Source organism: Vipera berus, assembly GCF_964194415.1.
Source record: "Vipera berus genome assembly, chromosome: 3".
Classification (NCBI taxonomy): domain Eukaryota; kingdom Metazoa; phylum Chordata; class Lepidosauria; order Squamata; family Viperidae; genus Vipera; species Vipera berus.
This window is the reverse complement of record NC_138204.1, coordinates 176,241,477-176,385,655: the sequence shown is the minus strand read 5'-3', so window position 1 is coordinate 176,385,655 and position 144,179 is coordinate 176,241,477. Positions and strand designations below refer to the sequence as shown.

At 37.0% G+C, this 144,179-nt stretch overlaps 2 protein-coding genes and 1 long non-coding RNA gene across 12 annotated transcripts in view; 1 reads left to right on the top strand and 2 right to left on the bottom strand.

The window, feature by feature from the left end:
- NPBWR1 (neuropeptides B and W receptor 1) overlaps positions 1-212 on the bottom strand; it is a gene marked incomplete at both ends in the record, with an annotated part of 999 nt that extends 787 nt beyond the window's left edge. Inside the window, one exon of the mRNA XM_081322156.1 lies at positions 1-212. This exon is cut by the window's left edge and continues 787 nt beyond it. Within this exon, the coding sequence (XP_081178282.1) occupies positions 1-212 (212 nt within the window).
- A 53,422-nt stretch (positions 213-53,634) lies between these two features.
- Positions 53,635-77,635, bottom strand: LOC308666224. 5 transcript variants are annotated; one of them, XR_014026058.1, is made up of 9 exons: positions 77,510-77,635; positions 65,120-67,034; positions 61,532-63,611; positions 60,380-60,577; positions 58,522-58,614; positions 57,815-57,891; positions 55,341-55,513; positions 54,354-54,659; positions 53,635-54,016 (listed from the first exon to the last, which is right to left on the bottom strand). It is a non-coding gene; the product is annotated as an uncharacterized lncRNA (long non-coding RNA). The 5 variants fall into 5 exon arrangements; XR_014026057.1 differs by having other exon boundaries at positions 53,635-54,659; XR_014026061.1 differs by lacking the exons at positions 53,635-54,016; positions 54,354-54,659; positions 55,341-55,513; ... (1 more) ...; positions 58,522-58,614; positions 60,380-60,577 and adding an exon at positions 67,829-67,919 and having other exon boundaries at positions 61,550-63,611; positions 77,510-77,614.
- A 113-nt stretch (positions 77,636-77,748) lies between these two features.
- On the top strand, positions 77,749-133,216 carry RB1CC1 (RB1 inducible coiled-coil 1). 6 transcript variants are annotated; one of them, XR_014026056.1, is made up of 24 exons: positions 77,749-77,987; positions 85,617-85,729; positions 87,876-88,005; positions 88,461-88,587; positions 88,672-88,842; positions 90,812-91,014; positions 92,775-93,207; positions 98,312-98,482; positions 100,762-100,946; positions 102,270-102,456; positions 102,585-102,666; positions 106,323-106,384; positions 108,419-108,522; positions 111,616-111,742; positions 114,668-116,583; positions 123,011-123,164; positions 123,896-124,004; positions 124,095-124,335; positions 125,576-125,630; positions 127,385-127,432; positions 129,195-129,253; positions 131,392-131,430; positions 131,868-131,938; positions 132,283-133,216. XR_014026056.1 is itself a non-coding variant. In XM_081324862.1 (24 exons), exons 3-24 carry the CDS (start codon positions 87,935-87,937, stop codon positions 132,348-132,350), a joined length of 4,674 nt encoding a protein of 1,557 aa, XP_081180988.1. In that variant the 5' UTR covers positions 77,749-77,987; positions 85,617-85,729; positions 87,876-87,934; the 3' UTR covers positions 132,351-133,216. The 6 variants fall into 6 exon arrangements, 5 of the variants coding, with proteins under 5 accessions (XP_081180988.1, XP_081180987.1, XP_081180985.1 ...); XM_081324862.1 differs by having other exon boundaries at positions 131,392-131,421; XM_081324861.1 differs by having other exon boundaries at positions 131,294-131,421.
- Positions 133,217-144,179: the final 10,963 nt, after the last annotated feature.

The following is a 144,179-nucleotide window of genomic DNA, read 5'->3' as shown; positions in this document are numbered from 1 at the left end:
CTGGGTGCTTTCAAGATAACATAAATGACTGCAGAATTTCCGGTAAGCCCCACAGCACAGATCATAGAGTAGATGATAGGCACAGCAATATAAAACTTGGGGATCAGTTGAGGGGTCGATGTATTGTATGTGTGGTGTTCGGTCCTATAGAAAGTCTCATCTGCACCAGTGCTGGAAGCATTGAGCACAGGCTGGAAAGGAAAATTATTCATGACTAGACTAATGTGTTTACTCTGAGAGATGTTGCTTAGTTTAGGTATACCTAGTTGGTCCAGTTCTTTTATAAATTCTTGCAGATGAGAACAGTCCATTTGCAATTCTCGGGAGTGGAGATATGTGTCACAGGCTTCATTCTTACAGTCTCTTGAATCAGCTAATTTTTATGTAAGTGACCTTTCCTAGTCCATTCTTTTTTTACTGATAACACAGTCCTTCAGTTAAACAGTTCTTCCATCATGCCTTTTTAAGCTTTATACTTTGAACCCCTTCATTCACCCGATATCCTAAAGAAAATAATATTAACATTTAAGTTTAAAAAGGTATTTAAGAATGAAATGACATTGTCATGGAATGACATAATTACAGCTAAACACATAATTCCTTTGTTTTATTAATTGTGTTCTTGTATTGCACAGATCTTTACATCATATGTAAATCTCTGCTATTGCAAGATAATGTGACTAGATTAAACATATGCTCATGTGAATGAAACATTCTAAGTCAAACTCTCTTCTACCTATGTTCCCTGCTATTGATAGCTTATTCACTCACAGACATTCTCTTTCAGATGGTTTATCATTACAGCACAATTTCTTAATTAATACTTATAACCTTTTCAAATCCCTTACCTTACTGATTAAGGAGCTATCATCTGTTTGTGCAGCCGTTTGCATTCTCTTCACATGGAGCCAGGACTGCTGAATGAAGTGCTGGGATGCTGAAATGCTGGACAGTTCCCCAGCAGCTGCATCTCCGAGCTGCTGCTCAGGTGACTGCCTCATCTGAATCCCATTCTCATGCTTTGGGCTGGGAAGTGTAGCACAGGTGATGCCGCGGCATCGTTTCTTCTGAAATTCCAAATATCTGCATATAGCAGTAGCTAGAAGACATTTTATGTCCTGTTCTATTTCTTATTCTGCATCACATCAAAAACAAGATAGGTTTGCTGTTGATAGTCTAACATTAACCTATGGAAGAAGGTATATAAATTTGCCTGGTATGAATATCAATCTCCTTAGATGACTCAGAATTCAATTTTATTTGAAACGGAGCTAAGAGAATAGTTTCCAGTTATTCTCTTCACTCTATTTTTCCACATCTACATCATTTCTTCCTCCCCAAATTAACTTTTTAAAATTGAAATAGTTTATCTCAAGCATTAGTTGCTTTTTTTAAAAAAAAACACCTGACATTAATGTTCAGCTGCAGATTTCATTTTTGTATAGCAGTCCACATAATTATAGAAATTCAATTTGCAACACTCTTCTTTTTGGGTAAGGAACTTAGTTATTAATTACTTCTCCTAAAAACATTCAAATTATGCTTATGGTACTTGAAAGCCATTGCTAGCTAATGGAATATCAATGCTTAACCCTGCCCCTCCCCAACCACTTTACACTACCCCACTTACCTCATCTCATTATTCTCAACAAAGCTGTTATGTGAAATGTTGAATTGATAGTACCAGTTCTGACATAAAGAATGCTTTCTCAGCTCATAACCTCTAGCAGGGGTGTCAAACTGGCGCCCCCCCAGTCCAGATGCGTCATGCACAGGCCATGCCTACCCCGGCTCTTCAAAGACAAAAAAAGTCACAATACATCACGATACGTCACGTGATGTGATTGACCCATAGGAAAACAATAGGCTGCCAAGTTTGGTTTACATATTATACGTAAAGACAATTTTTAAACTTTAAAAAATGCTAGGAAATGATCATTAAGAACATGAATATCACATTTGCTTGGAAAGCTTTCAGAAATTTGCCAATATATTTCAATGTTAAAATACTTACATAAAGAAGCAATCTGCATATGTGATTTCTAGGAGCTTAATTACTGTGTTGATATACACAGGATGAGACTTTCCCAGGTAACACTGTAAAGAAACGAGAAAGAGATGTTTCTTTTGTTGAACAGAATTGCATCCATTGGGTACTGCCAGATACAGAACTCAGTAGCATTGCTGATATTAATCATGAAAAAAGTCTTTTTAGCTTTATTCTCAGCCTTAATCTAACAAAATTGTGATATCTATCTCTGGAGGGTCACTATGTGTAATAATCAATTTGGTTGTGTACAGCAAAACATAACTATCAGTTCATAAGAAGAAATAAAAAGACCCAAGACTTGAAGAAATTAAAAACACAACTCAATCCCTAGGGGGAAAAGAAGGGAAGGAAAGCTTAACAATAGTTCAAGTGTTGGCTAGCTAAAACTGAACTAGAGAATTGCATGCTAAGTCATTTCACTGTGGTCCCACATTACGATTCAAATAACAAACTGCCTGCTTCATTGCATTAATGTGATAAATACTCAAAATTATATTCAGACTCATTCCCTTTTTGAATACATGTATTCATGTAATAATTTCAAAATAAAATTACAAATGTAGAAGGCCTAATCAAGACTGCAAATCTACTTTGCATTCCAAAACTACGTTGTCTTTTCTCACAGGAAAAAAATATCTCACTGAAATGTAAAGGAACCTTCATTTGTCCAGTGCAAAAGGCTGGTATGGAATAGTCATGGTTTTAGTTTGGATGATAATGGGGATTAAAGGTCAGTTGGGATCAACTGCATCCATTTTACTTTACAGAACTGCTAGCTGTATAATGTATTTCTGGAATTTTAGAAAGCAAAAGGGTTGACTTATCAGTATTATAGTGACAATGGGAGTATGTGTGTGTCTGTGTGAGTGTGTGTGTATGTGTGTGTGTATCAAATAGAAAATTATAAGTGAACCATATATTGGATTCTTTCACAAAATACTTTTTATAATCCCATGAGTTTTACCAATGTGAGAAACTCATTTAAGTGACTTCAGGGTAAAATCTGAATCCAGCTGTCTACTGCATCATTTTAGCTTTTGCTATTTTAAATATGTGCATTATTTTGAATATACAAGCTGATTATTTACAGTCACAAAGAAACAAGGAAAAATATAAAATATAAGCAGGAGTCAACAGATTTAGGGAGCATATTTAGGCTATAAAAATTCCCTTCCAGTAAATGTTTTTAGGTTGCCTAAAATTCATAAATTGTCAGCTATATACTACTGAATAATTAGAACACAATGAAATGTTTAGCCCTGAGTTCCTGTGGGGACAGTGTATAGTTACAACTGAAGCATGTAATTATGTAAATGTGATTAAATTTGCTTAAAAGTTTGGTCATTATAGGCACAACTGTTCTTTTCTTGTGGAAACTAGTATAACATGCTAGATGAAGGTGGGAAATTTTGTTTGCATTTTCAGTTTTTCTTTTCTTTTTGTAGCAAATAATTAATACAAATTACATTATATACCTGTGGTTTAATTGATATTCATTTGATTAAAGGTCTTATTGCCTCCCATGACTTATTTTTCTTTCTAGTTTTGTTCTTCCCTGCCTCAACAACAATAAACGGAATAGTCCCCTGCATGCTTGATTTATATTCTGATTAAACCTACATGGAATTGGATTAGATTTTTACTGACTTATAGTTAGGCACCAGAATTAGAGCGGAACAAGAATCAGTCCAGCCCTTCATTAGAGGAACTGCAATTGGGAATCCCACATTTCGGTGAGATTTGTACATATTTTTTAAAGACATAACATATCTTTCTTGGTGACTGTGCAAATACTGTAATCAGCTTGTATATTCAAAATAATGTACATATTTACAAACTTTATAAACTTTTAAAATTAATGGGTCTGAGCTCCTTCACAAAAAAAATTCTCCTTCCCATCTATCCTGCTTCTGATTTCAGTTAAACATTCGTTCATACAGTTGCTATAGGAATTAACAATTTATTCAAGGCCCAAAGATAATGCCAGACAAGGAATGCAATCCAAAACAGAGTCTCTGAAAAATGCTTGCTTGAAGGGCTTTCTTTAACATGAGCATGGAGAAGATTGGTCCAAATTTAGTCCAGAGTTTCATGATCCAAGTCAGAGTTGTCAGACAGTGCAAAGGTCAGAATTTCATGAGAAAAATTCACACATGAGAGACAACAACAGACAGAGAGAAGACAATTGCTTCCAATAACAAAAGATCATGGGTTAGGCTGCCTCTTGAATCAGACTGTGGCCAGCTGCCATAAATCAAGAGATTTACCTCATAGCCTGGCAATGAGCCACATAGGATGTCTCTGCTCTGCTCTCCTGTCTACTTACAGGCAGGAAGGCTTTATGTCATTATTATCTGACTTTTTCAATTGCCCAAGTGTTGCCTGTGTCTGATCAGCCTTATGACTTTGTGCCTCCTGGGGTTGACATTCGATAACTCCTGGTGAAGCAGCTTCTTCACATTAAGCCATTGTCTGATTCCTGGCTCATGGCACCATCTTCTCATTCTGAAGACGCATGTAACTTAAAAAAAAAGAATAGAAATAAACCGGACAATGATGGAGAAGAAAATTGATTTGACAAAGCAAGCAGTGAAAGACAATAGATGTTTGATGATTTACACATCCCCATTTCCTGCAAGCTTTGCTATCACTTAGAAATCCTATTTCCCTTGAAGTCAACTTGATATAAATAATTAACCATGAGATTGTAATGTATATGATTTCACCACTGAAATTATCACTGAAGCACTACAATGCATCAGATAGTTCAAAGTAATAATCCCTGTAAAGTGACAGAAAATATTTCATAGTGACAAATTCCATGGTAATAAAGCTAGGAATGGTGTGATATAAATTACATATAAAGGTTGGTGTTATTGTTTTTATATAAACATAGTTTATTATAATTAAAAACCCTTCACCAATAGCTGGGCAAAATACATTGTAAAAAAACAACAGCTTTAAGACTTTAAAAGAATTTGAAATATTGCAGAAAGAATTTATCTGTAATTACAGTCTAAATCAGATCCAGAGGAGAATAAAAACATCAAACAGATGACAACTGAGACAGAATCATATATGGCTCTGAGCACTGTTAAGTTAAATTTACATACAGCAATCAGACCCTCATGTGATTATGTTAAAGAGTTGTGGAGGAAAAAGAAACTCGTGATATAGATCTTCATTCTATACTTTTGGCTAGAAAACTAAGGAAAAACAAGATTAAGTCCTAAATTAATGGTACTTGGGGACTCCTAAAGCATCCTCTTGAAAAGCAGCACTTGTAAAAATCAATACTCTTGCTGTAGAAGATAGCAGGACATTTTGAGATTAACAATGTTCTACCAATTACAAGATAAAATGCTCTTTTGGACAGTAGAAATAAAAAAGGTTCATAGCAATCCAGACAGTTATATCCCCTGAACTGGAACAGTTTAGATTTCCTTTAATTAGGAACAAAAAAAGCATTTACAATTTGATATCAAGTTTCCCTGTATACATCCAAGCATAAAAGAAACAGTCTTTACTTTCTCATAGGTCTCTCATTGTCAACATAATCTTATGATCATTAAAAAAAACCCAAAATTGTGATGACGTTAATTGTGGACATATTAACTGTTTAACTTTCTTGGCATTCATGGCAAAAACTACAGAGGAAGGAAGGAAGGAAGGAAGGAAGGAAGGAAGGAAGGAAGGAAGGAAGGAAGGAAGGGTTAAGTCTGCATGTATATATTTAACTATTTTTCCATCAAATCTTTATTTTCAAGTACATGTGCTAATAACAATAATATAGAATCAACAACACAATTTCCAAATTTCATCAAAGAAATATTTGATGAGTCATGCAGTCTGCAGACTACTGTGATCATAGATTTGAAGGGATTACCTTGAAATCAATTGCTGGAATAAAACAAAATAACTAATGTAGATGTAGATTGTTGAATCTGTTGATGGAGGAGAAAAAGAAAAACACAATTTACAAGGTAACAATACATGAAAGTTTAAATGATTATTGTGAAAATGAAATAAAAAACAAAAAACCCAAGGCAGTCAAAATGCCAGACAATATTCAATTTTAAACCTGCTGGATGATGACAAAAAGGATAGAAATGGATAATTTGAGTAATATAGGTTGATTCTAACCTACCTTGCCTCAGTCCAAAACCTCTTGGAAAGTTTCAAACTCTATTTGTTAATCTGAGATTCAACAAGGGCTGTAATGGTGATGCCAACTGCCCTAAGGCCTAAACTTTTTGCTTGCATAAAATACCATTGGTGCGACAAAAGGAAGAAAATTATTAATTCAGTGATTAATAGGTCTATCTTTAACTCAGAGTGAAAAAAGGCTGCATTAGTCATCTCAATCATAAAATTTGGGCAGGAGATGACATCATATGGCTCAGAGAAGCAGCCATTGGGGACAAATCAAATTATGGGCACTTTAAATTGACTGACATTTGGGAGACACAATGCAAGCAATATGATCAAATCATTGAAAAATGAGGGGTGCAGGAAGACAATAAATAACTATGGAAGTCATGTCAAACAAAAGGTTACTGTCTATTGTGAAAGATATTGAGATATTAGTGTCATAAGCAGTGGCCTGAAGGCCATTAAGATAATAATTTGAGAGAAGAATACTACCATATCTGCCATTCTTATGCAAAGAATTAGCTCATACCAAAATTGTGTTTTCTTTTGATAAAGGATGTTTATCATATCAAAATGCCAGGCTAAAGATGGAGGCTTTAAAAAAGAAGAGGGAGGAAGAAGGAGACGGACGGAGGAGGGGGCAAGTGAGGGGGAGGAGGAGAGCTATGTCATAATTCTTTTTAAAGGAAGGAAGGATTGCAGCACTATAATTGTAATCTGTGTGCTGGAATTTCTAGCATGTATACACTATTGAAACAGCGACGTCTATGCTGGCTTGGGCATGTCGTCAGAATGGCTGATGGTCAGATTCCGAAAGATCTCCTGTATGGAGAACTAGTGCAGGGAAAGCGCCCCAGAGGGAGACCAGAGTTGCGATATAAGGATATCTGCAAGAGGGATCTAAAGGCCTTGGGAATGGACATTAACAGCTGGGAAACCTTGACCTCTGATTGCTCAGCTTGGAGGCTAAAGACGCAGCATGGCCTTCTCCAATTCTAAGAGACACTTGTGCGGCAGGCTGAGGCAAAGAGGCAGTCCCAGAACCAGCAAAATCTGGGGGCTAGACAGGGGACAGATTGTATCTGCCCTCAGTGTGGAAGGGACTGCCACTCTCGAATTTTACCTTTTTAGCCACACCACATGCTGCTTTAGGACCTCTTTCCAGAGCACGATACCATAGTCTCTTGAGACTGAAGGATGCCAATGAATTGTAATCTAAAGCTCCTTCTTATTGTAATTTTCCAAAGCAAGAGGTAAATTTGTATAAAATGTGTTGTGCTTTGGCAATCATTACGCATGATGCAAGCTGTCATACGCTGAATCCTGATTATTTTAGTTCAACAATTCTTTAACTCACTATTCTCCATTCCCTTAATTTTGCGAAGTAATTTTTGTGAAGTGGAACAACCTGCCTCCAGAAGCTGTGAATGCTCCAACACTGGAAGTTTTTAAGAAGAGGCTGGCCAGCCATTTGTCTGAAATGGTATAGGGTTACTTACCTGAGCAGGGGGTTGGACTAGATGACCTCCAAGGTCTCTTCCAACTTTATTGTTGTTGTTGTTGTTGTTGTTGTTGTTATTAAATGTTTAATATTTATGTAAGATAAGGAGTTTGGAATTGCTAGACAACCTTACTCAAAACATATTTGCAATTTGATCATTATTTTGAATTCATTTAATTGTTTAGATTAGAGGACTTCTGTACATGGAAGGGAAAGTAGATATCATAACTTATTACATCTAATTTGTTTGAAATAATACATTTGATAGGAATGCTACAATGTTTAGTATTACTACATAAATTCATCATTTTCAAATAATGCAGTTGTCAGGACAGCTAGTACTAGGGTGGAGAAAACCAGAAATGTTTTTTCATAGCTTGGAAGGGGCTTTGCGGCAAATTTCTACATTTATTCTCTTTCACAAAAATATGGTAACATCTTAGAAGGATTCAGCTTGTAGATGCAAGATAATAGGGAGACAAGAGCTTCCTACATGATCTCTACATTAATTATGGCTTTTGACTGTGGAAAGCATCATGTACAGGATGATGTAAGGATATAGTAAGTGGTCATGTTCACTGATTTTTCCCTGCCTGCCTGTCTTCCTAAATTCTATTTAACAAGGCATAATATTGGGCATATCTGCTGGAGAAAGTCTTCCATAATCCCAAGGTGGACATCTTTGATGATTTTGCAGTAATTCATGGGAAAGCATGATATACTTGTTATATCATTTCCATCTTGGAGAAAATCTATGTTGTGCCTAAGAATCAACATAATTGATAGTCAACCAATCAATCTCTTCCAAATTCCAAATTGTTAATTTGTAGCAGTCCAATACCCTTTTTTACTCTTCTCCAAGCCTTGTATTTTTCTTTGTAATTTTATATTAGAATTTCTTTCAATTTGCTATCCAAGATTTAAATAGCTGTATAGTTTGCCTCATTTTTCACTGAAGAATTGCTTTTAATATTAAATGTTTAATTAATACATGACTGCACTATTTCAAAAAGTGATTTTTTATAATTTTTTCCAGTAACATTTGATTGTGTATCTTCAATGAAACTGGTCTATCACTCAAGAGAGACTTAAATAGTCATGCACTGAAACCTAAACAAACACGAACCAGCATTAAACAAAGTAATCAACTTCTAAACTCTTTATCATTAAAAACACAACACGAGATGTGGGAATTCTGTGTCGCATGGAGAAAAGGTCAAGTGAGATAGGTGTGGACACCCAGGATGTGAACTTCCTTGTGGGGAAAAAACTTTGAGGCTTCCAAAATTCTATCCTATGAATTACCTTTTAGTTACAATGCCAAAGCCCCATGGTTTCCTTGCCCTTCCCCTCTGATATGCAGTGGTTGTGAACTGCCTTGGTTTTACTTTAAGAAATACATGATGTCACAGCTTTAGTTAAAATAAATCAGTTATAGGATGAAACAATGTAGAATATTTAAGATCTTGCCCTAGCTATTATGTATGCACATCCTGTGTTTAAAATAAGTAGCTGCTTTAGTTTATATTCACTGAAGCAAGAAAGGTGTGCAAATTTAAAAGCAATTTTTTAAAAAAACCTTTCAGTTTCACAGCAGCATTATTTAAACTGAGGAAAGAAGTGCGGCATTATAGCAAACACTGCACATCATTTAAGAGTCCTTTATGGATATCCTGTTTTTAAAACACAGCAAAGAGATAAAGGATGCTTGTGAGCTAAACCAGAAGATGGGTTCACTGTGATAACAAAAGAATATTTTTTTCTAGTGGTAGCTATCTTCATGTTCTTTTATATGCCTGGGTAAAACTTGCCACTTATTCTTCTATCTTTAAAATATGCAATAACTCCTCTTGAATTCACTAGAATTGGCAATAAGTACCAACGCTCCTGACACGATAGCAGCTTTAGCAGATGTAGAAGGATGGTGTTGATAAGACTATCCCAACAGGTATCCATAGTACATAATATATAAAGGATGGTAGCCAGCAATTGAATTGCCTGCAAGTCCATATATAAGTTTTTGCCTATTAATATGCAGACGCCTAAGTACCGTAATGAAATATTTAGGCCAGAAAAAAGAGGTTTTTGCTTTGAAGTCACAGACTCAATTTTTGTGTGAGGTGTGTGTGTGTGTGTGTGTTTGTGTGTGTGTGAAGCTATGTGCCTTCATGTCAGTATTGATACTGCCTTCATGTCAGTATTTTGCTGGCCTAAATATTTCATTTCCTGATAATTGCCTGAACAAGTCCTTGCTAGGATTTGTTTGTTAGTTTGTTTTTGGTAAGATTTTGGAAGTAACTTGCCATTGACTGCTTCCTAGTGCGAAGAGAGCCTGACTGGCCAAAATTAACCAACTGATTTGGTGCTAGAATCAGGACTCACAATCTCCTAGTTTCTAGCCTGGTGCCTTAACCATTGCACCAAACTGACTCTCTAAGCTTATATTAATAGCATGTATTTTATCAGTTGGTTTTTTTGTTTTTTGTTTTTTTGCAAAATAGAGAAAGACAGACCAAAATGACATTTTTTTTTAACTAGAAAATTTCAGGGAGTATTAGGATCAATCTTCACATTAAGCAAACCTTAGGGAAGCTAGTTATATATCACTTTTCGAAGTCTCTGGTTACACAGGTCTTGCAGTCCATATAAATCCGGAGAGTGATTTCTCCTATTGTTAAGGGACAATGGAGATATGAAGTTCAGCACAGATGATGTCTCAGAAACCATGACTTTCAAAATCCTCATTTTAATTGATAAATTTTAAACACAGGATTCCCTTTTAATTTAGAGGCATGCAACAAGCAAGGCAAGAGAAGCTTTATACAGAGTTGGAATACTGACTATGGATTAAATGCTTTTGGAAAACTTGAGAAATGAATTTTCTGAGAATGCCCTAGGCAGAAAACATTTGATCATAAAACTGGAAATTTTTCCAACTAACTTATTCTATCCCTCATAACATAGTATTTCTACAAAGTAGAACTAGTAGAGAAGTAGTTTGCAAAAGAAAATGTTCAATTGTGAACTGTTAAAGTGCTGTATGTTAAGCAAACACAGAACAACAATTAAAATAAATCATAGGAAAGTAAGAAGAAATGGAAAACAAATCTGCATATAGTTCTTAAAATGAAAGCAAATGAGTAAGGAGAGCTTTATTATAATTATCCAGAGTTTAGTTTCCTTCTCATACCAAGAAAGACAAGGGGTGATTATTATGGTAGGAAAAGAGCCAAAATCTTAGTAGTATGATGACCGGGAATGAAATGTTTGGCAAATATTTTGTCAATCTCATGAGAAGAGCAGAAGCCTAGAAGTGAATTTGCAGCCAAGGACCAGGACATAGGAAACAGCACTCAAAGGAAGAAGCAGGAGGAGAAGAGGAGAGAAACCACAGAAATTGCACCAGTGAATTCCTTGCCACTTGACCTCAGATGCATGAGAAATAAAAAGGAAAAAAAAAGTCAGATAATCTAACTCGGGAGGAAAATCATGCACAATAGGTTTTACTGAATTTTTATGAGATGGTGCTCCGATGGGCACATAATACCTTCCTTGAGCTGTGGATCAAGGAAGGCTGCTGGACCTGCCAGCATTTCTGGCTGGGTGCTTAAAGACTGCACAGACCATTTTTAATTGGTCTCTATCCCAGGCCACTATTCCATCTTGTCTAAAGGCCTCTATCCTTGATCCATTACCAAAGAAGTCCTTTATTAACCGTCTCAGTGATTATAGACCAGTGGCGTTCACCCATATTATCATGAAGTGTTTTGAAAAACTGGTCCGCAGGCACATCGTGTCCCGCCTTCCATACACACTCGACAGTCACCAGTTTGCCTACAGAGCAAAAAGATCTACAGAGGACGCCATAGCCATCACTGTCCATATGGCTCTGACTCATCTGGAGCAATGGGGGACCTATGTAAGGATGCTCTTTGTAGATTTTAGCTCTGCATTTAACACAGTTCTTCTGGTGTCTAAACTTGTCAACCTTGAATTTTCACATGAAATCTGCCTTTGGATTATGAACTTCCTGTTGGCTGCTCTCAGAGGGTTAGATTAGGCAACTATTTCTCTTCAGCCCTTATTCTTAATAGTGGCTTCCCACAGGGCTGTGTTTTGAGCCCCCTACTTTATACCTCTACACTTATGACTGCACCCCCACTCATCCCAGCAATATTATTGTTACATTTGTGGATGATACAAAGTCCCCCTTAGAATATTATATTCTATTCTATAATACTGGGAGGCTAAAATTTATTCATAAGGATGAAGGTATATGAAAAATATTGATATGTGTGTGTGTGTGTGTGTGCGTGTGTGTGATAAAAATCAGGAATCAGAACATGGAAATCTGGTTGAACATATTTGGGTGACAATAAAATAAAAAATAAAAATGGGAAATTATTACAGACTCACTGGACTAGCAGAAGGCCAGGATAAAATCTTTTTGTATCAAATAACTACATTTTTTTAAAGAGACATGCAATAGTGAAAATGAGCGGTTTCGATTATCCTGACATCTCTTGGAATCTAATTCTGCCAAGAGCAGAGTTCCAGGAAATTCTTTCCGTTACTTACTGGCTACTTCATTTGTCAGATGGCAGAGCAAGAGAGCTTATTATTCAAAAGATAATTCTAAGTGATAGGGAGGAATTGGTGAAGAGAATAAATGCTCCCTATTTTCTCAGTTCAGCCTCACAACATATTAAGGAGAGCAACTGATGTGAAAAGGGGATACTCAGTACAAGAGGAAATGAAGCCAGGAAAACCCATCAATCACTTTCTTCTGTTTGTCCCGTATGAAAATGTATAAGGATAGCAACATTCACACTTCGTTTAAATTTTCAGACAGAGTAGGACTTGCTGAATAAGCCAGCAATATGATGCAACTGCTAAAAAGGTAAATCTACTTGGAATATGGTGTCCAGCTCTGGCTCCCCATCTGGCATCTGATTATTCAGCCAGAAATCCAAAATTAATGCAGATATTTTTCCACATTGATTTCTGTATTTGGAATTGGGATTTTGTCTAGCTTAATGAAATAGGGCAGATCCTTCTCTGTTCTTTAAATTTTTAGACTAAACTAAACATTTCATTTGTCAGAATTCCTAAACTGATTTTTAAAGTTCTGTATAAAATTGGTAAGCAAAGGTTGTGGTGAGAACAGAGCTTAAATTGTAAGCATCTTTTTCTCTCCTGCTTATTACCCATTAATAGACAGTTCTTCTACTTGGCCCTCAGTGTAAGAATTCATTTGGTTGCTTGCTGGTTTTAAACCTAAAGCTTTATATGCAATTCATTCTGTCTTACAATTACATAATAATCACATTTTGGAACCTATATCTGAGTCTTGAAATAAGAGCTTTTATACTTAGGCATTTTTTTTAAAATTAAAATTTCTATGAAACATATTTTTTAAGAATCTTCTGCAAGGTAAAAGGCACACCGAGGAGACTTCTAAATTAGGTTTATTTGTCTTTCCAGCTACGCAATCTTATTTCATATAAGCCTTCTTTTCTATCTGTTCTTCAGTCAGTTAATAATTGTATCTCTAATATCTTCATTGGTTGGATTTATGTTACACTCAAAAAGAATGCTCAGCAGTGCCAAAAGGAAAATGAAATACAGAAGCAAATTGAAACATGTCTCAATAGTACAATTTTAATGAACCTAATTCTGCAGTCAAGCTCTCAGGCATATATTATCATACTAAATCATGTAACGTAATTGCAGGTGAACTTACAATCACAATTGAGCCCAAAATATCTGTTGTTAAGTGAGACATTTGTTAAGTGAGTTTTGCCCCATTTTATAACCTTGCTTGCCTCACTGCAGTTGATAAGTTGATAAGTGCAGGTTCGAGTCCCACCAGGCTCAAGGTTGACTCAGCCTTCCATCCTTCCGAGGTAGGTAAAATTAGGACCCAGATTGTTGGGGGCAATTAAGCTGACTTTGTAATAATGCCACTTGGGTGTGTGTGTGAAATCCCTAATAAGCAGGCATATACATAGAATGAAGGCTACTGCTAAGCTTGTAAGCCGCCCTGAGTCTTTGGAGAAGGGCGGGATATAAATGGAATTAAAAATAAAAAAATAAATAAAAAAAATAAAATAAAAAAATAAGTTAGTAACTCAGTTACTAATTGAATCTAGCTTCCCCATTGACTTTGCTTGTCACATGAACTTGGGACAGAGCAATGGTCATAAAATGAACCAGTTGCCAAGCATCTGAATTTTGATCGACTGATCATGGGAATGCTGCAAAGGTTGTAACTGTGAAAAGTGGTCATAAGTCACTTTTTTCAGTGTCATTGTAACTTTGAATGTTCACTAAATAAACTGTTGTAAGTCAAGGACCACTTGTACTCATTAAGCAGTTATTTGGAGATTCTGCAAAACTGGCCAGAGATTGATTGATTGATTGATTGAATATGTCACCCATCTCACCTGATAATTGCTCTGTCATGTGCTCATGCAGACTTAACTAGACATGGTTAATGAATAGATTAGTAACTTATAGAGAAAACTATAAGTTTTGACACAAAACTTTTCATGCAGTTAAATATCTTTTCTAATAACGTACCTTTAGTCTGTCTCTGAGTTCACCCTTCCAAACTGGGTCATTTACTCCTGCAGTGTAATGAACTTTGTTGAAATTCTGCTATTAAGTACCAAAATAAGAGTTAACTTCAAATGTTCTCTGCTGGATCAGCAAAATGGTGAAAAAGAAAATTAGATTAAGATAACTTCCAGATTGCACTATTTTCAGTATCTAATCTCTCAAAAATGTAGCCAGCCATATGATTTCCATTCCTATTAATCTTGGAAAGCTGGTAACTAGCAAGGTACACCAGATTCCAATCGATATTCTTTCCAGATAACTTTTGTAGAGAGATAATGTCACGTTGTTGGCTGAGAACCTGAAATGATTTGAAGAAAAAGTAAGATAGTGTGTGATAGAATGAAGAAAAGGACATAAAGAATGAATAAGGATTATAGGGAGTTCAAAATCTGCAGGATGGCAGGTACACATTTTCTTTCTTTCTTTCTTTCTTTCTTTCTTTCTTTCTTTCTTTCTTTCTTTCTTTCTTTCTTTCTTTCATCCCACCTTTGTTATTTTTATAAATAACTTAAGGTGACAAACATGTACAGCACACATTCCTCCTCCTATTTTCCTCACAACAATAACTCTATGAGGTGAGTTGGGCTGAGAGAGATTAACAGGACCAAAGTCACTCAGCTGGTTTTCATGGTTGAAGCATACACTATCAAGAATAACATTTTTTAAGTTGCTCAAATTTGGATTATCATATCATGGGAACTCTTCAAAAATAACTGCCATTATGACCACCACCAAACACAAAACATTTGTTTATCTCAAGGAACACTGGTGAGGTTGCTTTGTATGACAAGGTCTAACTACCTACTCCCTGAATACAGCCTTCCATATTTTTTAAAATGGACAGGTGAATATGTTTTGAAACAAAACACTAATGTGAAGTCTCTACTGTTTTATCTTCTAAGTCAGGGATCCTCAACCCCTGCTCTACTACCAGGCCATGGCCCCTTTGGAACTGGGCTGTGCAAGTGGTGGGCGAGCGTGCATATGCAGCTCCATTTGCGCAAATGATGGGTGCTTGCATGTGCAGCTCCATTTGTGTGAGCAGCGCATGTGTGTACCCATGGCTTGCGCAAATGGAGTTGCACACACTCACACAAGTGCCTGCTGCTCAAACAGAATCATCTCCTTTCTCCTTCCACACCAGTCCATCAAGCGGAAAGGTTGGGTTCTGCTATTCTAAGTTGTATCCATACAGAATATAATACAGGAGCCTGGCCTTTTGTTTGTAGGTCAATTTTCTATTTAATCATTTTCAATTTAAAAAGTGTTAAAAAGTTAAGTCAGCTGGGAAAGGGAGCTAAATGGGCATCATGGCCTTGTATTGACTACTCTTGTAATTACCATCTTTCAGTAAAGCAAAACTCTTATCATTTGGAAAAAGAAATGACAGCTGTTCCTTAGCATTCTGGCTTCTTTCCAAAGTATTTGCCTTAGTTGTAACCTCTCCTCACAACATATTACCCATCTGTCTGGGCCATAGAAAAAATACTTGGTAACAGCTGGAAGCAATATATGTCTTCTAATGTTTACTCTGCATGAATGTAAACAATGTTTAATAGGTCAGTAAATTGCCACTTATTATCAGTCATCAAGCTGATGTTGACTCTTTAGCAACTTTTGCAGCAGTAAAAAAATGACATGAAATCTTCTGATTACTCTATTCAGATGATTAGGCTATTATGAGAACTGCTAATAAATTGCAGGCCAGTGACACCAAAGGTCAGACAAATGACTATCACTGAATTATGTAATGCCTCAGTTTCCATTTCATTTAGCACCAAAAGTTTGATGCTGCAGGAGTTCAAGATCAAGAGTTCATTTTGCTTTTGGTATTACTTAAATAATCAGTTTAATGCAGACATTTCAAACTCGCGACGTCACGTGACGTCGCACAACGTATTGGGATGGTTTTGCCATTGCCGGCAATGGGGTAGGTGCAGCTTCTGCATGATGCATCCAGCCCATGGGCCAACAGTTTGACACCCCTGGTTTAATGAAAACATGAAAATGTTATAAGTACTGAAAGTGGAAAATGCTATGAAGTTGAAGCATGGCTTAATAAACTTTAATCAAAGACTCTGAAGAACAGCAAGATGACTCCTGATTATTCTTGAGTTATATTTATAATGATTCTTCTCTCTGTCTTTAAGTGTCTTGACGTGATGGTGGAGTTTTCTAGCACATTTTGCATTTGTACATTAACTATTATTTCTCAAAAATCCACTGAGGCTGGATCTTCAGAAATGTTTTAGATTGCAAATTTGGAAGATGCAGCTTCTGCATGGCTAGAGGGTACCATAAGGAAAAAAAAGTTTGACTTCTCTAACAGCCAGATCCCTTCTCCCTAGAATATAAGCCTTAAGTCCTACATGTAGAGATTTTTTTTTAAATGAAAATGGTGGGAAAATGGTGGAGGGAAGGGAGAAGAGAACAAAGTTTAGGATAAAGGAGGAAAAACAGAAGAAAAACATCGACTTCCAATTCTTTTTTGCACAGTAGATAAAAACATTACAGCTTCAACTTTTCACTTTCATATATTTAATATATACTAGCCATTTCTACAACAAACTTATTTAATCTGCAAAATCCAAAGTCAAAATTTCATTTTTTTTCCATTTTAAGCACAAAATCCAGAAGAATATTTGAACATTTCTTTTCTTTGATTAAAGCAGTTAATTTAGCAATCTTTGCTAGTTACACCAGTTTTCCAAGCCATTCTTCTATGGGAATTTAGGGGCATGACCTACAAATTGGTTGGCATGCCTTTCTATCGTACGAGAAAAGTAAATTACATAGATACTTCCAAAATCACTTTATAAGGAATGTACTTCTTTCAGAATGGGAAAGAATAAAGCAGAAAATCTATATTAAACTACCTGAGTGGCTTTCAACAATGGAAGCTTTTGCTTAACCAAACTTAATTAACTATGACAAAGTTGTTAAGCTACGAAGATATTCTAGATAAGGAAAATTGAAAGACAGAGAAGACTTACATCTACAAGGTATTGACTTAGCATGGTGGCCATATTTGCAAATTCAAACAAGATATAGAAAAGATGCAAAGACAATGAGATTTTATAAAGAACAGACAGAACTTGATCAAAAATATTAAAAACAGATGAAAACTTGATTAAGAAACTTTACAGATTTCTGCTAAACTTGAAGATGGAAGAAGAACAAGTAAAAGATACAATGATAACATGGGCAAAAAACTTTGGATATTCTATAGATCTGGAAGACTGGCAAAACTTATGGGACAGAAATATTAAATTGACTACAGCAGTTTCATAGAAAAAAAATTGTATAAAATATTTTATAGATGGCATATGACACCAGTAAAATTAGCTAAAATGTTTAAAAATACTTTGAATAATTGCTGGAAATGTAAACAAAGGCCAGGTACCTACTACCATATGCAGATGATACCATTCTAATGGCAGAAAGTGAAGAGGAACTAAAGAGCCTCTTGTTGCGGGTGAAGAAGGAGAGTGCAAAACTTGGGTTGAAACTTAACATTAAAAAAACTAAGATCATGGCATCCGGCCCTCTCAATTCCTGGCAAATAGATGGGGAAGAAATGGAGGTAGTGACAGATTTTATTTTCCTGGGCTCCAAGATCACTGCAGATGGGGACTGTAGCCAAGAAATTAAAAGACGCTTGGTTCTCAGGAGGAAAGCCATGGCAAATCTAGACAGCACATTAAAAAGCAGAGACATCACCCTGTCAATGAAAGTGCATATAGTCAAGGCTATGGTCTTGCAATGTATGGCAGTGAAAGTTGGACCATAAAAAAGGCTGAGTGCCAAAGAATTGAGGCCTTTGAACTATGGTGCTGGAGAAGACTCCTGTGAGTCCCTTGGACTGCAAGGTGATCAAACTGGTCAGTCCTAGAGAAGATCAACCCTGATTGCTCTTTAGAAGGCCAGATCCTAAAGCTAAAACTCAAATAAGCTTGTAAGCCGCCCTGAGTCTTCGGAGAAGGGCGGGATATAAATGGAATTAAAAAAAAATACTTTGGCCACCTAATGAGAGGGAAGGACTCACTGTAGAAGAGCCTAATGCTGGGAAAGGTTGCGGGCAAGAGAGGAAGGGGATGACAGAGAATGAGGTGGCTGGATGGAGTCACTGAAGCAGTAGGCGTGAGCTTAAATGGACTCCAGAAGATGGTAGAGGACAGGAAGGCCTGGAGGAACATTGTCCATAGGGTTGTGATGGGTTGGACACCACTTTGCAGCTAACAACAACAACAACATATTTGTTGAGGAGGAAAGATTCTAGAATTAAAACAGCTGGAAGGGTCAAGATTAATTACCACTAAACTACAGTGGATGGTTCAAATGCCTTACTAATTTGCATAAGTAGATCCTAAAATGATCAGAACCACAATAGCACCTATTCCAGTCATGTTCCCTAAACAAAACAAAACATAACAGTATGTGTTGGGCAATGCTGAATAGAGTAAACCTGATTCCCCCCAGTAGTTATTACCATACAAATATTCTCATGAAAACTGGCATGACACCAAACACCAAATCAAACTGAATCCTGTTGACTACACAATTTAGCACAGCATATAGATGAATAAAAAATAAATAAGAAATAAATGTTGTTAAGAACTGTGTAGAACATCTTCTCTATTTCTTAATGCACAAGTCAGGTAAAACCGGCTTCAACCATGCTGCTTCCCTTAAGATGCCTAATAACACCCATCTGATTCTTTGAAAAAGACTAAGCTAATAGATTTTTTTTTAAGTAGAAGGCAAACCACTTTTGTAGCACTAAACTAAAACTGGATGGATGGATGCATGCACTCACCAGGAAGAGAATGCAACATGAATATATTGTTACATTTTTCTATTTCCTGCAAGAGCTACAGAATTCAGCATAAAGCACTAGAATATGAATTTCTATCTCTCACACCCTTTTATAGTGGAAATATCTGGAATGGTCCTGAGAATATAAAATGGCTACTGATAAGGATAGTTATGATGAGATATCATAGCTGGAAGAGCTGCTCCTATACTGAAGGCACAGACTGCAGCAAATCCTTCAGCCTTTAGACCAGCATGTAGAGGAATAAAACGGAACACATAGTAGAGTGTACATATTATAAAATAGGCAGCAAAAGGAAATGGATTGATCTGCAGTACTTTGCACCAAAAACACAGCTAATAAATAATTGTATTGCTACAGTGAAGAATACTGCATTACTGTGTAAAATGTTATATTAAATATATTTATTTTTTACTAAATATTTTGTGGGTGGGTGGGAGGAGAACGTATCTATGATAACTTTAAAACATAAGGTCTGTCAAGTACTCTGCTGCTGTAAAGGAAATCTCATCTGTAAACAAATTTAACTGGAAGTTCAGTTAGGTACTTGTGGATGTCATTTGAAAATAAAATAAAAAGTAATTCTTTTTTCTTCCTTTCCACAGTAAATGAGCTAAACAATTGCTTTGTTGCACAGAGTTTAGTGACATTTAGAACTGTTCTACCTGATTGCATACTTGGTCTTTATAAAAAGGTTTGTTTGGTTTTGCATTTAAATTTCTCTGGTTTATCTTATGCAGAGGTCTGGCAGAAATTATTACAAGAATCAAGGAAGTATCTTAATGGAGTCACTGCTTTCATTCTTTATTCATATATTTTGTGAAGTACAAATATCAATTTGAGATTTTACAGGAAAAATATATAATGTATCTCCAATATAAATTCAGTAGGAGAAACATGGATTTTTTTAAAAAAAGTGTTGAATTTAGGGCAGCAGAAATGTCTACTTGAAATATTTCCTGCTTCAATATTTGATTTTTCAGCTTTCAGTCACAGAATATTTGCAGTGAATGCAACATGTTTATAACTGAAACTTGTGGTGCACTCAGACCATTGAAATCTCCTCTTTACCTCTATGTTATTTCTCTAAACTTTATAACTTGCTTCTCAGATGGATAAGATAAAATCAATTTTCCTAACCTTTTTTGAAAAAACAAGATGAAAAAAATGGCTAGAGGGCTTAGTTAATTTCAGTACAATGTCGTCCATCTCTCATTATCGGATAAATCCCTGTCCTTTTTTATTCAAAACTTGTTTCACCCATATGAAGTCATGCTTGTGTGGAAGCCTAAATATTCTTAAAGAAAGACAGTGATAATGCTACCAGTAATATCGTTTGGAATAATGGATCCAAATCCCCCATATTCCTTTCAGAAATGAAATTTTCTAGACCTCTAGCATTTCTATTGTGTCATCCAGCAATTTTCTTTTTGAGTAGAGACATATTATTATTATGGGGTCATACTGACAAATAATGAGTGGAATTCATTATAGGTAATTATTAGACCATATTCATTAGGTAACTACATTTTGACCACATAATGTCAATTATAGTTTTAGGATAATTGAGCAAGCATAACTGTCTAATTTTCCCCACTTGTAGTTCTGAAAGTGCACAAATACGTTTTGGGCTTTTGATTCAGAATCTCGTATCTAAATTGCCTGATGGAACATAGGAAGTTACCATGACAACAACTAAGTATGTGTGTGAAGTAAAAGAGATTAAAAGTAGAGATATATAATTATAACATATTAATTTTTGAAATTGGAAACACAAATTTGATGAACAATGCAAATAATTATAATTTCTGTTTAGGTGACACGATATATTTCTAGATTCACTATTTTTCTCAAGCTTCAAAACTAGAATGAAACTGAAAAACATCTCGAGTGAAAATTAACAGTGTATGAGTGGGCATAATGACTCTCTGTCACAGTATCTGCCCTTTGAAATGAAATCCTCTATAAAATTTACCTGGCCCTCAGCATATTTTTGAAAAATCCTTGAAAACTTGATTCTTCTTCTAGGCATTGAGTTAGAGGGACTAATTAGTCCTACATATTATTTTATTTCTAATAGTTTTTTTTAATATTAGTAATATTTGCAAGTATATCCACTATATTACGCTTATATTCATTATAGAGTTTGGCACCCTATAAGAATAATAAAATGAAGTTGCATAAGGCAATTTCCTTGTCTTCCTTCTTATCCATGACTCATCTCTAAATCTACTCTAGAAATTTGGAACCTACAAGATGTTCCATATTTATTTTATTATAATAGATATCTGAAAAGGTAAAAAAGAAAAAAAGAGCAAAAAAGAAAAGGAAAAAGGATTTGCAAGTATATAAAATTGAGTAATAATTTTCAAAGTAAGATTATATTAGTACTCCATATAAAAATGATCTTACATCAGTCTGACACTTTAAAATTATTAAATCAAAATCAAATAATTTTTGAAGATGGCTGATACGATAAAAATACTCAAAATGAAACATTAATGGGAATTTCTATCTGAATTGAAAGTCTGTCCTTTTTATAATCAGGCAAACATTTTATCAGAAAAATGAAAAAGATAAAAGATAAAATTTTATACTCTATGTAAAGAGAAAGCCAATCTGCACACAGGTTTGTATCTCTGTGATACAATCCTGTGTGCAGAAATAGAATCCATAAATAGTTTAAAGGTTAAATTAAATTTAGTATCAGATTTGTTTCTTTAAATATGAGATACATTTGTCCATACCTTAATTTGTTATTCTTTTAAGAAAGAAGTTAATGCATAATTCCAGTAAGAAGCATACAACATCCTAGCAGAACTATGTATACTTTGTAAGCATGTAAGTCTTAACGTTTAACAGAAAGACAGCTGCCAAGAAAGAAAAATTGATATTTAGAATTGTTTTGCTTTGAGATGAATGAAATCTTTGTGCTGAAATTTTCCAAACCTGTTGAGGTTTATGACACTGCCATTAAGTATAGAATAATTATCCAACCTGATTACTGCATTTCTATTATGTTTTGAATTTGTCTTATCCATTTTGGCAATTTTAGGCTTAGTTACAAGTTGTTATTGAAATATAATTTAGAAAGTGAACAAATCAAAGGTTATATGATTGAATGGATGCAGAGTTAAACTATCTTATCAAGACAACTGTTTGACTTGGATTACAGGATGATTTATATTGCCACACAGCTGAATTATTTTATTGAAGGAACTATGCTCCCAGAAAGCTTGCATAAATATCTTTAGTTGGATACAAACAAGTGTCCAATCTGGAAGAGACCACTCAATTTTAAATAGCATATTAAAAGCATGGGATAAATATTGGGGTCTTATATGGAATCCCAAACTGTCCATTAATTTGACCTATTCTAATTAAAATTCCACGAACCTGTACTTTGATTTTTTTTAGGTCTCACCTTTTTTTAAAAAAAAATCCATGTTCAAATAACCTCATTTCCTTCCTCTTACTAGAGAAAAATTGCTTTGCTTATGATAGTCTTGTGTATTTTCAGTCTAAGCCCTGTAGCATTTTTCATTAGCTGTTTAATTCACTGGCATTTATACTGGAAATGTAATTAGTTTTTATCATTCTCAATGAGGAGATATGGAAAACAAATTCATTTTTTAAAAATATGAATTCTCAGAGACGACCAATTTCTTTGGACAGCCTAGACTTATGTATTTTGAAACTCTAAAAGGCACTGTTATTCTAGAAATGCTGCTTTCCATTGTGATGCACAGTACTGTTAATTGCATCAATTGATTGTTACAGGATTGTTACTGGTAGCAGAAAGTTGGCTTCCACTTGGGAGCTTCCACCTTTGATTCTGACAATATACTTTTACTGTGTTACTGGTAAAAGAAAAGTAACATTCTTAGCATGTAATAGCCAGGTTTGTATATTGTGCTAAATTATTCTTTGCTAGAATCATGGTATAATAATAATAATAATAATAATAATAATAATAATAATAATAATAATAATAATAATAATAATAATAATAATAAAGTTGGAAGATACTTTAGAGGTCATCTAGACAAACCCCCTGCTTAGGCAGGAAACCCTATACCAGGGGTCCCCAACCTGTGGGCTGTGGGACAGGCTGGCCAGTGCATGCATGTGTTCGCTCACACACCCCACTCGTGATAGTGCCGTGGCCGTGGGGCACCACATGATGCAAAAACGGCCTGACGCCACGCCTAGGGACATGAAAACAGGATGCTGTTGTGCCTTGGGGCAAAAAAATAGGCTGATGCCAGGCCTTGGGGTGCAAAAATGGGCCAACTCCACACCTCGGGGTACAGAAACAGTGCACTGTGCACAAGAATGGGGCAGGACTAGCGAGTATAATCTCACTTTTCAAAATTTCCCAAGCTTGGTTGTGCTTGCATAATGTTGAATTCCAATATTGCATGATCACTCCCCCTAAGGTTCCTCTGGCTTCAACACCTTCTATCATTTCATCTCTGTTAGTGAGAATTAGGTCCAATATGGCTGATCCCCTAGTTCCCTTCTCTACTTTTTGGCAGACAAATTTGTCTGCTAGGTTTGTCAGGAATCTGTTTGATCTTCCACTTGGTGCAGATTTTGTCTCCCAGTAGATGTCAGGGTAATTAAACTCCCCCATTACTATTGTGATGTGCTTCCTACATACCTTAGTTAGCTGACTAGCAAAAAGTTCATCTATTTCCTCTGTTTGGTTGGGTAGCCTATAGTATATACCTATGGCAATGTCATCCCCCCCCAGTTTATATTGACCCAAGTGCAATCAAGACAGTTTTCATCATTGTTGTGCTCTATTTCTGTAGAGAGCAACTCCAACTCCTCTTTTATTGGTCTGTTTCTTTTAAATACTTTAAATCCCTCTAGCTGTGTGTTCCATTTGTGGGTTTCATCCCACCAAGTTTCCGTAATGGCAACAATATCATATCTGCCCTCATTTACCTGAATTTCTAGTTCACCCTGTGTCAGAATCCATTTTTATCTCATTTCTAACTCCCTCTCTGTGCAAAACCCAAATCTCACCCCCTTACTGGATTCTGCCATTCCCAAGGAGGGAAAGAGAAGACAGGGTTGTTAATTGCCCATCTCTATCCCCTAGATGCAATGTTTGTTTATTCAGCCTGCCTGAAGGCCATTACAAAAGACCAGGGAAGAAACCCTCTGAACTATGAAGAACAAAGAAGGGGGGATTCTGGTTTGTATCTCTGAATGGAATGTGAAGGGGAGGAAGTAATAATGTTGCAAATGTACTGGTGGTTCTCTTTTCCCACGAGGGTTTTGACACCTGAAACTTGACTGATCTGGGACTGACCAAATGGATTGAGGGGTGGGGTTTTTACTTGGGGACACTTTAAAAATATCGATCTGTGAGACAGTTTCCAGATCCTGTCTATCCTATCCACTGTCATCTATGTTTTAGTGAAAGTTCCTGCTTGGACAAACTTGTCTCCAAGAGTTTTTCTTTCCTAAAATGTGGATTGGAGTGGGTTCTGACACCCTGTTTATTGATCATACTCTGTCCATTGGTGTATAGACATTTGAGTCCTTTATGACTGACCCTGTGTTTGCTTTCTACATAACTTGTGTGGTGCCTGAGTTCCTCTATTTTCTTACCACCTGTCTGATTAATCCACTTTGTGTGGCACTCACTATTAAAAGCTTGATTTTGCTTGACAGCTAGGTTGATATTCTTGTCCACATACACCCTTGTGTTACATGCACTGGATTGCCAGGGACAGGAATGTTCTGTATCAATTAACTCACTGTCCCCATTGTTCAGTTTAAATATTTCTCCAGATAATCTGTGAGTTTATTGCCAAGTAACTCAGTCCATTTCCATGATGGATGTAAACTCTCTCTTTTGTACACATTTTCATTGGACCAGTTGCAGACATTATGACTAATATAACCAAAGCCTTCCCCTTTACACCATTCCTTTAGCCACATATTGAATTCTGCTATATGCTGGCCTTTTCCATTTTGTTCTTTATACACTGGTAAAACCTCTGAAAAAGTAAGCCTACAGCCTATCCTGCTGAGTTCCTGCCCCAAGCTCTGGAAACCATTCTGCACATCTTTTTGAGACAGATTGTTAGTGCCAAGATATACAATAGCATCCACATCACAGACCTTGCTGGCATTCTTGACTACCTTAAAAATACGCTTCTTGTCCCTACTGGCAGTAGCACCTGAAAGACACCTGACCTCTTTCAAAACCTCTGTATCCTTTCCTAAATTTACATCACAACCAGAAGGTGGCTTCTCTTTTTGGATGCCTTTCTCTTCTTGCACGACTGATATGTAATATCTGATTTGCACTTTCCCCTGCCCAAAACAATGGGAGATAAGTTCATGGATATAAACTATCAGAAAATATTGGCATGCTAATGTAAAATCTTCATGTCTTAGTGACATAATATTAATTATATTAAATTCACAACATATTTAAAATGTAATTATAGAGAACCCTGATAATTAAGTGAACTCACAACATATATATTAACTTAATTTTGCTGTTAGGTATTGAATATGAGGAACCTGGAGTTTGTTATTTCAATTAAAAGTATACTTATCTGTATATAAAATTTAATTCACTTTTATATATTGCACAGAGAAATATCCTGTTGAGTAATACCCCTATTGCCACTTTATTCATTCATTGAAGGGTTGAAATCATTGATAAAACATAATAGGAGAATCTAAATTAGATCTATAAACATTAACCATACTGTAGCTATTACAGATCTTGCTATTTTAGCACATAGAGTTAAATGACCCCCATTTACATAAGTAATAACTTGTACATCAGTTGGGAATCATTTTTGAACCAAAATAGCCACAGCTTAGCTGTTCTTGAAATATCTGTGAGATAAATTAGTTATTGAAAAGTTTAACATCAAAGTTAAAAACTTTGATGAAGAAGCTGCTTCAGTTTATGTCAAGTCTTGAAGATCTGCTGGAAGGAAGTTGATAAAACTAATGTTAAATGTAGTAGGTTTCTATTACTGGAAGGTGGATTTTGATTGAGCATTATTTTAAACGTCTTAAGATATAGCAATTCAGCAATTGATCCAATATTTAGGAATTTCTAGAAATTTTGTAGCAGAAGATGGACAAAGCTCTGGTATTTCTACAGCACAATTCTTGTTTTACTCATTGACAAGAGCATCAAATAGAGTAAATTTTAAAGAAGGAATAGTGTTTAATAAAGAAATGGTTGGTGCTCAATTATTAGATAACTACAACATACATTAATTCTTGGCTGAATGTTTAGATCTTGTTCTGTCTAGTTGTTCTTCCATTGTTACGAGATGTATATATAAGATGTGTTACAAATTGTATCAGATTTTGCTTTCAGTTGAGTAAATGCTTTTGTTCTGAAATACAGTATAGTTGTACTTTTAGAAAATACATTGATGTTTTCATGTTTTAACTATGTAGTTATTGTAATAAATGAAAGGAAAAGAAGAGCCATGCTATATAAAAGTGTGTATAGATATATGAAGATAAAGGTGATATTTGACAAGGAAAAACAAAGGAATAAGTTACTTCAAAAATAGAAGACATCAGATCTTCTTTATTAAGAAGGTGTTTTTCAGTTACTTGCTTTATTGATCAGGAAATGAAAAATATAATGCTTACAGACTGTTGTAAGAGTGTTTAGATTTTTCTGATTCATGTTCCATCTTTATATAAGAACTAATTTGCCACCAGGAGAGGCAAGAACACTTGCCATTCATTAACTGTGCAAAGATTTCTGCAAAAGACCGCAAAACCTGGAAATGAGGACCGCCGTAGGCACTTTTAGATGCATCTTTCTGCAGTATGTTGTTCCTTTCTTTCCTACATATACAGGCAACTTACATGCAATTTTTGTGCATACATAGTCCAGAAATATTAGAGACAAATAATAGAATTATCATCTGATTTGGGTTTTGTTTCAATCATCATGCTATTTTGAACACACACACACACACACACACACAGAGAGAGAGAGAGAGAGAGAGAGAATATAAAAGGAGACCGTAATAATCATCTAAAAGGGAGTGGAGAACTTGCAATCTAAATTACCCAAAGTTGGCTGATATCTTGCAATTTGGTTGCAGGTTTCTGCCTGAACGTTTTACCTGTTTACATAACAGTTGGCTTCAGTCATTTTGTCTTCTGATTTCACTTTTGTCCATATAATTTTTGAAATGAAATTCTGCTTTTAAATCAGAAATACATTTGGCAGTTTGGTTTACTTTCTGCCAGTCTGTGAGCTTTTAATACATTCTTCATGGTTGGGGAAAGATTGGAGATTAATGTATTTTATGGTTTAGAACCAGGATGTTTGATGGCAGTTGGAAGAGGAAGCAGCAGTAATTCTATTTTAGTAAATGCTAGGTTTAATTTAATACTGACAGCACCTATCATACTAACCAATTTTAATTTCCATTTTTGTGGCCGACTTTACATGTCAATCTCATGGGTAATTGCCTAGCCTGATTTTTATTTCTTTTTCTTGTTCTCCCAATTCCCCCAATGCTTTATTTATTCCTGATAAAAGAATTCTGAAGGACTTAATAACTTGTACTTTGCTTTGTGTCTTACTACAGATATTAGGTACATTACGGAAAGACTAAAATACATATCACTGAAGAAACATTTTTCATGCAAAGCATGAAAATGACTCTGATTACATTGTTAGTAGCTCTGTTTTTATAAGAGACTTTAGGAAGATATACCATTTGGGCCTGTACCTATGCTGTACCTATAGGACCTGTATATTATCTATTCAGTTTCTATACCATAGGATATTTCCCAAACATTCTTTAAGCCAATTTTTCTCTCTCCTGAAATTGGTGGACTATATTTCCTGCTATTATTTACTGCAGTCCATGATGGCAAGAGTTAATGAGAACTGGATTCCAACAATAAATTTCAGAGGCCCATTTCTCATTTCAGATTTACTGTTTTAATGACTGAGCCAAATGTAGAGAATGTTAGTAACTAAGTATAGCTAAAACAATCTTCTGTCCAGTTGTGAGAGCTGCTGATATGCACTCACTCAATCCAACATTCAATCAATCTACCAGATTTGTGAAGCAAGTTGATTCAGATCTCCTACAGCCCTTTTGTTTACTCTTCTGCAGAATGAGAGGTGATCTTTACAACAATTATATGTGTATACATACTTTGGAGACTGTCAGCTACCAAAGTATTCAAGGGACTAAAAAATGAAATCCAATAACAAACAGTTAAAGGAATGGAATATGTTTAGCTTTGAGAAGAGAAAACTGAGGGGAAAGTATACCAATCTTCAGGTATCTAAACTGTTGCCATAGAGAGGAGGAAGTAGACTATTTATTTTATTGATCAAATTTATTTACTCTCCATCTCACAGTTCAGGCAGCGACATGCATTTCCTGATAAAGGCACCCTTTGTTCTTCTGTTACCTCCTCTGGCAAGATATGCTGCTCAACGGCTGAACTTTATACCAGCATTTTCAAATATATTTTCTTTTGTTCATTAGAAGAAGGGAGATGCATTTGCCTTGTAAAGCACCTTTGGAAAGATATTTTGCTCAAAACATCATCAAAGAGAAATAACCGTTTGATAGTTTACATAACTCTAGCTTGATCAATGTGTGTTATGTGGGAGGCTGCAAAGAGAATAAAGGAAGAAAACTGCTTGATGGAACAAAACTTGATTTGAATAATATTGGATTTAATCCTCTGACTGAGCTAAACCAACTGATTCAAAGAAATGCAGTGAAACATGTTGTATCATATACAAAATTAACCAATTTTGCACAAACTTGTCTAAATCTAAGGTTGCCTGAATATTATTTTAGCTATATCTAAAAATTACAGAGTAGATTATCATTAAAGGTAAGTCTTGTAGCATGAAAGCAATCAATAGATAATTTACTATCTTAGCAAAATCTTTGTCTCTGCCTCTTTAATAATAAAGGACATTTACATATGATTTAATAAGCTTATATTGTCAATTGCATTTTGTTTAATATTTCCTATTGTGCTTGCAATATCTATAGTAAAAAAAACAATTATTTTGTAGATTTTTTCATTGTCCTTCTTAAACAAGTTCACTTCAACTCCAATTTCTTTTTGGAATTAGTGCTATAGAAAGGAAGGGAAACATGATTTGCAAAATAAATTACCTTGATTTTCTGTAGAATGAGACTTTTTCTGTGTGCTTCTGACAGCTAGCTTGTCAGGTATGATACAATATCTCACAAAATGCAACCAGAATTAAGTATACTGTAGGAAATTGTTCTCTGACATTTACTTAATATGTTCCTAAGGTTCATAAACTCTACTGTCCAACAAGGAAGTTGAAGTAAAATTGTAAGAACTGTATTAGATCTGATCAAATTCTGACTGGTCCATTCTTTTTCTTTGCTAGTAATCAAATTTTGAAAGTCTACAAAACCATAATTACCTGCTGTTGAATTCACTATGCAGTTGTATACAGGCATTACAATTGCAATAATTCTATGTTTTATTTTTGTTCAAATTAGTCCTGTCTTGAACTTTGTTGTCACACAGGTTGTGGCTGTTGTCATTAAGCTATTCAGTGCAGCCCTACAGCCCATGTCATACCTCAATTATTGCTCTTTGATTATGGCTTGAAAAATCTTTTGCAAATGAAAAAGCAGGTTTTTTTAAAAAAAATACTATTGATGCATAAAGCACAACTGCTATATCAGAGAGAGATATTACAACATACTTAAACATGAAATTCTACAACTGCTGAGAGGTTGATTCCATCAGTCTTGGATCTGATCTAAATATATTATGACTTATACTGCTCAATCCTATTTCTGTCCTATCATTATCCAAAGAATACAATATTGTGGCTTATAGGAGCACTCCCATGCACTTTAACAAGCATTTAAGTATGCTTTGCTTGTGTCATTAGCTGTTTCTAAATTACTAGTCAGTACAACATTGTGACTCATCATTACTGTACCATCAAAACTCTTCCAAAGCACAGCAAACAGGGAGATGATAGAGTGGGGTTGAATATAAAGTAAGGTTCTACATTTAGACAAGAAAAACCAAATGCTCAGGTACAGTATAGGTAGTACCTTGCTCAATAGTAGTAACTGTGAGAGGGATTTCGGAGTCCTAGTGGACAATCACTTAAATATGAGCCAGCAGTGTGCTGCAGCTGCCAAAAAAGCCAGCACAGTGCTAGATCACGTGAAGTGTTAATACCACTTTACAATGACTTGGTAAGGCCGCGCTTGGAATACTGCATCCAGTTTTGGTCACCACGATGTAAAAAAGATGTTGAGACTCTAGAAAGAGTACAGAGAAGAGTAACAAAGATGATCAGGGGACTTGAGGCTAACACATATAAAGAACAGTTGCTGGAATTGGGTATGTCTATTTTAAAAAGAGAAGGACTAGGGGTGACATGATAGCAGTGTTCCAATATTTCAGGGGTTGCCACAAAAAAGAGGGAGTCAAGCTATTCTCCAAAGCACCTGAAGGCAGGACAAGAAGCAATGGATGGAAACTAATCAAAGAGAGAAGCAACCTAGAACTAAGAAGAAATTTCCTGACAGAACAATTAATCAGCAGAACAACCTGCCTTCAGAAGTTGTGAATGCTCCAACACTGGACATTTTTAAGAAGAGACTAGATAACCATTTATCTGAAAGGGTATAGGGTTCCCTGCCTGAGCAGGAGATTGGACTAGAAGACCTCCAAGTTCCCTTCATATTATTGTTGTTGTTTATTTATTTATTTATTTATTTATTTATTTATTTATTTATTTATTTATTTATTTATTTATTTATTTATTTATTTATTTATTTATTTATATCCCGCCCTATCTCCCGAAGGACTCAGGGCGGCTAACAACAAAACATATAATAAGTACAGAAATTAAGATAAAAATTAAATTTAAAATCATCTGTGCAATAAATTAAAATTAAAAACTAAAAATAAATTAAAAATTGTAAATATAATTAAAATGCCTGTCAGTCCAGGTCAGCCTGGTGGAATAGGAGTGTTTTGAGGCCGCGGCGAAAGGACCGGAGATCTTGGGCCATCCGAAGCTCAGGGGGGAGCTGATTCCATAGGACTGGCGCTCCCACAGAGAAGGGCCTCCCCCTGGGGGTCGCCAGCCAACATTGCCTAGCTGACGGTACCCTGAGGAGGCCTTCTCTGTGTGAGCGTACTGGGCGATGGGAATTTGTTCCCGGCAGCAGATGGTCCTGCAAGTATCCCAGGCCTAAGCCATGTAGGGCTTTAAAGGTAAGTACCAGCACCTTAAATCTCACCCGAAGGGCAACCGGTAGCCAATGCAGCTCATGCAGGAGGGGTGTAATATGGGAGTATCGGGGTGCTGTTGTTGTTGCTGCTGCACAATTATCATTGTACTTGATGGGATTTTACAGATCTTATCTAACTTGGAGTAACCTGAGCGTATTATTATTTCATATGGCATAACAGAATATAGTATTAGTATGTAAAAACTCACAAAACAGCATATAAAAAGTGTATCAAAATATTTTGAACACCAGAACAGTGAATTATTTTAAAAACACACAGCATGAGTGATAAATAAATTTATGAGTAGAATTAAGTTATGTGTGAGCAGTTAATGGAGTGACTCAACCTATGGCTGGATATCCAGATTATTTAGCCATTGGACAGCAGTGCCCTTGAGATAATGTATTTCATGCAGGGATCCAGGGATGGGCAGGGATTCTGAGTGGGCATTCTAAATTTGTGGGAGTTCCAACAGCCAAAGTTAGGATTATCAATCAGCCCCCATTTACAGTATATTTTCGGTATTGGCACCTGCCATGGTTGGAATCTGGTTAAGTGCTGTCCAGATTTTCTTTGGGAAATCAAAGCCAAGGGGCTGTTGTTCTGGGTCAGACACTAAAGTAAATAGATCTGGGTTAGAAGTTGCCCAATCTTGGTGCCATGGTGTCTCAATATCAAAATCTTCTCTGACTAATTGCTGCCCAAGTTTCCCCATTGGGTTCTAGGATTTGAGTCTGAGTGTTTGGTCATGACAGTCCTTGTGTATAGATAATAATCAGTTTGCCTTACATTTTTGCTATTCCTTTTTTAAGGCTCATTGTCTTCTAAGATATGGAGGTGGCATATTAGATAATATCAGTAGCCATTTGAAAGACATCAGTTTAATAGTTCCTGATATTAGCTTCATAGTGTGACTAAGCTAGGTATCCACTGCTTTTGGGTGAGCCTGTTCAACCATACAGGGATGCAAGACTCAACTACCAAATATACTAAAGCAAGAGTTAAAGTCCTAAGAACTGTAGCATTTGCTCTCCAGATGGTGTGAGAAAATGTATGTAGGATATTGTTCCTACATTTTATTTTATCCATGGCTTTTTTAAGTGTTCCCTTTGGTTAAGGACCAATCAAGAATCACTCCTAAATACTCTGGATTACAATTAAACTTCAGCAGCTGTTTCCTAATTTCCACTTTTGGTGTATAGTTAATTTGTTTATTGTTCATGTGGAAATAGGTTCTCTTGGGTTTGCTGATATTGGGTTTTAGTCTCCAAATAATTTTTCCATTTCCTTTAAATCACTTTTGATGGCTTTTTCAGAGGTATTGAAATCTTCAGATTGTTTTACCAGCATGATATCATCAGCATATATAAACTTTCTTGCAACAGTGCCTAGTTAATGTGACCTGAGTATATGATGGTATGCTGTATTTGTCAGTATATATCTCTTACTTGAAGGCATGCAGGAAATATGTTGGTTTGGAAAGTAGTGTCTAATGTAGAGCCATATCTTGCCTAGTGTATTGTGAGTGTGTTTGGAGTAAAAATGGGCTTCAACAGTGCTTTTTTTGTAAAAAAAAAAAAAGTGCCAGAACTTACACATGTCATACAATCTGCCTTGCCTACCCTACAAGGTTTACCTTTGTATTTGGAAAAAAAACCTTTTTAGTATATCTAAAAGACTAGGATTTTGTTCAAGGTAAGTTAATACTATTAATGTTACCATGCACTGTGTGGCTTTAAATTACAAGATGGCATTTTATTAATCTTTTGGGACATTTACCATTGGCATACTCATTTAGTTTAATGAGTGGAAATGTCAGCTTTCTGTGTGGAATGAAACTGGCTCAATAAAACAAAATTTGGTTGCTTGTAAAAGATTGAATTATTTTTAAGAAGTTGTCAAACAAGGTGGAAAAATTTACACTTGGAGTTTAATATGGATATTGACTTGAAACAAATTATAGTTGAAACTTTGTCAGTGAACAAATTACTTTTAATTTACCTTTAAGTTAAACCTAATTTAATAAATAGATCTGATTAAACCTCATACTGTAGGTCTACTTTTACATCTGACCAATACATAATTAATATATATTATTACTATTAATAATACCTCCAAATCACAACATTGACTTTATTCTTATTCTTCCCCTCTGAAGTTTGAATATATAGTATAAAAGACTAAAAAGAGATTTTCATAGACATCCCAGCCTTTTAACTACCCAAGGGACTGAAACAGCAAAGTTTCACTGTCGGGCAAGCTTCCACACTAGCCGCCTTTCTTTCCTCTCGCTTTGCCTCTTTTTAACCTCACATCCCACCTTCTGTAAGGGAAGGCAAAAGGCTCACTCATCCTCTCAGGAAAGATGGCCTCCATGTTTATGTCTCCTACTGGCACTATTGCAGACATGTCAAACACAAGGCCCGAGGGCCAGATCCGGCCCGCGAAGTGGTTTTATGTGGCCCGCAAAGCCATCCTGGAAACAGTGAGGGAACGGCCCCCACTGCCTTGGCCCTGGCCCAGAGACCCTCCTTCTGCCAGAGACCCTCAGATCTGTCCCACTCCTGCCCAGGCCCCCATAGGCACCCTTGATGCGAATGATGTAGAGCTGGCCACACCCACCCAGTAGGCCATACACACTCTAGCCATGCCCACCCAGTAGGCCACACCCACCCTGGCCACACCCACCCATCCCCCTGAGGGCAACTGCAATGCTGATGTGGCCCTCAATGAAATTGAGTTTGACACCCCTGCACTATCGGCTTATATACCACATGGTCCGACCCAGCCAATCAAGCCACGGTCTGGCTGTGGCCGTCCAGTACCTCATGGCTCCTCCTAGAGGAGGCATACAGCGCCGGAGGGGACCGCACTTGCACCGTACCACCAGCAGGGCATTTTCAAAAACAAACAAGGATAGGAAGGGAAACAATAGGAAAAGAACACAACTGTGGAAAATCCGTCAAAAAAAGGTGCTAGAACTCTGTTCTGGTGCATTCTATGACAAAAAAAGCCCTGGGCTTCAAACATATCTGTAATGTTATGGGCCAAATGTTTGTCAGTCTGATTGGTGCTAACCATTAGCAGGGACTGCTGCATGTGACACAGGCATGAATAAGCCTGCTATCTATATAGTACATATTTTTCTTTAAAAAAATATGCAATACTTTCACTTGATAAAAAATCATGATAGGCAACCAAGATCAATTTACTGTATGTGGACTGATCTGATAACAACTATGGCACATGAAAGTCTACAATTTGAAATGTAAGAAAAGCAAATTGTAAGGGACATGAATTAATGAATGAAATGAATGAAAGAAAAGTAATATTTTGCATATCTGTAAATTTAATACAAAGAGAAATAATAATGATAGATCTAAATGAAAAGGTTATAATCATGTAGAGTAGATGAATGTGTATGTGTGTCTATATGTGCCTTTGAGTCAGCGCTGAGTCCTGGACAAATTGTGGCAGTTTCCTTGGCACATTTTTCAGACTTTTTTGTAGCAGTTTTTTTGCCTCATTCCTAGGGTGATTGGCCCAAGGTCACCCAGCTGGATTTATGCCTTAGGTAGAATTAGAACTCATGGTCTCCTGCTGTCTAGCCTGGTGCCTTAACTCAGTAAACCAAATTGGGTCTCTTGAGTTGATTAATATATTCAAGAAAATGATGGTGTAGGCTTAATTATGTATGAAAGAATTAAAATGCATGTCAGAAGGAACATTCTGACATTTTTAAATTGTGTATATGAAAATAGGAATTCATAGGTCTGTCATAGTTGCGTATAAATAATTTATAAAATAACAAATACCACAGTAAGGAAATTAAAAATATCATTAAAATGTCACAGTAGCAGACAGTATAAATGAACATCTTATTGAATGTTCTTCAAAGAATAAAAAAATGTCTTTGCCTTTCATCAATGGAACAATAAATCAGGCACTATTTTTTCTATTGCAGCAGCTGTACCATTTTTTTTCCCTGTGGATTGATTTTTCTGGAACATACAAGACGGTAAGAGATAACATTTTCACTTGAATTCATTGAGATACAGTCTTGTGGTTCCTAAGGGAGTGTTCCAAAAGTTATACATGTAGTCCTTGACTTACAATCTGTTGTTAGCAAACATTTCAAGTTACAAAAGCCTTGGAAAGGGTATTTTACAGCCTAGGAAGCACTTCCAATCATCATAAAACAAGGCAGCCTCCCTGTCACGTGATCATGATCTTGGTGCATGACAACCTGTTTGCAATTATGACCAGTTACCAAGTGTTTCATGATCATGTGATTGCCATACGCAATCTTTGGTTTTCCCAAAAAGTCAGTGGAGAAGCCAGCAGGAAAGTTTACCATTTGCCAAGAGGCCACTTTCTTGTCTCTGGGGTGGGCTTAAAGAGCTGCTTGTCAAGAGGAGCTGAACTCCTTCAGAACAATGGAGAAATGTAACTCTGATTCTAACAATTTGAGCTCTTTTTCCGCACCCCGTGGAAGGAGTTCCTTTCTACACATGGAGGGGAATTGAACTCCTTCAGTGGGGTGGAGAAATGGAGCTCTGTTCCTGCACCCCACTAAAAGTGTTCTTTTCTGTGTGCAAAGGACACACTATATCCTTTGGCAGGCATTTCTTTCAGTCAATCCATAGAGATGAGAGGGAGCCAAAATCCAAGCAGACAGTGGAAAGGCAGAGAGATAAGATAAGCAGTGTGGCAGAGAGTTGAGGAGGAAGCCCTGAGAGGCTTGGCACAGGCTGTGCGTGTGTGCAGATCTCTTCCTCAGGGGCCACAAGTTTTGCTGGAATTTTGGGAGGAAGGATTTTCATCTTCTGAGTTGATAATCTAAATGTTAGTTTGACAAACTGTTAAACACCAAGAACTGGAATTTCTATGTTCATATGCATTTTTATCATTAGTAATTTAAACTAATTGCATTGACTAGACAATACTAAATTGAGTTCAGTAGATGAAATACAGTAGGTGGATAATAAATTCTTGAATAAAATTATGTATTAAGAATTTGGCAAGTATAATTTAAAATAGACAATTGTAATTAGACTTAAGGGATTATTTGTTCCATTCTACATCATTTTAGTACTTATTTATAATAATTAAATACTTTACACTTCAGAATTCTTCAAAATTTTGACTAAAAATTAGCAGATTAGGATATGCCATTCCTTCAAATAGGAGTGACTAAACAAATTATAGATTTCCTAGGATTTATTTAATGCAATTTGTATTTATTTATAAAATAAATACTTTGAACTAGAAATCCAGAGCTGTTCACTCCTGAAGAAGCAAGAATCAAAACCCATAGCTTGTTCTCACTTTTTGAATCTTGGCTTATTTATGAGATTAAAACCTAGTTATTTATGATGAAATACATGCTAGTGTTCATTGCATTTGACAATTATCATTGCTGTGGCCTGTGCAAGTAATATAAAGTTAGAAGTTTCCCCTGTCTACTCATTTCTGACCTTAAAAAGGGGGCAAGGCTCATCTTAGTTTCATAGCCAAGGGAACCAGCATTGTCCGAAGATATTTCCATGGTCATGTGGCCAACATGACTATACTCTGAGGAACATGCATCTCTGTTACCTTCCCACCGAAGTGGTACCTATCCATCTATTTGCATTTGCATGCTTTTGAACAACTGGGTGGGCAGGAGCTGGGGAAAGGACAGAAGCTCACCCTGTTGCACAGCACTTAAGTCTTGGAACCCAGGCTGTCAGCTTTCCGGCTGACAAGCTCACCATCTTTAACGCCTAAGCCACCGTGCCCCTTGTGTGCAAGTACTATAGCTATTTGATCAATCTGAAATATTTCCTAAATAAGTTTTTCTAACGAGGGAAAATCTGTTACTAAATAAAATCTAGCCTACATAACTGAAGCTAAATGAAGCAAACAACTGGAGGAATTGGAGGAAAGAAGGCATACTGCTTACAGTTCTGTATTCTAATATAATTAAGAAATGGCAATAAGAAGTAAAACATAGAACAGATGTAGACAGAAAGGAAGTAGGAAGTGAATACAAAATTAGAAGGATGAATAAGAATTAATGTGAATGACCATTTTGATGTGAATCAAGTTAACATACAAAAGTTATAAAAAAAATTAAATGTAGCTGATCATGATTAGGTCATAGATATGAACAAAGTGTAATAAAACACCACCCCTCCCCAAAATAATTTGACTGACAAGACTATTAGTTCCCTAACTAATTTTGGGTGATTTTGTCGGGAGGAGGGAGGGGGGGAGGGGGGGGAAGGGGGGAGGTAGGGAGGGGAGGAGGGAGGGGGAAGGGGGTTTTTTAAAGGAAAACTGTATTTTTAAAACTTTTCAATAAAAATAAAAAAAAAAAAGACTATTAGTTCCCTAAATTAGAAAAAAGGTCTTCCTGTTGATGAGCATATTCCTCTCTCATTCTGTAGGTGGAAAAGTGAAAACTGAATAATACATTTTTACATAAATTTATTTATTTATTTATTTATTTATTTAATTTCTATACCGACCTTCTCCCAAAGGGCTCAGGGCGGTGTACAGGGCAATAAAAATACAAGAAAAATACAATATACAAATTTAAAAATAAGATTAAATAGAACTAGCCCATTACAATAAATAATTAAAAATTACTAAATAAAATACCCCAAACCCATTAGACCAGGCCAGCTTGTTCAAATAGGTACGTTTTCAGATCACGGCGGAAAGAGCGAAGGTCAGGAGCCATCCGGAGCTCAACCGGTAATTGATTCCAAAGGGCTGGCGCGCCCACACAAAATGCTCTCCCCCTGGGGCCGCCAGCCGGCACTATCTGACTGGTGGCACCCTGAGGAGGCCCTCTCTGTGGGAGCGCACAGGACGAAGGGAAGTTGACACCGGCAGCAGGTGCTCCCGTAAGTTGCGAGCCCTATCTATGGGGGGTAATAACTCACCCCCCATGGTTAAAGATGGAATAGCCTGAATTTCCCGAGATGCCGGCACGCACAACCACTCAGTCTTGTCAGGAATGAGCCAAAGCCTGTTCCTCCCCATCCAGACCCGAACTGCCTCCAGGCAACGGGACATCACATTGAGGGCATTACTGGGGTGGTTTGGGGTGGAGATGAAGAGCCCAACCCCAAAACCACGAATGATCTCACCCAGTGGCTTCATATCAATGTTGAACAGGAGAGGCGAGAGGACCGACCCCTGAGGAACTCCACAAACGAGAGGCCTCGAGGCCGACCTCTGCCCTCCTGCCAGCACCGACTGCAAACATCCCAGGAGGTAGGAGGAGAACCACTGGAGAACAGTGCCCCCCACTCCCAACCCCCTGAGACTGTCTGCATTTCTTCAGCTCTCTGGAGTGTTATATAACTAATAACCTTTAGAAAGATTCAAAATTCAGTTGAGAATTTGAGAGAGAATGGTTTTTCTTGGAAAGTCTGAAAACTTAACATTTGACTAGATGTTGATGCACAACTCTGATGAATATGTAAACTTTGAAAATTATCACTGAGACAAAATTTTATACATAGCTACTTAAAGTATACATATCTCATCCACTTCTCCCTTTAGAATGTAGAGTATTTTTCAGCTGTGGTGAAAATTGATATATAAAGCCTCAAAACATAATATAATTAATATAATTGCAATACAAGATTAGGTAATTCTTGTATTTTGTTTAAGTGGAAGTTTAATTATCATTTTCCCATAATGATATTTAAAAATAAATCTACTTTTTTTCTCCAGTTACTTTCTTCTGAAGCCATTTTTGATACATTAGTTAGAAATGATTAATTTGCATATTTGTGTCTTGGCCTAGAGCATCAAAAGCATCTGTGTCCATTAAATTACACAATAATTTAAAGGTCTGTTTTTGGCAAATTATCAATATTTGTCCTATTAGGCAGCAGTGTTGATTCTGATAAAATTGGAATAAACATTTTTGGAGCTCTCTTTAAGTAGTTTTAACCTTCAGGTTTAATGTATGTATTTTTCAAAATTAATGCCTGCAGCTGCTCAGTGCTCAGTGAGCAAAGCATAATGAAACACTCACTACCTCTCCCCAAAATTATTTGATTGACAAGACTTGTTAAGCACAACTGGTTTATCATACAGCCGCAATATAAATTAACACAATATCCCTAAATTACCTACTTTAATGAGCCACTAAAATTTAACTGTGTTTGCTGCTAGGTCTATGTCATTAAGAAGTATGCCCCAAGAAAACTGCTTGAAATTACTTTTATGTACCTTCTGTTCAGACAACAATTAAAACTGGTGATTCAAATATCTATAAAGTAAATTGGTTAAGAAATCAAATTCAATCTGATCCTGATACAACTTTTTATAATAATTAAATTCATGTAACATTTTAAAGAATCACTACAATTGTCCATTGTTTTTCAGTGTCCATTGTAGGAAATTGAAAGATTTGGTGCATGTCTGGTAACATTTTACAATGTTTTTGATTGTTTAATCTAAATTGAATTTCAGTTGGAATTGATATTCCAGTCATAAAAGCTTTAAACAAACCACTTGTTTAAAAGAACAGTGGGTAACATCTGTCAGCCTAATGGACATACTAGGATTTGTGATGTGTGTCAAGGTCATGCTCAAAAAAAAGGTAGGGTGAAGAACCATTATGGGAGGGTGATTGTGGGTTTTAGAGGCTGAAATGGCTGTTGTTAGTCTCTGTAAGACTTAAAGCACCCATTTTGCCCTTTAACTCAATTCCACATATGCCGAAAAGAATTAAAGTTTGTCCCTCACCAGTCAAGGGATTTGTGTGCACGAAAGGTTATTGCCAAGTCATGCAGTTTATATCTCAGTAGTGGGAGATGAGTGCTGATGTTATTCTGTTATATATTGTCATATACTGTTAGGAAACTCATCAAATAACCTACCAGAGAATCATTCCTATAATAAATTTTGTACAATTATATTATGTCTACGATAATACATTATTGTGAGTCTCCAAATTCAAATGTGGTAGTAAGTTCTGATTAATATGCAAATACATTAATATGCATTCTGCTGTTCCTCCGCCGGATCCCACCTTCGTCGCCACTGTTATGTTCGGATCGACGACATTACAGCGAGACAGGTTGTAACAGTATTGTTTATTGATTACATGTGGGCGAACTGGGAGTGACCGGTCCTGGTAGCTATATATATATGTCCAGCAGCCGCTGGACGCTAGCCAACCCCCGGGCAGGGATCTCCCGCCTTGGAGTCAACACCCAACCCAGTGTCACGGAATTCCCACCGGTGGAAAAGCCACTCCTCTGCTAATCTACATACACAACATAATTCATTACAAACAGCAGCTTAGGAGGCTAGCTTCAGTAAGTGTTATGATCATGGAATGGAGATCCATCATCTGTTTTACTCAAGGTGGAAGGAAAATGCTGAAGATGAAGAGGAATTTCACTTTAAAATGGCCCAATCAGAGTCCAGACCTGAATCCAACTGAAAATGTGTGGGGTGAGCTGAAGAGGGCTGTGCACGGAGATGCCCTCACAATCTGACAGATCTGGAGTGTTTTGCAAAGAAAGAGTGGGCAGATTCTCACGGCACAAAGTGCCCTGTTGGTAGCTTCCTACCCCAAAAGACTGAATACTGTCCTAAAAGCAAAAGGTGCTTCAACAAAGTATTATTTTAAGGGTGTGCACACTATTCAACCATGTTATTGTAAGTTTTTGTTTTTGTTTTTTTCTTCCTAAAACATTTCAGTTTGTTTTTCTATTGAATTGTAGCTCATACGTTACATATTGAAGGTGGGGGGAAAAATCTGAAATGTTTTTTTTGGTCTGATTTTTATATCTTTTGTATATGTATGTGTACTGTATATATGTATAGAGAGAGTATATATGTATGTAGTGAGAGTGTGTGTGTGTGTGTGTGTGTGTGTGTGTGTGTGTGTGTGTGAGAGAGAGAGAGAGAGAGAGAGAGAGAGAGAGAGAGAGAGATGTACATGAAGAGAAGGAGAGAGAAACAGGACATTAAGCCTCCTAAAAGATTGAACATACTTTTTGCTTTACAAAACTTTTTTACATTCTTCAAAAAAACCAAACACGTGGGACTTCCGCTGGCGGCGCGGCGCTGAAGACAGCCTCCCCTGGCTGCCCGCGGCTCAGCTGTTTGTTTTTTTGCCTGAAACAGCACCGATCAGCTGTTCGGGCGAAATTGAAGCCCCCTCCTCGGGAGAAGAGGAGGGGGTGAGGCCCCAGGTAGGGGTAGAGTTCTCCGAGGCCGCCTGAGCTTTGAGCTTGGGCGGCTGAAGGATCGAACTCCCCCGAAGCCTGGGTTGCTCCCAGCTGGCCGTCGTCTCTGCTCCGAACTTCCTGGAGCAGAGCCAGGCGTCTGCGAACCAGCCCTGCCTGATGAAAGGACTATGATTTAAAGGAGCAGGCAGAGCGGTACAAGAGGAAAAGGTGAAGAGGACTATTTTACTGTACTCTCTAACTTGTTGGACTTTTTAAACTTTAATTGAAAGTGCGTCATAATTGAGGATTAAAAGATGGCGGCTAAACCTCCCTCTAAAACTCTTCGGAGTGGAGGATCCTCGCCGGTGCAACAATCATCACTACAGGCATTGCACCCTCCTGAAGTGCTGACATCGAAGGATTTGCGAGATGCCTTGGATAAACATGCCCAGGTACTTTTGGAATCAATTAATCAATCAATTGCTGATAAATTTGCACAGATGGAGGAGAAATTGGAGAAATTTGAGGAAAGAATGGAAGAGAGGATGGAACAGAAGTACAGCGTGATGAAGGTAGACATTTTGACTTCAGTGCATAAAGTGGCGGAATGTGTGGAAGATTTAGATGAAAAAGTGGATGATTTGGCTCAAAGGAATGCTATACTAGAAGTAAAAGCACGGGAGAATGAAATTGAAAGAGGCAAGTTGGAAAGGGAGTTAAGCCATGCCCAATATTACCAGATGCAGTTTGCTGTCAGAATTAGAGGCTTAAAAGAGAATGTTAAAGAAGATTTAAAGCAGCTGATCTCTGAGGCTCTCGAAGGGGTATTGAACCAGCCAGCATCTGAAATAAGAGCAGCTATGGATAAAGTGTTTCGGGTGAATTCATGGATTGCCAGACAGAGAAAGTTGCCTAGAGATGTGGTGGTTTATTTTGCAAAAAGAGAAATTAGAGATCAAGTTATACAAGCTGCCTATGATGTTAAGGTTGTGATTGCTGAACAAGAAGTCTTGGTTTTAAAAGAAATTCCTCCAAGGATTTTAAGGGGAAGAAAGGACTATACATTTCTTGTGCAAGAGCTCAAGCAAAGAGATATAAGGTTCAGATGGGAGATTCCAGAGGGGCTGATGGTGATGTATGAAGGTAAAAGGTATAGGCTGACTACTGTGAAACAAGCACGTGATTTCTACAATAATGTCTTAAAAGCAACCTCATTAACGCTCTTGGAAGCTGGAAAGGGATCTGGAGAAGAAGAACAACAAGAGGAGGAAACAGAGGAAAATGGTGCTGGAGGAGATCAAGCTACAATCTCTTTGGATGATCCTAGAGAGCAAAGAGTGACGCGTGCTGCTTTAAAACGAGCAAAGAAAATAAAAGAACAAGATCAGCAAAAGTCTTCAGATTCTTCACATCGCATTCATAGCCAAGCTGTGGGAGGAGCACGGCCTAAAGTAACCAGTCCTATCAAAGCTGTGGTCCAAGAGCTTTTCGAGGATATACATGGCAACTAAATTTTTAACCTGGAATGTTAATGGACTAAACTCACCGCAGAAGAGGAAGAAAGTTTTTCAATATTTAAAACAATTTAAGATAGATGTTATATGCCTGCAAGAAACGCATATTAGAGTTTTGGATCAAAAGTATTTATTGAACTCGAGGCTGGGTACGCAATTTGTTGCTTCTGCAGAGAATAAGAAAAATGGAGTGGTTGTTTATGTTAAAAGTGCCTTAACAGCGGACCTAATTGAAGCAGATAAGCATGGAAGATATGTTATGATCGAGCTGTTGTTTGAAGGTAAAAAGACGCTTTTAGTTGGATTATATGCTCCAAATCAACAACAAGCTGACTTTTTTAGTTTACTTCATACAAAGCTTACCCAGTTGGATTATAAATCCTTTATTTTTATGGGGGACTGGAATGGAGTTATGGATGTACAGTTGGATAAGGCTGGAGCCTTTAAACGCATTCCAAGTCACGCTAGACTGCCTAAATCTTTTTTTGAAATGAAGGATGACCTGGAATTGCGAGATATTTGGCGTGAGAGACATTTGCGGGAGAAGGATTATACATTTTATTCTGATAGACACCAATCTTTTTCGAGGATTGATTTTATTTTGTTGACTAATGATCTTCTTTTGAGAACTAAAAAGGTGAAAATCTGCGCAAGAATTATCTCTGATCACAGTCCAGTGTGGTTGGAGATTGATAAGGAAAGAGGAGATAGACGCTCATGGCGCGTAAATGAGAATTTGTTTAGAAATCAGAGAAATGTGGAAGAATGCAAACAGCGGATGAAGGATTTTTTTGAGATGAATATGAATAAGGGTACCTCTATGGATATGGTTTGGGATGCTAGCAAGGCCTATATGAGAGGGGTGTTGATATATATGAATAATAGACATAGACGTGCAGTGGAAACTAGAAGGAAAGAACTGGAGAATGAAATAAAGGAAAAAGAAAAGGCTTTGATTTTGAACCCAGAGGAGGTGAAGATCAAGGAGGCTATTAGACTGTTACGAGGACAATTTGATAAATTAATGGCTGATCAAGTGGCGACCAATCTGCGGTTTGCTAGGCATAATACTTTTTGCAATGCTAATAAGCCAGGCAGATGGTTGGCTTATAGACTGAGGAAAAAACAAAGGGCATCTAATATAGATAAGATTGAGCATAAAGGAAGGGTTGTGTATCAACAGAATCTTATTAAGGATGCCTTTGTGGATTTTTATTCGAAATTATATACTAAAGAGGACATTAATGCAAAAGATATTGATACGTATTTGGAGAAGGCTAGCATCCCGGTTCTTACGCAAGTACAAAAAGAGGGGATTAACCAACTGATTACAGAAGAAGAAATTTTTACAGCTATTAAGGAACTGAAGGTGGATAAAGCACCAGGCACTGATGGCTTGACTGCGGCCTATTATAAAAACTTACAATTAGAGATGATAAAACCGTTAAAGGAACTGTTCCAGACAATCCAGAGGGGGGGAAAGGTGCCCCCGTCTTGGAGAACAGCTTTTATCTCTTTGATTCCGAAGGAAGACCAGGATGCTACTTTAGTTAAAAATTACAGACCGATATCGCTTTTAAATACAGATTATAAGATATTTGCTAAGGTTTTGGCTAATAGACTGATGAGGGTTCTGCAACAGGTGATTCATGGGGACCAAACGGGGTTTATTAGTGGAAGACAAATGAAAACCAATGTGAGACATATAGTTGATGTGTTAGAGTTTTTGGAAAGGCACAACCAGATCTCTGCTGCGCTAATCTTTTTAGATGCTGAAAAGGCTTTTGATCAATTGAACTGGCAATTTTTGTTGAAAGTTTTAGACAAAATGGATTTTGGGGAAAAATTTTTACAACCGATTAGGGCATTATACCAAAAACAAACTGCCCGAATTATAGTTAACAATAGTTTGACAACAGTATGTAATATTGAGAAGGGCACAAGGCAAGGCTGTCCGCTATCGCCCTTGTTATTTATATTAACATTAGAGATACTATTGGTTAAGATTCGGAATTCGGAAAAAATTAAGGGGATACAAGTTGGAGATCAGGATTACAGATTGAGAGCATTTGCAGATGATCTGGTTGTTACAGTGACCCAGCCAGAGAACTCTGTTGTGGACCTGATGGAGATAATAACACAATATGGGAAGGTTTCTGGATTTAAAGTAAATATACAGAAAACTAAAATTTTGGCTAGAAATATGACAGTTTCGCAGAAGGCTCTCTTAGAAGGATTAACTGGATTTGAGATTGTTAAAAGGGTTAAATATTTGGGGGTGATTTTGTCGCCCTCTAATACAAAGCTATATAAAAATAATTATGAAAAGTTATGGGGGAAAATTCAAAAAGAACTGGAGAGTTGGGAAAAATTGCAATTGTCTTTGTTGGGACGGATTGCAGCAGTGAAAATGAATGTCCTGCCCAAATTTTTATTCTTATTTCAAATGATACCGATTCTTAAGAAAGACTCTAACTTGGAGGAATGGCAGCGTGGTATCAATAAATTTGTGTGGGCAGGGAAAAAGCCACGAGTTAAACTTAAGATTATGCAGGATACTCGTGAGAGAGGTGGCCTTAAAATGCCTAATTTTAAATTATATTATGAAGCTGCTGCACTAGTAGGAATAAGTGATTGGATTAATTTGACACAATCGAGGTTATTAAATCTTGAGGGCCATGATCTGTTGTTTGGCTGGCATGCATATTTGTTGTATGATAAGAAGGTAGATACTGTGTTTAGGATGCATATTTTAAGACAGGCATTGCTGAGAGTTTGGAAGAAGTATAGACATAAGTTAAGCAGCAAGATACCATTGTGGGCAATCCCAAAACACGCAATAGAAAATATACATGCTGGTTTCAAACATGATGAGACTACTTACAAGGAAATTTTAAGTTTGGAAAGGAATATTTGGTGCTTGAAATCATATAGTTTCTTGCGAGAAGAGAAGGTTGTTCAGACTTGGTTTCAATATATTCAGTTACAGGCCAGGTGGAAAGAAGACCAAAAAAATGGATTTGCAACGACTGATGAAAATTTGATAAAGCAAATTAGAAATCAAGGACCAGCACATATTAAACGGATATATCTTGCATTGATAGAGATCGATTCAGAAACAGAGCTTGTTAAGGATTGTATGATAAAATGGGCCCAAAACATTCAGGAAGTTATTACAATGGACACGTGGGAAAAGATCTGGGTGAGGAATGTAAAATTCACTCAAGCTCAAAGTTTAAGAGAGAACTTTTACAAAATGTTTTATAGATGGCATCTAGATCCTAAAAAGCTTGCAAGTATGTATCCGAATTATCAGCCTAAATGTTGGAGGTGTGGTGATGAAGAGGCAACATATTTTCACATATGGTGGACATGTAAAAAGGTCAAGGCTTTTTGGATAAAAGTCTGGTGGAATATGCAGAAGATTTTTAAACGGAGGATAAAGTTTTGTCCGCAATTTTTCTTGTTGGGAATAATTGTTGACGCTACAGTTGTGGACTCTAAGTTGATGTTGAATTTAGTTACGGCAGCAAGACTTTTGATAGGTCAATATTGGAAGAAAGAGGAACTGCCGACTATACAAGAGTGGATTTTAAAGGTTTCCGACTTGGCAGAGATGGCGAAGATTTCGGCCTATTTGAAAGATTACTCGCAAGAACATTATATTATGGAATGGAGAAAATGGATTGAGTTTATCCAGAATAAGTATAGGGTCAAGAAGTTTTATCTAGCATTTGAATAAGTCTTCTTTCGTTTTCTTTTTTCTTTTTTTATTTTGTCTTCTATATATATTTAATAATGCTAAGTTTTGTTTGATCCTATATAAGTTAGAGAGTGATGGATTTTAGAATTTATAGTTGTTAGTATATGGTTGTTTATGATTGCCTTTTTATATATATATACCTTGTATTTAGCTCTGGGAAGTCCGGGGGGGGGAGGGGGGTTAGGGGGAGGTGGGGGGGGAGGAGGGAGGGGGGGAGGGGGGGAAAGGGGGGAGGTAGGGAGGGGAGGTAGGGAGGGGGAAGGGGGTTTTTTAAAGGAAAACTGTATTTTTAAAACTTTTCAATAAAAAAAAAAAAACAAAAAAAAAACCAAACACGTAAGGGGGATTCAGCACTGTTTTTTCCAACAATATCATTACATTGCTCTTATGTCTCTGGGGCCCTCAGAACCCAAAAGAAAAAGGGAGGTAGGGAGGGGGAATATCTGACTAAAACTTCTTGTTTTTAATGTGCACAGATATTTTTCTTGATGTTATTTCAGGTATTGATACAAAGTGATTTTTTTTGTTTTGGTCAGGAACTACATATGCCAAAGGTGATCTATTAGCTTAAACCATCAATGATAAGATTCAGACACTAAAGTGTATCTCCTTTTTTCTTAACTCTCATTCTCTTGGATCTTCATCATCCAATCCAATCCAGGCTATGTCAGAATGGGCAATATAATTTTCAGAAGTTTCTCTGAATGGCTTGTTTGCTGAGGTGGCACAAAGTTCTGAGGTGGCTGGCTTCTAACTAAATGGCAGTCATGTGGATCTCCCTCATGTTATTCTGTTCTCTTTTTGCACAGCACAATCAACCACAAAATATCCAAATATATTTAAATGAGTGTAATTTGTGAAACCGGACTGAAATTTCCTTATTATTTGGTATATCATGAAAATGTAGATGAATTAAAGCACAGTTAAGCTAAACATGGATAAGCATTTCATGTGACTACACCCATTATGCCATGCATAATTTTGATGATGAGGATGAGGATGATGAGGATGACAAAGATGATGATGATTTACAATGTCTGGAATAGCCATTTTGCAATCCAAGTGATTCTGGGTAGCAGTATAGAAATTCTGCAAAATGCAGTTTCCAGAATCCAGCTCTTTTTTTCTCCATAGATTGAAGCATTCAGCCTGTATCTTTCCATATGATCCATACTTCAGTATGGGCAATGGTGATAAGAGGCTGGGAGTTATCATTAAACAAATGGCGGATCACTAGTTCCCCATCCCTACTATGCTGGAAGCTATATGGGCAGCAAGATTTAGGGCAGCACAATTTCCTGCCAGATCCAGGATGGAACAGCAAAGAAACAGTGTGGATGTGTATTGAAATGATGGAGATTCATACTTCCAATGGTTCCTCATACATTTTTTCACCTTTTCTTCAGTTTGGTCTACCTTTTTTCAGAAGAGAAGTGTGAAAGAGATGGGGATCTTGTGAATTTGACTCTAACTTTCTCTACCTAAGCTTCATTGCATGGTAACTGCAATATTTCTGAAGAATTAAAGTAGTTCAGATCAGTCTTTGCTACATTTTAAAGTGGTATTGGCAGAATAAGGTGCATTTGCTTATCGTATGCAGAAAGAAAATCTGAGTGATTGCTGTGAAAAAGAATCTGTCAGGACCCACCCCAATCCACATCTTAGGAAATAAGAACTCTTGGAGCCAGGTTGGTCCAAAAGGAAAAGTTTACTAGGATGAGATCGGTTGTGGCAATACAAGATGGGATCTGACATTGAGTTACATTTCAATCTGATATAAAGCATTCCCGTTTCAGCCCCCTCCCCTCAATCCATTTGGTCAGGCTCACATCATTTACTTAGGTGTCAGGCCCTTTCATGGGAAAGGGAAATCTCCTTGTGTTTATTGTTATTGCTTCTTCCTTTCAGTTCCAAGTGGAGATGCAACCCAGATCTCTCTCTCTCCCCCTGTTCCCCCCAGATCAAAAGCTTCCCTGGTCTTTGAAAACAGCCTACTGCAATCTGAATAACCATTCTCTCCCCCCACCCCTCGGAGAGATGGCAGAATCCCCAGAATAAGCACAATATTCTAACCATACATTTATGAAATGTGATATAAATGGATTCTGACAGAATCTATGAAGCCATCAATCTGCCTTGGTCATGTTATGTTGTTATGTAATTATATTCATTACATTATAATATTAATTATATTTTAAAAAAAAAAATGAACTGTGAACAGAATGCTGTTTTTTTTTCTTTTTTGGAAGCCCAGGAATAGGTTTGAAGGAAAAATTCCTGCTAAAAGAAAAACAGATGGCCCATAAACTTTGGGGAGCTTCACTGCTACAATCAGAAATATCACTTCTTTTATATAAGGTACACCACAACTGAATAAGGAATTAATCAACTTGATAAAATAGATGACACTCAGGGAAAAACAGGTCCAGAACTGATGGTGTAATAATAAAAAGGAGCTATAGAAAATGCTATTAATGGGATTAACTTCATATTGGAATGTGCACCAGGTTTGGTCAAATCTATATATGAACTTTCCTCCTTTGCTGAAATTTTGTGGCTGTTCAACATAAGACAGAATTTCCTCTGAAATTCCCAATACTGATTCTGGATCTTTCAAACATTTTGTGAATTCTTTGATGCTTCTTAAGGCAGTAGATAAGCCAATAAATTAAAATAACACCTTACATTTGTATTTTTTTTAAAGAAAGCCAGGCTTAGAACTGACTTAGCTTTATATACATCTTCTACAGGTAGTGCAGATCTGCTGTCTCTGATCAATTCTTGTGGGATACTTTTGACCTTTTCTGGATAGAACTCAGTAATGTTGTAACTTAGAACAGTTGTAACTTAGTGATCACTCCTCTATTTTATCATTAATGTGTAGTGTCAGTTTCCAGGAAGAATTTACTTTCATGTTTTGTGAGCTCAATTGTTTTCTATAAAGGAGAACTATGACCTTTACTGGCTAGTTCACACCATCACGTCACTAGCATATCTCTTGATATAATATCATGTTTTAAAACATTTTATGGTATTTATACTTTTTAGGAGATATTGTTATATGTTGTAATTTTCATTTCTTTTGCAATTACAGATAATCCTCTACCTATGAACAGCTTACATTAAATTAATTGTGTTTGTAAATCCAATCAAGTTTCACATTACAGTTCTTGCCTTGCATAAGTGACAGTTGTGCTTAATTTCAGACATAATGTAATTTATAGTCAATGCACAAAGAAAGAACACTGAACTAAACAGCAGAAGATCAATGACAGACAGAATGAGCTAGCATCTAAAGTGTGTATGGTGTCTGGTGAGCCTCTCAATGCACAAAGGTGCTGTCAAGTGTACACGTGCAGCATGGCATAAACTAACCATTTCCTACCTTCTCCCATTTTCTTTTGGGACCCTCTAGGTTGGAGTTGCAGACAGGTTTCCTGTTGGTGAAATTTTATAAGTAGAAAATAGGCTGTAAAAATATCCCAAGTTAAAAGAAAATTTCCAGAAGTTACAATTTAGACTATTATTCTTCTTCTAACTTTTTCTAATTAGCTTTTACAGTGAAGTATAAAAACTGTTCCGCATTATCATTTCTGCAGTTTATTAATCTGTACCCCAGACCATGTTATCTCTAGTACATTCAGGCATAAAATCAGATCAGTTGGCCCTTGTTGTTATGTAGATAGATTTAGCGTGGGGATGGATTGCATTTTTTATTTTTTTTAAACTGAAGATGTGTAATTTCTCAATGAGTCACAAGAGTATTTACATTTAATATTACTTGGGATTGATCAGTACTGACTTTTAAATAACAATTCAACATTAGCGGATATATTTCAGCAGTGCTAATTGAATGTCAGAGCATCATCCAGGGTATGGCATGTCTCACTAGGAATTCTAGCCCACTATGCGAAACTTGCTGCAGAGGAGTCAAGGACAAGGCTTAGGTTAATAAATACCTTTCACTCCTGATACCCAAAGATCTCTAATAACGATCAGCAATTATGGAATACAGTATAGAAATCAAGCCACATTTATAACAGACCCAGGGCTTAAATTCTAAATTATTTATCATGAACTTATGTGATAATGGATATCTAGCTGTTCCTTTCTCACTCTTGGCTGTGGAAGATAGCTGCAAATAATTTGAAAATGACCCTGTCTGGTCTCATACTTCCAGCCTTGCCAGCTTCAGCCCTCAAGCTATTTTTTCACACAACTTTAGGGGATGATCCATTATATGGTGATTGCATAATATATCATCTATAATGTTTTCCTAATTAATTTAACTCTTGGATGCTTAAATACATGCTATTTCAGATTTAAATACATGCTATTTCAGGCTTTATCAGGCTAACTCGTTCAGTTACAGATGAGATGCTTTATTCAGGTAAAGCAAAATGGGTATAACTTCTGACTTACACCTTTTATCTTTAAGAATTGATTACTTTTATTCCTGAATTGGCTTTTCAAACAGCATAATATATCTTCCAAAAAGAAGATGAGTCATTACTCTAACTGAAAGAATTGCAAAAATGTATTATTCATCTACCACATTTCCTTAAATTATTTTTATCAGTTCCATCTGGACAGTTTATTTTCTGTTGCTTTATGCAACCATGCTAATGCACATGTTACCCAACAGGCCAAAGTAAGTAACTTTAACACCTGCCTCTAGATGTATGATATATCCATATAATGTGTTGTGTACTGGGTTCGTTGTGCAGGAATGAACACGAGGCGAGTGAGTTCAGCAAAGATCATGGTTTATTGCTTGCAGAATCTGAACTAGAGAACAGGGCTGCAGATGCAGCAATTTATACCCTGGGCCCTAGGTGGTGGCCAATAGGTTTGAAGCAACCTATTGCCACCTAGAGGCAACCAATGGCAGTGCTGGAGACGGGTTGTCTGAGATGCTGGGAGCCGTTTAGCTAGCTCCCTGCTCTAGCAAGCTACCAGCCGTTACCACGTGGTGTTAACAAGCAAGCCCAATACATTACATAATGTAAACAGGAAAATTGTAAGAAAGGCTGTTTTTCCCATAGATGAAGCCAGATTCTCACAGCATGCAGATCTATGTATGGTCAGATATTTTATATCCAATCTGTACACTTTAAAATATTTGTTCATATGGGCAACTCTGAAAGCTTGTAGCTACCAGGATTCTTGTACCCTCCAAGAATCTGAGCATTTTACAATTGGATAACATCAAGCATGGACAAATTAAAATGTAATTAGTAAAGAATACATCCAAAGAGTGGGGAAATTGCTAGAGACAAAATTGAACAGTGGAAGCACCATCAAAGCCATCAATACCTGGGCCACACCTGTGATATGATATACTGATGGAATTATTGACTGGATACAAGCTGAACTGGACAGTTTTGACCAACCCTTCCCTCCCCCCCCAAAGAAAACCGATAACTATTCACTATGCATTATATCTTCATAGTGATATTGATAGATTATTCCTGCCCCACAGAAATGAAGTCAGAAGTTTACTTCAAGTCAAACTGTTGAAGACGAAAACATGCATTGGCTAACTACATAAAAGACAGCCAAGAACAGGCATTAAGGGAAGTTAAAAACTGGAACTTATCAAATGTGCAAGTAGCAAAATATGACTATCAACATAACAGAAATGTGAAAAGAATGGTAGCAAGGAAAAGCATTGCATGGTTAATTTCTATAAAGATTGAGAGGAAAATAGATTAAAGATAAATCCTGGCAATAGCTTAGAGGTGTGTGTGTGTATATATATATATATATATATATATATATATATATATATATATATATATATATATATATATATATATATATATATATATATATATATATATATATATATATATATGAAACCTTGATTTTTGCTGCTCAAGAGCAAACTATTTGAACTAATGCAATCAAAAAGCATGTGCAAGAAGATCACACAATCGGATTATAAACAACAACATAACATATTCACCAAAAGGATTCACTGGAACATGTGTAAATATTATCTTGTGCCAGTATTGAAAAATTTGTGAGAACATATGATGAAAGCAGTTGAAAATAAGCTGGTTAAAATATTGTGGGATTTCCAAAGACAGACTGATAAAGTCTTGGCTCATGACACACAAGATTTAATTGTGGTTGAAAATGAAGATTGTGTGGATAATTGATATGGCAATACCACAGAATAGTAGAAAAGAAGACAAAGAATTGGTGAAGATCTCAAAGTATCAAGATCTGAAAATTGACACTGAAAACATATGACATAAACTGGCCAGGATGGTCCCAGTGGATATCAGCACACTGGATGCCATACTAAAAATCTTGGACAGCATTAAGAAAATCTGCATATTGACAAAAATTCCATCTGTCAATTACAAAAGGCCACACTGCTTGGATCTGCATGTACATTATCCCATACATTATATCATCCTGAATTCTTGGATAAATTCAGTATATATCAAGACCAACCCCAGTTAAAAAAAATGGCAGATGTAATTTCACATTCTTGTGTCAATAATAATAACAAAGCTATTATAGAACTGATATTTCCATGTCATATTTTTAATTTATCATTGGAATGAATCAAAGTTATCTTTTCGTATCATATGTATTCCTGAGCTGAGTCAGTACTAAAATACAGTAGAAAAGTTATAGCTGTGATATATAGAGAAAAGAAGCTTGTGGTATAGATTACAAATCTTTGCATATGGCAGTAGATTCCTTTGAATTCAATCGAATTTTATGCAAAAGATCAGCCTGTCCATTACAAAACCCCATGTGCAGCTAGATATTAGCTCTAAAGTCATGGATGTCTGTAGGACAGGAGAGCATGTAAGTTCACGAATCATTTATTTTATTTTATTTATTTTGTTTTATTTTAAAACTTGATATGAACATTGTTAATTATATTAGTCATATCAAACTCTAGGCAGCTCCCAATCAACAGTTAAAACATCCTCAATAATAAACTAACATAATAAACAAATCTATTAAAACATTAAAAACCTGACACCAAAGTTAAGCAACACACAGTCTTGACAGAATCATGACAGCAAGCTGGTTCATGTTCATTTTTTCAAGCTTTATCAGACCTTCTTGGAAGCATGAATATGCAGAGAGAGAACGAGACAGAGACACAGAGACACACGCAGAGAGAGACACAGAGAACAGAAATTAGGTTTATTACATTCTGCAGTGCCTTCTACCCTCTTAAAAATAGATGCACTCCATTCACGTATTTACTTTCTAAAATGGCTATATTTATTAGCAGGCTGAATGATGAGCCAACACGGGTTTGTCAAAACAGATCATGCCAGACAAATCTTATTGCATTCTTTGACCAAGTGACAAAATTAGTGGATCAGAGGAATGCTGTGGATATAATTTACTTGGACTTCAGTAAGGCATTTGATAAAGTAGATCACAACCTACTACTTGATAGAAAAATGTGGGTTAGACAGCATCACCACCAGATGAATTCGTAGCTGGCTGACTGGCCGTAGTCAGCATGTGGCCCTCAATGGAACCGCATCTACACGGAGGGAAGTGTGTAGTGGGGTGCCCCAGGGCTCTGTTCTGGGCCCAGTGCTCTTCAACATCTTCATCAATGATTTGGATGAGGGGATAGATGGGGAACTCATCAAATTTGCAGACGACACCAAGCTGGCAGGAATAGCCACCACTCCAGAAGACAGGCTTAAAATACAGGAGGATCTGGACAGACTCGAACACTGGGCGCTATATAACAAAATGAAATTCAATGGGGAAAAAAGTAAGGCCCAGAAATGGAAGGTGAAGTACCTGATGAGAGTGAGGTGATAAACAAAATATGGGCATGCGCAGAAATAGATAATTTAACTTTGGAATTAAAAAATAAAGAACAGTCAGAATATTATAAAATTTGGAATAGATTTTACCTATGGTGGGAACAGAAAGGAAGGTCTTAATAGAGGTATACAAGATTATGAACTGAAGTAATTTTGAATAAGTTGGATGTCAAGATTGAACAAAATCATTGGCATAAATGTATAAATAAGTTTAATGTGCACAATTATATATAAATGATATGTATATAAAATGTATAGAACACACAAAAAATGATGTAAGAGAAGAAGGTATGTTAGACCGATAACACCATGTCCAAAGCTTCTAAATATTTTAAATAATAACATTTGAGAAAACAAAAAAGGATTTTTTTTCTTTTTTAAAAAATCCTCATTAGTTTATTCCTTAATTTGATCTATTTTATTGTTAAAATGAAATGAAATAAAACTATATTAAGTGCATATGAGTAGCATAGCATGCAACAAAAAGATTGATTCAAAGTTTAGAGAAGATTCTGGATGGAGAAAAATATAGAAGATAAAAATATTTTTTTCTCTCATTTTAGTCCCTTTTTTAATCAAAAGATCAACTTACTTGTCTTAATTCTTGTAGCAAACTGAACTGATTTCCTAATCTAGAATGTTGATTTCATGTCACAATTTCTTAGGAATAATTCCTAAGGACTGGCTGTAGAATTCTACTGCAGTAAGCACAACTAATTAGCTGTGGTACAGTTGTTTCCCCCTCCTCTGCCTTTGGAAGTCTGCCTTAAGGAAAAAGAGAAAAAAACTAGATTGCCACAATCTATTATACATCACAGTATTCATTTTCAGCCAAGTTTGATAAGATGCACAGCAACTGGACCTTCCACATGCAATTCATATATCTCCCTCAAAGCTTTTCTTCATTCTGGATAACAGCAAATTTTCATTATCTTGAAGTTAATAGAGTCCGTGGTTGAATCAGACTAACCAAGAAACAAGTATACATATTAATATTTAACACATCTCTTGGTTCACTTTAATAATTTCATCCCAATGCAGAAAAGGTTAACCAGGCAGAAGGTCTAAGGAAAAGAATGAATGCATGGAGCTTAAATAAACTCACCTTTTCCTAACTTGGATCCCACAAATTATGGACTTTGATTCCAATCATTCCTAACCCATGACCATTGAGCTTTGAGACTGTGTGAGTTAATGTAATGGCTTTCATGTGGGGGGGAGGGGATAGCAGCAAAATGGGAGGGCAAATGACAAAATATTACAACCTAGCTCTACCTCTTATATAATGCATACGTTATCATGATGTAAACTCTAAAAAGGTTAGACATTGTGATGTCACAATGTATTTTTCATCACAATCATCATGTCTCTGAATGGAGCAACATTCCATTCAGAGATGCAGTCCTAATTTATTTTCCCCACACAAGCATGCAAACATACACCCACTAGAGTCAATTCACATGTTTAGTCAAAATAGATTTCTCACTCTGATGCACTGCAAGTTTATGACCCAGGAGCAATTGTGTATACAATAGGCTATAGTGGCAAAACATCTTACAACAAAAATGTTCATGTTTCCACTATTCAGAGATTGTCTCCATAAAAGAAAATTATAATGTCGTAAGCAGGCATGAAAATTCCAGTCTGTTCCTGATTTACAGTATGTTGATATTCGATGGAGTAAGGACATTTCAAAGGACAGTGCTTCATTTTCATCTATTTTTATGTTCTTAATGACACTTTTGTCAAGTTGAAAAAGGAAGGACACTGAGATACTCTGGCAAATTTCATCTACTTAAATTTTGTACAAATTTTATTTTAAGAATTTTTCAAATGTTCAAGCCATAAAAACTGTAAGTATCTAAGTGGCATTACCTGGTCAACTTTGGACATTACAGCTAAGCAGGATCATGCCTATATTTGGATGGAGCTCTTTCAGAATATCAGAGCATAAATTATATTGTGAACAAAATATGCCCTGGAAAAAGACAATAGCAAGCCACTTCAGTGTTGTTGCCAAGAAAATAAACAGAAGTTTATTTATTTTACTAGGCTACAAAACAGTGACAGCTTGTAAAGAGAATTCATACAGATTCATTCTAGATAAAGAAAAGCCAATATGCAAGGATTGTAAATCAGAAATCTCCTTTTGAAATGCTCAAAAATATTTCCAAAAAGGGAAGGAAAATTTCTTTTGATGGTAACTTCATGGAGATATCCATGTTGTCTTCTTGGGAATAATAAAGAACAGTGCCTTCTTCCAGTATATTTTTTTCAGCTTCCTAGTCAAGCCTTCAGCTATCCCATCCTGGGATTTCTTTGTGATAATCCCATTTAAGTACTAACTTGATATGACTGTTTTGCATTTTTAGATTAGCAAATACCATCTAGGTGTTGCCACCTGGTGGGGCATCCAAGAAACATCAAATAGCTTCCTGAAATGTTTGCTAAAGGAGTATATCTCTATAGCAGGGGTCCCCAACCTGTGGGCTGCGGCTCACTACTGGGCCATGGCCTAATTGCCACCAGGCCGCATGAATGGCCAGCCTATGCACATGCATCTGCATGCATGCACAGCTGCATGTGTGCACAGCCCCACCTATGCGAACAGCACCATGAGCATCAGGGGCATTTGTCCCCCCACTTGTGCAACAATTGCTGTGGGTGTTCATGGCCCCACTGACTCAAGGGTTGTTGTGGGTGCTTGCGGCCCCACTTGCACAAGCCTCATTGCGGGCGCTTGTGACTCCACTCAAGCGAGCATCACTGTAAACTCTTTCTCTCCTCCCCTCCACCCACTCCGGGCCACCAACCTGGAAAGGTTGGGGAATTCTGCTCTATAGGACATTCATAAAAATGCAGAAAATATTGCCTTAATATTCCAAGTGCTGAATAACAATAATAGATTAATGGATGAGAAGGAGCTTTTGTATTATCATTATTTTCTAGATCTCTTTGTTGAAGAGAATAATGATTACATTTTGAAACCTGGAAGATAAGATAATTTAAAACTCTTATGGTAGCTATTATTAGGCAACTTGAACCTCCTGACACAGCTCAGTGTACCTGATTAGGGTGAATGATTGTTGCTTTGTCCAGTCAAGTAGCATGTTCTGTCTCTGTATATAGGGTTGAACTGGGTGCTGAGAAAAGAAAGTGGAATTGAGTCTTGTACTGCATATTTTCTGAATGAGCACTTCACTTGCCCCAAAGAATAAAACTCTAGATCTAAATCCACTAAGTCAAAAGTCAAGTTTCAATTTAATGGTACAGTTAAAAAGCTAAATCACATTTTTCTGTTAGAATCCAAAACTTAGTGAGATTTTGTTGAGGCAGACTAAAATTGCAGTTGCCTTTTTTGTAGGCATGTCACACTATGTGGTAACTGAAGAGAGACAAAGTCGGCATTAGCTGAGTGTGTGTCCACATATGGAGATGGGTGATGCATCTCACATTCTGTGTTTGCTGTTTGCCCTTCACATAATAAAGTCAAAAGCTGTGCATTAGAAAGAGAAGCTTATTGTGGATAAGTAATTGGCTAAATATACCCTAAATATAACTAATATAGGGACGCGGTGGCTCAGTGGTTTAGGATGCTGAGCTTGTTGACCAGATGGTCAGCAGTTTGGCGGGTGGAATCCCAAGTGCCGTGTAACACAGTTAAACTTGAAAGTTAGGCATTGTCCATTATATATGGAATCAGAAATTTTGGAAATTAAAGTGAAATAAGGCTAATGATTTAACCCAAAATTAGAATCAATTGACTCTTTTACCTGAAAAAGCAGTACTTTCTTACAGGATCTGATTCAATTAGATGGCAGGTCTCTGTTGCTGAGCATGTCTCCATTAATTTTTTGGGGGAAAACCTCAGGCAAAGAAACAGAGCAATTAAATAATTAAACAGCTGTTCTCTGGGACTGATAGCTTTTTTTAATGCTGTATGCGTGGAAATGTCTCCTCAAGCAAATAAACCTCAAGCACTTTTTTGAAAACAGATATGATCATAGTATTAACATAAACATCTGAATAATTCATTTTTTTAAAAAAAAGGTGCTTCTATAATATGCTTTCTTCATTATAGTTATCATTCATGATTCTTACCAGCACAGTATAATAAGATGAAATTTTGATTAGAAGCCATAGAAGTATAAATTACCCAACCACTTGGGTAATTATCTATTATAGCACTTTTTAAGTGTCTGATGATATTGAAATATAAAAGAGGTAACAGATCAAAAGAAAAATGAGCTAATAAATAATGCATATGTTTGTTTAGCTGGACTTTCTTTGCCTCCCATATCAACTATACAGTTAGTCCTTAACAACCACTTGTTCAAAGTAATGATGGCACCAACTGAGTGGAAATTAAAACTGATTCTAGAAGCTCTGGGCATCAAAAAATGTCCCTGTGGTCACGTAATCATGATCTGGGCCCTTAACAACTAGCTCACAATTTGACATCATAGTGTCACATAATCCCGTGATTGCCATTTGCAACCTTTTCCAATATTTGTCACAGAGAGGAGGGGGATCAACCTATTTTCCAAAGCACCTGAAGGCCAGACAAGGAATAATGGATGGAAACTGATCAAGGAGATATTCAACCTAGAAATAAGGAGAAATGTTCTGACGGTGAGAACAATCAACCAGTAGAATAGATTGCCTTCAGACGTTATGGGAGCTTCATCACTGGAAGCTTTCAAGAAGAGACTGGCCTGCCATCTGTCAGAAATGGTGTAGGGTCTCCTGCTTGGGCAGGGGATTGGAGTAGATAACGTACAAGGTCCCTTTCAACTTTGTTATTCTATTCTATTCTATTCTATTCTATTCTATTCTATTCTATTCTATTCTATTCTATTCTATTCTATTCTATTCTATTCTATTCTATTCTATTCTATTCTATTCTATTAAGCAAAGTCAATGGGGAAGCCATCAGGAAGTCACAAATGTCAATCACATGAAGTTGCACTTAAACATGGCATGAAATTCACTTAACAATGGCAACTGGAAATGTCCAAACAGCTATCACTAACTGGCCTGGATATCTGATGTCACACTTTATGACTACATGGCTTAGTGATGGAAATTCCAGTCCCAATTATTGTAAATAACTGAGGGCTATGTAGATTTCCAACACAAAAGATTTGTTAAATCTTTGACTGGCTACATCTGAACTTTAGTCAAAGCAATAGCACTTAGATTTATATACTTTTCACAGTGCTTTACAGCCCTCTCTAAGTGGTTTACAGAGTCAGCTTATTGCCTCCAACAATCTGGGTCCTCATTTTACCAACCTCGGAAGGATGGAAGGCTGAGTCAAACTTATGCTGGTGAGAATCAAACTGCTGAACTGCTGGCAATCAGCAGTCAGCAGAATTAGCCTGTAATACTGCATTCTAATTACTACACCATCATGGCTCTTTAACATTGCCAACTCCAACTTTGCAATGGATCCGATATCTTTAGGAACCTAAGTTCATTAATTTATCATTAATTTCCTTATTTATTGATTTTATTCTTTCATAGGCAAAGATTTTAGAAGAATCTAGTTATTACACCAGTGGTTTTGTTTTAAATAATAAAATATCATAAAACAGAAGAGATTATGGACTTAGGAGAAATTGGACTTACTAAGAGCTAGTTTGGTCTAGTAGTTAAGTCACCAGGTTAGAAAGTTGAAGACCATGAGTTCTCGTCCCACCACGAAAGCCAGCTGGGTGACTGGGGCAATCACTCTCTGTCAGCCCAGCCCACTATACACAGTTGTTGGTATTGTGGGGAAAATAGGCAGAGAAAGGTATATTGGATATGTTTGCTGCTTGCTGTTATCTATAAATAGTAGAGGTGGGATACAAACGAACAAATAAATATTCCCAATTTAAGAAGTATTCTATGGCAGCTAATGACATAGAAAAAAATATTCAAAAGTGAAAGACTTCCCAGAGTTTGGATTAAGTTGTTTGTTCTTTTTTTACAATCCTCTTTAGCTTAAACATCACTCTGGATTTAGATCAATTTTTGGATGTATTGTTACATACTCCTTCAAGTTATTTTCACAGTAAGAGCTACAGTAGCCTACAGAATCAAAGAATCATGTTGAATACACTGCCAACTATGTAATGACGTTTATACAAAAGTCTTAATACTATTGTGCTATGGAATACTGTTGTGGAAGCTTTCATGGCTAATATGGCATTATAGGTAATTAAAGTACTAGCTTGCTTTGGATATTTGAATTCAAGTTCCCATTTAATCACATCAGTGGATGATTTTAGAGCCACTGCTAGATTTTGCAGGGATAAAATTGGGGGCTACATTGTCTTGAGCTCGGATGGACAATTCAGCTTTAAATGAAATAAATCATTGAATGATGTTTCTCAGGCCTCTAGAAGCACTTTTTCCCAAGGAATCATCATTTGTTCCTGAATGCCAGGTGGGTGACAGTTTGCTCTGCTAAGTACAATTACTGCAATGTCATCTTTTCAATTTTTATTTTTTCCCTTGTTATTATAGGTATGTGCTATTAACTATTGCCTCTGAAGAGTCTGGATCTACTAAGAAGATGGCAAACCTTCTTGTTTGGTATCCCTTCTATTCTCTAATCTTGGGATTTGTAAACTCTACTTATTCTAAAGATAAGTTTATTTCCCTGATTAATCCCTTCTTTACTTCTCTGTTACTCTATTATAGCCTCTATTAGTCTATCGTTAATAGGTTTCTTGTGTCAATTTATTTTCTGTTCAAGACCTCTTATCCCGCTCCAGGTCCTTCTGTTCATCCTACCTGTGTCTTCACTCACTATCTCCTTGGTTCCTTTTCCATTTCGTCCTCTTTTCATTACTGGTGGTTGTTTTTCTTTTCTTTTCTCTTTTCTTTTCTTCTTTTCTCCTTCCTACAACTCTGCTGAATACGTGTTGACCCATACGTGTTGACCCAACTCTGCTGAAAACATGTTGACCCATCCAACTACAATTCCACTTAACAATGATAATTGGATCTGGGAATTCTGTTGCTAAGCAACACAGTCATAAGGCACAATGTCACATGACCACGCTGATTTACAAGGTCAGGTCTGGTGGTCCCAGTTGCTATTGTTAGATGAATCCCATGTGGCTGCAGCATTCCAAAATTACATAATCATCATTTGCAACTTCCTGCTGGGTTCCCATTCATTTTGCCAGTTGTAAGCCAGTGGTGAGGGTCACAAATGATGACCTGAGGATGCTGCAACCTCAAAATAGCAAACTAGAAATTGCAATCACAGGGATACTGAGACAGCTACAACTATGAGGACCTGTTGTAAATATACCGTGTTCAGTGCTGTTATATCTTTGAATGGTTATTGAATGAATGGATGTTAAACGAGGCATATCTGTACGACTTCTTTCACACAACAGATGAACATGTGCCATCAGCATTTTCCTCATTCCAACTATTTTTGTACCCCTCTAAGTAAGCTCTTACATTGTTCAGGAGAGCAGGAGCTGCAACATGAGTCACTGAATTGACCTCCACAGTTCTACATTTGTAATTTTTTTTACAATAGTATTTATACAGGTATGGCATGCTTCCTAATATTTACTTTTAAAATCACAGCAATACCAGCAAAAAAAGAAAAGAAAAAAGAAGAAAAAAAAAACCCTAAGCATGGTCTTCAATGGGAGACATGATTTCCACCCCAGAAAACCAGGATTGAAGAGATGACTGGAATATTGCTGCTGAAGAGGTAGCATATCCTGGTCCATATAATCAGTAGGATTTGAGCTCAACTCAGAAAAAGCTTCTTTCCCCCCCCCTAAAGAATGAATTATTGTTTTCTTGTACTAATGTGTTCAGCTTTTGCTGCCTAATAAGCTAGACAATATGCTAAGAGAAATACAAAGAACTATTTGCCAGATTAGGCAATACTTCCCTACTAATTACTACAACTCTTAAGGATGGCAAACCTAGTCATGGGACACTATATTAGCATACAATGGAACAAGAAGCAAAGCTAACTGTTGATTTATAGTGCTTTATTTTGTAATGGAGATTTCTTGAACTCTAACTTACAGGGTTTTCTGCTCTTGGCTACATAACATTTGTGTGCTTAGAAATATTTACTCCCCAACAGAAATAAAATCAAGCTGTTTTTCTATTGAAATTTAAATCTGATATCAAACAAAATATGATGCAATGGAGGTTAAACCAAGTTGCCTGTCCTGGACCATTAGATTCTTACCTAAGAGAGGGGGGAAAGTGCAAATAATAATACTCTTTTGGAAGGTTAAATGGTAATAGGGTGATAGAACCTTCCTTTTCAAACTGAATTATGACACAGAAAATCATATTTATTGTTAGACTTTTGGAAGAAAAAAACTCTGCATAATATCCAAGAATGAAATAGGAAATTTAACAGAATTCACCTCAGGTAAGTAAGCCAGTTACCATCTTTTATCTGTAATAGCAGTTTAAAATGTGCTGGCTCAAAACAGGATGTTAAAAATACCTCACTAAATTGCTATTTCAAAAAGCTAGATTTTAATTTGTCTGGTACTATTCATCTTGCAGATAGACATGACTGAAAATTGATGAAAATCAATTCTATTATTGCTATATTATTCATCTTTCTTGCTAATCATTTTTGGTATTATAGTGAACCATTTAAAAAACAGGCAGAGAAAATTAGCAAATGAGATATTAAAATATATTAATATTTCTGCAACAAAGGAAAAGGACAGAGGAGTATACAAGCTATTGCTTATAACAAAGGTTTAGTTGAATATTGCCGCATTCAATCAACATGTTCTTTTTTGTGTGGTCCTTGTTTCTCTCTGAGCTTGGTTGTTTTCTTGCAGATGTAGATAACATCGTCCTGTTTTTCCTGGAGAAGATAACATACCTCAAACCATCTGGAAATAGGTTTTATTGGGAATTTAATGAATATATCTGGCCAAGTTATATAACTTTGACTTTATAATCTTGCAGAGCTATTAAGTCATCCTGCAACATCTGAATGATCATGTGGTAGGAAATATTTTTTGCTATCATTTGTTATCAAGGATGCCTTTGTGTACATTTTGCCCCTTTATTCAGTATTAACCTATCTTACATGGGGAACTTATAAATAATTGCTATACCTCAGATGAACTCAGAGATATGGTAGCATATCTGTAAAACTGAGTATATTTCACCTAAGCTCTCCATAGTAAGAAAACCCTGGGGTATGGAGACAAGAAAAAATAGGACATAGTTCTGCAACTGACCGTCTTAGATTCCATCAAAGTAAATGGTTTTATGAAATTTTCCTGTTACAGTTCTTTGCAGTGTCCAGTACACTTGAAATCTATTTTTATTTTATTTTTAGAAGCAGGAAAGATAGGAAAATAGTTTTGGCAAAACACATTCTACTGAAGATTACAGCACTAAATATGCTGATATTCAAGTTTTGCTTATCTTTTGTTTTCCATCCATCATCCATCTTTATCTTATGGCATTTATTAAAGTTAGCCCCAATTCAGTCCAATATAAAGTTAACACCAATCATATAGGAAAATAATAGCTTGGTAATTTTACTCTGCATTTATCTCTCTGACATTTTGTAGGTTACTTGTATATGTGTGTGGCATTAACAAGCAACATGCTGTGGAGAAGGAATCACTCTTCTGCAAAATCCAACTCAGTTTTCATTCTAACATGTCTTAGATCTATATTCTACAAATATAACTTTCTAAATATTCTACTAAATATTGCTTTCTAAATTTCTTTCAATATCTTTAGACAAAGCTGAAAGAAACTTAAAACACTTCTGCTTATGGAATTTGACTAGCATGTTATAATGATGCATCAATCTGTTCAACAGAACATTATTTCTCAGTTGCTGCATTTATGAATGATAGAGTTATTGAACAAATAAAAATCATATGGGGGGGAGTTATTGTACCCTCTCTAAAAAATATAAACTGGACTGAAGTGCCCTCTAGTGGTGATTTAAATGTGATGTGCTTTGTATAAGATAACATAAAATATATTTTTGTATTGTATTTTTTCCATTTTTGTCAGACACCCAAGATCACATTTGTAAGATCAGGGGCCTTATAAACTGATTTCAATAACTATATTAAAAATAAAATAGCAAATATTAAAGATTAGCTAAAATGTTTATTTTATAAATCCGTTGTTGATTATTAAATACTTTTCTTGAAAAGGTAACACTATCTTTTGGGCTTATGCATCCCATAGATGCATTTAAGTAGTTTTCATCTGCACTGATATGCGTGGTAACCATCTATATATTTTAGTGATTAAGAAAATTTATATTTTTACAGAGGTGGGTTTATAAAGGCATGTTACAAAAATCGCATTTCCTATATCACTATCAATATAACCTACTCATACTGTAACACGTCTCCAACTGAGAAGTCAACTGACACTCAAGAACGGAAGGAAGCTGGCTGGAGAGGCAGCAATGGATTCACTCTGGTTCAGCAGCTTCTGAGCATAAACAGTTGAAAAGGAAGGGAATGAGCTAAATTTAACATTCAGTTTCTATTTAGAATTGGAGAAAATAAATATGGTAGAATGGAGATACGTCGTTGGTTAAAAATGGTGACTTGGCGAACAAGCCAGGAAAAGGGTTGACAGAACCTTTGTATGCTGTTGATTCACTGAAGAAGCTCCAGATCTGTCCAAAATTATCGTGGTGAGGTGTGGTGAAGTCCTGGGACTTTCAGATGACTCATTTATTAAATAAATCTAGTCTTGAAAATACAGTATTAACAGGGCTGATTTATGGGCCTGTTGCTAAGGGTATTCTTCCCTCCATAGGAATGAGGGTGAAGTCTATGAATATTTAGTGGCATTTAAGACTCATGTTACTTCTGAATTGGGGGGGAACTATGCTTATGCTAGAAAGCATCCCATGCACATTTGCGTAGCCACTGGGTGAAATAAAATGTTGGTCTAAATAGGCCTTAGCCCCTCCTTTAATCTTTCACCACTTACAGTAGGTCTTTTAGACACTGATTTTAGAAGTTCTGTCAAAAAAGGGAGGATTCTTCCAGTGTTTCAGAAATTGCCCCAAGACAATTTCCTTGCTTCAAACAAGGAAAACATTTTCCTGGGAAACCAAATGAGCACACTGCAACAAAGAGGGTAAGGGCCAGGTCATCAAGGAAAAATAAAAGCAGAAACCAGGGTGAACACTAGAGTCTAAAAAAGTATCTCAAGTATGGAACTCGATGCACTGGATTTAGGGTCTTGTGGAGAACACAATTCAGGGAACCAAAGTATGAAATCAAGCACCTGTACCACTGAGCCAAAACAATACTGTGCTGGCAGCTAGAAATAGCCCTTTTGCTTCAAGGTGCTGAGATCCCTCTTGGCCTATCTACTGCTAGGGAAGACCATGGTTGTTTGCCAAATAACAGGCTTCACTGGACCATTGAGCCAGTTTTTTCAGCACTAACCTTTGCATCTACTTTCCAGGACAGTGAGCAGAGGGAGAAGTGCTCTTGTTATTTAATAAGCACAAATAAATTCCACGCCCCAAATGCTGCTTATATGTTTTTGTTACTGTCAGAACTGATGCAGAAGGAAGCCAAACCCCATATAACTCAAAATGCCCTTCAGTTACTGGTATTCCACAACTGCCTTGTTGGCAGCAAGAGGAAGTCTTAATTGCTTTTTCTTATTACATATTTTCTCAATGCTCCCTATAGTTTTCAGTCCGTGTCTTCTGCTGGTGTAGGATAACACAAGAATAGCTGCCTAGCCCCCGTAAGAACTTTGAGTAAAATCAGAAGCTGTATCGGGGGATGGGGTGACAGGCAGGAGGTTTTAGTGGATAGCTACAAGACTTCAGTGACTGAGGAGACTGTCGTTCATCAGGCATTCCCACTTGTTGAACTAGGACCAGGGAACTCAGGTTTAAGTCCATTTTTAGCCACTGAAGCTCATTAGATAACCTTAAGACCCATCACTCTTTTTCAGCTTAACCTTTCTCACAAGATGATGGATGTGGCAAAAAATGCAGAAAGTGCTATATGTAGGACAAGGAGAAAAGGCCAGATATAAACTACAAATAAGTAAAATAAAACAAAGACATGGGAAGACCATTTGTCTCTTAACCTCCCTCCCCCCCCAAGTTTATTTAAAGGTATATGAGAATGTAAATAATTTGAAAGTATGGAGAAAAAAGGAGGGAGAGAATTTGGATGGATAGGATAAACTGCTTCTCCTGGCTTCCAAGTCTGCTTCCAACGTCTTCAGGGCATGTAGTTTTTCTTCTTCTGGACCTTTAATCTCCCTGTTGAGAAATGTCAAGAAAAGCAAAGTAAAAGCTTTGTGACCATGTCTGACTGTAACTCTTTGACTTTAATTTCATGTCTGTTTATGCTCCCTTTGCTATTTTGCACAATAAGGTTTGTTCTAACGTGAGATAGGTGTGAGAATGTGATTGTTCAGTTTTTGTGTGTTCTAAGCGTGCTTTCTCCTGGGTGCAGATATTAACAATAACTATACATTTGCATGAAAACTTAATAAACTAATTCCATATGGAAATACTGTTTTGCCCATTTAATGATGTAAGATTACCTTGTTACATCAGCATTTTGCAACTCTGTCTAGAATCTTAGCACTGATGATGTTACCTAGATTGAGTAATGGAGTGACTGTACAAAAACAACCAAGCTCAAAGAGCATCAAGGATCCCTCATTTCAACCCTGAACCATAAATATTCCCCTTTATTGATCCTTTTGTATTTTCCAACTGATGGACTCCTATAGATACTCCTCGACTTACAACCATCATTTAGTGACTATTCAAAATTATGATGGCACTGAAAACAATGGCTTAGGACCAATCCTCACATATACAATTGTTGAAGAATGTCTGTGGTTATGATTGTGATTCATGTGCTTGGCAGGTGGCATGTATTTACCAGAGTTGCAGCATTCTAGGTCACATGATCACTATTTGCAAGCTTCCCAGCCAGGTCCTCACAAAGAAAGTCTACAGGGAAAGGTGGATTCACTTAACTAGTGCAAGATTTGCTTAATGATTTTGTGCAAAAAAGACTGTGCAAGTAGTCCTTGACTTACCACAATTGGGACTGGATATTCTGTCACTAAGCAATGCAGTCATTAAGTTAACATCAGCACAGATATTCCTTCTGTTACCTTTAGGGAATATCTGCAGTTTTACAAGAGGAGAGGATCGCAAATATTATAGTAAGACCAAAGGCACTTACATAAGAATTTCAATAATAGAAAGGACTTTATTGTATCTTTGCCAATATGGGAAGTCTCCTTTTAAGTGGAGACTTTATTAACAAAATATGTGGGAATTCCCTAATACAATCTTGGCAATTGTCAAACATAAAATGCTCACATTGGTCCATCTCTGGAAACATCCAATATCACAATATTTTTTATCACTGATTTATCTCTTTTTCAACCTCGTCAACTTGATTTTATTGTGATAATGACTAGAGAATGTTTCCTATTCTCATAAAACATCTTATTCTTTTCTAGATTACATTGTGAATGATAACCAAACTTAAAAGGAAACCTTAGAGCACAAGTGTAACATTTCCTTTCAAAAGGAATTTTTATTCAGTACAGGTAATGAAACTAAAAAGATATAGGGCAGAGAGTGTATAAACATGCCGCCCCAGTTTTCCCAATGTGCAATATCCTTCGTAAAGACAACAGTTTGGACATAGGTATGTGTGTATACACACACACACACACGTGCATGACAGAAATAAAAATGAGCTACACGCAGGCAAGTGCAGAGACCTAGAGCAGTGATGGTGAACCTTTTAGAGACCGAGTGCCCAAACTGCAACCCAAAACCCACTTATATATCATTGGGTGCCAGGTGGGCATGGCCTATTGGTGGGTGTGGCCCATTGGGTGGGTGTGGCTGCGGTGGTAACGGCAGACTGGGTGGGACTAAAAAGTTCAATCAATCAATTCCAACTTTGTGAGATCTTTTTTTTCCCATGAGAAGTTGAAATTGATTGAACCTTTTTTTTTGCACAGGGCGGCGGCGGCCAAAAGCGAAAAGGTTTTATAAAACCCAGCTGAAGGCCCAGGACTGGGGCGACGGCAGGCGTGCCCACAGAGAGGGCTCTGTGCGCCACCTGTGGCACCCATGCCATAGGTTCGCCACTTCAGATCTAGAGCATGATTCTGCCATGACAAAAAAAAACAAACAAAAACCTAGAAATACATTGAACCAGCACTGGAGAACAATGAGAAAATTAGAGGTTAGTTAGGCAGTGTTCCATATGAGAAGATAAAAAGTTAGAATTGAAGCAGAAACAGTTTAGTAAAACAAAAATTCTTGTCCAAATGAGGAAAAAAAACACTGAATTCTGGAAGTGATAGAACCTACAGTGCCTATGTAGTTAACAAAGACATTATTTTTTTTAGCCCATCTATATCAGAGTCTGGTGAGACTCTAACGGCACTTGTTTTCTGCTCTATAAACATGATATACAGGAACATAAACATGCTGTTTTCCTGAGTTCAATACAATACATTCTCAATGGGTGTGCACTGGGTTCCCTGTCAGATGAAGTGACTAAGACTGAGTCACTTCCCATGTTGGCTAGTATTCTAGTCACTACTGGTACGATCAATTACTTGGCACTTCCTATGACTTTGTATTTGTCATAGAAGTCAAAAGCAAACATATCAAAGATCCAAGATCCTCTGACCATGTGGGGAGTCTCCTCCAGTCCTTTGATATTTCTGTTTCTTGCACTTACAGAAAATGAAATCAGAGCTAAGGGCAGCTGGAATGGCTCCATTTTGCTTCTATTGTCTTTAGATTATTTAATTATAATCTGATATAATAAACAGCATTGCACAACATAGCATAGCACAGCACAGCACAACATAACCATAACATAACATAAATGTTCTGCATTATAGTCTGTACCCATGATTTGTTTTGCATCAACCTTAACCATGGTGTTGCCTATTATCTCAACACTGGAAAAATGGAGTTAATCTAGTCTATGTAAATATATATATGGAGTAACTGCTAATCTACAGTCTACAGCAGGGGTCTTCAAACTTGGCCCTTTGATGCCTTGTGGACTTCAACTCCCAGAATTCCTCAGCCAGGCACACTGGCTGAGGAATTCTGGGAGTTGAAGTCCACAAGGCATCAAAGGGCCAAGTTTGAAGACCCCTGGTCTACAGTAAATTTCTCTTTTTAAATCTGTCTATCTATCTATCTATCTATCTATCTATCTATCTATCTATCTATCTATCTATCTATCTATCTATCTATATGTGTGTGTGGAGAGAGAGAGAGAGAAAGAGAGATTTTAAAAAAAGAAATTTACTGTAGACTGTAGATTAACACTAACTCCATTTCTTCAGCAACACCAAGGTTAAGGGAAAGGAAAACAAACCATGGGTATAAACTATATTTAATGCAGAACACAAAGATGTTTAATTCATAGTCTAGGCTTTAACATCACATTATATCGGGTCAACCAGGTCAGTACAGTAGCTTTTCCCTTAAATCAGTTTTCTTTTCACTCTATATTGTTCATAAATAGTGTCATAGTATTGTAATACTATAGTATTATAATTTTAAAAAGTTATTTTAGAATGTACAGGAATGCAAGCACAACAGATGTGTCTTCTGCATGAGCCTGCAAAAAAACTTGGCTGCTTTACAGAGTCCTGTTAAAGACAAGGCTGTATCTTGTGAGGAAGCCAGAAAAAAGACTCAGTAGCTTTAAAGAGATAGTATGTTCCTACCCATCCTGAAGCATCCTTCCTAAATCTCTTTTGAAGCATGCAAAACTATAATACGTAGCAATCAACCCTTGTTCCCTTTTTGCTGGTTAAAATATTTTTGGGGGGTTTTTTTGGCCTGCTAGTCAGTTTTGCACACTAATCAACTGTCTGCTTATTTTGGTTGTCTTGCTTTTTAATTTGGCCAAATGGGCTAGGATTAGACTTACTGATCAATGGCTGACACTATCTTTGCAAATATATGTATCCATTCCATAATAACAAGGATATTACACTAATCAATTATGCCTCTGGCAGGCAAAAACCTTTTGGACATTAGATTTTTAACACTAACAGCAGACTAAAATGGGATCAAGAACCAATAGTCTCCTGCCTCAAACTCTTCCAGTTGTTTGAAGCTTCTGGGATAATTGAGAAGTTTCAATACAGTTCACTAAAATATTTCTGACTATATTCCCACTTAAAAAGTTTTGCTTATAATTTTTGGTGGCATGTGAAACCATGCAATTATGACTTATTCAGATAGCTGTGGTTAAACAAAACATTGTTTTGTGCAATGTATAAACAAGGCAAAAGATTATCTTCTATGATGGTTATAATTAAGGCATCTATGATGATATCCAATGCATAGTAAAAAAATAATAATCAGGTACCGTATATACTTGAGTATAAGCCGACTCGAGTATAAGCCGAGACCCCCAATTTCACCCCCCAAAACTGGGAAAAGTTGTTGACTCGAGTATAAGCCGATCCGCCGTTCTGCAAGCCTCCGCCGCCGGCGGAGGCTGGATCCGCGCTCTGCAAGCCTCTGCCGCCAGCAGAGGCTCGATCCGCCATTTTGCAAGCCTGAATACACAGGAATACCCTGTGTGGCCGCGGCTCTCGGGGAAGCCCTGGCTGTCCGCTTCCTCGCTCCACGCTGCCATTCGGGGCCCGCGCGTTCCCCGGGCAAATCGCGGCGCCCAGCAGGCGAGGAAACACGCCCGCTCCAGTCGCCCCCCCTTCCCTCAGGAGACGCGAAGCAAGTGACCGCCCGGAGCTTACCGAGGACTTGCGCGCGGCCGAGGCTTCGGTGCTTCCAGGATCACGCGCACCTCTCCCAAGCCACCGCCGTCCGGAGACCTGCCGAAGTTTGGGGAGGTTTGGGGAGGTGCGCGCGCACCTCCCCAAACCTCCCCAAACGTCGGCAGGTCTCCGTTCCTCCGCGCAGACCTGCCGACGTTTGGGGAGGTTTGGGCGCCTCCCCAAACCTCCCCAAACGTCGGCAGGTCTCCGTTCCTCCTGCCGACGTTTGGGGAGGTTTGGGCACCTCCCCAAACCTCCCCAGGTCTCCGTTCCTCCGCGCAGACCTGCCGACGTTTGGGGAGGTTTGGGCGCCTCCCCAAACCTCCCCAGGTCTCCGTTCCTCCTGCCGACGTTTGGGGAGGTTTGGGCGCCTCCCCAAACCTCCCCAGGTCTCCGTTCCTCCGCGCAGACCTGCCGACGTTTGGGGAGGTTTGGGCGCCTCCCCAAACCTCCCCAGGTCTCCGTTCCTCCTGCCGACGTTTGGGGAGGTTTGGGCACCTCCCCAAACCTCCCCAGGTCTCCGTTCCTCCGTGCAGACCTGCCGACGTTTGGGGAGGTTAGGGCGCCTCCCCAAACCTCCCCAGGTCTCCGTTCCTCCTGCCGACGTTTGGGGAGGTTTGGGCGCCTCCCCAAACATCCCCAGGTCTCCGTTCCTCCGCGCAGACCTGCCGAGGTTTGAGGAGGTTTGGGCGCCTCCCCAAACCTCCCCAGGTCTCCGTTCCTCCTGCCGACGTTTGGGGAGGTTTGGGCGCCTCCCCAAACCTCCCCAAACGTCGGCAGGTCTCCGTTCCTCCTGCCGACGTTTGGGGAGGTTTGGGCACCTCCCCAAACCTCCCCACGTCTCCGTTCCTCCGCGCAGACCTGCCGACGTTTGGGGAGGTTTGGGCGCCTCCCCAAACCTCCCCAGGTCTCCGTTCCTCCTGCCGACGTTTGGGGAGGTTTGGGCGCCTCCCCAAACCTCCCCAGGTCTCCGTTCCTCCGCACAGACCTGCCGACGTTTGGGGAGGTTTGGGCACCTCCCCAAACCTCCCCAAACGTCGGCAGGTCTCCGTTCCTCCTGCCGACGTTTGGGGAGGTTTGGGCACCTCCCCAAACCTCCCCAGGTCTCCGTTCCTCCGCGCAGACCTGCCGACGTTTGGGGAGGTTTGGGCGCCTCCCCAAACCTCCCCAGGTCTCCGTTCCTCCTGCCGACGTTTGGGGAGGTTTGGGCGCCTCCCCAAACCTCCCCAGGTCTCCGTTCCTCCGCGCAGACCTGCCGACGTTTGGGGAGGTTTGGGCGCCTCCCCAAACCTCCCCAGGTCTCCGTTCCTCCTGCCGACGTTTGGGGAGGTTTGGGCGCCTCCCCAAACCTCCCCAGGTCTCTGTTCCTCCGCGCAGACCTGCTGACGTTTGGGGAGGTTTGGGCAGGTCTGCGCGGAGGAACGGAGACCTGGGGAGGTTTGGGGAGGCGCCCAAACCTCCCCAAACGTCGGCAGGAGGAACGGAGACCTGGGGAGGTTTGGGGAGGCGCCCAAACCTCCTCAAACGTCGGCAGGTCTGCGCGGAGGAACGGAGACCTGGGGAGGTTTGGGGAGGTGCCCAAACCTCCCCAAACGTCGGCAGGAGGAACGGAGACCTGCCGACGTTTGGGGAGGTTTGGGGAGGCGCCCAAACCTCCCCAAACGTCGGCAGGTCTGCGCGGAGGAACGGAGACCTGGGGAGGTTTGGGGAGGCGCCCAAACCTCCCCAAATGTCGGCAGGTCTGCGCGGAGGAACGGAGACCTGGGGAGGTTTGGGGAGGTGCCCAAACCTCCCCAAACGTCGGCAGGTCTGCGCGGAGGAACGGAGACCTGGGGAGGTTTGGGGAGGCGCCCAAACCTCCCCAAACGTCGGCAGGAGGAACGGAGACCTGCCGACGTTTGGGGAGGTTTGGGGAGGCGCCCAAAAGTCCCCAAACGTCGGCAGGTCTGCGCGGAGGAACGGAGACCTGGGGAGGTTTGGGGAGGCGCCCAAACCTCCCCAAACGTCGGCAGGAGGAACGGAGACCTGCCGACGTTTGGGGAGGCGCCCAAACCTCCCCAAACGTCGGCAGGTCTCGGACGGCGGTGGCTTGGGAGAGGTGTGCGCGATCCCGGAAGCACCAAAGCCTCGGCCGCGCACAAGTCCTCGGTAAGTTTTTTGGTTGACTGGAGTATAAGCCGAAGTGGAATTTTTCAGCCCAAAAAGTGGGCTGAAAAATTCGGCTTATACTCAAGTATATACGGTATTTGGCTTACTTTGAGAAACCATTATCTCATCAAAACATTATAATCAGTACAAATATAAAAAAACATATTTTTTTCTACAGGGTGCATTACTCTATAGGATTACATTAATATATCAAAATTACAGCCATAACAATAGCTCATTTTTAATTACATAATCATATATTTCAACCAAGTCCTAAAATACTGTAGATCAGGGGTGTCAAACTGCCGGCTTGCAGGCTGGATGCGTCACGCTAAAACCGCGCCCACCCCATTGCCAGCAATCAGAAAAAAGTCACAATACGTCGCGACACGTCATGTGACATCACGAGTTTGACACCCGTGCTGTAGATAGATCATGTTGATTGAAAACTTTCTGGGCCTTATCACTTGAAAAAATATTCTTCCACCCCTAACATCACTTCCTATTTTCCTTATACACGCTAAGCAAGAAATCAACAAGGGCCCACTCAGTATTGTACAGTTTAGGTCAAATTATGTGCTTCAGTGAATCCCTAAGTGAACAGAAGCTGACACAATCTCTACATGGTATAAAACACAGTATATTTCCACAAATTTGAATGCATAACTATTTATGGCGGTTGTTATTAAGAAATTAATATGGCATTAATAATTAACATGGCAGATCCATATGTTTGCAGAGCCCTTTAGTTGGTAATTTGTGACAACTACCTTGAATTATTTTCTGTAGCCAGCTAAGAGCCTTTTTTTTCTTTTTTTGCCACTTTTCTTTGCAGAATTCTTGTAATATAGTTCAGAAATATTCTTAGTGCTCCTTGCATGCACTACATTGAGATTTGCTGACATATTATTCAATATTATTCCAGGGCCCTGTGAAAACCATGTCTATGACAACACATGTGCCTGTTAAAGAGTGTTCATTATAGCCACATTCTGTGAATTAGCTAGATAGAAGAAGCAACTTAGAACTAAGATGAAATTTCCTGACTGTTAGAACAATTAATCAGTGGAACAACTTGCCTCCAGAAGTTGTGGGTGCTACAACATTTGACATTTTAAAGAGATTGGATAACCATTTGTCTGAAATTGGCAGCTATTTTTCAAATTGGAAACGTTTTGTTCTTAGCCAGCCAATTTGAAGATCTATTTTTGCCAAGAACTCCATGTCAATTTGGGCCCTGATATATTTGTACACAGAACCACTGATTGGTTCAAAATTGGGAAAGGAGTCCGGCAAGGCTGTATACTGTTGCCCTACCTATTTAACTTATATGCAGAGCACATCATGAGAAAGGCAGGGCTAGATGAATCAAAAGCTGGAATTAAAATTGCCAGGAGAAATATCAACAACCTAAGGTATGCAGATGATACCACTTTAATGGCAGAAAGTGAAGAGGAACTAAAGAGCCTCTTGTTGCGGGTGAAGAAGGAGAGTGCAAAAGTTGGGTTGAAACTTAACATTAAGAAAACCAAGATCATGGCATCCGGCCCTCTCAATTCCTGGCAAAAAGATGGGGAAGAAATGGAGGTAGTGACAGATTTTATTTTCCTGGACTCCAAGATCACCACAAATGGGGACTGCAGCCAAGAAATTAAAAGATGCTTGCTCCTGGGGAGGGAAGCCATGGCAAATCTAGACAGCACACTAAAAAGCAGAGACATCACCCTGCCAACAAAAGTGCGTATAGTCAAGGCCATGGTTTTCCCAGTTGCAATGGATGGCTGTAAAAGTTGGACCATAAGAAAGGCTGAGCGCCAAAGAATTGAGACCTTTGAACTCTGGTGCTGGAGAAGACTCCTGCGAGTCCCTTAGACTGCAAGGCGATCAAACCGGTCAGTCCTAGAGGAGATCAACCCTGACTGCTCTTTAGAAGGCCAGATCCTGAAGTTGAAACTCAAATACTTTGGCCACCTACTGAGAAGGAAAGACTCAGTGGAGAAGAGCCTAATGCTGGGAAAGATTGAGGGCAAGAGAAGGAGACGACCAAAAATGAGGTGGCTGGTTGGAGTCACTGAAGCAGTAGGCGTGAGTTTAAATGGACTCCAGAAGATGGTAGAGGACAGGAAGGCCTGGAGGAATGTTATCCATGGGGTCGCGATGGGTCGGACACGACTTCGCAACTAACAACAACAATATTTACGACTCTGTTTAAAAGTGTCCCTTGCCTGGGAGGCAGTTGAGAGTAAATACAGGTCGAAAAACCATTCTGTGAACTACGGTAACTTTGGGAAGTCAGCTTAGCCAGGAATTGGGCTGAACCATACTTAGCTGTTCCACTAAACATACATTAGGTAGATTCTGTGCCAGTATGTTTTCGTATAAGTTCCTGGAATGCTTCTTGAAAAATGGCTCTGAATTTGTTCAAGTGAGGTAAGGCCCCACAATTCCACACATTGGGACTATTTTTGCCTTCAGTAATTTTAGTACAGGGGCATCCTAGTATGCACTGAGCCAGTCTTAGGGGATAGCTGTTGGAAGAAGGCTGTAGGTATCTTTAAAGGGGTGCAGGAGTATTCTGTGATTGTGTCCAGCTACTCAGACTATTTCTAAGTATGGGCCTATTAATCTTCTGGTAGTTCAGGGTTCTCATATCCAAAAATATCCCACCAAGCATGTTGATGTGGCATAGGAAGATACATGAAGGATGAAGCAAGAATCAGCTTCCAGAACTTATCGACAGTTCCTTCCTCCTTCATCCCTTGCTCCTCTTATGTCACAGAAATCTGTTGAGTGGGATATTTGTGAATACTAATCTGCCTGATGATCACTACTCATATGTGTGTTTTTTTAAAAAAATCTTGACTGACAGATTGATGGGATGTAGGAGGATGCACAATAAAGTGGGAGTTCCATGATCTTGTATGGTGCAATGAAAAAGCATCTTTCTTCATTGTATTAACAAGGATATTTTGGAATGAAGCTTTGCCACACTTCCAGAAGATCAGTAGATCTATGATCAGAAATAAGACAAATCACTAGTTATAAACACAATGGAGTTCTGAGAAACATCAGGTGCATTCCATTCCACCTTATATGCTTTTTGATTAGTGTGTGACTTGTTACAAGAGGATGCTTTTCAACTTCACACCATATTAAAAATCAGTAGATACTGCATGAAAAAGCAATGCTAACAATAAGTGATCCCTGATGGAAGCATCTAGTAATATCCTATTATGTACAAAAATATATTGAAGTAGGAAAAAATGGGCCTCCAGCTCAAATAATAAATACAATAGAAAGTACAGACAAAAGAAACTCCTTGTCAACAGAAAACGTGTAATGCTCTCTCTGGGGCCAAAATCAGCAACACACAGTTGAAAGAACCCAGGTTCATTTCCTGGTTTAAATCTTCTTGCAGCCCATTTCTTAAACAAAGATTTACCACTGTTTTTAAAGCAACACTATCCCTATGTTTAAAACCAGATCAAATGCTTTTCGAGAAGGATGCTAAGCATCATGCAGTTAGGTGTCTCTGCAGAATCACATGCACAATTTCTTCTTGCCGGAAAGTCAACCTTGGCATCTATGTGATATGTGGGGACTTCAGCTTCCAAGAAAAGTGGCTGGGAAATTTTGGGAGTTGAAGCCTACACGTGCCAAAGTTGCCAAGGTTGAGAAACAATAGACTAGATTAAGAGGGCAAACACGCACGCATCTCTTTCTCTCTCTCTCCCTCCCTGAAAAAGATTGAACTAATCCAGTTCCCCATATCTGAGTCAACCTTACCTTCCTATTTATTTTTTTTTCCCTTTCGTCCATTCCAGGGGACTTCGGGCGCCGCTCTACCCAAGAGGCCACTGGGTTCTCTCTATGGTTGTTCTGCATCTCCACAACTCGTCTATCCGGTTTGTGACTTTACCCAACGTGCACTGCGGCGGAAATAGGCGACGACAATAACAAACAGCGGCAGCGGCAGCGAGGGGTGGCGCGTAAGCCCGCGGGGCCCGATACACAGCCCGGACCTTCTTAAGTACATTGGCCGCTCCCGCGGGCATCATCTCCCTCTCTTCGGCGACAGCCCGGTCTCCTTCGCGCCGCTGCCGTTGCTCATACTTCTTTCCGCCACTTGTCTTCTCCGGGCGCCGGACCCTGAAGCTCTGGGTGAAGCCGCAGGAGAGGGGAGGAGCTCCCGCAGCCGCCGGTCCCCGGCGCGGGACGGTGCTCGGGGCCGCCCAGCTGTTGCTCTTGGGATGGCCCCCTGGGGGTGAGTGGCGGGAAAGGGGATATCCCAGAGCAGAGAGGAGCCTTCCGGCCGTGCCCGTGGCTGTCATGGAGACAACCAACGCCCGCCCCCCCCCTGCGCGCTCCCCCCCCCTAACTCCCCCCCCCCTCAACCGCTGTGTCTTTTGCGCGAGCGGACTTGGCACGTTTGTCCCGAAAATGTAGCCTTTAACTCAGGGGTCTTCAAACTTGGCCCTTTTATGACTTGTGGACTTCAACTCCCAGAATTCCTCAGCCAGCTTTGCTGGCTGAGGAATTCTGGGAGTTGAAGTCCACAAGTCATAAAAGGGCCAAGTTTGAAGACCCCTGCTTTAACTTGTCCCGGACTCCCTTTTCCCCGAAGTTGAACTCCGTGGGGGAATGACTCAGCCGTCCCGCACTTTTATAGTTCCGCCTTCCCCACCTTGTTGTGTAAGGAAGGCAGTGCAATTTTAGGGGTAGGTTTTTTTTTTCTTTTCCCTTTTCTGTTTTCCACTAAGCGCTATCATTTAAAGTAGTCTAGGTAGGTAGGGGAAATGGCTCGTTCCATCCCTTCGTTGTTTTTCATTTTTAATCTCTTGCCGCCGATTTGATAGCTTTTCCGTTAAAGCCTGTATATAATTATACCAGTTTGTCGGTTTTTTGGCATGGCTAATGTTACCTACATGTGACTCTTTTTGTGGTGGTGGTGGTGGTGGTGGCTGAAGTCTGATTTTCCCACAGCTAAAAGATCAGTCAACATAGAAAATTTATACCAGCCCCCCCCCTTCCCCAATGCTGAGATACCATGTAATCTTGTGGCTGCAAGTCTTCATCAGGTTAGGATGGTGAATTGTTTGAGTTTGGAGGCAACAATGGTATAAATTACATTATTTTTTGCTGTGGTACGTATGAAATCTATAAATACAGCCTGTATTCAATAGTTATTATGAAAGTCACTCCAATGTAAGATACATTCCCATTAATTTTGTTCATAGAGATAACACAAGCTATAACATTGGTTTGTAAAATTTAACTGGATTTGCCCAAAAGTGGCAAATCTCAGTATTTTGAACTAGACACCTACAGTGTTGCTTGGATTAGTTTGTGAGTTCATTGCTATAGCTGACAAGCTTTTGCATTAAATTCTTATAAATGTGTTTAATCTATTTTATAAAGTAATAGTTATTATAAAATTAATAGCTACTGTATAATGTTTCTACAAAATGTTTTGTTTTCCTTTGGTATTGTGTAACTTTTTATGTATTCTGTTTTTCAGAGAATATTAACTAAATATTTTAATTTTATAAAAAATTATAATTAAACTGACAATATATCAATAAGAATCTATATTAGTTGTCATGCCAAAAATTTCTTTTCTTTAAGCACAATTGAAGTTGGCACAATTCTTATATGGTGCAAAGTTCAACATGACATTTTTTCTGTAAATTTAAATGCATACTTACTATTAATGTGCAGTTCCGATTCCAAGCAAGAAAATAGTGTACATAGTAAAGAAAGAAGTTTAGACAATTAAAAAGTGGTTAGAAATTTCAGCAACAGAGTGATCTAGAATTCCCCAGAACAACCATTATATATTTAAAAGGAAACTAACAGTCTTGGTATGGCTTTGACAATTCGTAGATCTGAATATTATTGAAGGAGAAAAAAACATTTAGTGCTTATAGAGACCTCAGATAGCAAGAATGGAAAGATTCTTAACTGACTATAGGAAATATTTGGAAGCTATTATTTCTGCCAAAGAAGGTGTTCCAAAGTACTGACTTGAAAGGGTGTCCAAACTTATGCACCTGCCATAGAGACCATTTCCTTGCTTTAAATTATTGAACATCTGTACATAGTTGATGAACATGCATTCAGATTTTTTAAAAGATGGCGTGTTCTGTTCTGTGCCATGGAGAGGTTATGCCTGCTTGTGCTCACTTCAAAATTCATTGACATATAAAATTTGTCCATGGGTGCCTAAAACTTTTTGTGCAACTATAAATTGTTGCAATTTCATACAAATGTTCCAGGTTTATAGTTGGTATAAAATTATTGCTGCACAATTTTGTCATGTGATAATGCTCTTGGGTCTCATGTTTATATCTAATAAATGACTCATAGTTTTAAATACTTTCCCTTAATTTGCAAGGATTTTTCGGGAGGATCAGACATAGTAGAATGAAGAAACAATATTCTATATTCAGAATTTTCTATTCTTTTCAATTATGCCATTTTGGTGTAACTACCCAATGCGTGTTCCAGGATTTTCTGAGGGCTGATTTAAGTTTCAGCTTTGATTGAGAGTTGCCTTCATTTTGTGCACATTTTCATTTTTAACTATAATTGTTTTGATATTTTTTCCCTATGTTTATTCACCTGTCTGTAAGCTCAGTAATGTTTATTTTGAAGGGATATATTTACTATTGTGCTATGATCTCATGATTTAGGCTACTTTAGAAAGTTAAAGTGCGTTTGAGATTGGCATAAACAACATATTTTTATAGCATGTAAGCATGCTATTAGTGTTAAAAACCTAAACAATATTGATGGGAGAAATGAAACAATACAGATTTCTACTGATAGCATGCCTTATTTATGGAATAATGACTGAAAGTTCTAATTTTATATTTTTGCTAATATTCATAAGACTTTTATATATGTTGTTGCAATAATCAACATTAGCATCAAACATCACACCTATACAATACATAGCATTGGGTTTTTGATCTCTGAACTATTAGGCAAATAATCTGACTGTTGACTGTTTATTTTTTTCATTCAAATGCCTTTTTCAGAAGAGCTGGCACTATTCTCTCCCACAAAGAAACATTAACCTCTGCATTGACCCAGCACACAAGGGACCCTCACCCACCAGGAGGCCTTGATCAGCCAGGAGGTGATAGGATTTAACAAACAGGTGGCTGAAAAAACAATTCCATGGTCCCTGTTATCAGGACAAACAAATTCAAATTTTTCACAGATTATACAGTATATTTCTTCATTATATTGCCAATAACTCCAGGCATCAAACATACCTAATGCTCCCTCCTCCTCTTTTCCCCACAACAACAACCCTATGAGGTAAATTGGGCTGAGAGAAAATGACTAATCCAAAGTCACCCAGATAGCTTTTATGCCTAAGGCAGTACTAGATCTTACAGTCTCCTTTCTAGCCTGGTGCCTGAACCACTAGGCCAAACTGGTTCACACCATTTAAGACAACACCACAGGCACCTCCTGAAGTGTTTAGCCTTCTTGTGGTGTTTACTCATTGATTCTTATCCCGTCCTCTTTCAAACATTTACTATGGTCTAATTTAGATCAACCTTTTATATACAGTATACTTGTTTTAACACTGCTCTCAAGTTGCCTCTTAGTCTTGTACATACTTTTTCCACTGTTGTGGTTGAATAGTTTTTTCTGATCTTTTTCTCCAGCTCTTTAATTATCTTAATCATAGTCATGCTCCAGGCATAATCCAGAGTGTCAGTATCGTCTTTAAAATATAAATTCCAGAACTAAAGATAGTATTCCAAAATCAGTCAAACTTGTGTACAATAGACTAAAGTTACAATGTCTTGTAACTTGTTCTTCCTTTTTTAACACAGCCTAAGATTTTTTTATTCTTTTTCAGCAACTATATTATGTACTGTTGCCTAATATTTAGGCAGTGTTAGGTTTCCTAGTTTTCTAAGTACTGCTAAGTGAAGTCTCTTATACTTTCACTGATATCATTTGTTGGCTTTAGCCAGGTATTACTCCAGATTTTAATCCTGATTTTCAGGTACCATCTATTTGCTACCGTCTGGTTTTATCAGTTGTAGATTTTACAAATACCCATTTTCACATTTTTTTTAGATCACATCAAAAAAGAACAGCAGTTATGCGGGACATGCATTTGTAGTTAACTAGTGAGTAAATTATCTAACAGTAGTGTATATACAGTTACATATTTACTATCTTTTCAACATGAATATAATGTCATATAGTTGCTGAAAAAAATCGCATTCTTGCGATCTACCATATTGAATAATAGTAAGCATGTATGCTGTATATGTTGATAAGCATGCAAACAGAAATATGAAACTGGTCTGCATGACCTACTCTTAATATAGGTAGTCCTCAACTTATGACCACAGCTGAGTCCAAAATTTCTGTTGTTAAGCAAGATAGTTGTTCAGTGAATTTTACCCCATTTCACCTTTCTTGCCACAGTTGTTAAGTGAGTCACTGAAGTTAATAACACAGATGTTAAGTGAATCTGGCTTTCCCATTCACTTTGCTCGTCATTAGGTTGCAAAAGGTAATCACATGACCCGGGATACTGCAACTGATATAACTAAATGCCAGTTGCCAAGTGCCCAAATGTTAATCATGGAGATATAGCAATTTTCATAAGTGTGAAAAATGGTCATGAGTCACTTTTTTCATGCTGTTGTAACTTCAAACAGTCACTAAATAAATAGTTGCAAGTCGAGGACTACCTGTATTATGCTAACTGCTCTGTCTTTTGCCTTTTTGGAAAAGGTGCAAACATTCTTCCCATCTTTATTATTATTTTTAATCATCTTGTCTTTTTTAACAATTTGAATTTATGTGACCTTGGAGCCTAGGCCTTATAAAGGATTTTAATGCTTTCTTCTCTGAATTGTAAGTCCCTTTCTATGTCATTTATTCTACTTCCATGCAATTTTTTTGTGGAAGAAAGAAGCAAAGTAGGATTATGATGTTAATAACTAATAAAGAGAAGGTATAACTTTTGAGAATTTTTCTGTAGCAAAGCTTCTTTGATCATCTTCATTTTTTCAATAAGTGTTAGTGATAAGGTAATCTTAACTATTCAGATTACTGTACTGTATTGTTTTCTTACGTCCCTTTATTACTTAATAGAAGTTGCTTCTGATCCTCACATGTTTAGAGATCTCATTCTACAGCCACTTTTTTGAGGCCCCCAGTTTTCTTTCTCATAAGAATAATTTGCTTTAGCATTTCAATTGTATTCGTCTTTAGCATTCAGTATGTATTTAGTGATTCTGTACAGGGGGAAGGTCTCCAATTGCAAAGAAGAAAGAGACGTACATGTGTGGTGTCTTGTACCTTTTGATTAAAAATATATATTTCCAATTTAGAAATTAAGCCGAAATAGTATTTTTCATGAAGTATTCCTACAGTGCTTTGGCTCTTGCAGTTAAAAGTAAAATCAGTTAGTGGCCTGAGAAGAATGTTCTTAATTTTGAATTTGTTTGAATGTCTCTCCGAGTGATTAATCAGCACAGTGGAACCACTGACCCAATATGAGCGGTGATTACTTGTGTGAAACAAGACCTTTCTTCTAGACATGTGGCTGAAAAAAATCCAATTAGGCAAGTTTGGTGGTTTCAAAGTTGTACAGTTTGTTTTTCACATGTTCATTTTAAAAAATTGAGAAACAGGGATTTTGTGACTACCCCTGACTACTTCCAATAGCTGAGAGACAGAAGAAGAGAGAGGAAGCTATTGAAGCCACAGAAAATTAAACAAGCATTGAGATGAATATGCTAATTGTATTCATGCACGTTTTCATTGGAAATACTCATTTCAGACTTTTCCAGAAAACCTGCATCTCTGCTTCTCAGTAATAGTACTCTTGCTATGAAACTTCCTACTGTATCTTTGGAGATGCATCAACTGTTTCTCCACAATTCAGTGTCACTGCTTGCTTAAGATATACATCTTCATCAAAATGCTTGAAACTTTCAGATACTTTTTCTAGTAGCTAGAACTTTTGGTATTAAAATGCTCTGGTATTTTGTAGTATTTAATTGTTGTGATTCACAGAAGAATGGTATATAATTAAAATAATAAAATTTTAGGAAAGATTTAGAAGTTACCATGTTTCCTCGAAAATAATATTTGCCTCTAAAAGAGGCACCAGGTTTTATTTTCAGGTGGTGTCTTTTCCACTCACCTTGCAGCGGCACTGACAGCCCTGCCCAACCAGCCAACTTCTTCTGCAGCTGAGAATGGAGCTCCGGCCTGCATTTCACAGTCAGGATTTTCTCGAAGGCCTCTGCATCCGAGAACTGAGCTGCGGATTGAATCCATAGCTCAGTTTTCTGCTGCAGAGGCCTTCCGGAAAGGCCGGAGCTCCATTCTCAGCTGCAGAATGAAGCTGCTCCTTTGGCTGCAGAAGAAGTGGGCTGGCGAGGCCTGTGTCGATCCATGGGAGGCCAAGCTGCAATGGTAAGCTCCACCCCCCCACCCTAGCTTGATTTTTAGGTGTGCGCCTCGCCCCAAAATTAGGGCTTATTTTTGGGATACACGGGAAACACGGTACTTGAGCTACCTTAATGAAAGTGATACACACTTATGTTTCTTTGTTTTAAAGCTTATAAATGTTTGTGTGTGTGTGTGTGCGTGTGTGTGCGCACGCATTGTATTGCATTATGCATTGTATTTCAATAAACTGGGATGTTATAACTGTTAGTTTTATCAATATCCATATCTGAAATAAAGGAGTTTATGTTTTGTACAAGTAGATTTTATTTAGCTTTTTAAGTTAATAGATAATGGTCAATCTGTCCTAAGTAAATTATTTTCATACATAATCTCCAAATAAACAGCAGTATAGAAGCATATCTGTGTTTGTTATAAAACTGCTTTAGTTTAGTTATATCATTTCTGAATCCATGGACTAAAACTTATTTCCTGAATATATCTGAGCAACAGATTACTAGCATAGATAGATGTGTGGGGGTGGACTTACTTACAAAGTCTATTTGTGGCTACAGCTGTGCTATTTAAATGGCATTTATCAGTCTTCCACCATTCTCTATTGTAATCTAGTCTTTATTTTAAGATATAACGTAAGTATTCTGTTCAAGAATTACAGAGTAGAAGTCGTCCTCCATACCCACCTTTTCATTCAGCGACCATTCAAAGTTACAATGGTGCTGAAAAAAATAACCTTTGTACCAATGCCCACATTTAATGACCTTCACAATGTCCTTCCATTATGTGATCACCATGATAGTAAATGTTGTCCTGTGCCTGGCCTCCCCTTCGCTTGCTGTTGTCTTTTTGTCGGCAGTCTCTCCCATTCCTGATCCATTCCGCACCTCACTCAAAGTGGAAAGATTGCAGAGGAAGGAATTACAAGAGAGCAAGCAGGTACAGGATGGGTGTTTGAGTAGACCTCTTGTGGCTGCTGGCAGGAGCACATTGCTTTCAATGTATATTCCCCATTGTGGGCCTACTTACTCTCTTGCAATGCTTTCCTCTTCAGTGAATGTACATACAAGTATTAATTCCCTTTTTTGTTGTTTATCCCAGTGTCAGGTGAGCTTTCCAAAGGACAAGGAAATGGTTAGGGGGCAAAAAGCCTAAGTTGTGACTGATTAGTCTTGTCAGTTTCAAGCTAGCTATCCCAGTGCTGGGGAGGGAGGTCATGGTCACATGATTTCCTATTTAGTGACCACTTCGCTGATCAATGGAGTTGCCTGTCTCAATTTTCACTAACTGAAATCTATCAATATTGTTCCATTCTATATGTCACAGTTTAATGTTCTCTAAATAAAGATATTTTAATAGGTTTTCCACTGACTGAAATGTAATTATTAACTAGTTTCCTTTTGCATATGTATTCACAATTTCTGTTTTTCACTGTTAGGTGTTTGATGCTCCAGAAACAACATTCTTTTGCCAAAGTCTAATGAGGAAAATACTTTGTTTAGCAATCCGGCTATTTATAAAGGCAGTGATACCTCCATGCAGTTCCTGAAGGTAAACTTTCTGTCTTGCTTTCAATATAAGATTCATACAGACTCATAATAGCTCCCACTACTATATTAAGGTTTACTTTTGTGGAGTTTTTATCCTTTTAATATAATTTTGTGATAACGTACCCTGGCAACTTTTAATAGTGTTTCTGGTCAACTTATACCAGCATTGCTCTTACAGTTTGCAAATTATTGTAAGTAGAAAACACTGAATTTAGCCTGAATTATGGAGTAATTATTGGGGAATAAGAATAAGACAAAAATGTTTAGAAATCAAAACAACTTTTTATTTGGTACACTGGCATAGCATCAGATGAAGATCTAATTATCGGGAAGCTCAGTCAGTGATAGATAACAATATCCCTTTGGGTGGACGAGGAGGAAATAGTGAATAATATTGATAAATGCTTAGGCTGCTACAATGTGGCTTGAAGGATGTATTGTAAAGGACCACTTAGAATGAGTCTGTGAGATGAACAGTTTGGTCCCTGAAAGGATTACTTCTGTATAGCATTACTGAAGTAAAATCCAGTACCTCCAATGCAAAATGTAATTATCAGTGATTTATTTGAATGGCAAACTACTAGTATTATTGTAGGGAAAACTACCATGATCTTAAATGCTATTAAAATTCCTGCCCAGCTCTGTTGATTGATCCTTAATCACATTCTCTAATAAAATATATTTAAATTAGGGCATTTGGGTGATCAAACCATGAATAACAAAGTTCTAGGCTAAGCTCTATTTTTGTTTCAATAATTGATCTAGGATAAAAGGTTTGCTTTCCAATGAGTTACACTACCTCTGGCCAGTGAGCCCATTTAGAGTAGTATTGGCTATATAAAAAGCTATAAGGCAGAAAACTATATAAAACATTCTTATGTCCTATACCCGAGTGTAAATTATGGGCAACAAAAATTTCCAAATGGAGATAATGAGATTCTAACATATTCAGTAGTAGTTCTGTTTTTTTCTGTATTCTGAGAAATAAAAGTATTGGGTATGATCTTTTTCTCTTAATATGAGAGAAAATTTGAAATTACGATGGCACAGAGGGATTTACAACCCCTAGCCAAACGTAGGGCTATTGCAGCACCCCTTCAGTCACATAATTGCAGTCTGGGCTCATGGCAACCTGTTTGTACTAATGACAGGTTGCCAAACACCCTGCAATCATATGATTGCCATGTACAATACTTCCTGCCAGCTTCCCCAGTAAGTCAACAGAGAAGGCTGCAAACCACTGCCACATGGCTAGCTGAAAAAGATCTATCCTGAAATCCAACCTTGGATTTCTGCTTGGATTTTGGGATGGTCTTTCTTCAGTCAGCCTACCTGAGAGCTAAAGCTAAGGCTGGGTGAAGAATGTCCCTCAAGAGATTTCTTCACCCAGCGTCTTTGAGAGCGAAAGCACTGCCCGATGGATTGATTTCACCCTGCATGGGGTGGAGTCTCTCCAGCAGGCAGGAGGAAAATTGCAGCATTGGGCTGGAGAAAAGAAGGCTTAGATCACAAAGATTTGTGCTTTTTTTCCCCCCAGCCAAGTGCCACAGTTCCCTTCTGTGCGTGTAAAAGAGACGCCTGCACCCCGTTCAGTAGGCAGTTCTTTCCATCTGTTTAAAGGACCGTGTGGTTGCTTAATGACCACACATGAGAAAGTTAGGATGCCGTGGTAAAGTTGAGTCGGGTTACACGGTAACCTACTTAATGACTGCAACAACTTACAACCTAAATTCCAGGCTGAATTGTGGTTGAATTAGATTTGGGAAGACCCAGGTTCAAGTCCACTTTCAGGTAGAAAAGCTCACTGGGTGACTTTGGGCTAGGCACTATCCCTCAGCTCAATGTAGCCTATCACTCAGAGGGTTGAAAGAGAAAAGACGATAGAGAGTGCAGTCTGTGCCACCTGCAGGAGGTTTCTGTTTTTATTTATTTGAACAGAAATAAAATTCTTCATGAATGGAGACTGGAGACTACCTGCTCCATATAGGGATATCAAGACTGATATATGTTGGTTCTGTGTCTTTTATATTTGTCATGTAATATATGCATGAATAATATCTTGACTAGAGCTAAATGATTTAGATAATTTCAGTATTTCTGACTAATACTGTTAAGGAGTTGGGTTTTTTTGTTTTTGTTTTTTACAGTTTCAAAATAATAATAGCAAAGTCAAAGGTATAAGTTTCAGAAACATAAAGAAGTCACCATGAAGTTATATGTATTTCTGGTCAACACTGGAACCACCCTTACCTTTGATACAGAACTTGCAGTACAGAAGTAAGGCATTTTTTAAAAAAATATATTCTAAAAGTAATATTTTGCTAGATTAACTTTCTGTCCCTAGGTATTGGAAACTTTGGAGTTGAGAATTGAAGCAGAACCATTATTAAAATACATCTGTAGCTTCTCTGTGGTGTGTGGAATAAGCCTTTCACTAATGTAGTTACAAGGAGACATATTTGAAAGTTTGCTGGAAACTCACTCTCTTTTGATTTTGCTTTGGTTAATTTTTTTGTAAAACAGCACATGAACTGTATTTTTTGTTACAGTGGTAATATAGAATATATGTCTGTTATAGAGTTTGGATAAACTTTTGCATGTTGCTAACAAATTAAAGGTTGACAAAGTAAAAATTGACATTTTCCATTAATCTTTTAAATAAGGACTAAAAATCCTTGAGTTTTTTTAAAAAAACATTTGATACACAATATGTTTTTTTATTGTTTTATTAGTGTGGCTGATCTTAAACAAGCAATTCAAAACAAATACAGGATAGCCATTCAGTATCAGGTACTGGTTGTCAATGGTGGCGAATGTATGGCAGCTGACAGAAAAGTCTGTAGTTACAGTGCTGGAACGGTAAATATTCAGATAATTTTTAAAATATTTGAATTATTAAATAATGAAAAGAAAGTTGAAATAACTTATTTTATTTTAATACAGGATACAAACCCAATTTTCCTCTTCAATAAAGAAATGATCTTGTGTGAACGTCCTCCAGCCATACCTAAAACAACATTTTTAGCAGAAAATGAGATGGAAATAAAAGTTGAAGAATCCCTTATGATGCCTGCGGTTTTTCACACAGTAGCTTCACGAACACAGCTTGCTGTGGTAAGCAACTTAAAATCTTTTAACAACTTTTATGCAGTTTTGTGATAGAAATATTCAATAAAACACAGCTAGTCTAAAATATTGTAAAATCATTTGTAAATCCAGATATTTTTGTTCTTTCATCTTTATGTTAATATGTTTTGTATCTTTATGTATACTTGAATTAAAGTATACATCAATATACAAAACATAACAAAGGTGAAAGAACAAAAATATCTGGATTACAAATTTTGAATCCCCTGTGTTAATAATTATCAGATTTGTTTTAGAAATAATTACAGACTAAAATATTAAAGATTAGGATGAACTTTGTGGGAAAAGGCAAAGGCTGTGTACCCAAATTACATATGTTCCAAATATATGGAATTCATCTATCAGAATTCTGTAGCAAGCATGGACATTTTTCCGTATTTTGGGAGTTGAAGTCCACACATGAAGCATATTTGATTTGATGTAGAATAGGTATTGATGGTTCAGAAGTGCACGAGCCCAGTGAATATACTTATTTAATTCTAGTTAATATCTAACTCTTAATGCCCTTACTAAATCCATTTTGTTCTTTAGGTTTTTCAAAAATGTTTTTTTTCTTTTCTTTGAATGGAAACCCACTCTTAAATTTGCACAAGTTACTTGTTTTAAGGAAGGAGTTTAGGGTAAAGAGCAGCACAGAAGCAAATGTACTCTTTGCTATGGGAGAGGCAGGTTCTTGAGCTGTGTGAACACTTTAATTGTGTTTGCAGAATAAAGAAACTTGGCTGTGCAATAAGATATCTAGATTTCATACATCTTCTCTTCATCAAGTAGATAAAGAAACTTTTGGCACTAAGGAATTCAATTCTTTCAGGAAGAGCTCCCCAGCACTATCCCTTAAAATAGAAATTTAAGTAGCAGCTGATAATGGATATGATAGAGTAAGTATTTTTCAATTTCTGGCATTTCAAATGAGACATGTCAAATAGTAGATAATAGGGGAGTACCTTGCCTGTGCTAGCTGGGAAACAATAATCAATACAGTTTCCTAAATATCCACATTATTCGAAAATGAACTTGTTATCTTTGTTGTCATAACATCCAATGTTAATGAAAGAAAGCTCCTGAGACAGTTTTCTATATGGGTTTTATTTTTTTGCTGGCCTTATACAATATTATTTCTACTATCAATAACTGAAATTCCATAATGAATTTTCGCATTTTGTAAAAACAATAGTCAGGGATAATAGCAAAACTAACATGGGTAGTCATGTTATTATTTTGAAACAATGTTTGGTTTCACTTATATAAATTATTATAGTGCTGGTGCTTATGAAAGCACAAGTATGTTTTACCAGAAATCTAAATTTATGCTAAGGGATAAAATTCCCATTACAGATACAGAGTTTTTGCTTGTTTGTTTCTTAACAGCATGCTTCTCTAATTTAATAGAAACACAGAATCAGTGATAAGGAGAAGCAGACTGTTCCTAATATATAATTTCGGAAACAACATTCTTGAGTATCTTTCTTTCTGGAACTGAACTTTTCTTTTTATCTACAAAAAAGACAAAGGATACTACAGAAAAATGAGAACTATATTGCTCCTGTCATATAGACATTTCTTCTGAGAAGGTTTACTGAAAAAGTTTAGGTGGTTTATCTTCTCCTGAAGGTTTAAAATTATTATTCTGGAATAAATTAAATTAAATTAAAATTAAATGTTCTGGAAGTTTTTAACAAGAGACTGGACAACCATGGTATAGGCCAAGGGTTTCTTGCCTGAGCAGGGTGTTGGACTAGAACACCAACTCCAACTCTATTATTGTTGTTGTTGTTATTCACAAATGCTTTCAAGGGCATTTCTTGTCATACAAGACACATTTTTCTTGAGCTATATTTTTATGTTTCGTATTTCTTCCCTTAGAAATGCATGTTATGTTTATATGTTTTAACTATAAAAAATAGGCTATTAATATTTAACGTATTTGTTTATACAGGAAATGTATGAAATAGCCAAAAAACTTTGCTCCTTCTGTGAAGGCCTCGTTCATGATGAACATCTTCAGCACCAAGGCTGGGCTGCTATAATGGCAAATTTGGAAGATTGCACATATTCTTATCAAAAACTGCTTTTCAAATTTGAAAATGCATATTCAAGTTACCTGCAATCCATAGATGATATTAAACTGAAACTTACACAGTAAGTTTGCCTTTTGACTCTTCAGTAAGAAGCTAATGATATAAAACTACTGAAAACTTAGGTTTTATGAGTTTGTACATTTGTTTTGACTTTGTTTCATACGTTAGTTCTAGTGCTTGGTCTTTAATACCAATTGAGAGGAAAGCAGCAAGTAATTGTAATTATATTACTTAGGAATTCTGGAAACATGACAATATGTTCTTATGCTAAAGACCAGATCCCTTTGAATTTAGTGGAACATAGTCATTGGTGTATTATCCAAAAAACAGATGACTGAAAACATAAGTCAGCAAATGTTTGCAGTGGATTTCATTTGCTGACTTATTATTTGTGTACTGATAATTAAATTGGAAAGCATTCATGTGAACAGTTGCATGTTATTAAAGCATAATACAAATTATGGTAGCCTTTTTTCATAAGGAGAGGCCCCATACAGTTAAGTAGGTTTTTAGGCTTCATTATTTAAGATGAGGAGGAGGAGGACAATGATGGATAATTATAGACTACGTGTTTGAATGTTTTGAGAGCTAATTTCCAGATAATTACATAATTTATTTTCAAACTTTCCATTCAAAATTTGAAAGAAAACAGTATTACTGTATAATTAATGTTGCTATATACATAACATTGAAAGCAATTTTGGTGCAGTGATTGCAGCATCAGTTTTGCCCTCTTTTACGACTTTTCTTGCCACAGCAGTTAAGGGTATTTTATTTTATTTTTATTTTAATTCCATTTATATCCTGCCCTTCTCTGAAGACTCAGGGCGGCTTACAAGCTTAGCAGTAGCCTTCATTCTATGTATATGCCTGCTTATTAGGGCTTTCACACACACCCCCAAGCGGCATTATTACAAAGTCAGCTTAATTGCCCCCAACAATCTGGGTCCTCATTTTACCTACCTCGGAAGGATGGAAGGCTGAGTCAACCTTGAGCCTGGTGGGATGCGAACCTGCACTAATTGCAGGCAGCTAGTGTTACTTAAGGAGGCATTAGCCCACTGCTCCACCAAGGCTCTTTCTATCACTGCAGTTGTTAAATTAGTAACCCAGTTGTTAAGTGAATATGGCTTCCCCGTTGATTTTGCTTGTCAGAAGGTTGCAAAAGGGTATTACAGGCCCTGGGAACTGCAACTGTCATAAATATGAACCAGTTGCTAAATACCAGAATTTTGATCACATGACCCTGGGGAATGCTGCAATGGTCATAAGTGTGAAAGATGGTCATAAGTCACTTTTTTCAGTGCCATTGTAACTGAATGATCACTAAACGAATGGTTGTAGGTCGAGGGCTACCTGTATGAGTTCTAGTCCAGCCTCAGGCACAAATCCAGCTGGATAATTTTGAGCCAGTTATTTTCTCTCAGTCATTTTCTCTTCGGCAAAAGCAAAGCTCTTCCAAAATCTTGCCAAGAAAATTGTGGGGACGTGTCAACACTGACTCAATGGCAGACACACATAAAATACATAACATTGATAAAGTTAGTGCAAATTAATTTTTAACTACATGATTTCCTAATTTAAATATGGATAAACATTTCACATTATTTGATATCCTTTTAAAGTATACATTAAAAAATTAGTTGTAGTGAAGAGATAATTAAGACATTTAATATTTGATTGTCTGATAAAGCCTTTGGATAAAATTAGAAGAATTAAGGTGACATTGTAGTGAAAAGACTGAAAAGCATATTATCCATGCAAGATATCACATCTTTGTTTGTTTATACTTAACAGCATTTGTTTATTTATTTTCCCAAGCTTAGGGGCTGCTGTGTCTATTATGGCCAAGATCCCATTGCTGGAGTGCCTAACTAGAAATAGTTACAGGGAGTGTTTGGAACGAATGGATTCTTCCACTGATCATGGAGGAACCGAAGGCGAAGACACTGAAAATGAGAAGTCGGCTGAAGTTACGCTTTCTCCTGATACACTTAAAATGAACAAACAATTATTGATAGCCTCATTTTGCAAGTCGGTGGAACATCCAACCCCAGATGATCCAGATTTTGAAAAATTGAATGAAAACAGGGAAGCTAGTCACTATTCAGTCCAAGACAGAGATCTTTCAGTGGAGCTGAACGAAAATGATCTGCCTTCTTTTAATGTTTCACTTTTAGACTGGATAAATGTTCAAGATAGACCTAATGATGTTGAGTCCTTGGTCAGGAAATGTTTTGATTCCATGAGCAGAGTAAGTTAAATGTTTTTAAAAACGTCGTTGTGTTCTGTTTTATAATCCTTTGAATTATTCTTTTCTATCTTGTATAACTGTTCTTGTAAGTAACATAGGATGTGAGATCTAAAGTGGCCTTTTCATGTTTGCTTGAAAATAGTAACTACAATTCAGCATAGATTCTTACTGTGGAAGAAGAAGAAGATGTTTTTTATCCATGGCATTTTCTCCCAATAGAATTACTTTGGAGTATATAAGGTTTTTAAAATATTTATATGATATGATACTTGCATATTTTTTTCACAAAGTTTTAATACATACCATTACTTTAACAACTAAAGCGGTGTCAAATGTTCAAGGTAAGGATGGGAGTTTTTTTATAGGTAGTCTTTGACTTACAACCATTTGTTTAGTGACCATTTGAAGTTACAACGGCACTGGAAAAAGTGACTTATGATTGTTTTTCATACTTACAACCATTTCAGCATCCCTGTGGTCACGTGATCAAAATTCAGACACTTGGCAACTGGCATGTATATATGATTCACTTATTAACTGTGGCAAGAAAGATCATAAAATGGAGCAAAACTCACTTAGCAAACAAAATTTTGAATTCAGCTGTGGTCATAAGTCAAGGACTACCTTTATTATATTGCTTATCTGTTGCTAGATGAGAAGAAGTTCCCTGAACACTAATCAGTGTTGCTGTCAGATCTCTCTACTGTTCCGTGAAATCATTTGAGTTGGTTTTCCTCTCAGTTGACTTCCTTCATTTCCTATGTTGATATTAAAAGACTTTTTTTTCTTAGTAGCCTGCTGAAAGGGTGATATTTGGAATTTTCATGCTGGCTAAAAAAGGGGAATGTTGCTTTTTATACAAACATATGTAGCATGATAGGCTGGCAAAAAATACTTCAAGTGAATAACTTAACTAAAAAGCTGTCTAGGTCTCTCTGATTAATTGCATAGTAGTCTATAACAGGTCTTCAAACGTGCCCTTTTTATGACTTGTGGATTTCAACTCCCAGAATTTGTCAGCCAGGCACGCTGGCTGAAAAATTTTGGGAGTTGAAGTCCACAAGTCATAAAAGGGCCATGTTTGAAGACTCCTGGTCTATATCTTATCGGTAATATGAAAAACAAAACTGACTCCCCCAGATTTAGATTATTCATATAGCAATTGACTTGAGCTCATTCCCCATCCAAGCTTCAATCCATTATCAACTGATAGAATCAATACGCAGCAGCAAAAAATATGGGCTTCAAATGAAGAAAATCCAAAATCTGTAGGTTTGATCTTTGAATCCTTGGGAACAGCAATAGGATATATCTTTCTCAGACTGGTGAAGTTCAAACATTTTAGTTTTAAAACTCATAGCCCTATTCAGCATAATAGCCGATAAAGGTACTGTAACAAATGAGTGTTAGACAGCTGTGTTTAATCTGTTTCTGAAATTTATATTCTATCACATAGATGCAAGTTGATCTTAGTAATACATGTTCTACAATTGTGTGGCATCTGACATTGATGTCTACATATATATTGGTAATATCTGTTTCATTATTTGACATTAATTGTGTCTTCCCGTGTATTTCTGTGTTTCAAATGTTTATTCCAGATTTTGCCCTAGACCGCTTTGTATGTCATATAGAAATGCTAACCAATGTATAATTGTAATGAATTTTATATCTATTATAAAAAAGTAGTAATTATTTTTTAATTTCATGACCTATAAGTTCTCCAAAACCTTAAAAAAATCGTATTTTTAACAATCCCCCCTCCCCCCACCCCTACCTATGGCAGTATGAAATTGAACTTGGTTGAATGTGATCAAAACAGTTTCAGATTTTTATCAGCTACTGTCTTTACTTCAACCAGTATTTCTGAATGTTCTAAAGATCCCCTCACTTCTCTCAAACTATCTTTTAAATAAAGGGCAAAAAAGAAATAAAAGAATATATGTATGAGTATGGAGAGAGGAAAGAAGGTGAACATACCTAGAGTGTGACTGGCCCAAAGTCATCCAGTTGGCTTGCAGCTCTCACTGTTGAGGAAATTGCTCTTTATTTTTTAAAGATGTAGTCATATATTTTTTTAATATGCATCCTGTCCTTCAAATGGACATGATTTTCAGGGAGTACAGTTTACCCTGTATACAGTTTAACTGACTACCTTAAGTTATTGTAAATTCTGTAGAATACTTAAGATTTGTTTTGCTCTGTAAGTGCCCCGAGAATATCTCTTGATAGATGAATTCATTATGCTAAAATTGTTATTAAATTGTTAAAATTGTAAGTCGCCCTGAGTCTTCGGAGAAGGGCGGGATATAAATGGGATTAAAATAAAAATAAAATAAAATAAGAGCCTTGGTGGAGCAGTGGGCTAATGCCTCCTTAAGTAACACCAGCTGCCTGCAATTAGTGCAGGTTCCCATCCCACCAGGCTCAAGGTTGACTCAGCCTTCCATCCTTCCGGGGTAGGTAAAATGAGGACCCAGATTGTTGGGGGCAATAAGCTGACTGTAAAATGCCACTTGGGGGGGGGGCGAAAGCCCTAATAAGCAGGCATAGAATGAAGGCTATTGCTAAAAACGTTGATTTGTGCTTAGATTGTAAGCCGCCCTGAGTCTTCAGAGAAGGGCGGGATATAAATGGGATTTTTAAAAAATGTAGTAAATTGAATTGCATAAAGATATCAAGGACTAGTATAAAAATACAAATGATTTTGAGTTGATCTGTGCTGTCCTTTAAATATTTTAAATAGCTGCTGGATTGAATTAATTTATGGATTAAGGGATGGTACTATGAGTGATAACTTCAAATGTCAGTCTGTTTTATTAGAGGAAATAGGCTAATCATATCGAATGCTAACATGCTAATAAATGGGCATGACTTAGACATTTGCTTTGAAAAAAAATTCAGAGTAAGACACTATTAGAGGCTTTGTTTTAAAAGAAACCAGGATTGTATAATTTTAAGGAACTAAACAGCAAGATATAAATAGTTTACTAATGTTGCGCTTTTAAGACAATTTCATAATATAAATCTCATTTAATTGAGTTCTGCCCTCCTGCAACCTTTATAGTAGGTTTCTGTATATGCTACCCTGTGGGCTATCTTTTGTAGAAGCCATTTTTCAATGTTTAATGTTTTATGGTGCTCCAGTGGAAGAGGAGAGGAGGAAAACCTCTTCTGCTTAAGAAATGTGATTACATGAAGGTCATTTTTATCTGTTACATGTTTCTTATTAAGAAAATCTAGCTTAAAATGTACAAGTTTCAGATTACATCATATTACTTACAGTGCATGTATTTGGATACAGATATGTATTATGAGTGGTCCCACAATCAGCCAGATGTTTAGCCTGGTTTTGACATTTTTATTTACCTATCAAGTCCTTCCCAAGAACTTGGAATAGGCCGAATTGTTGCTTGATGATGTTAAAGTATTGTTGGGGAGTGTAATAAAGATATTAGAATGAAAATTGGCATCAACGTGTGCAATTATAGCCATAATGGCAGGAAAATTGTTGAAGATGATGGAATACAGCTTAGCAATGAAGATTTGATAACAGCAGTGATACCAGAAGAAGGCTACAAATATTTTGGGGATTTGAAAGCTTCCAATTTATTACAAAATGAAGTCAAAATACTTCTACTAAATATATTATAGAATCATAAGACTGGAATGGGGCCTTGGAGGTCTTCTAGTCCAACCCTTTGCCCAAGGCAGGAGTCCTTATAGCATCTCAGATAAGTGGTCATCTTGTAAATCTCAAAAGATAGAGCACCCATAACTCCAAGAGGGATGCTGTTCTATTGATCATTCATTCTCACTGTTAGGAAATTCCTCCATATTTTCAGATTTAATCTCCGTCCCATTACTTCCACCTATTACTCCTTATCCTGCCCTCAGGTGCTACAGAGAATCAAACAAGTTCTGAAAATTTTGAAAACTAAGCTAAATGATGGAAGCATCATTAAAGTGATTGGTACTTGAGCAGTCCCTAATATCTGATATACCGCAGGAATAGTTGACTGGACCCAGATAGAATTTGATAATTTGGATCAGAAGACAAGAAAACTAATAACAATGTACCATGCTTTGCACCCCAAAAGTGGTACTGATTGGCTTTATTTGCCAAAAGCTAAAATGGGTAGAGGACTTCTACAGATTAAACAAATTGGAGGAAGAAAACATGGCCTGAATGACTACATTAAGAAAAGCCAAGAACCTTTGATGAAGGGCAGTCAATCAGGAAAAACTTGAAAACAGTAAAGAGGAAGGCCAGATATAGAAAAGAAATAATTGAAAACCGATCTGTTAATTGGAAGAAAATGCCAATGCATGATCAATATTTGAAGGATATTAAAGAAAAAGCTAATTAAAAAACTCACATGGAATTAGTTAAGATCAGGAGTGTTTAAAAAAAAAACCCTGAAGGGCTTATTTTACGACTCACAACAAACTTTGCCAACTAATTTCATGAAGGCAAAAATTCAACATGTCACAACCGCCAATGTCACCTTTGTAGTCAAAAGGATGAAACAATTGACCATTCTGATCAGTGGCTACTGCAAAATTTCACAAATTAACTACGAGCAGCATCATGACCAAGTTGCCAGAATTCATTAGAAACTTTGCCAGATGCTTTCAAACAGACAAGCACTTTGTTCATAACATGCCTGATACATAGTTATTGAAAAGAAGAAAGTCTGGTTCATTGACATTGCTATTCCAGGTGATGCTAGGATTGAGTAAAAACAATTGGGAAAAAAATATGAAATACCAAGACTTGCAGATCAAAGTTGAACATTTATGGGAAAAGAAATCTGTTATACCAATCTTATTATTAGAATCCTCAGAGTAATACCTAAAGGACTGAATTTATTGGACCTGAGTACTCTAATTTTACAAAGGATCACCCTGCTTGGAACTGCCTATATTCTTAAACGTTACCTTAAAAATTCTTAGGTCCTTAGTTAAGACTTGAATTACTAAGTTTTCACTGTTCTTAGACTGTGAATCTAATATAGATCACCCACATATATTAATTTCCCCATAATTTTCTTTCCATAAGAAGTGATTGATTAGGCATTAAATTTGTCTTTTTGTTTTTCAGCTTGATCCAAGAATTATTCAGCCTTTTTTGGCAGACTGTAGACAGACGATTGCCAAATTAGATAATCAGAACATGAAGGCTATTAAGGGACTGGAGGATAGGCTTTATGCGCTGGACCAGATGATAGCTAGCTGCAGCAGGCTCGTTAATGAACAAAAAGAACTTGCTCAGGTAAGTGGTAGTTGTTTTGAATTTGGCAAGATAGCTTTTTTTATAATAATAGTAAATTCTGAAAAATGTTCAATAAATTAGATTTGTTTAGATTAAACTGTGTCCTTTATCTTAACAGAAGATAAATTTGAAATTAAACTTTTTTTTATCAGAGATACGAATATCTTCCTACAACAGTATGAAATTCACTACCTCATTCTTTAGTTCAGGTACTGAATTGGTATGGAGATTTTAGTATAAATTTATTTGCTTCCCAACTCCCAGTTATTCTAAGAGTCTTTAAAGGCATCACAGAGGTTTTCAAGAACTATGCACGTCAGATTTAAGTTCTGTACCTCTGATGTATTACCACTTTTTTGTGTTATTTAGCATTGCAATCATGATTGAAGTCAGTGACCACTTGTACTGAAATTAATATCTGATGTGTCCGATGTACACAGATACATTTCCTGTTGTTTCTTTGAATTAGAGGTATGCTTTGCAGAAGCTACTGAATTGAATTATCCAAAGAATCAGCCATAAAACATAAGGAAATCACAATTCAACAATTGGAAATAGATTAATTCTATGAAATTATGAAATACTTTTCCTCATATGTAGGAACTACCTCTTCCTTAATGTAAAGAGTTAAAAACTTAATTCTAGATGGAGCATTTGGAATGTATTAAGATTTTAGAATTTACCCTATTATGATTATTTTGTTTTTAATTCTCTGCTTTTTTATGATTGCTGCTTGGAGCCATGGGGAGTAGAACACCATAGGAATATTAATAATAATATAAATATTATGGCTGAATAGACAATTAAAAATTTGCTATGCATAATGCATTAGCACAGGGCAGCTCCCATCCTTGAAGTTTTGTATCTTTTAGATTTTTAGATTTTAGATTTTAGATTTTTCCTCCACCTTTATTATTTTTCTAAATAAGGCAGTGAGCGTAAGCTCAACATGTCTGCTTTGAAGATTTAACGTGGTTGTCTGGTGACTTTATTGGAGAGTTGTCTGTGCACATATACACAATTTGAATAACCAGAAAAAGCCTTCAAACTAATTATGCTGAACCTTTCAAAGAAACATCCATTTTAAATGCTTCCATAGTCCTAACATATTACAGTTATATAATCTTCTTTTTTCCTAGGTTAGATTGATTTGCAGTCTTATTCCAATCTGATATAGGGGCTGGGATCCCAAAAGCTAAACATCCCAAGTTTTAAAGGTTTACCTTACTTATTTGTTTTTAAGAATAGCTTTACTGGGCCCATCTTATCACACAATACTTTTTGTAGTTGTCCTTTTCAAAACTTCTTCCCCACATGTTGTGCAAAACTATTTAAGAGTTAAAAAGTTGCAACAAAAATGCATAAATATTTCTAAAATCAATGAGTTAAGAAAGTAGTTCACAATAGCACTATAAATGCAAATAACAGAATACTAATGAAGAAACAATAAAAATCTCTAAATATTTAAAAACAATAGCAGAATTAGTAACCTATGACTAAATTACTGAAGTAAAAATAAACAAGACTGTTGGTACTTAGTAAGTTATTCAGAATGGTGAGAAAACTAATCAATATACAATTAATGACTGCAATTATTTCTGTATTTAAATGAGAGTTGGATATAATTCAAACAAAAATAAAATAAAAGTAGGTAGTTTCTTAATGCATAATTACATGTGTATATAACATTCATTCAATACGGTCAGTAGGTGGCAATATATTATAAGGATTCTTTTATTTAGTTTCTAACATAATGCAACCTTGTTAAACTTAAATTACCTGATGCATTTTTATTGATAAAGTCATTTGGTATCCTTTAGAATATTTTTATATGAAGATATGAAACAATTATTTAGAGCAGAATTCTCGTACCCCCAGGTCACAAGCTGGCATCAGTTTGTGGCCCTTGAGGAAACGGTCTGTGCAAGTGAACAAAGACCCATCCAGCACGCGCGGGATCCAGGCAGTGTGTGCACTCATGCCCCCAATCCCAAAAAACCCTCCCTCCGTGGAACAGGTCCCTAGCACCCAAAAGATTGGAGCCGTTGATCTAGAGTATTCTTATTATTTTGCAAGATCTTAAAGGAGGCTACTGTAGTTTTCTGAAACCATTTTAGCTATTAGTATACCGGTAGATAGAAAACAATTGTCCATAGGTGATTCTGATTTGCGAAAAAGTAATTTATGTCTTCTGAAGTTATTGGGAATGAATTAACATAACATTTATTTGACACAGAACAGAAAATGTTTCTATTTTTAAATCAATTTATTTTATTAAGGGATTTTTGGCTAACCAGAAGAGAGCAGAGAACTTGAAAGATCCTTCTGTACTACCTGACTTGTGCTTGAGCCATGCAAATCAACTGATGATCATGTTAACTAATCACAGGAAACTTTTAGATATTAAACAAAAATGTACTACTGCCAAACAAGAACTTGCAAATAATTTACAAGTCCGACTAAAGTAAGTGAAGCTATTGCAGTAATGTATTTTACCCCATGTATTTTTTTAATTCTATGTGTACTACTATTATAATTACAGTTTAGAAATTATATCTCAAATCTTTTTCTCTTTCTTTCTTTCTTTCTTTCTTTCTTTCTTTCTTTCTTTCTTTCTTTCTTTCTTCTCCTTCCTTCCTTCCTTCCTTCCTTCCTTCCTTCCTTCCTTCCTTCCTTTCTTTCTTTCTTTCTTTCTTTCTTTCTTTCTTTCTTTCTTTCTTTCTTTCTTTCTCTCTCTTGCTCAGAACTATAGAGTTATTATATTCAGGAACCAGCAATTTATTTTGCTGCTATCCACAAAGTTTACAAGCTTCCTTTGCAATTGAGTGCATAGGATTTGACTTCTTTTATTGTAATATCAAGTCTTCAATAGGTCCCTAGCATTAGTAAAATGAATCTCTGAATGTGTATAGTCAAATTTTTTCCAGCTTCAAATTAATGTGGGGGAAAATTTGCATTTGTTATGATAATATAGGGGAAGGTACTATTAAAAAGTGAATAAGCAGAAGAAACAAAGTATATGAAAAGGAGGCAGACGTGTTGACCTCAGTCTTTAGCAGATAAAAGTTACTGTAGAGAACCTTTTTCTACTGAGACTCTCCACATGAATAAAGACACTGGAAGGTCAGAATCTTTCATTGGTCTGTTGCAGACACACTCTCATTTTCACTGCTTTTTGGGTGCTTGGCAACCAGTTCACCTTTATGAGTGTTTTCAAAGGTGGGTCTGGTCACATAAACACTTTGACTTACGATCATATCAACTTATGACTGGAAAACTGGTCCTAATTGCAATCATAAGTTGAAGACTATCTGTGTAATAGTTTATTTGAACAGTTGCCTTTTTTGTTTTTGTTGTGGTTGGTGAATCCAGATTCATATTAGAAATTTGAATGATATGGATTTTAATAGGTATCTGTGGAATGCAGTTACATTCTTAGGTGAGTTTATTTGCTTTGATTTTAATTGCATTTTAATGATGTAACCTATCTGAAATATTCTGTGACTGAGCGGTTTATAAAGCTTTCAAATCATAAATAAGCAAATACCTAGTTGGCAATTATTAGAAGAGCCAGTTCTTTTGAGTGGCTACAGGCTGGTCAGTACTTCTTAATCCAATTTGCCTCACAGATTTGTTGTTTTGGAAAAAAAATAATTTGTGGAATATGAAACCTGTCTTCATGAGCCCCTGAGGAAAGGTAAGGTACATATTTAACAAATAGCTGTTCAGTAGAGAATTTTTCTTTTAATCACCAGTCCAAATTCACTTATTCTCACCTATTCTGTAGGTGGTGCTGCTTCGTCATGCTTCACGCTGACCAAGATGGAGAGAAACTACAAGCATTGCTTCGCCTTGTAACAGAGCTGCTAGAAAGAGTGAAAATTGTAGAAAAGCTCAGTAATGTCCCACAGATGTACTGTTTGGCAGTTGTTGAAGTTGTAAGAAGAAAAATGTTTGTGAAACACTACAGAGAGGTAAGTAACTTGAGTAGATAATTTAGACCTAAAATATTTTATAAATTTGTGTCTAATATCTTTTTGCCTTATAGAGAAAATGTGTTTGTACATTTGTGTTTAATTATTATTATTATTTTGTTTCATAGTGGGCTGGTGCATTAGTAAAAGATGGTAAACATCTTTATGATGCAGAAAAAGCCAAAAGGGAATCTTTTGGAAAATTATTTAGTAAGTATTGTAATTATTTCTCTCCTCTCAAGCTACAATGGCACAAACAACATCATAACATTAGAAGAAATGTGTATCTTGAATAAATTAGTGTTGATTTTTATATTATATCCAATTATATGTAGCATAATTATAACATATGATGATTTTTGTAAGATTTGAAGCTGGCAAGGTGGAAATTAGCAGTATCCTGCCAGACAGAACCATTATGTAAACTTTGAACAGATGTAAGGCTGGAAAAGATTGAGCAAGACTCCATTGACTTGGAACAGGTCAGGGGAAAAAATTAGAATTTAAATCCTGGATGATGGTCTGTTGACAATGGATCCTGGAGACAAACATACATACACTTTCATTTTTATGTTTGAAAGTAGCAGATCTTTTGAATATGTATGTTTTCTAGTCTGCTGAATGTTATTCTGAATCAATGAAGTTCTTCCTTTTAACAGCAGTGTTCCTGAAGAGTAAAGATTATTCTATGTTTGATGTGAAGTCTAAAAGTTTTATTGAATCAATGTTATGTCATGACTCACCCAAACTAAATGTGTATGTATAAGTCACAATTATTCATATGCCTGGCCTCAGTCATATTACTGACAAAAGGTGTGGGAGTGTTTGCATGTGAGAGAGAAAAAAATAAAGGATAGCCATTTCTCCTCATCATCTGACTATCCTGTGCTGTATTGTCCTGGGCACTTTCCTTCTAGTCTACCTCTTATTTCAGGACTGTGCTAGAAAATGAAGCTGGGATCATGAAGAGTATTCTCTTCACTTTTCTCCTATTAAAGGTGTGTGATCCATTAAGACAGAGGATACTGAAAGTGAATAAGACATGACTATAGAAATGGTGCTAGTGAGAATGAATTACATTCTTCAGTCACACAGTATATTTTTGTGGTGATGGATGATGAGTTGTACCTGAGATGTGCTGGGTAGAATTTGTTCTGCAGTTCTGGCCCCAATCCATTAGAAAAGGAGAGTTCAGAAATTGCAACATTGGGCACTGGGAATGGAACAATACTAATAACACAGGATATAGAAGCACCTTAATAATGATAATAATAATGATAATACAAACACCAAGAAGAATAGACCAGATTATATGGCCTATATGGTTTCTAAGGTGTCATAAAAGTGCACCGAATGTGGAAACAAAGAACCACAAGTTTTAATGCAGAAGAGCAAGTATGATTTAGTAGACATTGTAAAACCTTGTGAGGGAAAACTGATGACTGGAATAGAAGGAATAGACTTATTCAGAAAGAAATAGGCTAGTTAAAAGTGGGGGGAATTGAATTGAATTTATTGAATTTATATACCGCCCTTTCCCGAAGGACTCAGGGCGGTTTACAGGGTATAATTTTTAAAACATTAATACAAAAATTAAGACCAATTTAAAAAAGATTAAACTAAGTCCCTGCAACATGTAAAACCCCAGTTAAAACCCAATTAAAACTCAGCCTGAGCCGGAAAGCTCAAAGAGCCAGGTCTTCAGGTCTCGGCGGAATGATCGAAGGTCGGGGGCAGTCCTAAGCTCCACAGGCAGCTGGTTCCAGAGGGCAGGCACCCCCACAGAGAAGGCCCTCCCCCTGGGTGTTATCTGCCGGCATTCTTTGACCGGCGGTACCCTGAGAAGACCCTCCCTGTGGGAGCGCACTGGACGAAGGGAGCTTGATGCCGGCAGCAGGTGTTCCCTCAAATATCCTGGACCCAAGCCATATAGGGCTTTATAGGTCATCACCAGCACCTTGAATCTCACCCGGAAGGCAACTGGAAGAAGAGCATTTTGTGGTGGTGGGGGAGAGCACACATCTAGAAAGCCAGAAATATGAAGGTGAAGATTTGGTCAGTGAGTTTAAAAAAAACCATTGATATTATGAGGATATTCATGTCAGGCAGATCCAGATTTTAGAACTTTTTAGAGAGGAGCAATATAATAATGATGGCAGATGTCAGCTACTCCCTTTGAAAAGCCAACTTGACTAAAAATGCAACTCCCATTTCTTCTGTGGTCTTATTATTTCATTTTCCAAAACGTTGATAAGGTGATGGATTGCCTGGCCTAGATCTGATCCTAAACTATAAGAAAGAACTGGTGGGAGAAATAAAAGCTGCTTTATTTTGGAATTCTGTGACTTAGCTTGCACAGTTTGTCTCATTTCTCCTGCACATTGTTTTAGTGCCGTAGTGAAAATTATGGTGTTGTGTAGCAAATCAGGTAAATAACTAGAATTGTGGTTAGAGTTAAGACTAGAAATTAGCTTTTTAACTAAGCAGGCATGGTTGTTAAATGCTTTACTTTTTTCTTTTTTTAGATACCTTTATATTTTGAAATAGAAGAATGTAATACTCATGAGAAGGGTGTGATAAATGGAAAATCTGTTTTGTTTCAATCCTGAAATAACATATGGTGACTTAGAAATTTGCCCAAATTGAAACCAGGAACATTTTGGTTGTTTTGGCCAGGATAAATTCCAGAGGAGTCACACAGGGCAATTTAGGGCAAGGCTGGAATGCCTCATCTCTCCTTCACGTGGCCTGTGTACTGAACTGCCCACAGATTTTCCCAGTGCCTTTCCCCCCTCTATCTAGCCTTAACTATCACTACCCTTTAAGTATTGTATAGCAATAGGAAGAGGGGCAGGAAGTCTGGTTGTATTTGTTATGTTTGAATGGAAGGTCAGTGGCCTGCTCATCACCCCAGTGTTTCTGGTGATTTCCTTTCCCCACTACCATTAGCATGCCACTGTCCTTGAATTCTAGTGTAGCATATCCACCTGCCCTACTTGCCATTTCTTATCTCCTCCATGCTTTCGTTTACCTATTTCCCCTTAGCCTAGCTTTTCCCCTTCTCTTCCCATCCTACTTCTGCCTAAAACATGTGTTTCAATTCTAGGCCCAGGCAAAATATCTCTAATCAAAATGATTTTTTTTAAAAGAAAAAAGGAAGGAGATCTCTCGGTTCAATAAAGAAATATTAGAGCTTTGTAAAGCATTAAAAGGGAGCACTTCACAATGTGCTGAAGCATAAGGAAAACATCTCTTAAAGCCCGCATGTCAAACTCGCGATGTCACGTGAGGTATCACAACTTTTTCCCCATTGCCGGCAATGGGGTGGGCACAGTTTCAGAGTGACACATCCAGACCGCAGGCCAGCAGTTTGACATGCCTGTCTTTAAAGTATTAAAGCAGCCGTGTTCTCTACAAGTCTTGGGATTGCTGACTAGATAGCTTTCCTAATTGTCTGCATGGATGTGTCTGCCCAGCCACTTCATTTACCTGCAGGTGGCAATCCCACCTGCATTGTCATTCTGACAAACGTTTGACAAACAAGTACACCAGAGGTTTAATACTTTAAATAATGCTTTCATACTTAAAAGAAGGAAGTTTCCTTTGTACTGTTAATAAAATAACTCTTCTGCCAGCTTTATTATACAAATAGTCGTATACTTTTATGTTGAAAATATTTTGATCTTTCTGCTTCCATTTTTGCCTTTTGAGGTCTTCACACTTTTTCTTGAAAAGTTGTTCAACTTCGGTCTTGAAATTTGAGCAAAGTGAATACTTTCCCTAGAAATAGTTGATATAGTGTTCTTTCATATTAACAGATTGTCTTATACATGAATAAAAAGAGCAACCTTTATTTCTTTGAATAGGGAAATCTTTCTTAAGAAATCGTTTGTTCAGGGGCCTTGATGCCTGGCCACCATCCTTTTGTGTGAGTATTTTATCTTTTTTTTAAAATGAAGAAATTTAGTTCTGTTCTAAGAGTTTTAAATAGATGGCTTTCTGGGAAGAAGGTACATATAGTATTGGCAAACTTGTAAGTAAGAAATATATAAGCTTTTTATATAATAATCTGCTTGTTGCATTTCTTGTATTAATAATATAGATTGCTGTAAAATATTTTAAAATATGAATTGGTGTTAGCGTTCATTTGTACTGTATATGGCTTTAAATAACTATGAATGGCTAATTCATATTTATGGTAATTTTGACTAATTTTCTGCAGTAAGTAAGGAAATTTGTACTGTGAAAACTGAATAGAGAACATATAAAACTTGATTATCACTTTAAAATATGTGATCAGCGTTTACATGTTGATGACCCTTCACGTGATGAGAGGCAAGACTAATAACTTAAATAACTGAGCTTAAACAAACACCACAGAAATGGGATAGGAATAAGCATTGTTCCTCTCTCCCTTTTCCTTGCTGGCAGATGGTCAACAGGGACACTTTTAGATCTCCCTGTTAGGACCGATCAAATTTCTGAATTAATCTCATTTATGTTAGAACTCTGTGGGGCTCTTTGTAGCTTTCTATAGTATACATTTCTGTGAGATGGTACTACATATTTAGATAATATATTTATTACAAGAGGTAAACAACCTGCTACTATTCATATTCATTGCTTGGGTACTCTTGCAGAATTTAGAGCTGTATTACTTATTTTCACTGACCTATCTACAGTGACTTAAATATATTCCCTGTATAATTACAGTAATTTAAATCTTAAAAGAATGTAAAGTCAGATTTATTTTCCTTTTATGTGGACTATTTTGAATTGCAGTAAAGAATTCCAAGGATGCTTTTCCACGAGGCAACTGGACTTTCTTGTTTTTCTTTGAAGACATTTCGCTTCTCATCCAAGAAGCTTCTTCAGCTCTGACTGGATGGGGTGGAATGGAAAGATTTATACTCCTGCAGAAAACTGTTCATTTGCACTTTTTTAGTGAGTTGTTAAAGCTGCCTGGAGATTTATCTGTGTCTTCAAGGTCACCTGAGTACTGCAGATGGTTATGGAGCCTTCTTGGAACTGTTGAAAGGACTGTGTTGTAGACTGGAGATAGATGATGTTGGATCCCTCCCCCTCTGTTGAGAGAGGGCTTTTCGGTTTTGACATAGATGGCCTCTTTGACTCTTCTTTCAAGCTAGCGGTCCTCTCTGTCCAAAATGTGGACTTACAGCTTTAACAACCCGCTAAAAGAATGCAAATGAACAGCTGTCTGCAGGAGTATAAATCTTTCCATTCCCCACCATCCAGTCAGAGCTGAATAAGCTACTTGGATGAGAAGCAAAACATCTTCAAAAAAAAGCAAGAAAATCCAGTTGCCTCCTGAAAAAGCATCTTTGGGATAACTATGACCTGGATGACTGAGAATCTCCATAGACATTTAGCAGTAAAGAACTGTTACTGTTCATCAGTTATATAATCAATCACATCATTTTTAATAGCAACAGGTTTAATAGCCATATATCTGACAGTGCTTTCTACGTTTTGAATGACATTTAATATAATGTAAAATGTAACCAATTCTATAATCTCTGCATTAATATTCATTTTCCAAAATATTTTGTATAATACTTCTCCATTAATAGGATCTGTGAATGGCATTTATAATCTGCTTTATCACAAAAAAGATAATACTAAAAACTTGTTTGCTCAATAGGACATCACTCTCTCTCTCTTAAACCTTCATGAATGCCTCATATTAGCTCTGGTAGTTCCTTCAATTTTCGAGAACAGACTGGAGTATTGAGGAGAGAATTGTTTCCAGATGGAATGATACCCATTCATGACTATGAGAATAGAATTACTGATAAAATCCACCTTTAAAAAATGATCTTTCAAATTAAAACTCTCCGTTAGAACAACTTATAAACGCAGCTATTGAGCAGCTGTTTACAGATTTTATGTGTTTCAATGTTTGCCTATTTTAATCATGTATATATTTCTTTTTTATTTATAGACTCGAAAACCTCGCAGATTTGATGGTGAACTTCCTGATATTTCATTATCTGATTTGCAGTTTCTTCAATCCTTTTGTCCTTCAGAAGTACAGCCATTACTCAGGTAAGGTATTATTTTAATTAGCTGAAATAAAGAACAACTGCAGTAGATAGCCATTAAGAAATACAATTGCAGATAATAATAGGGAAAAACAAGTTTTTCCCCCTCCCTTTCTGGTTCATGAATATGCTGCTAACCAAAAAGATACAGATTTCAGCACTCTCTATAAATGTTAAAACACTATTTATATAACATATTTATAATCATATTAAAATGTCTGAATATCAGATTTGTGAATTGGGACTAATTTCAAAAGAGAAAGAAATCCATGTCAGAAATTCTGAACAATAAATATAAGAGAGAAACATTACTGTGTTCTTGTTCTGTTATTTACGTAGATTTATATTCTACAACATTTGCATGTAGGTTAAATATTTCATCAAAAGTCTTTTCAAGTGCACAGCCACAGTAAATTTAATTAAATACACACACACACACACACACACACACACACACACACACACACAAGAAATATGTTTAAATTAACATTTAAAGAATACCACGTCTTTTGGACTAAGTTCAGATTCTTTTCTGATTAAACTTACCAAAAGGTGTTTTCAAAGTATAAATAGAGAAATAGGATAGTTTGTTTGCTGAAGTTCTCCATTATTTTATCATACAATCTCTTATATGGCCTGGTTTAGCTAAGCTTGGAATTCAGGATTTAACAGTGGCATCAAAATGAATGGTAGAGTCAAATAAGAAATGATATCCTTAAATTAATTATTATTATTATTATTATTATTATTATTATTATTATTATTATTATTATTATTATTATTATTATTATTATTATTATTTATTTATTTTATTTATTTAGTTACATTTATATACCGCCCTATTCCCTGAGGACTCAGGGCGGTTTACAGGAAATTAAAAAATCCACCATACAAAAGTTAAAAAACCAAATTAAAAAATATTAAATTGACCCTGTATACTTAAAACCCCAATTAAAATTTCTCCTCAGCCTGGGCCCGAGAGCTCAAAGAGCCAGGTGTTCAGGCCCCGGCGGAATGATCGGAGGTCGGGGGCAGTCCTCAGCTCCACCGGCAGCTGGTTCCAGAGGGCAGGCGCTCCCACTGAGAAGGCCCTATCCCTGGGTGTCACCCGCCGGCAATCTCTCACCGGCGGCACCCTGAGCAGACCCTCCCTGTGGGAGCGCACTGGGCGAAGGGCGTTTGATGCCGGCAGCAGGTGTTCCCTCAAATAGCCCGGACCCAGGCCATGTAGGGCTTTATAGGTAATAACCAGCACCTTGAATTTCACCCGGAGGGCAACCGGAAGCCAATGCAGCTCGCGGAGTAGAGGTGTTACATGGGAGTATCGGGAGACCCCCATTACAACTCGCGCGGCCGCATTCTGCACCAGTTGAAGCCTCCGAGTGGTCTTCAAGGGCAGCCCCATGTAGAGAGCGTTACAGTAGTCCAGACGGGAGGTAACAAGCGCATGAGTAACTGTGCGTAGGGCGTCTCGGTCCAGATAGGGACGCAACTGGCGCACCAGGCAAACCTGTGCAAAAGCCCCCCTGGTCACGGCTCCTATGTGGTCTTCAAAATTGAGCCGTGAGTCCAGGAGGACGCCCAGGTTGCGAGCCCTATCAAATAATAATCATTATTATTATTATTATTATTTAATTTGTATACCACCCTTCTCCCGAAGGATTCAGGGCGGTGAACAGGGCAATAAATACTAAAATACAAAGATACAAAAATTAAGAAAAGATTAAACATAATGCCCTATACCAGGGGTCGGCAACCTAAAAAAGAAAAAGAGCCACTGGGAACCGGTTCCATCACAAATTAAAAAAAGAGGGAGCCGCGTGCGTGTGTCCATGCACGCGCATGCGCAAAAAGTTTTTTGCGCATGCGCAGACGCACGCGGCTGCCATTTTTTTAAAAATGAGATGGAACCGGTTCCCGGTTGCCCGACGGCGACGGCCCGTCTGCAAAGCTGCCGCTTTCGGCAGCTTTGCAGACGGGCCGTGGCAGCTTCCTCAAAGAGCGGCGCCCCTGCCCATTCCGAGAGGTGCGCGCGCACCTCTCCGAACGACCGGAGGTGCGCGCGTACCTCCGCGCGAATGGGCAGCGGTGCCGCTTGTTGGGAAAGCTGCCACGGCCCGTTTGCAGAGCTGCCGCTTTCGGCAGCCTGCAAACGGGCCGCGGCAGCTTTCCCAATGAGCGGCGCCGCTACCCGTTCGCGCGGAGGTCCACGCGCACCTCTCCAAAGGTTTGGGGAGGTGCGCGCGCACCTCCGCTCGTTCGGAGAGGTGCGCGCGCACCTCTCGGAATGGGCAGCGGCGCCGCTTGTTGGGAAAGCTGCCACGGCCCGTTTGCAGAGCTGCCGCTTTCGGCAGCCTGCAAACGGGCCGCGGCAGCTTTCCCAACGAGCGGCGCCGCTACCCGTTCGCGCGGAGGTCCACGCGCACCTCTCCAAAGGTTTGGGGAGGTGCGCGCGCACCTCCGCTCGTTCGGAGAGGTGCGCGCGCACCTCTCGGAATGGGCAGCGGCGCCGCTTGTTGGGAAAGCTGCCACGGCCCGTTTGCAGAGCTGCCGCTTTCGGCAGCCTGCAAACGGGCCGCGGCAGCTTTCCCAATGAGCGGCGCCGCTGCCCGTTTCCGCGGAGGTCCGCGCGCACCTCTCCAAAGGTTTGGGGAGGTGCGCGCGCACCTGCGCCCATTCGGAGAGGTGCGCGCGCACCTCTCCAAACGGGCGGTGCCACTCTCCATTTGGAGAGGTGCGCGCGCACCACTGCCCGTTCGAAGAGGTGCGCGCGCACCGGGCGGCTGGGAGCCGCAGGAGATGGCTCAAAGAGCCGCATGCGGCTCCGGAGCCGCGGGTTGCCGACCCGTGCCCTATACAATACAACAATAAATTACAATACATTAAAAACAATAATAAAACCCAAACCCATCAGACCAGGCCGGCTTGTTCAAACAAATAGGTCTTTAGATCACGTCGGAAGGAGCGGAGGTCCTTTGTAATAAACAATTGTAATAAACAAGGCAGAGGCCTTGCAATTAATTGTTCTGCAATATGATTGTAATATAATTTATTATTTGATAAGTATAATCAATTTAAATTCTGTTGTATTTTTAAGGGTACCCATACTTTGTGATTTTGAACCTCTCCACCAGCATGTACTTGCTTTACATAACCTTGTCAAAGCAGCACAGAGTTTGGATGAAATGTCCCAGACCATTACGGATTTGCTGAATGAACAAAAGGTATAAGTGAGTGATATATGTGATTTTGTGAAACAGCAAAACATCAGACCTTTGAGGTATTTAATTCTACAATAAAATCATTAAAGTTTGAATTAAATCCATTGCATTGTTCAAAGGATACTCTCTAGCCCCTATTTGTTATCCCCGCTCCCTTTATTGTTTCTATAAATAACTCAAAGCAGGAAATCTACCTAATATTCCTTCCTCCTATTATTTCCTCCAAAACAACTACTGTGTATGGTGAGTTGGGCTGAGAAAAAGCAACTGGCCTGAAGTCACTCAGCCCACTTTCATGCTGGGATTAGACAGGATTAGAAGTCACAGCCACTGGCTTCTGAATTCTTGACTGGCAAGTCCTGAAAAAAAAAGATGTGGAAAATCAGGCTCAGGAGTCCATGTAAGCTCAGCACCACTCTTGATGGCTTGGGAATGTCCCTCTATAGATGTCCTGTGTTCATTCCATAGAGCCATGGAGAGGCAGATAGTCCTTGATATAAAGCCATTGGTTTAACAGTGGTACAAAGTTACAGCTGCCTCAGAAAAAGTGATTTATGACCTGTCCTCAAAGTTGTGAACATTGCACCACCCTTGCAGTCACATGGTCACAGTTAAGGACTCGACAACAGGCACACATTTACTATTGGTCGCAGTTTCTTGCAGTCATGTGATTGCAATTTGCAGCCTTTCCAGCCAGTTTCTGACAAGGAACATCAAGTGGGGAAGCCAAAGTCATTTAATAGTAATTTGTTTAATGACCACAGTAGAAATGAGCATAAAGTCTGTTTGGGAATGTTGGTCTCTCCTGAACAGTTCTATATTGGAATATGTAATGCGGTATAGAATTAACCAATGGAAGAAAATAATATGACTAGCACTCACTTGCACACTACTGCTCCGTATAATGAAAATACAAATTTCAAAAGGCCCTTTTAAAAATGGTGTTGATAATTAATATTTCTTCCATTCAGAATTCAGAAGGAAAATGAGTGATCAGAATGCTCTAGATTATTCAAGTAATACCTCGTGGGAAATCCTTAAATTGATTACATCTTTTTTTGAGATTATGTGGCTGCTCTAAAAGCTCTTCCACAATTATTTATGGGGTTTTGAGTTCTATTTGTTCCAACAGAAGAAAAAATAAAGGGTTGGAACAAACCACAGTTAATACAACACAATTCCCTTTGTAATGTGTGGTACTTAAATTATACACTTGCGGCCTTTCCGATGTTGTTGACTGCACTTCCCATTATTGTTTGCATGCTAAACTTGATGTACATTGGAATTTAGTAAGATCTGGATGTCATATTGACATCCCAGTTTAACTTTTTTTTTTTAATCCCATTTATATCCTGCCCTTCTCCGAAGACTCAGGGCGGCTTACAATTTAAAAAGCACAAATCAATGTGCTTAGCAATAGCCTTCATTCTATGTATTGCCTGCTTATTAGGGCTTTCAAGGCCCCCCAAGCGGCATTTTTACAAAGTCAGCTTATTGCCCCCAACAATCTGGGTCCTCATTTTACCTACCTCGGAAGGATGGAAGGCTGAGTCAACCTTGAGCCTGGTGGGACTCGAACCTGCACTAATTGCAGGCAGCTGGTGTTACTTAAGGAGGCATTAGCCCACTGCTCCACCAAGGCTCTTGTTAGAAGAACAGTTTCCAGAACAATTTTATTACATTACTTAAAGTGATGTGTTTGTATACTAGTAGATTCATGTGTACCTGCGTTAATGTATATAAATGTAAGATTTTCAGGATAATGAGATTCCTTGGAAAAGTTTGCCTCAGCAGTCTTAAACTCTTTCAGGGATTCTTGTATTTCTGTTTCTGTTTTTAAGAAGAAGAGTCTTTCCTGGTCATTTCTGTAATTGTGAATTGGAAAGTATTAGATCATCCTCTCGTTTTTATTCCAAACTGGATTTTTTAACTACAAATTTAGAAAAGCACAGCAGCCTAGGATTTTATTAGAACTGGTATATGGATAGATGTAATTAATTAGTTTTATTTATTTATTTGTTCAATTTCTATAGCCACCCATCTCAAGCAATGATTGGGAAGCTTATAGTTCAAAAACTATAATTAAAACAATAAATGCATTTTAAAACAATACAAAAAATTGGGGGGGAAATCCAATAGATAAATATATACAGCAACCAAGATACTTGACCAGTTAATAATAGAGCCAGGAAACAGGGCTCTCGATGCATTTAGTACCCCAGGATTGGGAATATACTCAGGCTAACAGTTTTACGGGTATAATACTTGAATTTGAAAATACATGCTCAGGTGTATTTATATTTAGCTTTTCCATGTGTTATGTTTTATGCCACATAGATATGTATATCCATACTTTCATTGTATGGTATTGTAATGTGCATTCTGTGCCGCATTAAAATAAAAGGAAATACTGTGTCTGAACTGATTTTTTTTCCTTCTATGTTGTCAATTTATTATATAATCAGTCCAAATAATTAAATTATCTCTTATTTGTTTATTGGGCTCTTCTATTAAACATAGTTGATACAGTAACATTTAGTTTGTACTTATAAAAGATTTCACTGATAATTTATACACTTTCACTTAATAAAATTGTTATCTGATGCAATATAACTATTATACCTTGCTTTAAAAAAGTCTTTTTTATAATAAGTGTACTTTATTTTATAAATTCTGACTTATGATATGTTGCCAAATAAGCATTTTCTAGCATACACTTAGATTTCCTCTTTTTTTCTCACAAAAGCTGCTCCTGCTGTTCAGTAGCTGCTTTTAAACTGTTACGAGCTTTTAGGCATGGCCACTTCTCTAAAAGATACAAAAGGCTTCATCAACCCTATAGCATGTGTGGGACTTAGTGTATTTGACTACTGGGAATTGTTATGAAAGAATATTATTTTAACTCCTACTTACTTTTTTTCCTTATAGGCTTCCAACAGTCAAGCCTCGCCACAATCTATCACTACACCAAGAATGGAAAATACAATAGGAACAACAATTGCTACCTCTCCTAAAACTCCATCACCTCTCAATCTTCAGGGTCCTCTTTGCCCTTCTGTGTGTCCTCCAGCTCCTTTTGAAGAATTGTCTCCAGACAGTATTGATGCTCACACATTTGATTTTGAAACAATTGCCCACCCAAACATGGAGCAAACTGTTAAACAAGGATCTTTAGATTTGGACTCATTGGCCGAAAGTCCAGAATCCGATTTTATGTCTGCAGTGAATGAGTTTATAATAGAAGAAAATCCGTCATCTCCAAATGTGATAAGTGACCCTCAAAGTCCAGAAATGATGGTAGAGTCCCTCTATTCCTCAGTTATCAATGCAATAGATAGTAGGAGGATGCAAGACACAAATATATGTATAAAAGATGGAGTTTTAGAAAATCCTGCTCTAAATGTTTACATGGACAAATGCAGAGATGTTGCCCAAGAATCTCAGTTAAATTTAATGAATATCAAAGAAGACCTTTACCACTTTAGAACATTTGTAAAAAAAGAACAGTTTAACTTTTCTTCTTCTTTAAAATGTACTTCAGTAGAAATAAGGAATATGATAGAGAAAGTCAAATTGTCTCTTGAAAAATCTTTAAAGGAGAAACATCAAAAAGAACTACAGTCTCTAAAAACTGAATATGAAAGTAAAATAAATATTTTAGTTGAAGATAGTGAAGAAAACAAAAAAAAGATTGCTAAATTAAATTGTGACTTAAAAGAACTTGAAGAAATTTTACATGACAAAGATAATGAATTTGAAATAGTAAAGAATGAAAAGGAAGCAGTTGTGTTCTTACAAAATGAAAAAGATCAGAAATTGATTGAAGTGGAATGCCAAATGAAGAAGCTGTATCATGAAATTAAGGAACTGACAGAGTCACGTGAAAGAGTATTAGAAAGTTTGAAAAAACTAAATGTTGAAAATGAGGGGAAATTGCAACTTCTGAAAGCAGAATGTCAAACTATGGAGCAAGATCACCTAAAGGAATTGGAATCTAATCTACATGTCAGACATATGCAAGAATTTGAAGAATTAATAGCTAAACACAATGATTGTTTAGAGAAGTTAAAAAAAGAACATCAACACCAACTTGAAAAAATGCAGGTATCTCATGCTGCTGATGTCTATGAAAAAGAACAACAGATTGAGGAATTAAAGATTAAGGTTTCTGAATTATCTGACTGGAGATGTAAGCTCGAAGTTGAACTTGCACTGAAAGAAGCAGAAGCAGATGAAATGAAAGTACTTATCGAAGCAAACAAAACTCAACAGCAAAGTAATCTCAGAACCCTTGTTGACAAAGAAACTGAAATGCTAAGAAAAGAGACTGATAAATTAAGGCATATAATTCAAGTTAGTAATGATGAATATCAGGTAGGTCTAGCTGATCTGAGGACTTTAATAACAATTGAAAAAGATCACTGCATTTCAGAATTAATTGACAGGCATGAAGGAGAAGCAAATTTGCTTAGAATAGAATTGGATAAAACAACCTCCTTGCATCAGAAAGCACTGGAAGCAGGAAAAAACCTAGAAGAACAAATTAAAGAATTGCAAGCTAAGCTGGAATTAGAAATGAATGCTGTACAGAGACAAAAAGAAGAGCTTTTAGCTTTGTGTGAACAGCAGAAGAAATATGAAGACACCATTGAGAAACTCGTAGAAGAAAAGAAACTATTAATAACTACCCATGAGCAAGACAGGAAAGAGATGGTACAGAAACTCAGTTGTGAAAAAGAAGATGCAGTACAAAATGCTCTTAAAGAATTTGAATTACAGAAGGATGCTGTTGAAAAAGAACTTTTGGCAAAAATCCAGCAACTTGAGATGCAAGTTAATCAGAGGTATTGTATGAATTAGGGTATCTTCTAATATTTTTAATAATAATGACAACAACAACCCTAAATATATTTTGCATGAGTTGACAGAATATAACATTACAGGAGGAGCTCTTCAGTCAGTTTGATTGTTTATTTGCTCAACCAGCCATATATTTTTCCCTCAGATATCATCAGTCTATCTCCTATGCTAACATACAAATCAATTTTTATTTCAATTATTTCATGAGTTATATTGAGGAAGTGATTTATTAGTTATTTTCTCTTTAAGTTTTAATACTGAATAACGTGTTATTTCAAACCATCCCATGAGAGGGCCGCATATTGCTTTGGATTTACACTGCATTGTCATAGTGAATCAAGGACATTGGAATTTTTAGAAATGGTAGCACATTAAAATTTTCTCCCATGTTAAAAAGTTGTCATCACAGGAACGATATTTAAAATCTTTCCTTTTGATGTGAAAAGCTATTTCATAGAAGAGGTATCTTTCAAACAAATGATTTTCTTATATGTAGATTTAACTACTCGTGCATATTATTTGCTTATTTTTTCCCCCAGAAATGTTAAGGTCAGATTTATTTTGTGGGTCAAACTTAAATAGATTAGCGTAAACTAGCATAAGCTTTGGTAAAATTGTACTATCTACTTGAAAATGAACAAAATTGTACAGTAGGACATAATTCAGTACTTGCTATTTTCTAAACAGTTATTTAATCTACATACTGTTAAAACTCTCATGTCTGTAACTTTTACCTGGGCAAATGGTCTTAGGGCAAACATTTTCAGCCAAGGTACCTAAAATGGGCTATCTTACAGAATGCATCTAAAATCCCATGGACTCCCATGTAATTGAAATTTGGAAAATTTTATAAAACATTTTGTCACATAAAATTATCATTAAACATTTTATGATATAATAAACAATGTCATAAAACATTTCCTGTGATCAATTTCTGAGGTTCGATTGTGCTATTCAATTCAAGATGGGCTACTTTCAAGGCCAATACATTTAAATATCTCCTTGTATTTAAAGGAGTTTTCAGTACATTACTACCATTGTTGAAGGCAATGAGGAATCTGATAAGGAAATATCTATGAAACAATGACCCACTATGTCACAGGTTGTTGTTTAATCTTTTAAAGACGAGTTATGATGACTTCAGAAAGAGGTGCTGCCCCACATGGTCATATGATCATGATTTGGGTACCTGGCAACGTGTTCATGTTTACGGCTGATTGTCAAATGCACAGAGACCATATGATTGCCATTTGCAGTCTTTTCTGCCCTTTCCCAGAGAGTCAATAGAAAGCCACCAGGGAAGTTTCCAAGCTGTTACTGCCTGGGACTGGCTGAAATAATTCCTGCTGGAGGGAACCTCAGTTCTGTATGGAGTTTTACGCCTGCCCCCCCCCCCGTCTGAGATTTCCAGCCGGACAAAGGATTTTCCCTCCATCCACTGAAGAGAAATTCTCTGTTGACTGCAGAAATGGAGTTAAAATCCTGAAGCTCTGTTCCTGCACTTAAGTGAAGAATTTCCCAGTGGAAAGAGAAAATCCTTTGTCAAGCTGCAGGCATGGAGCTTCATTTTAGTTCATTCCTACAGCCTGATGAAGAATTTCTCTCCTCCCCCCCCCCCCCGGACTTGAGGCACCTTATGCTCCTTACCTGGGATTCCATCCACTTAACAATTCAGGTGATCTCTTTAACAGTTGCAACCAGGAGTGGCAGGATTGTTGTAGTTGAGTGAAGTAATCACATGGTTGTCTTGCTTAACAGTCATTTTGCTCAAGGACTGAGATTCTGATCCCAACTGTAAATAAAATGCATTATAATTTAAGGAGTTGTAGTTCACACAAGCTCTCCTATTAGCCAGTAGATTATTTTATTTATGTTAAACAGAACACAAAGCACAAACCATTCTTGAAAACTTGTCTTGGTTTTACAAGAAATTTAATAAGTTAATGTTTGAAGAAAAATGCTATTTGCCTTTGTTGTAACAAAAAACTTCAGTTTTTAAAATTATAATAAAATATAGGTGCTCAAAGAATTGATGTAGATTTAAATGGCATTAAGATGAAATATTTTTAGGCAATTCAATTTAGCCATTTTATGTCTGTACATTAATCAAGTGGTTTATACACTTAATAGCTTGAAATTATTGAAATAATGGGAGATTCTAAATACATGAGTAATTAGTTCATATAGAATTAATCTGCTATTTATTAGATGACACAAATGTGGTGAAAGTATTATAATTTATTTCTGTCTGTATATTCATTTGATTGAATATCCAGATCTCTGAATATTTTGTTTTAATAAATATAATATATGTATAATCCTACAGTACATTATTAATATTTAATGAATAAAAGTATTTTATTCATACTTTCAGAGATTTCATAAACAGCTTGCGTGGGGAATGATGCATAGTTAAAATAAAAATTAATTTTGATCAACAGAATAATAAATTGCTACATCATAAAAGCAGACAAAAGCATTAACAATTATTCATTTCAAATCATTTTACCAAATAAAAAACAGTAATGTTATTTTTTCCCCATATTTTATTTCCAGAGGAAAACACCTGCACTTTCCAATTCTAATGATGTGTGCGTCTTTCTCTTTTTATTTGGTGAATTTCAGGTTTAAGAGCAAAATATTTTATTTAGATATTCTTTATCTAGAAAAAAACCAAAAACAGTTTATTGTATACGCAAAGATGTTTTTTTCAAAAGGCAAGTGGACCATGTTTTGTCCCTTCAGGAAGAAGAAGAAGCTTCTTGGATGAGAAGCAAAACAATCTTTCCTCAAGGGAAAAAACACAGTCCAGTTGCCTTTTGAAAAGACCTCGATGACTGAGAATCTCCATAGATAGTTTATTGTAGAATTCTGAATTTTCCCAGAGAGAGATGTCTTTCATGAAGGTTCTTTAACTATATACATCTCTTGTTGTTATCAAATATTATAAAAATCATTGTTATATATTGAAATTCCTTGTGTAAACAAAACAAAATGAATACCGTTATTTATTAAAGTTCCCAGTTAACAATTCATTTTTAATCAAATATTTCTTATTCTTTCTGTGCAAAGTAAAGTCACTAATAGAGCTCAGGCTTTTCATTCATTCTGTCTTTGTCATAATTTAAATTGTTCAGTTCTGATTCATAATTTAAATTGTTCAGTTCTGATTGTAGCTGATGAGTTAGCAGCATCTAAGTTCTGAGGTTACAGTCAAGAAGTATGTTAAATGAGTTTATTCACATTGTTCCAGGATTCTCTTTTAAAATGTACCTTGTTGCAGTTCTTGTAATATCTCAACCACCTTCTGTATCACTTCTATAAACTTAAAATAATTTCATCTTTGCACTGATGTCTATTTTTCTAAGCAATGTTTTTCAAATATATATTTCAAAATAGTTAAAATTGTATGTGTCACTGAAAGATAAATGAAGATACAGTATTAACTATTTCATCATCTAGAGTTTTCTTTTACCTACTTTCAGACAATGATAATATTTTCACAGCAAAACAGATAGTTTTGAACAAATGTGTAGGGTTCTTTTACAGTAAAATTTTAGTTTAAAGAGAGCTTCTTACAAAAGGTAATACTCAAAGAGGACTTGTTCTTCCACCTTTTTTCCTGGCTATGTTCAACACATTTAGGGAAATATCTAGTATACAAAATTTATCTAAAAACAATACAACACTGAATTTAAGATATTGCCTCACAAAAGAATGATTACTTGCACAAAAGAAGACATGTGTAATCAACACCACAGAACATTTGGTCCTTAACTATTCCTTGCATCTAGATAAAATTAAATAGAATTCTCCAATTTACAAGTAAATTAGGGGAAAAAATAGTTTTTTTCACTAACTGTAGTACATTATGTAATTTGTGTTGGTGTATTTATTTAGACCATATGTATATCATTTATTTGTAAACTCTCAGAGAAGTTTACAGTTGTTTCCATTTAATTGTAGTTCTGGTGCTCTTTCGTTTTTAACATTGTTGTAGCATACTGAAGCTATGAAGCTATGAAAATCAACTTCGACCATTGGATATTTCTGTCATGCACATTTCAACCCAGGACTTCAGCAAATGTACATGTAATTATTGTTATGATACCCGAAGTTTGATGAGAGGGCAAAGTTACAAGCCAGGATTTCTAGGAGAAATCTGATTGTTCTCTCTGACATGGTAGAAATTAATTATTATTCTTCAGATTGTGATTAAAAGAGAGGGAAAACAAATATGGTATAATTTCTATGTCCCCCCCCCCGGGACAAGGCTGCAAAAATTAGTGGTTACATGTAGATAGCTAAAGCTCTGGAGCAAAATCCAATAAGATTAGAATTAGTGGTTACATGTAGATAGCTAAAGCTCTGGAGCAAAATCCAATAAGATTAGAGGTCATTAGATTGGTTGAAACACTTGGCTCACTGTACTCTGTGTGTAGTGCTAGCAAATATTAATTAGCTGCAATGTATAATAGCTATATTTCAACTATCAAAAATATACTAAAACAGTGAAAATAAATCAAGAAAAATTCAGAGATGTTAAACCAAACTTCTTAATCAGAAATATATATTATTAGCTTGTAGTCCAGGAACATGAGATGATGATTTTCTTTTCCTTGGAACAATATGCTCTTAATTCTAGAATCACTAGTATGTTGAGTAGATGTCCTATGACAGTGGTGGCGAACCTATGGCAGGGGTGCCAGAGGCGGCACTCAGAGCCCTCCCTGTGGGCACCCGCACCATGCCTTGGAGGTGGCAACTCCCTCTTCAACCAGCCACCCCCCACAGGTGTCCCTCCCCATGAGCGACATTGAGGTGAACACACCCACCTTGGCCACACCCCTCCAATCTTCCATGACCACTACCACACCCACCCAGTAGGCCACGCCCACCTGGCACCCAGCGATAAATAAGTGGGTTTTGGGTTGCAGTTTGGGCACTCGGTCTTTAAAAGGTTCGCCATCACTGTCCTATGATAATTAAACAGCTGGACCAAGGTTATGAGTATCCACATTTAAATCCTCAAGATTAAAAATTTCTGCAGTTGACTTTAATTACTAACCTCATAAAAATGTCTGCTCAGGTGGCATTAGGGAACAAATATTCCACTCTGAACTCCTTTGAATAAAAAGAAAATAGGCATGTTTTCACTCCTGCTTCAAACACTTTTTATCACTCCTTTGGAGAAGGTGAATGTACGAGTGTGTGGAGATTTTCAGTCATCCAGGTCATAGTTGTCTCGAACATGTTTTTTTCTTCAAAAGGCAACTGGACTGTTTTTCCTTGAGGAAGAAGAATAAAACATTTCACTTCTCATCCAAGAAGATCAGTCAGAACTGATGAAGCTTCTTGCATGGGAAGTGAAATGTTTTCTTCTTCTGCAAGGAAAAAAAAGTCCAGTTGCCTTTTGAATAAAAAAAACACCTTTCAGTGAATGTAGGAGATTTGAGTTTCAGTCCCTTTTGTTTTCTGGGCAAATAACATCCAGGCTTGTTACGTAAATGTGATGAAGTCCCTGAAGTTATTCGAGTTGAATCACTTTGTGCTTATGCTTAAATTGTTGAATTTTGAGCTACTTTATTAAAGTATCTTTTATTCTATACATTTTGCTTTGCTACACAACTATTTGTAAAGTTGAAGTGAGGGGAGACAACAGATGTGAAAATTAGAATAGAATAGAAACTTTATTGTCACTTTAATGTACACTGATCAGCATACATTAAAATGAAACTGCATTGCATTCAGCTCTCCAAAAAAAAATACCATTATGCATATACACACATATGACACAGAGAAACATCACAGTCTAGTTCAAATATATACATATACATGGCTGAAAAAAAAGAATCCTGCGAATTTACAAGGTGGCATAAGGAGCAAAGCTGTTACAGAATCTGCTATAAATTCTTTGAAACCTCCTCCAGAGGGGAGCAACAGAAATAGACCGTGAAGTGGGTGTGGGGGGTCTCTAACAATGCTTCTAGCTCTAAGCACATAGCGTTTATAAGCAATGTCCTGAATAATGGGAAGCGAGCTTCCTAATCTCAGCTGTCCTTACCACTCTGTATGGACCTTCTTTCTGTCTGAGGCACTGCTATCACCAAACCAGTGATGCAGTTTGTTAAAATGTTCTCAAATATAGATATCCATTGGGAAAACCAGATTGCTGGAGGTCTGAATTCATTTTTTAAAATTGGCTTGGATTTTGTAAATAGGTTTATTATTGCAAGGCCAACACTTATTTTGTCCCCAGACATACTAAAATCTGATAATTACTGAAGCAACTAACGTTAATCAAACCCTTTCATTTTTAGCTATATGCCAGATTAAATAATACTGAGGTTTTGCCCTTTTTTTAGTACTTCAGATTGATTATATTCTGAATATTTTTTTTCCTTTTTCAAGTTCATTTGAATCGTCACCTTCAAGCTTGGTTGCAGAGCTTCAAGAAAAACTCCAGGAAGAGAAAGTAAAGTTTTTGGAACAGCTTGAAGAATATGAGAAAAGAAAAAATGAAGAAATGCAAAACATTCGAACATCACTCACTGCAGAGCAGCAGGTAGATCTATGACTTCAGATTAGATTTTCTTGTTGGGAGACAATATAAAATAATTGGAATCTGTTTTGGTTTTGGCAGTGTGGATAACAAATTCCTCAAATTTCAAAAGTTGATGGTGTCTTTATGTCTTTGAAAGTAAAGTATGATTGCCTGGCTTTAGGGGCAGGGTCACTGCATTCCTTCTCTTTTAGAATCCATTTTAACTGAGTCTTCACTGAATTCTCAAACCATATCTTTTACATTACTGAAGACTTGATATCCCAGGAATGGGAAACAGACTTATGATTGTAAAAAAAAATAATGTGTTCAGACAGAAAGAGCAAAATGCAACTGAAACAACAGATTCTGACCTGAGTAAAGAAATCAATCATACCTAAAAGTCAGCATTGTATCTCTCAAGTAGTCATATCTAGTAAATTTTCACTTAATTCTTTGCTCAGGAAGAAATGTTTTTACACCACAATTTCTAAACATCAGTGTTATTTTGACTTAAATGCAATTTAGTAACAGGACAATGTAATATTAGATGTGTTCTAAGCCTGGACAAGCACTGGCCCCTAGAGTCGGAAACGACTAGCACGCATGTGCGGGGGAACCTTTACCTTTAAGCCTGTGCATCTAAAAGTTTTTAATGTGTTTTAATACTATTGAGGCTTACAAAGAGAAGAGTATGCACACCTACATTTTGTTCATTGTGTTACCAAAATTAAATTTTAATGCTATCTTTTCAGACTACATTTAACACTGTTCTAATAAGAGAAAAGCTGAAAAAGGAAAATATAATCAATGATCTTAGCGACAAATTGAAATTGATAAAACAGCAGCAAGAAAAAGACAAGGGTAAGCATGCAATGTAATACAATAGAGTTGCATACCATAGCAAATTTTTATTGTAATATTAAATATAAATCATTGAAATTCCTTGCTCAGATCTGATTGAAAGTCTTTCTGAAGATCGCGCTCGTTTACTTGAAGAGAAGAAGAAACTTGAAGAAGAAGTTAATAAGCTGAAAAACAGCAATCTTGTTTCATCAACATGCTTGCCTCTTACTCTGGAACCTTCTGGAGCTTGTGCAGCTGATTTCACATCAGAAACTGAACATTTGAGTTCTGATACAGCAGAAGAAGGAAAAATTGATTCCACACTAGAAACCAGCATGATGACTGTAAAGTAAGTTCTTTTGCATTTAAATAAATATCTAAATATTACAGAATAAATGAAATACGTTTCCCCTACCCCGTTTAAACTGCCGGTTCTAAGTTTTTTTCCTAAGTCTTGTTTAGACATGTACGTTATACATCTTTATCATGCTAAATGTATATATAAGGTTTGATTGTTAGAACAAATTTCTTGATTATTATCTGTTTATTTTAAAAGATAATATATTTAAAATTAGAAAGTGGATCACTTCCAAATACTCAACTATTAGTGAACCAGATTTCATTTGACCCTCTGTTCAAGTGGAGAAAAAAAACACCTTTTTCGCCCCATCAGTTTAATCTTTACATATATTTTATGTAGTTTCAGCCTTAACATTTATAAGGAATGTTGTTTTATATTAATCATTTTGAACAGCAGAAATCAGTTTTATTCATCACTAAAAGATGTTTCTAACCTCTTAATTTCAAAATGTATGTCAAATGCATGTGGCAGTAAAAGAAATTTCATTGTTTTAGCAAGCTTGTCTTAAAAGAGCTCTAATCCAAAACAGCAGGCAAGATAATGGTCAGGCAAAATACGAGGGTGAAAACTTCATGGAAGTTTCCTTAGCCGGTCTAGTTTCAGAATCAGGACTCACAGCCAGGGTTAGGGTTAGGGTTAGGGGCATGAAGTAGGAGTTAAAGGCACTTGTCATCAATGGAGATGCTTGAGCTTGGTGCTCTTCTTAAATAAAAAGTGTCCCTAGTGTTGTTCATGTCACCCAAATACCCAAAAGTATCATTTGCTGCTACTGGGCCTCTCAGAGCAGTGACTGATATCTACAGTAGGCAATATTCCATCCCATTACCAATAGCCAGTTCATTTGATGACACCTGTCCCATTTGGGGATTGGTCTCTTTATTTGCCCAACTCCTAATTACCCCCAATAAGACTCTTATCTTCTCCAGAGCGTTTGGTATAAGGAAGGCAGCTTCAATTGTTGCCATGCATGTATCTATAGATACATGAAGCTTGTATGAAATGGCAAAAGATGAACATATTATATACATTCCACTTTTAATCATTTTTGTTTGACACATCTGTACGGTCATTTGGCCAATGCAAAACAGCTGTTTGTTAATCTTTCTTGGTTCTTGTACTATTAAAAGTTCTTTTTCAACAATCATTATGAATATGTTGAAGAGCTAGACATGTTTTTTTAAAAAAAATCATATCTTGTTAATTTCTCCTATTTTCTTTCTTTTTTTAGTGAAAATGTCCAGATGTTGTCTGAAGAAAAACAGAGGATAATGATGTTAGAAAAGGTGAGTAGGTGTTTTTTTTTTTGCCAGTCTCTGTTTTTAGCAGCATAACTGGTAATGCTAGGCAGAAGTAAGGTTTGGGAAGAAGCTTACATTCAGCTTTTTTCCTCCCCATCTATTTATTGCATATCCAGTATTGTTCATATTATACTAACAATTAAAGTGTCCTTCGAATTGAGCTAACACGCTGACTTCATGAATATATCCATGCCAGTGTCTTGATAATACCATGGAAGTTTTTTACCATTGTCTTCTATTTGTTTTCTTACTTCCCTGACTGGTCTAACAAGACCTGGCTCCTTTGTTTTGCATGAACCATTTCCCACTTGCATCCATGCTTACAAGTCCCACATGCATTTACAGCAGCCTGATTTTGCCCTAATCTCCTTGCACAGTTGTTTTTGCTGTTACATTAATGATTTCTGAGCTTTATGGGCATAAAGGCAGCCTACAAATCAAAGCTGGTACTGAGGTGTGACTTGTGATTTCTCTGACTTAACTGTGTGATTGGACGAAAATATTTTTAAATGAATTATTTTATTTTAAATTAAAGGCTCTGATTAAAAAAAAAACATCCTGGACCACAAAACCCTACTTTTTTATAGTTGTTTTTTTAAAAAACAAATACCCCACAGGAAGATGTCTGTGTAATCACTAGGAACTCAGATTAATTTTAAGAAGTATTTGGTTTTGGTTGTTTTTTAAGGATGATTAAGACGCTAGAGAGGGGACGCGGTGGCTCAGTGGGTTAGGACGCTGAGCTTGTCGATCAGAAGGTCGGCAGTTTGGCGGGTCAAATCCCGAGTGCCGCGTAGCAGAGTGAGCGCCTGTTACTCGTCCCAGCTTCTGCCAACCTAACAGTTCGAAAGCATGTAAAAGCATGACCACAGAGACGTCCTCGGACAAGCGCTGGCTCTTCAGCTTTGAAACGGAGTTGAGCACCGGCCCCTAGAGTCGGAAACGACTAGCACGCGTGTGCGGGGGAACCTTTACCTTTACCTTTTTTAAGACGCTAGAAATATATGGAAATATTTAAAAGCCTATTTTCTGATATAGATAGCTGTTATATGACTAAGGGATATTCCCATAATTCAGCAACAGAGCACTCATTTTATGTGCAGAATCCCTTAGGTTTAATAATTTCTGTTTAGCTTAATTACTTAGGTATAAAAACCTCTAATAAGTTTTCTTCTAAGAAAGGTTTGACTTTATATTCTATCACACATTGCCTATCCATATTGCAGTAAAGAAGTGAAGAGTACATACTAGATTTACTTGCTTTGCTTTCAGAAAACCAGCTTTTCTGGGGTGCTTGCTTACAAAAATGAATGTTTTCTATTACCCTCATTCCCCTTCTATATTTGGTAATATAAATTTAAATGAAGTGATTGGTATTTTGAGACAAACATTGTGATTTAACAGAATTGAAATGCAGGTGTATAGCTCAGATTCTCTAAAGTTTTATTGAACTTCTTACTTTGCTGTAATCATAAGAATATGTTAACACACACACACACACACACACACACAAAATTGGGTTCCTGAGTAAGAGAGCTAAGTATTTCAGCTTGAATTTTAATCCCATGTTTACTCAGGAACAAATTGCATTGTGCTAGACTATATTTGTTCTCAGAAAAGAGAAGTTAAAGGGTATGAATAGGATTGCACTTTAAAATACCAGGAATGCATTTATAAAGCTATATAATATTAATATATAATTACATATTTGAGTAAAGTAATAACATATCTTTTTATAGACATTGCAGTTGAAAGAGGAGGAAAATAAAAGGCTCAATCAAAGATTGGTAAGATTTGTAAATTTTATTAAAAACTTATTCAAAAGAATAAAATCAGTCATTTTTTAAAAATGTATTCTAAAGAATACATTGTTCTGAGGTAGGATATCCATTGTATTTTAGTTTTAAAGGAAGATGTGGATCAATAGGTTAGAATAGAAAAAGATCTGTTCCTTCCTTCTGCTTTTCACTTCATCCTCTTAAAATTAAAATGGACAGTTAGCAACACAATACTGGGAATTAGGAATAGACATTCCACCTCTTGAATCATAGTTCACAACTAATGATAGTGACTCGGAAGAGTCATCAGACAACACATATCCATTTTGTGGCTTCACAACAAAATTTAAGTTGATCTCATAACTTGCTTCCCAATTTTTAAGATTGGGGACTTTTCTCATGAGAAATAACCATATTTATTTTAGAATTTGTAAATCCCAATAGAATATCTGGAAACATCTAATGTCCGATTAAATAAAGTATGTGATTAATAAGAAACACACAACAAAGAAACTTTTCTCTTTTTATAAAAATGGATTTATATTAGCTTTATTTTAAAAAAAATATAAAAATATGCAGTGAATAATTTAAAGATAGTTTTTGCCACTTCTTTAGCCATTATCACTACTGCAGGTAGTCCTTGTTTGGTGGCTGCCTCTTTTAGCAACTGTGTACTGGTACTACTATAATAAAAAGACAGACACAGTGGATATGTTTGGGATCCTCTGGGAGTCAAGGCTCCTGCTCAAAGAGCAGATGGCAGCCATAGCTAGAAAGACCTTTGCTCAACTTCATGTTGTGCACCAGTAACACCCTTTCCTGAATAGTTCCTAAGCAAAAACTACCTGTACTTCATTTGAACTACTAAAGCAACCAAAATACTCACTGCACATTTTCCTGGTACAATATTAAGAAACCAAATGAATTTGTTGATGATTTTGTGCCATCAAATCATTTTCAATTCCTAATGACCACTATGATTTTTTCTATAATGATCTATCTCTAACCTATCATTTCAAATCTTCCAGCTCATCATCACTGTAACTGAGCTGATGGCAAATGTTTTTAATTAGGAAGATTTCTGAAATATATAATCTTTTCTCAGTTCAGGTTTTAGATATTAGTTTGAGGATTTAAATTCATTTCAGGATCCTATTGATGTCAGTCTGAATCAAATCTCCTCCAGAGTTTTTAGAAAAGAATCTCTTAATATTTTTTTTGGTAGGTTTGATTTCATGACAGACATATACTCTAGGTTCTCTAAATGAAAAATTCTAAATGGGGCAATAAAAAGGTATTAATCATAGTTTTATGTTTTAAATGAATGTATATATATTGTTATTGCTGCAACATTAGGTCAGCCCAGACTGGTTACTTTTTGTACCATCCCATTTAATAAATCAGAAAAAAAATCTGCCCTGGCACTTCATGTTTTCTAGAATGTTGAGTATAAAAATCAATCTGCATAAATACAAAATATAAGTTATGATGTAGGATGCATGATTGAAGAAAAGTGTCTTGACATTCATAAAATCATAAGACTGCTTAAAATTCAGTTATAATAGTAATGACTAACTTTCTTTATCTTCATATGAAATTGTTTTAAATTTATAATATGTTTTGTCCAAAAAGTGGATATAAAGCATAGAAAGCCATTTTTTCTTGTTTTATGTCAGTGTTTGACAAGATCAATCAATATTAATCTATGCCTAGAACATGCTTTATCATATAAGCTATAACAGAAAAATAATAGTAATGTTACATTTTTCAGATGTCTCAAAGCATGTCTTCAGTTTCTCTAAGACATTCTGAAAAAATTGCTATCAGAGAGTAAGTATACATATTGTTAATTGTGAAATGTTTTTTAAATTAAATTATTTTTAAAAATAATATTACTGCGGTCATTAATACAGACTAAAATAAGTACGGTATGTCAAAAAACTGTTGAGTAGGTTAATTATTTACATTTGTTTATTTGCAAAAACTTGAAAACAAAAATTGAATCCTTTTCCTCCTACTACTTTTAAAAGACTTAATGAAAGTTACCATGCAGTTTTTGTTGGGAATAGATACCTACAAGTTAACTTGTACAAGAATTTGAAAACAAATACCAAAAAAAAGCATGCGCGCACGCACACACACACACACACAAACACTCTCACACACAGCTAATTATAATTCCTCTACTCAAACTGCTGACATTTATATTGATTATTGGTTAAAAAAAATCTTAAACCACTTTTATAAAACCTTAAAGCCATCCAGAACTCTACAAGAGTTCAGCAGTTTTGCTGCGCACTGTGAGTAAATTCAGTTGAGACGTGCATCTAGCTCAGGCATCCCAGTTAATGACCTCTTGTAGAAATTTCTCTTCTATAAAATAAGACATGATAGGAATGCAACAATCCAATTTTTGCTGTTCTTTCTTGATTCCAAAACCTTAAAACAACTCTCCCGTTGTTTATTCTTTCCCTGTTAAATTATGATCAGTTGCTACTATAATAATTGCTATTGATTATGCTACTAGGAAATACAAAATATTTCACCCTTTCCAAATGTCTTTCTCTTAGAGAATCCAACATTCTTATTACTTCTGCTACATATTCTTGCCAATAAAATAACTAAGGATTATTTTTGAATTCTCACTCATTATTGATAGAGATGTATCTCTCCAGCTGGAACAATGAAATTAGAATTAGAATAGAAGCCTATTATGAGTGTTTTGCCATTTTGCGTATTTCCCTAGATCTTGGATTTAGTAATTTATTTTCTGAAAAGTTTAAGAAAATTAAGATATATCATTCTGGGGAATAAAACAGTGTATCATGGCTGCTGGTTCTTAACATGGGCCACAGAGTGATATTTTCTTTCTTGCTTATCATTTGAATAGAATAGAATAGAATAATAGAATAGAATAGAATAATAGAATAGAATAGAATAGAATAGAATAGAATAGAATAGAATAGAATAGAATAGAATAGAATAGAATAGAATAGAATAGAATAGAATAGAATAGAATAGAATAGAATAGAGCTGGAAAGGACCTTGGAGGTCTTCTAATCCAGCCCCTCACTTAAGCAGGAGAACCTATACCATCTTAGACAAGTGTCTGGAGTTGAAGTCCATGAGTCATAAAAGAGCCGAGGTTGCCTACCCCTGGGCTAGCCTCTTCTTAAAAATCTCCAGCGATGGAACACCCATGATTTCTGGAGGCAAGCTGTTCCATTGGTTAATTGTCCTCACAGAAAGGAAGTTTCTCCTTAATTCTAGGTTGCTTCTCTCTTTGTTCAGTTTCTAACCGTTGCTTCTTGTCCTGGTCTCTGGTGCTTTGATGAATAACGTGACCCCCTCTTCTTTGTGGCAGCCCCTCAAATACTGGAATACTGCTATTATGTCTCCCCTATTTCTTCTTTTCTTTAGACTAGCCAGGCCCAAGTCATTTATTGTATATGATATTATTAACCCAATAATCAGATGAGCTAATCAATAAAAACTTTGTGCTTAAAGCACTGGGATTTCAAAATGATTAGCTTTCATTAGCCCATATTAGTATACATCAGGGTTGTACATAGGCAAACTTATTTTACTTTTATTTTCAGTGACTAGAAATATGTGTCACAGTTTCATCTTCAGTCACCCACCTACCATTCCAGAATGTACTTTTGCATTAATAAAAATCCCTTTCTTAAAATTACGAGTTTACAAAAGAATGTTTTTCAATTAAAACCAGAATTTCCTGATTTACACTATATTTCTATGGACCAGGACGCAAAAATAAATACTTGGAATATAATTTGGTTACTTTTGAATACATATCTGCTCAATATTGTATTATGTATTGCCTGCTTAATTTTTTCTTTTTTTAACTAGTTTTCAGGTTGGTGATTTGGTTCTCATAATCTTGGATGAACGTCATGACAACTATGTATTATTTACTGTTAGCCCAACTTTGTATTTTTTACATTCAGAATCTCTTGCGGCACTAGATCTCAAACCAGGTGAGTGTGGTAAGTGTCATCTCCTTGGAAAGTGTTTCTATGATGTATTTTAAAAAAAAATAATCAATTATAAAAAGATTTTTTGAACTATTGTGTACTTATGGATATGTGTACACACATATATTTTATAAGTATGTATAAACACATGAACACAGCTAAGTAATACTAGAAACTTACAACTATGTTTAAGTAGAAACATTTAACGTACAAATAAATATGTTATAATATTTATATTGTAATATAATATTATTGGAAATCCTTATGGTCTTCATACCATTTACAGATAGGAGGGAGGAATATGTCCTCTATTATCAGAATGGTATTACACATTTTTCCTATTAAGTGGTTAAATACATAGACATATTATTTGAATATTATGAAGATTAGTGGAGTGGTCACTTGCATATATATATAATGTTTTTAAGTCATGAACAATTTTCTTGTAGCTTCTGGAACATCTCGAAGACCTTGGGTGTTAGGGAAAGTAATGGAAAAAGAATATTGTCAAGCAAAAAAGGTAAGAATTAAATTATTTGATTAGTCATAGTTCAGTTAAATTATAAAATAGAATTTGAGCATTATTTTTCTGAGAGGAATACAGCTTTTTTACTACTTGCATCACTGTTCATTAAATAAAAAAGACAAATTGGAAAGATATGAAATGCCATGTAATACTAAATTACAAAATATCTAAAATATGTATTTTAGGAAACAAAAATAGAAACACAAACGTGCATATAGTGTATGTCCATCAATATGCATTGCAGATTACAAAAATTATAGTTTATAGTTGATTGTAGATCTGGTGCTACTTTTAGAATAATTTTCTTTCTTTCTTTCCTTCCTTCCTTCCTTCCTTAGGCACAAAACCGATTCAAAGTTCCTCTGGGTACAAAATTCTACAGAGTAAAAGCAGTACCATGGAATAAGAAAGTATAACACATGAGGGAAAAATCAGCTCAATACCACATTTTCTGGCTAGTCCCTCAGTGCTCATTCATCAGTCCAAGTAGCAGGCCATTTTTTTATACAGAGATCATATGACAATGCTCCATAATATGATCCTTTTTTCCTTTTTAATGTGTTATATTTTAGAAACAAGAAATTCATCATAATGTCTGGCCTAACTCTTCCAATTTTTTATTCAGATAACTTTAGAAATGTGGACCAAAAGAGTTCATTTTCTGAAAGGGCAAATCTTACATATCATGGCTTGTTTACTAGCCATGTAAATTGCCTGTTTAAATATACATTAGCTCATATTAGTTGTTAAATGTTAACTACCATTACCAGCATCTGTCCTTTTGTGAAACCATTATCAAACTACTTTCACTCTTTAACAGATTCTTTATAATATGTATAAAACCATCAGTTATTTATAATACAGGAGTGTTCATTGCATGCAGATAATTTTCTTCAGCATGAGTTTGCCTCAATAGATGAAAAGGTAACTCTTGCAACTTGCTTTATTGCATTAAAAAGCCGTTTAATATAAGAGGGGGGGAAAAGTATCTTGCTAAGGTAATATGGATTGAAGCGTTTGAAGGGTTGATCGCAGATCTTGAAAGAAAGTAGCTATGCTCTTGTATTTAAATAAAACAACTTCCCAGCCCTCAGAGATGTCTTGTATTGATCTATTTAAAAAAATCATATAAATGAAATTGTATTTCATGGCTAAGGTTCAGGGAGGAAAAAAACATTGTACATTAACTATACAAAGATCACTTAAATAACAAATTATTGTACTGTAAAAGATATGTAGAATTTTAAAACAATAAAGATTTGAACCTGTAAATGTTTCAGTGGTCTAAATGCTTTTTAAAATCAATGTAGTAGGGCAGTTCTATCCATGACTGTTCTTGTAAATTTTAAAATTGAATGTATAAGATACTTTGTACAAATATTTAAAAAATGCCTGTAAAAAGTTTTCTAAAATGTTCCATGTATGTATGATCAAGCTCATTATTTAAATTACCACTTATGTTTGCACAGTAAAGCACCTAAGTAAAATGATTTAAGTAAATTACATGGGGAATGGCAAAACAGTGTTCTAACCATTTCTGTCCTAGAATCCTAGGGTTGAAAGGGACCTTGGAGGTCTTGTAGTAGTCCCAACTTCCTGCCCATATCAGGAATTCTCAAACCATCCCAGACAAGTGGCTGTGCAATGTTTGCCTGAAAAACCTACTTATTCATGCCCCCATATTCGGGATATTCCTTTTTATTTTAAGTTTGGATCTCTCTCTGTAAAATTTCTACCCTTAGTCTTAACCAAAATAGAGAATACTGAATTGTTCTGTTAAAAAAGATACAGAACAGATAACACTAAATCTATATTTAATGACCAAGAATTTGTAATACTCTGTAATAATATGACCAGTTAAGTAATTCATGCTTGCTTTGTTACATCATGTTGATCTTGATATTTGATGACAAAGACATTATCAAATCTTAATTTTTCCTAATCATTACATCTCAGTTCAGATATAATTATCATTGTGTGATTAATAGTAGTTTGTTTTTAAATGGAAATAAAGTATCTAACTTTTATGACTAGTTTTAGTGAAGATGAAACAAGTAAAGATCTTCAAGCTCAACAGAATCTTCCAATTTCCAGAGCTTTAAGTTATGCATCTTTTGCTAACACTGAGTGCTTTGTATTTTATCCTATATTGTTTGGAAGATAAATTTAAACAAATTCAAGCATTTAAGAATTATTTTAATATAAATGTTTTAACAGAACCGGGATGGGGATAAAACGTGGCCTGAGTCAGCTTCCTCCACGTTAATAGTACTGTCATTACATTAGTGAAATGTCTTCCAAATGCACAGCAGGCACCAACACTGCTCAGCTATCCAAAGCAGAATAGGGTATTATATTCTGTAATGGGACACTTAGGTGCAAGAAGCAAAGTGTTGTATACTATGTTCTGCATGCAGTCCTGTTTATTGTGCTGTAATAAACCAGAAGCAGAAGAACCAGTATATTTGCCCATCACTGCTTCTCATTACATTTGAATCTACATTTTGCTCCCAATGTTTTAAATTACAAACAAAATACAACATACATTTCTATAAATGTTAACCATGAAAAAAGTGCACATTGCTTACAGCAGTGTCTCAGAAAAACGTTAGGAACATTAAGTCATGCATTTAGAATGTAAACAACTTGTGATAATGTTAGTTTTTGAGGAATATCTGTCATCTGTTTCATTTTATAATCTTTGTGTGTATCTAAAATGGAACTTCTGTCAAACAGAACTGTTAACATATTCTGTAATGATTCTAAACAGTCATCAGAAAAATATTTAGTTTACATTCTTGTTGGATATTACAGCCTGGTTGGCTTATGAAACTATGAATGCTATGTACTCTTATTCCATCAAACTCTACAATAAAAAAACCACATCCATATTTTTATAATTCTATAAAGAGCACATACAGAATGAGGTGGATATATTAAGTAACTCAGTAGTTCCTTACAGAGAGAGGGGAAAAAATTCTCATTTTCTTACATATCTCAAATACTTTCTGATATGAACCAAGTAGTGAACAAAAATACTTTGAACAAAAATGTAATCAACTTTTTTAAAACAAGAAGTCAACCAACGTGTTTATCAATGCTTCCATTTCAAGTTAGGAATAGGAAAAGAAATGGCTGTTACATTATATAGCTGATTTGCCAAGCCAATGATTATGAACCAATGATTATGAACCAATTCAGTGAACATCGAAAAGCCTTCATTTAATAGACCAGTATAAATCTTTTGAAATAACCCCTCTGTGATGTGCAGGAGCATGGGCAAAGCATCTGTCTTTCAATCAATAAAGTAGACCACTGAAGCTTTTTGCAGCTGGAAAAAGTGGCTGGAAAAAGTGGCTGTGCTGCAACAAATATAAGGGAACATCTGGGAGTAGTTTTCAAATAGCTGTGCAAGTCTAGAAAAATCAGGAATACTTCAATGCTTCAAACAAAATATGCTTTTGTATGCACTTTAGAGTATTGCAAACATCTAAAGGGTTGCACACCACTATGATTTTGTCTTGTTATACACACAGTTCAGTATGGAATCAGTTTTCAATAATCTCATATAAAATTGTAAGCTTTCGGTAAACTGACTCGCTGCTAAATGAGAAATCATTTTAAAAGGATTCACTTGAAATAGCTGCAGAAAATCATTAGCGATGCATATTAAAAAATGGAGAATAAAATATACATCTTTCTGCCTGAAAGGGAAATACATTCACACCTTTTCTTTAATGAAAGTTTTTGAGAGCAGAATTACTTTTCTCTAAAACATAGCAGTATTGAAGGACATTTGATTGACTACCATACTCCTCCTAAACCAAAAATTATATTTTAAATATCCTGATAATTAGAAATGCAGCAGAACTAAAAGTGCCCTCATATTGTAGAATTTGCTATTTGGAAATACAATACCATATGAATATATGTTAAATACTATTAATAAAAGACACTTAAAAAGTTTGATTTTCTTCTAAAAACTCAGTCAACGTTATTACAAAAAGCAATTATCTCTGGTCAGATTCATGTATCTTAGTTTATTTGAACTCTAGACTGAATAATATGTCTGCCTCTGTCCAAGATAAAATGTAATGAACTTTGGTTGGACCAAGAAGGTTTACGACAAAAAATTATTCCTGCAAGCATTCCTACATTCAGTTTACACAGTCAACCAACACTCAAATATATTTCTACCATGTTTGGATATTACATTCAGTGGTATAACAATTATATTTTTCTCAAGTAATTGATGGTCTTATATAATTTTCTAAAATGAGGCCAATAAAAATAAAATCATAAATAAGCCAGGGTTTGTTTTTGTTTTTTGTATCAAGTTTGTAATAAAAGTTACAGGCCATATTGACACCTATATGTATAATTCTATTTCAATGTACCGCTAAGGCAGACATGTCAAACTCGCGATGTCACATGATGTTGTGCAAAATATTGGAGCTTTTTCCCCATTGCTGGCAATGGGGTGGGCACAGTTTCATTTTGACATGTCTGGCCCGTAGCTGGCAGTTTGACACCCCTGTGCTAAGGCATTTACTGATATAATTACCTTTTTGCTCCAGAGTGAACAATGATTGACGTAAGAGTGCAATACTACTAATTATTACATTTCTAAAAGATGAAATATATATTCAAAGATAACCAAGTGAACATGTATACAGTTAGAACAAAGAATTCAAAATACCTAACAGTAGCTTTCAAAAGCACTGCTCAAATTCTGCTTTCTGGGGATAAGAAGGAAATGGGGGCATTATGAAATAAATAGCTGAAATTTGGCCAGGTTAAGTTGAACATAAGGGACGCGGTGGCTCAGTGGGTTAGGACGCTGAGCTTGTCGATCAGAAGGTTGTCAGTTTGGCGGGTTGAATCCTGAGTGCCGCGTAACAGAGTGAGCGCCTATTACTCGTCCCAGCTTCTGCCAATCTAGCAGTTCGAAAGCACGTAAAAATGCAAGTAGAAAAATAGGGACCACTACGGTGGGAAGGTAACAGCGTTCCGTGCGCCTTTGGCGTCTAGTCATGCTGGCCACATGACCACGGAGACGTCCTCGGACAAGCGCTGGCTCTTCGGCTTTGAAACGGAGATGAGCACCGCCCCCTAGAGTTGTAAATGACTAGCACGCATGTGCGGGGGAACCTTTACCTTAAGTTGAACATTTTAAAGCTACAATTACTTTCTCTTGTGGTCCCCGAGGCATTCATGACACTGTAGAGAAAGCCTCCTCTTCCCAAGAGTTTGGGTGAAGCAACTTCTTTACAGGGAAAGCCATCTTCTAAACAATTCTGGCTGGATTTGGATTCAAGTTCTGGATGACCTTTAAAGACTTCAGCTCCAGTATTCAATAATCTATCTATCTTGTCAGTATTTCAGTATCAGCAAAGGATAGCCCAAGCTACATAAATGAAGGATTTTGCTGTCTCCTCCTCCCAATTCCAAGGGAAATGTTTACTTCAGATATGAATCACAATTGATTACAGCTGGATTGATGGACAGTAATGATCCATTTCTCTAGTTATCCATAAGTCAAATCTGACATCTGTTTTGTAGGTTGGACATTCTACTCTCACTCACAATGTGGCTTTCAACTGTATTCTAATTGCCATTCTAATTGACTGAGTTGCAAAGAAGAAACAGATTTGTCCACTAGTAGAAAGAAAAATCTTGTCCTGGGCCTTTTTGAAACTAACAAATGAAAAATCAGAAATAATCATTTGATAATTTTTGTTAATAAATTAATGTAAGGAAATGAAATAAGGAAATTAATATAAGGAAATGAAATAAGCTTGGAGTTTTACTACAGAAAGATAAATAAGATTAAGATTAAGGGAGCTCACACATAGTGAGTTGCATGATTAAAATAACGTCTAAAAAGAAACAATTAAAATTGAGTTGTATATTTCATTATAGCAATATTAATAGGAAAACTGCCAAGCAGTGTCCCTCCCAAACATTGCTGACGTGCTGCTATTGTTCCCTGGAATTTGAGATGTCATTGTTAGCATTTTAAAAGATTTTTAAGATTTTCAACATGGCAGTCTAACTTTTTCTAATTTTAGGAAACCACTTTTTCAGCTGTTAGAAGAAAATTCTTGGTTTGATCTAGGCTGGGTCAAAGAATATAGGACAACTGCTTTAAGTGGAGGTAGAATTTATTTGACAGAAGGTGGCCACACATTGAAAGGCAAGCCTATAAAGGAAAGTTTGGTCTTTGTTTAGAAAGCATGAGAACATGGTTTGTTTCAGAAGTTGGAGGGGGGTTGAGCTGAGTTCAGTAGACCCAAAATGCCCAGATGTTCACCTTGAGTCCAGGGTCCAGGGAATCTTTAGCATGTATATAAAGGATTCTCATATCTTGAGTGGATTTCATATGGTTTTAACTGAGTTACTGATATTTCCCTATCTCCCAGCCAGAGACAGGCTTAGTCAGTTTCAGCCCAAGTTCTCTGCCATTCTAGTGGGAGAGGGGAGGCTCTGCTCTGCTGGGAGGGGGGCTTGAGAGTGTATTTCCTCTACTTTGTTCTTTCTAAACTTTGATGTATCTCTTTGGGTATGAAAAGGGGAAAGGAATGTGACGGGCCATCTGCCTTATCTCCCCTCTGTTGCGGGATCCAGTGAAGTGCCTGGGAACCATCCCTTATCAGCTCCAGTTCCCATAACAACTTTGCACCTGTGGATTGGCTGGATGTGAACTGGACAATTGGACTTTGGGGTGGGGTTTTGTGAACAAAAGGTTTAATGTAGGAATTTGCATGGGAAATCTTTAGATCTTGCTTTGCTGTCCTGCTATCACTCACTCTCAATAAAAGTTCCTGTCTGAAACAATGCTAGTTTCAAGAGTTCTACTTTCTTGGGAGAATTAGCTCAGGCAGGTCCTTACAGCAGCACTGCAGGCTAACTCACTGCTCACTCCACATGTTTGATTCTGAACAGTTCAAGGTTAATTCAGCCTTCCATCTTTCCGAGGTCAGTAAAATGAGGATCCAGATTGTTGGGGGCAATATGCTGAATCTGTAAACCACTTAGAAAAGGCTGTAAAGCACTGTGAAGCAGTATATAAACCTTAAGTGCTATTGCTACTGCTATTATAAGGGAAGGATCCTTATTTGAGATATAGCTATTGCTCTTCACTAATAATTTACTATGCCAAAAAGAAGTTTCTCTTGCTAACTTTGCCACTCATCAAGCTGTGAAGGAAAAGAAGAGCTAAGGCTAGAAATATAAAAAGTGCAGAGCATATAATAACCATAGCAACACCACCACCACCAATACTATCCATTTCTCCACAATGACATCCATAATGATGTCAAAATGGCAGATGGGCAGTTAAAATCATATATAGTATGTGTTTCATGCATAGCAACATATAAAAAAGTGGCATTAACATGACTGTTTAGTCATGCCTCCCATTTTGAGGTTATTGACTGCCTCTGCAGACCAGTTTTGACTTTGTGACAGTGCCATGCAAGAAGACATATGTAATGTATTGGCTTAGTTGCTGCAATCAGTTGCACAATGTAGTGACTTTAATTGCTGTACTTAAGTGAATGATTGCTTAACAGTTCCTGTTGCTGCAACCCAGACTGCCTGTCTCCAAGCTGTTAACTATATTTTGGGCAGGAAATGTTACTTTAAATTTAATCTAGGTTGCTGCCTAGAGGCAAACTGTATATAAAGCTGTTCAGCAGCCATTAGGGTTGCTTCTGTTGTTACTTAATAAACATGCTTGCTGTTTCACCGCTCTGCCTCATCAATGCCTAACTGAACCAAGAACATAACAGTGGCGATGAGGATGGGATGTGCTGCTTAAACGTGACAGCCTGAAGTCACTAGGGGGTGAGGCCAGCACCAGAGCCTGGCAGAGACTTGGTCTGCCAGCAAGCCACGCTGGAGACCACCACGCCATGAGGATCCATCCTAGGGCCAGCACAGAAGCCAGCAGCACAAGGCATTGCGAGCAAGAAGCAACTCACCATGGCAAAAGTTGGAAAACTGGAGGAAATTGACATGGCGCACCCCAAGAGGTGGAGTTCTTACATCTCTCGCATCAAGAATTACCTCTGCGCTAATCAGGTTAGCGAAGATGGGTTGAAGGTGTGACACTCCTATGCATGTGTGGCCCGGCTACCTTCGACATAGCCAAGAACCTGGTTGCCCCTGCTCCACTTGAGTTTGTCACCTACACGGATCTGAAGAAGAAGCTCAGGGACCACTTTGAGCTGAAACTATCCATCATATCGTGGAGGCACACATTTGAGCAGTGGGAGCAACAGCCTGGCAAGTCTGCAACCAAGTTCATAGCCGCCCTCCAGCCGCCCTCCAAAGCTTTGCAACTTTGCAGACTTGGAGGAAAGACAGCCGCGGATAAGATGCTTAGCCACATGTTAAACTAGGTGCACACAGGATGGCCGGTCAAATGTCCAGGGCCAGAATTCCAGAGTTTTTACACAAGGAGAGATGAGCTCTCAGCTCATAAAGGTTATATTATTTGGGGGAGTTGGGTCATAGTCCCGAGCTCATTGAGGCCCAGGGTTTTAGAGTCTCTGTACAAGGGACATCCTGGAATAGTCTGGATGAAGGCACCCTTTGCTGACCAGGGCTAGATAAAGCTATTGAGGCCCAAGTACACGGCTGCTACATTTGCCAGCAATTCAGGCCCGAGATGCTGCAAGCCCCTGTCCAGGGATGGGAGGACACACACACACCATGGTCAAGAATCCACATTGATTTTGCTGGGCCTTTTCAGGGACAGCTATTCCTAATTGTGGTCGACAGTCACTCCAAATGGTTAGAGGTTGCACCAGTTCCAACTATGACTACTGCCAGGACAATCCAGGAACTGCACAGGATCTTTGCAACTCACGGGTTACCAGACATACTGGTCTCAGACAACAGGGCCCAGTTCACCGCCACAGCATTCCAGTCCTTCCTCAGGGCTAATCTAATTAGGCACGCCACTTTGGCTCCCTTTCACCCAGCCTCGAACGGCCAAGTGGAATGCATGGTCCAAACGACCAAAGAATCCCTCAAAAGAATCGTCACCAGTAACTGGCACCATACTCTGCCAATGCACAATGCCCTGCATGTCCATGGGCAAGAGTCCAGCTGAACTCAGATGGGGCCGGCACTTAATTACAAAGCTGGACTGGCTTCACCCTGAGTTGCCTCAGACACAGCACAGCCAAAACCACTGTGAAGTCTGCAAGTTGGTGACCGGGTTTGGGCCCAGAATTACAGTCATGGGGCTTTGTGGGTGGTAGCTGTGGTTGGCAGAAGCTGGGACGAGTAACAGGTGCTCACTCTGTTACGCGGCACTCGGGATTCAACCCACCAAACTGCTGATCTTCTGATCGACAAGCTCAGCATCCTAACCCACTGAGCCACCTATGTTTCCTTGGAAACATAGATAGGGCAGCCTAGAAAATTAACAGCCCTCCTAACCATACCCAAGCACTTAACCTAACCCTCAGTGGAATTTTCTTTCAGCAGAATTTTCCCATGTATTTTACCAGGAAACATAGATAGGGCAACCTAGAAAAGTAGGTGCCCTCCTAACCATACCCAAGCAGAGTTTGTTAGCGATATCCATTTTGCTATATGAGTTCATGGCAACTTAACCCTAACTGTAAGTGGAATTTTCCTCCAATGGGATTTTCCCATGTATTTTACCAGGAAACATAGATAGGTCAGCCTAGAAAAGTAAGTGCTCTCCTAACCATACCCAAGCACTCCGAGTTTGTTGGCAATGTCCATTTTGCTCTATGAGTGCATGCTGACCTAACCCTAACTTTAAGTGGAATTTTCCTCCAATGGGATTTTCCCATGTATTTTACCAGGAAACATAGAATAGGCTAGAAAAGTAAGTGCCCTCCTAACCATACCCACGTATTCTGAGTTGGTTGGTGATGTCCATTTTGCTCTATGAGTTCATGGTGACCTAACCCTAAACCTAAGTCCATGGTGCCAAACCTGTGATACCTCTCTGTGGGCACATGCGCTGTTGCCCCATTCCCTAGGCCTTCAGCTGGGTTTTATAAAACCTTTTTGCTTTATCCCTTTGCCACCTTGTGCAAAAAAAAAAGGTTCAATCAATCAATGAATTTCAACTTCTCGCAGGGCAAAAAAATATCTCGCAAAGTTGGAATTAATTGATTGAACTTTTTAGTCCCACCCAGTCTGCCGTTACCACCACAGCCTCACGCACTCAATGGTCCATGCCCAGTCAATGGGCCATGCCCACCTGGCACCCAAAGATACATAGGTGGGTTTTGGGTCACAGTTTGGGCACTCGGTCTCCAAAAAGTGTTTGCAGGACTATGTCAAGCATTTGAGAGTATTAGCTATCTAGGGAGAAGGTGTCTAATGTATTGGCCTAATTGCTGCAATCAGTTGCACAATGTAGTGACTTTAATTGCTGTACTTAAGTGAATGATTGCTTAACGGTTATTGTTGCTGCAACCCAGACTGCCTGTCTCCAAGCTGTTAACTTTGTTTTGGGTGGGAATTGTTACTTTAAATCTATTGGTTGCTGCCTAAAGGGAAACTGTATATAAAACTGTTCAGCAGCCATTAGGGTTGCTTCTGATGTTACTTAATAAACACTGCTCTGCCTCGTCAATGTCTAACCAAACCAAGAACATAACAACATGGTTATAAACAGGGCTTTTTTTCTAAAAAAAAAAAGGTGCCGGAACTCTCATCTTGTTAATCTTTTATTTATATAATTTTATTTATATATTTATATAATTAAACAATTATATAAACAATTCTTAACATACATTTAATTTATTGTATTTAAGGCAAATGTTCATAGAAAATTCCAAACTTTTGTCCAATTCTCGTCTGGCAAATCTTGACTCCTTTCCTTGCTTTTAGTATCTATGGCCGAATGTCATCCTCTGAGTAACCACAGATCAACGTAATTTGAAGGATCGAAAAGTCTCAGAGGTGGTCCAACAAGTTTGATGAACAAAGGTGCTGAAATTGTCTTAGTCTTTAACAAAGCTCTTGTTGGGGTGGCAAATAGATTCATCTGTGAAAACCCACATTCACATTCACTTGAAGAAATAGGAATGGTATTTAGAGTCCGTATCAAATGCAACAGTTTTTCTGGATATGTCTTTTCGAGAATGTATTCACAGAATCCACAAATCATTTCTCTTTCATTTAGTTGCAGTCTGATTGATAAGTTTCTAATTTCCACTTCTCCAAATGTCAGTTGAGTATTAACATCTTCAGGCCAATGTTTTTGATCAAATACGTGAGACCAATATGCCAACTCATCGTCTTTGCTATCAAGTAATCTTTTTTCAATTGACTCCTTCAATTTTGTATAAAATATACTTGGGTCAATGGGAGGATCCTTTTTTGAATCTCTTTTGTGAAGTAAAACTCCACGAAAGCGAAGATCACTTACAGCAGCAACAGCACCTTTATAATAGGGCCCAAAGTTCTGTCTTCTTTCTTTAAAAACCTGTACCAGTATTTTTATTTTCTTATTTGCCTTATACAAGTCGATGTTGCGGTCCTGTAGATCCAAAGTTAAATCTGACAATTCTTGGAGAGCGTCACACATCAATCCTAGGTCCAATAAAAATTCTGTAGATGTCATTTTTCTTTTCAAGCCATCATAAGTGCATTTATCATTTTTATCTCTTGTAGGATCACGCATTGCTTGTTCAAAATGATACACAAGGGATTCAAAATTATTCCATACAGGCAAAACTGTACACAAACTAGATGACACCCATCGGGTACTTAAAATTCTTCCAATTTTCAGCAGCTCAGTCCCCAGTAATTCTGCACATGAATGCAACTCTCTGCTATATTTACTACATTTCAGAATTAATATTCTTTCAGTCACAATCTTATTCCTATTCAATTTGGCTGATTTTAAAATGTGATGTAAAATCATAAGCACATAAAAAGAAAACTGCAGAAACAGCTGCAAATTAACTCAACAGTTCTATGCTTAGCAACATTTCCATTTAATCAAAGTCCTTGCTCTTTCCAAATCTATTTTAGGGTTTACTTTCTATACAGTATACACAAACAATGGGAAATGAGTTTCTGGGCTGGTTCAAATTTTTTACACATTCCAAAAATTTCAGGTAATGTATGTTCCATATAAATATAAAAGCATGATAGGCTCTGTATTTGTACAATGGCCGATTATCTCAGTGTGCAGAAATGTGGATAACTACAAACAGAAGTTGCAAGGCCT

Coding starts and splice junctions, on each gene's coding strand:
- RB1CC1 (XM_081324859.1), top strand. CDS start 87,935: ATGAAGTTATATGTATTTCTGGTCAACACTGGAACCACCCTTACCTTT. Junction 93,208..98,311: donor GTTTTGATTCCATGAGCAGA/GTAAGTTAAATG, acceptor TTTGTTTTTCAG/CTTGATCCAAGAATTATTCA. Junction 102,667..106,322: donor ATCTTTTGGAAAATTATTTA/GTAAGTATTGTA, acceptor TTCTTTGAATAG/GGAAATCTTTCTTAAGAAAT.